Source organism: Anolis sagrei, chromosome 1 (assembly GCF_037176765.1).
Source record: "Anolis sagrei isolate rAnoSag1 chromosome 1, rAnoSag1.mat, whole genome shotgun sequence".
Lineage (NCBI taxonomy): Eukaryota > Metazoa > Chordata > Lepidosauria > Squamata > Dactyloidae > Anolis > Anolis sagrei.
In genome coordinates this window covers 206086850-206199501 of record NC_090021.1, presented here as the reverse complement: position 1 = coordinate 206199501, position 112652 = coordinate 206086850, and the positions used below count along the sequence as shown (strand labels likewise).

At 39.7% G+C, this 112652-nt stretch overlaps 1 protein-coding gene across 1 annotated transcript; it reads left to right on the top strand.

Annotated features, from left to right (window-relative positions):
• Positions 1–6840: 6840 nt before the first annotated feature.
• Positions 6841–108160, top strand: KIF5C (kinesin family member 5C). The gene is made up of 26 exons (XM_060776445.2): positions 6841–7783; positions 32101–32191; positions 40172–40245; positions 48677–48781; positions 56077–56125; positions 57673–57728; positions 60930–61017; positions 63131–63255; positions 65169–65273; positions 66710–66858; positions 69747–69895; positions 72691–72866; positions 74591–74659; positions 80982–81188; positions 84550–84696; positions 87027–87215; positions 87346–87463; positions 88995–89071; positions 90749–90858; positions 91768–91869; positions 94219–94279; positions 96873–96944; positions 98068–98172; positions 99761–99977; positions 100541–100639; positions 102450–108160. Exons 1-25 carry the CDS (start codon positions 7658–7660, stop codon positions 100630–100632), a joined length of 2859 nt encoding a protein of 952 aa, XP_060632428.1. The 5' UTR covers positions 6841–7657; the 3' UTR covers positions 100633–100639; positions 102450–108160.
• The last annotated feature ends 4492 nt before the right edge of the window (positions 108161–112652 follow it).

The window sequence follows — 112652 nt, the reverse complement described above, 5'->3', positions numbered from 1 at the left end:
TTTTGAAGTGAAACTGTACATACTGTAAAATAGCAAATAACATCTGGATTTTGTTTCTTTACATTCAAACTTAATTTTTTATGTTGTACTTCCTTTTTCAAAAGGTATAAATCGTGTGTGTATACCATGTCATTGATATACTTCCCTCAGACCTATAAAGAATCTTTACTTCTTCTAAAGTAAAACGCATCGAGCCTCTTTGCTTCTTGGCTGTCAGCATTTCCCGAAGATTTAAGAAGTAATAGAAACAGTGAACATTCTCCCTCATGGGAATACATTATGGTTTTGTTTTTGTTTTTTTACATTCGGGAGGGTTTACAATTTCAGAAAATCAAAGAATTAAAATTATTTCATCTGGCAACAATTTTCAGTTACTTCCATTGACTTCCTCATGCTTTACATATAAATTAGTTTAAGACAGTAGCCGCTGGAACATCTGATTTCTCTTGAGAATCTTCCATGAGAAGATTTGTATATAAAGTACAACATGTGAAAGTGGCTAAGGCCTATAGAAGGGAATTTGTATGTAGTATTATGCAGTTGTTTTAACTGGGAAACCAGAAAATAATGGTTGCATATTGTTGTGTTGTAAGCAGACGACCTTAGGGAGGTGGTTCATAACATTTGGGTCCCCAGATGTTTTGGCCTTCAACTCTCAGAAATCCTAACAGCCGGTAAACTGGCTGGGATTACTGGAAGATGTAGGCAAAAACACCTGGGGACTCACAGGTTGAGAACCACTGCTTTAGGGTGAGCCTACCATCTTATTCCTCAGATATTTCCATTTTGTGAGTAATAAAATAGCCAGTCATACCCCCCCCCCCAACATCAATTTTATAGTTGCATGAGAACCAACTTCATGGAGTGGTTGGAGTGGTGGACTATAACTTTGGTTGGTCATGAACACCCACTTGATGATCTTGAGCACTTTCTCCTCAGAGGGAGGCAAAGTCAGACTCCTCTCTGAACAAATCTTGCCAAGAAAACCCTTTGATAGTGCCACCTTAGGATCGCCCGTAAGTTAAACAATTTGAAGGCACACAACAGCAAGCCAGAATACATGTGGAGCCTACAAGGTCCTTGTCCTAAGTCTAATCAATGCAGCAGGAGAGGACTAAATGTAATTACTAATCTCAGTTTGAGCACAGCCACCAGTTGGGGGGTTTAGAAAGCCTGCATTTATATAGATTTCACTAATTTTGTGAGTTTACTCCAGTTGGGCCTTTCTGAATCAAACCATAGTACACTTGGGTCCCACTCCCAAGGTACAGTGGGAAGGAACATGGATGTATTTCCTTATGACAGACAACCTTGGTCCAGGTGAGTTTAATATGTGTGTTCTCTGTAGTTCTTAGCAGGCTTCTTCAGCCTGTGGCTTTTCGTGTGTTTTGGACTTCAGCTCCCATAATTCCTGGCCATTGAACAAGCTGGCTAGGGCTTCTGGTAGTTGGAGGTCCAAACATCTGAAGAGCGGCAGGTGTTTGGCCATGTGGGGAAATGATTAGGAGTGTCAAGTAGGGTTCATTTCTGTTTTTCTCAAAGCTAACCTCCAAAGTGAATACTGGGTCCTTTTTAAGCAATGAAAAGTGACCTTGGTATTATTTTATCCACCTCTTACTGAGAAAGACTGTGAGGAAAGGGCTTTTAACTAAGAAGTATCTGGACATTTAAGCTAGTTTCTGTTTTGGACATTGGAAAAATATTCTAAATCAGTGGTTCCCAACTTTTTTTTGTCAGGGAACATTTGAGCAGGGACCACTTTCCAACATTAGTACCAAAATGGTTACGAATCAGTTTTTGGTCATCTTTAGATTCAGTTTGGTAATTTGAGGTGCTGAGTCAGAAAATTGCGTTGGAAAGACTACATCAGCTCTTGTTTCTGATATAGAACATATGCCATCCAGTAGTTGCCATCTGCTTGCCCACAGGAAACCATATTTAATAAGCCTTGACTTTATAAGAGGGTTTTGCAAGACCAGTTGCTCTCGATGTAATAGTGAGACCACAGACCATATTTTGGTTCTTGTGGACCACTGGTGGTCCACGGACTACAGGTTGGGAACCACTGTTCTAAATGAATAACATTTGAGTCCAGCTGGAAAATTATTGTAACAATCCAAATGTGTAACACAGGTTTTGTATTTGATACTTGTAGCTTAGCCACAAATATACCTTGGCAGGACCATTGCTCAGTGATGGAACTCCATCGTTCATAATGTACATCTTGACATGACATGGGGAAAAACTCTGGCTCGAAACACCGGAGAACTACTGTTAGGCAGTATGGAAAATATTGGGCTAGATATGCTAATGCACTCAGCCTAAAGCAGCTATCTAGGTTCACTCAGAGCCAACAAAGGGTTTCTGGGGTTAAGAGAAGAAACAATATGATCTGAGTATGGTCAAGATTCATAGGGTAGAGTCCATCAGAGATGCTATCAAATATTCTGTGAATTAGCAGATGGACAATGAAGCCTATAGGAACCAGTTCTAGGATCTCATAATTGAATTTAATGAGAAATTAATTAAAAGGAATTCTGCCCAATCAGTGTCTTCAGTGGCTAGTAAATCTTCAATGGTTAGAATTTTTTAAAGGAAAGCGCACCCAGAGCAAAATGTTGTTTGCCCCATATGCTGTCTTGCTTGCCTAAATCAATTAGATTAATGTGCATACATCGTGGACCCTTGGTATCTGCTGGGGTTTGGTTCCAAAGCTCTCCATGGAAACCAAAATCAATCGATGCTCAAATCCAATGGTATAGTAAAATGGTGCTCCTTAAATACAATGGCAAAGTTAATGTTTGCTATTATACACATGCATACACACGCACATAGGTGTGTGTTTGTATATTAATTCAAGACCTAGGTACTGGGACTGTGGCGCAGCTGGCTGGGAGTCAGCTGCATTAAGATCACTACTGACCAAAAGGTCATGAGTTCAAAGCCAGCCGGGGTTGGAGTGAGCTTCCGAACATTGTGAAGCTTGTTGTCAACCTTTGCAGCCCGAAAGACAGTTCCATCTGTCAAGTAGGAAATTTATGGTTATGTGGGCAGGCTAATTTAACTAATTTACAACGCCATAAAAATCTCCAGCAACCATGCAAAAAGAATGAGGAAGTACTCCCATCATTGTCACTAATGGACGATGAAGCGAAAGATCCCCTGGTGGCCAGAATATCCTCAAGAAAGCTGGAATGTTAAATAGCCTCTGTGTGTCTGTCTATATATGTTGTGTGTCTATGGCATTGAATGTTTGCCATATATATGTACACCCTGAGTCCCCTGCAGGGTGAGAAGGGCAGAATATAAATACTGTAAAATAAATAAAAATAGGTACTTGGATCCTTGGATGTAGAATCCATGGATACTCAGGACTGCTTCCTAGCTATGTATTAACAATATTTATGTTCTATATTATTGAGACAAGGTTTTTGGACAAAAATGTATTTTGGACTAATAGCATTAAGATTTGTAAAATAAGACCACTTGACAGGTAACAAATTGCCTACCTGGAAGGCTTTTTGTGTAAGACTATATCATGTTTGCTTTACTGCGCCATATGATGTCTTTGTATATAGCAGAAATGAGGGGCATATGGATGTTTGTTTGGCTGGTTGCATACTGCAAGTCACTTCTGATGTCAACTGTCTACGGAGACATTGCCCAGGAGACAACTGGATGTGTTACAATCCTGCAGGGAGGCTTCTCTCATGTCCTCCATACGGACATATGGATGTTGATGCTGATCTGCAATATTAACCTCACACCATTGTCAGAATGGGCGTTATAGACCACCACCATCTGGAAGGCTACAGATTTTGCAGGCCTATCTATAAAGTACTTAAGTTCTAAGAAATCACTAACTCATTCTCAGTGATTTTGCACCATCATCTATCTATTCTTGACTTCTATGATGCTTGCATATTAGAAGGTTAATAATATGTACACAGCTACTTCATTCTTGGGAGCGATATCCTTTAGTTGAACCAGATCTGAACTGAAGGACCTTTCCCCAAATGTTCATGTTCATGGAGAGCTTGATGTAAAGAATGCATATTACTCTCCAGTTTAATTTTTCCATACATATGAATAATAAATACTTTAGGACAAGACTATGAATATGCCTTCCTCATTCTGGAAGCAATGAAAGGCATCTGAAAATGTAATAGATTTTAGGTAATCTTCGTGATTAATTTGCTGGCAGAGAGCATTCTTATAGCATTGCCGGATTCCCCCTCCTGCTCTTCTGCTTGGGTGAAGCACAGAATGCCTTTCTTCCAACAATAGAGTAGCAAGCCTCCTCACCTGGAATTTACTGGCACAGCTTTATCTCAAGGGGCATCCTGTACAAAGTATGCAGTTGTCCACATTTGTGGTTTTAAGGCATTGGCATACTGGCTGATACCCAAACAAGGGATGGGCTGGAGATGTCTCTGCCTTGATCCTTTCATTATTGGCTGCTACTTCCCGGAGGATGTCAGGTGGTGCAATACTGGCCAAAGGCTTAAATCAAGAAATAGTTTTCTAAGAGCTACAGAGATACTTGCAGGAACACCTCAGCAAGTGAGAGTCCAAAAGTGGCAGGCTAAAACCCGGAACCTCAATCCATGGCTGATACCAAATGGGAGACTCCCTCCTGGATACACAGAAGACGGAGTGACTTGGAAGGTGCTGAACAGACTGCGCTCAGGAGCCACGAGGTGCAGAGCCAATCTTAAGACATGGGGCCTCAAAGTGGAGTCCACGGCATGCGAGTGTGGAGAGGAGCAGATCACAGAACACCTGTTGCATGACAGTGGCAACTCCAGGTGGTCAGCTACTGGTCAAGGGACTTTTGATATGGTGCCAAGCTTTATTAAACTCTGTTTTTTAAATGCATGGCGGCTGTGCCCTTGGTTCGCTCCTGCTACGATAAATAAATTTGTGGTTTTGACCTTTGAAGATTTGATTATTCACACATTTAAAATGTTCTCTTGAGGAATGGAAACTGTCAAAGCATATGCTAGCTCATGGATATGAGGCAAAGGACAATGAGTACAAAAGAGATGGACTTACAATATAAAACCCAGAACTATCTCAGAAATGTTACAGGCTTTGGCTACAGCAGGTGACACTGCAATGGCAGGCTGAAAGATCATCATGGTCAGTATTTCCCTGGAAATATTTTCCATGAACTTTTTACAAGCAACATTGGATGTTGATCTCTTTTGCACTGGATAATTATATCACTTTGACGCCAGTTTTAATTGCCCATGATTCCACTGACTTTTAGTTTTGTGATGCATGAAGAATTCTCAAATATGAAGCTGTAGTGTCTTCCCAAACTGTAAATCCCGATATTCCATGGGATGGAGCAATGGCAGTTAAAGTGGTGCCCAAGTATTATAATTAGCCAAAATTGAAAGAGACCATAGATGTTACAGAACATCGGAACAAAGAGTAGGGATTCAAATGTGTTTTTAAAAATATTTTCCATTATATATTATCAGGTGATTCTTATGAGTAATAGACTTTGCTTTCCATTTTAGCAACCTGAATGTGTAGCATACAGCTGGAGCCAAAGCATTATTGATTACACTAGGCATGTTTTGAGTAGTCCCTAATGTCTTATTACCACCAAAGTGGGAATCGGGATATGTTCCAGATGTTATTACACTGCAACTCAGAGCAGGCCTAGCTAGCAAAGCAAACTGGGCATATTGGGAGTTAGAGGAGCCCAACAAAATTTGGAGGATGCAAGGCATCTTATGGTAATCTAAAGGTGTGTCTACATTTTAAAATTAATGAAGTTGGACACTACTTTAACTCAATGCTATGAGATCTTGGAAACTGTAGTTTGGCAAGGGCTTTAGTTTTCTCTGATGGTGTCTCACTAAACTCAAACTCCTATGATTCCATAGCATTGAGGGATGGCAATTAAAGTGGTGTCAAGCTTAAATTAATTCTGTAGTGTAGAAGGAGCCATAGGCCCCATCTATACTGATGATAAAATCCAGTTTCTGAATGCAGATTATTTGCTTTAAACTCGATTATGAATCTACACTGCCATTTAATCCAGTTTAAAGCAGATATTGTGCATTCAGAACATAGATTATATGGCAGTGTAGATGGGGTCAGAGGCCCCTTCCACACAGCTGAATAATATCCCACATTTTCTGCTTTCAACTGGAATATATGGCAGTGTGGACTGTTTGGCAGGAACCAGTGATCTTTGCCTCCAAAGCAGAAATCCCATGGATGTTAGTCATTGTGACAGACAGTAAAACCAAATGAAACACAATTTTCGTATCTTTGTGACACCATTGTAACGGTTTGGCAGGAATTTCCAAACAGTGCTCTTTGCCTCCAAAGTGTAAATCCCACGGCTGTTAGGAATTGTGGAAGTTGCAGCCCAAAACACCTGGAGGGCCAAAGTTTGCCCATGTCTATTCTACCCTCCTGCTGCAAGATATCATAGTATCAATTGTATCCCCTGTGTATTAAATGATCAAGCAGTGGAGAGCTAAGACCATTTGATCCCACTGCTCTGGCTCTATGCTGGGAGCTGTGGTTTTACAAGGTCTCTAGCTTCCTCTGCCAAAGAGGATTGGGTCTTCACCACAATCGAGGAGTCAAAAGAAGTGCCAAAGTGCACCAGGTCCCCAGAGTTGTTGCCCTCCTTGGCCAGGAATGGCAGACCCGCACTGAGCTTCTCCGCTGCTCTCTATCCCCCCCTGCTGGTGGCGGGCAGAAGCACAACTCTCAGGGATGAGCCCGCTTTGTAGGGAGGAGGAGGAGGAGGGTTGATGTAATGCGGTGAAGTCACAAAGCCCTGGATGGAGGCGGAGCGGGAGAAAGAGAGGCTGGGAGGCTGAGGGAGAGAGAGAGAGAGAGAGAGAGAGAGAGAGTGAGGAGGTGCTCCGCCGGCGGGGAGGCAGGATGGTGGCCGAGGCAGGAGAACCTGCCAAGGGCTGAGGAAGAGGAGGAGAAGGAAGAAGGAAAGGAGAAAAGCAAGGAAGAGGGGCAGGGACCTTCGGACGCCCCAAAGAAGAGCGGGCTGGGCACCGCAGCCTCAAAGGGGAGGGAAGCCAGGGGGAACATCCTCCTCCTCTTCCTCCACCCCCTAGTCTTCCTCCTCCTTCCCCTCTTCCTCCTTCCCTTTCTCCTCCACTCCCTAGTCTTCCTCCTCCTTCCTTTTCCTTCTTCCCCTTCTTCTCCTCCTTTCCTCCCCCTTTTCCCTTCTTCTTCTTCCCCTCCTCCTCTTCCTCCTTCCCTTTCTCCTCCACCCCCTAGTCTCCTTTCCTCTTCCTTCTCCTCTCTCCTTCTCCTCTCTTTCCCTTCCTCCTCCTTTCCTCCTCTTCTTTCCCCCCTTTCCTCCTTCTCTTCCTCGTCCTTCTTCTCTTTCACCTCCAGCCCATTCTTCCTCCTCTTTCTTCTCCTTCTCTTCCTCGTCCTTCTCTTTCACCTCCACCCCCATTCTTCCTCCTCCTTTCCTCCTCTTTCTTCCTCCTCATCCTTACCTCCTCCCATCCTCCTTCCCCTCTCTTCCTTCTTCTCTTTCTCCTTCTCCTCTTCCTCTCCTTCCCTTCCTCCTCCCCCTTACCCCCTCCCTCTCTTCCCCCTTCCTTCTCTCTCTCTCTTCCTTCCTCCTCCTCTTCTTCCTCCTGCTTCTGCTGCCATGGCGGACCCGGCCGAGTGCAGCATCAAAGTCATGTGCCGGTTCCGTCCCCTCAACGAGGCCGAGATCCTCCGCGGGGACAAATTCGTCTCCAAATTCAAAGGCGAGGACACCGTCGTGGTCGGGGTAAGACCCTCCCCCCCCCCCGGATCCCCCCTCTCCCTCTCCCTCTCCTTTGCTTCCTTCACCAGCATCTCTCTCCTTTTTCTTTTTGGGTGTCCCTTTGGGCGGCTCTGCATTGTGCGCCTTTCCTTCTTCCCTCCCTCCCTCTCTCCCTCCGCCCATTGTTCCCATCCCTGGCCTTCCTTGGAAGGGAATTGGGGAGCGGGGAGGCTGAGTAAGTGGGTGGGTGGGTCGCCTTTTGGGGGAGCCTTTCACCTCCAAGCCCAGGAGGAAGGCATCGGAAGGGCCCTCCATGGAGATGTGCGGCCAAAGTCGGCATCCTGTTTTCCTCTGACATTTCGGATTTGGAATCTTAACATGATGTTGTTTTCTAGTCTGGGATATTTTGATCATAGGTATCAATCTTTTCAGGATGCTGTGAATGTTTCCAGGCTGTCTGGCCATGTTCCAGAAGCATTCTCTCCTGACGTTTCGCCCACATCTATGGCAGGCATCCTCTGAGGTTGAGGAGTCTGTTGGCAAAATGTCAGGAGAGAATGCTTCTGGAATATGGACATACAGCCCAGAAGACTCACCGCAACCCATTGATTCTGGTCTTCGACAACACATCAATCTCTTCACTTGGTGTTATATTGGGTGTTTTTAAATATATATATTCAATGTTTCCACTTTATCAGGTTGGTTTGTTAGGCAGTGGCGTTGCACAGGCTTGCCTTCCCTCTGTAGATGCAAATATTGGAGAGGGGAATGGGTATGTCCTTGGCAGCAGTAGGAACCTGCCAGATGAAGGGGTGGTGTCTTGGAGAGCCTTGGAGAAACCTATATCCAAAGGAAATCTCTTGCTACATTGCTACATTATTGGCTGGACCACTCTCACAACCACCATGTCAGGCTACACAGAGAAGCCATTGAAATCCACAAGCATGTGGACAATTTCAGCAGAAAGGAGGAAACCATGAAAAGGAACAAAATCTGGCTACCAGTATTTTTAAAAAAACACTCTAAAATTAGGACAGTAAAGAAAGAACAACACTCTGAACATGGGAGAATTCCAGACAGGAATTTTCCCAACAACTCCCAACAAAGGATTCCCCCAGGCAGGAAGCAGCCAGGCTTTGAAACTACAAAGCTATTCGATGCTAATCAAGGTGGCCAATTGAAACATTCACACCTGCCTCCAACAAACGAGTTCTTTCTCCCACCCTGGACCTTTCACAGATATATAAACTTCCCTTGTCTAGTTTCCAACAGACCTCACGACCTCTGAGGATGCCTGCCATAGATGTGGGTGAAATGTCAGAAGAGAATGCTTCTGGAACATGGCCATACAGCCTGGAAAACTCACAGAAACCCAGTAATTCTGGCCATGAAAGCCTTTGTCAACACATTATTGGCTTAGTTTGATCATGGTAATGACATTCAATGGGACTCTCCCCCAAGTAAATAGGTGTAGGGATGAGGCCCATGGTTTTGGTTCTGTAAAACATCAGCCACACTGGATGGTGCTATATAAATAAAGATCAGCATCATCTCTTACCCCTGGTATGGAAAAACAAAGGTTGTAGGTGTTCTTTATTACTCCCCCCCCCCCCCCCCGCCTTCCTTAGCACTCAAAGTTGGGGTTAAGACTTCATACTGTGATGTGATATGATGCTGTTGGTGGGAATAAGATGACAAAGGTGGAAAGAAGAGTTGTGGCATTATTGGGTGTGGGGAATATGAATGTGAGCTTACACAATTACAGTGATGATGCTGTAATTGTCCAATTGCTACTGGAGCATGGCCATACAGCCCAAAAAACTCACAGCAGCCCTGTGATTCCAGTCATGAAAGCCTTCAACAAAACATTGATGATCATTGAGCCCCCGGTGGCGCACTGGGTTAAAACCCTTGTGCCGGCAGGACGGTTAACTGAAAGGTTGGCAGTTCGAATCTGGGGAGCTGGGTGAGCTCCTGTCTGTCAGCTCCAGCTTCTTATGTGGGGACATGAGAGAAGCCTCCCACAGGATGGTAAAACTTCCGGGCGTCCCCTGGGCAACATCCTTGCAGACAGCCAATTCTCTCACACCAGAAGCGACTTGCAGTTTCTCAAGTCATTCCTGACATGAAAGAAAAGTTGTTAATGATAACAACAACAATATATTTATTTGTTATCCACCTCTCCTCACGGCTTGAGGCAGTTTACAACACTGTTACATCACATAAAATACACACCATAACATTCATATGCCTATAAAACATATAAAATACATATATTAAAATACATAGCATTTGCGTGAAAAGTAGTTTTTCAGTGGAGGTGTGGGCCTAGGTTGGACATACAAATACAATAAAGTGTCAGGTGGTTCATTTTCAAGACAAACATTCACCGTGGGATAAGTATTTGGGATGGGAGGGGGACGTAATGCATGCCAAGAGATAACTGGAGTCTTATCCTTAAGGGTAAATATACAATGGGTAAATTCTGGAGTTAAGAAGGCAAGAATTTCTAAATAAATCCTAAGAATGTAAACATGAGTGGGGCTTGTAAACTGGGACCCGGAGGGCCACCAAATGCAGGGATTTGTCATACTTTTATGAGACAAAAGAGTTTCTGACATTCATTTTGTTGAAAAGCTGGGTCCTCAGGAATGTCATTTTATCGGCCTTCAGTCCTATGGGTGAATTGCTACAGTGCTTTATTATGCACTTTACCTGGGAGGAAATCCCATTGGATGCACAATAAGCCCCTGTGCCTATACGGTTGCAGAGTGGGCATCACACAGTGATCTTCGCCCTCCATTGGAGAACTCCTGCAGCGAGAGAAGCCTGTCCTCTCAGATTCCCCTTGGCCAGGTGCCTGTTCTCCTCACCGCAACAGAGAAAGGCAGTGGTGGGGAACTGAATGGAGTCAACCCCAATTGACTCTTCCAGCTGCCTGCCCTGATTCCTGCTGCAGCAGCCTTCCAATCCCCAGCATTGATCAAGCTGATGTCATCTGGATCACTGGGCATGCTCACTTGCGCCTTCCCTGCCTCCCTCCATCCACCCTGGTGCATTGCTTTGATTGACAAGGATTTGCGGAGGGAATATCAGAGGTGGAGGAATTCCCACCTCCATCTCCCCTCCCCCTCCCCGACCCAGCTGGGCTTTGCAGTTCCTGCATTTTTTGCAGCACTGACTGAGTTCAAAGCCTGCCAAGCTGCAGTCTCTGCAGCAGATGGAAGCAACGTTTATGTATTCTGTCCAGAAATGCTCTTTAGTTGGCTGCTGCCTACCTTTCCTTTTCCTTTTTCTGCTGCAGTACCTTGTCGTAAACAAGCATCCTCTCCTTGTCCACTCTCCAGTTTGTTATCAAAGGAACAAATGTTTCCTTTGTCTGAGATGTGCTAGGTAGAATACGGGAGTTTCATTAATTCTTTCTCCTTATATAGTCTCAGCGTTAGAGGCATCTAGCTTTATGGGAATCCGTGGTTACTTTGCCCTTGCTTTGTCAATGACCCATTGCTGTGCTCACGAATAAAGCAGTCATCACCTACCACTCTCCGTTTGTCTAACTGGATTTCCAGGAATTGACATTTTAATTAGAAGATTGTTAATGGTAGATCAGTGTTCTGGAAAGTGTTGTCGAAGGCTTTCATAGCCAGAATCACTGGGTTGTTGTAGGTTTTTTGGGCTGTATGGCCATGTTCCAGAAGCATTATCTCCTGACATTTCACCCACATCTATGGCAGGCATCCTCAGAGGTTGTGAGGTCTACAAAGTCTTTCTGCTTACTATTGAAACTGCTGGTGATGCACACATTTAGGCTGTGTGTATGGGATGGTGGAGGTCATGCTTTGTTAGTGTGGGCCGTTGGACCCTAGTGAATTAGGATGTAGCAGAGATCCTCATGGATATTTAGGATCCTCAGTGGACAAGCCCAGGGGGAAGAACAGTCTCTGGATACCACTGTACTAAATCAAGGATCAGCCCTCTTGTTTCTTCAGCAACCATTGGTCCTTTTGATTTTAAATCTCCATCCTCATTTTGGGAGCTCACAGCAGTCCTTTAGCTTCACTGTAACTTTTTGGGATAGGGGTGTCTTGAGAGGCACTGAAACAACAACACTTTCAAGACAAATGATTTTGTCAGGAGCGACTTAAAAAACTGCAAGTTGCTTCTCGTGTGAGATAATTGGCTGTCTGCAAGGACATTGTCCAGGGGACACCTGGATGTTTTGATGTTTTACCATCCTTGTGGGAAGCTTCTCTCATGTCCTCACATGTGGAGCCAGAGTTGACAGGGGGAGCTCATTCATTCTCGACATGTCGATCTTCAGTCCTGCCGGCATTGAACCCATTGCACCACCAGGGGCTCCTAAGACAAATGATGACCACAAGGCATAAAAAGAACTTGAGTTCAGAAACTGCTAAATGATACATGTCAGGTTTGTGAATTTCCCTGTGCCAATGGCCAAGTCTTTGTTAGGGAGACATTGCTGAGCTAATGGAAATATATTGATTCAGAAACTTAGACTGTGTTTTCCTGTGCACTCTTGCTGAAGGTAAATCATTGGTTTGACCTAGCATGATGATTCTTGTTCTTTAGAGGAGCCTTCCTCCACCTAGTGCAGTCTAAGTACGGTATACACTTATGTATACAGCTTGACATTTCAATCAAAAATTGGCTCTGAATATCTGGGTTGACTTGTTCACAAGTCAATGTAAGTACTGTATCTTAATTCTCACCAAAAAAGAGAAACATGCCCCTTCTCTCAGTAAAGTGGTGAAAGGCAAGAGTTTAATCCATCTCTGGAAAAACTTTAAAAAAGCACTGACCACATCTACTTTCTCTGCTATGGCACCACTTTTGTCCTTTTTGAATGTGTGGATGGGGAAATGGCAGTGGTAGAAGCCAGGGATGGCTGCACCCCTTCCCCCTAACAAAGGCAGCATTGATGTTTTCCTTATCCACAGCTCATATCAAAATCCATAATTTTGCCCTCGATTTATACATGAGATAAACTTTTATACAAGTATATGCAGTATGTGTTTAGGTATTCATTTCTAGGAATGTCATTCCATAACCTGAGCGACACCATTAAGAAAGTCCCTGTTGTAGTTCACCCCATGGTTATGGCTGATATCGATGTAAATAGGGAAGTGAATCATGGGAACTCTGGGCCTGCGAGTCAACATGAGATTTTAAGTCTTGAAAATTTTCTGTCTGTGTCTCCAGCAGTTAGTGAAGGTCACACTTCAGACAAGTGCTGAGATGGTGCCGAAGAGTTGTTCTCTAGGGAAACGAGTTTAGGAACTGAAATCTCAGATAGAGAGAATAATGAGTTGCAAGATAATGAGCTGGTTGATAGGAGACTCAGTATTCGTAAACTTTGTGCTGCTCAACATAATCTCTGAAGGTCGTAGTGCTTGTTAGAGAAGAGACCCGTATCAGGAAGTCATGGGAGAAGGCATGATGTCATGTGTATATTGGAGAGGTCAGGGGGATTTTCCAGCCAGCCTGGTCAACATTGGTAATTGAGGCAACAGTTCTTTCCAAGTCCTAGTCACATTTTCTGAGGGAATTCTAGTTCCATGTCTTTGCTCCTGTTTCATGCTTCCAAGTTTGAACGGTTGTTTCTGGATTTCTGTATTGGATTCTGTGTTGCCTTGTAATTTCTGGTTTTCTTGTATTCCTGTGCTAGGTGTCCTGTTGGTTTGGGGTTTTGGATTACTCTTGTACCTTGAACCTTGTAGACGATTATATATATATATAGACTTTGAAATTTTTACTATCTTTGCTACAGTACTTTTTATATAAACTCTAATAAACTGCTTTGCTGATTTGACTTGGATTGGAGCGTGGTAGTTAAGTTCAGAGGTGTTTCCTGGCCTGGAGCGCAACAGTCCCACTTCTTCTCCCCTACTTTGCTGCAGCTAGGGTAATCCAGCTATCCAGGTTGTACTTCTACTGCCAGATATTTATCAGCTTCCAATCAAGGTTTAATACCTATGCTCAGAATACAAGTGTATTCCTTTTTGAACAACGTCCTGTGATGGAAAACCTACAAAATTTCTATTCTTCTTTTGCTTCTAAATCAGGAAAGCCCTCTGCTATACTTTTGTGTTTTAAAACAGCTTGAGGGGAATTTTCTCAGACAGTTTAAGGGGGGGGGGGGTTGTATTTTGCTCTTCCTTGTCCACCTTCATCTCTATTTGGCCCAGTTAAGATTCTTGGGAAATGCTAAAATTGCAACATTGATCCTCTGTCCAGGAAAGCCTGTCCAGTCAAATCTTTGGAGGACCTGAAAGAGCTCTATTTGCCCACAGTTTTTCACTCCATGTTTGCCAAGTCTTGGCTAAGCAACCCTGGTAATCAGGCTCCTTATCTGCTATATTTTCTTGTAGATGAGAAATTAGTTTCCTTCTCTGCTTGAACTAGTAATATCTGAACTTAAACCCATCCCTTTTGCATTTTGATTTCCTTAAGTTTCTAAAGAAGTGTGGTGGTTATACTACATCTGACAATGTATCATTTATACTGAGGCCTCTTCTGAGCCATCCAGCATTTTTAGAGCATTAGAGTTCTCCAATATGCATTTACTATTAGAGATTTAGCTGTATATTATTTGTGCATACCACTTGTGTGAGTAGTTTATTTTGTAATAAACCAGAACCTGTCTTTATTATACAACCTATGTGTTGGCTATTCATTCCCAACACACTTTGGAGGTATCCCAGTTATTGCTACAGTTCATCATGGTTTTGGCAACCCTTGACATTTATTTATTTGCTCTATTTATACCCTTCCTTTCTCTACCCCAAAGGGACTCAAGGAAGCTTACACAGAGGCAATTATTCAATGCCTTAAAACATATACAATTCCAAAAAAAGGCATTAAATTAGATTAAAATTAAAACATACTAAACATTTAAAAACATTCCATTCCATATTATAATCATGCCATCAATTATAGTAGTCCAAGCCATTCCATAGTCATTCCATATATTCCAAATCAGTTAATTGCACTGCACTATTCTCCAAAGGTCTGATCCCACAGCCAAGTTTTTACCTTTCTTCTGAAGGTGAGGAGGGAGGGTGCTGATCTAATGTCACTGAGGAGGAAGTTCCATAGCCAAGGGGCCACCACTGAGAAGGTCCCGTCTCTTGTCCCCACCAGTCGCACCTGTGAAGGAGGCGGGACTGAGAGCAGAGCCTCCTCAGATGATTTTAATCTCTGAGATGGTTCATAGGGGGCAGGCATGTAGCCGGGGGGGGGGGGGGGGAGCTTGAGGGGCTTCAGCCTCCCCCCCCCCCGAAATTCTCATGGTGGTCCATAAGAAGGCCTTACTGGTACATTATTTAAACTGTTATGTTTATTCATATCATGATCTGATCACCATGCTCAATATATCCCATATGTATGGGGGTATTGGGGTAACGATACAAAAGGTTTGCTAGGGTAGACCCTCTTTCACGCAGACTCAGCCCCCCCGAACCAAGCTCAGCCCCCCCCCCCAAAACAAAATCCTGGCTACGGGCCTGATAGGGGGAGAAACGTTTGGACTGCTATTAGATATGTATGTGTGGTCAAAACATATCTAGTCAAGAACATGTAAAGGTATGCATATATGAATATATTTGCCTCTTTTGCTGATGGTTACATGATTCTTGGGCTTTTAACCAATTCAGATAGGATTACTGCTGTAGATCATTTAAAATGTCTGTTATTTGTAAAAAAAAAAAAGTGATTCATTGCTGTTGTGGTTAGTTCTGAGTGCAAAACCCGTATTGTAAATTCCATTTGATTTTGCCCTTAGGTATTTTAGGAACCATCACTAACTCATTTCAGAATGACAAATATGAGATTTTTGAAATATGAATGCTCCTGTAGCCAGATGGTTTTCAATATCAGTAGGTGATTGGTGAGATCTATTGCAGCAGTTCTGCTTTCATTTTAAACCTTTGATGGGGAACCTTAGTTTAGTATATTTGACATATGTATTCACATTTCTCTTTTTTTTATTAGAAGGAAAACTCACTAAAATATTGTTTTGGAAGCTGCCTATTATGGCATTATGCAAATATTCTGAGTGTAATCCACTAAAACCTTTACCTCTCCAAAAGCTTTTGGAGAAACAGTTTTAATTTGCTTCAATGGCGCTTGTACATGAAAAAATATCTCAAAAATATCTTGATCATTATATCCAGTAAATGCAATCTTAATCATAATGCGATCTTAATGTTTTATGTACATTACCTTGAGACCAATATAATGAGTAATTGTTATGTAGCCATCTTCAGGTAGTTTCTGTCTCACAGTGACCCTATGTCAACCATATCACAGGGTCTTCTTTTCAGAATTTGTATAGAAACGGTTTGCCCTGGTCTTTTTCTGAGGCTAAAAGAATATGGCTTGCCCAAGGTCACCCAATGGGTTTCCATGCCCAAATGGGTATTTGAAACCTGGTCTCCCAGTACCATAGTCCAGTTCCAAAACCATTATATCAAACTGACTTTCATAATACCATTTAGAAATAGGTATTATTTTTCTTTGACATTTGGCTGTTTTCTGGCAAGTTAAGCATTGTCTTTTGCAAAATTAACTAGAAACATTTTTATGCTTCACGCCAAAGCTATAATGTTCATCCAACTTGCTACTATACCATTATTGCATTTTAGCTGCCATCATCTCCAGTCAACATGGTTAATACCAGGAATTATAGGAATTGCACTCTGAATCATTTGGAAGACACAAGGCCCGTGAAAGCTGCTGTTGAAGTCAACATAAATGTTCTGCTTTCTGCTTGGTTGAGTTAAATAAAAATTCTTTTGTTGGCAAGGGATCCTATAAAGTGGCTGCTGCTGAAAGCATGCTTTTTCCTAGCACGATGGACTACTGGACTGAATCAGTGCTCTGACACCAACTTTCTCTGTGTTTATTTAGTGCTCCTTTAAATTGCCTAGTAACCAGAGTTTTCTAGGCAATATACACTACATTGATGTATTTAATGTAGTGTTTCCTAAACAATTTGATTTCCTCAGAGACTGCTATCTTCCTTGTTGACCTGTTCAGTCTTTCAGAACATCTGGAGAAGTCTACTTGGTAGTGTGAGATGCTCCTGGTTTTTGATTAGCAGTTTGTAGAGCAGAACATTAAATTTGGTGGCAGCTACTAGATTAAGTGCCTTTGCTTTGAAATGTGATGTGCTCCTACTATAGTTATGGTGCTCTACATTAAATCCCAATCTAACAACTCCAGTTCCTAGTTACCGGGATGTAGCTGCTACATTCCCCGGGGGCATGTTCACCTATTACTTGGAAGCAGTTGACTCCCTTTTAGGCCCCTTCCCATGAGGAAACTCTGGTGTAACAGGCAGAAGCAGGGCCTCATTGCCATTGCCTCTTATTTTGGAGATTACCCATGTGATGGGGAGGAACATTCTCAGTCAGCAGCCTCTTGATTAACAGAGGAAAAGAGCCCTGTAGATCACAGCAGCTGCTTCCTGGTAAGTGAAGATAAGGAGACGTTCATGGTCCTTACATAGTGTGTAGGAATCATGAACAAAACAGTCACAAGCTCATTATTCTAGCTTTTGCATTCACAACTGCTGTAGAGGATTCTGGCCATAGTTATTTCTGCACGCCTTCTTTGTTTATCTCTGTTTCTTGGGCCATATAAAGAGTGTATGTTAATTTATCTACTATGTATTCATGAACATGTTTTATTGATGTGCCTTTCATATATATATTTGGATCCAAGCAGTATATAAATATTTGTAAACAAATCAAACACAGTCATAAAATATTAACTAAAGGCAGTACCATATTCAGCCAAGATAAAGCCAGCAGGAAGAGAAAAGTGAAAAGATGAAAGATCACTTGAATTATTTTTAGGAGTAAAGCAGACGTCGCTCTGCTTCTGCATATGTCCTTCAAAACAGAAAACGAAGAGAAACATTTGGACAATGGGATTTTAAAAAGATATTTGTGCCACTGCAGTCCTGGCCGTGTCCTTGGACAACAGTGTAGCACTAATCTGTTTGATGGCTCCTTTTGACAGGCTATGAAGTACGCATTCCTCTGTTCAGCCTCAGAGCTGCTGGCTTTTGCACTGTGTTGATAAAAAGGAATGTGCTGCAGGGATTTTGCATTGCTATGACAGGCTTTCTGTTTGCATGAGCACATGAGGGAATGATCCAGCCAAGGTAAATTGTCTTCCTGTTTTGCTGATCACAATGAGAGAGATTTGAGAAGTAGATGAAATTTGAAAGTTTTAGGCTTTGGCTGTCTCGTACCTTAAATCTGGTGTTATAGAATAAGAGTGAGCCAGTCATGCTTTTCCAGAGGGATTGCTGCTCATCCCTTTTCACTGTTGACTATGTTGGTTGGGACTGAAGGGAACCGCAGTGCAAAACATCTGAAGGGTAACAAGCTGCTCATCAAGTAACAAACCAGTCTGTTTAAGGCAGTGGTTCTCATCCTGTGGGTCCTCAGCTAGGAAACTGGTTGGGATTTCTGGGAGTTGTAGGCCAAAACACGTGGGGACCCACAGGCTGAGAAACCCTGGTTCAAGGCATGTTTCTTTAAAATCAAGAATTTGGCTTTCCAATCACAAAGGTTCATTTCATTTCATTGTCAGATAGCCATTGTAAGCTTCCTGGAGCAAGAAAGTGTAACATCAAAACAAAACAAAACAAAAAAGCTGACACATATTTTGACATTGGGATGTGATTTCTTTTTCGTGATAAGAAGCAAAGTTTTTATAATTTTGCAACTTTTCACGTTAACGATTACACTAAATAAATGAAAAACAAGGTTTAACGTTAAAGTTATTTTGCTCATTAACAAAACACTATCTTTTGCATTTCCTTCCAATGATTTCCATACAAATATCCTGAAGTGCTGGTCAACATAGCTTTCTTATTTGAGGGTGCTTGAGTGAGTAAGCATATCCTGTTTCTATTATTATTATTATTATTATTCCTTGCTTTATACCCAAAGAGATTCAAACCAGGTAACAATGAACAGAAAACATAAAACCGTAATACATAGGAAAGAAAGTGGAGAAAACAATTTTATTAATGGGTGGATTTGGCTAAATAGCAAGCATGTATTATTTATTATTATTTACAAAATTTATATTCTGCTCTTCTTACCCCAAAGGGGAGTCGGGGCTGATCCCAGAACACATACACAGCAAACATTCAATGCTGTTAAACAGATAGGACAGACAACAGATAGAGGTGCATGTCGGCATTTTCCCCAACCTCGGCGTCCTGGAGGTTGTGCTCGATTCTGGCCACAGGGGGGTGCTGTCACTCCATCCACAATGACGAAGAGCCCTTGATCACAGACTTCCTCCTTCCTTTCATCACCAGCATTTTTTCTGGTATTTCCTTTTTCCGCTCAAGCGGTGCCTAATTTCTGTACTCACAGCAAACAGCTGTTTTTGAAATGCTTAGGTGGACAGTGAGCTGGGCTGAAGGCTGGGTGCTCACCCTCACATGGACTTCGAACTGCCAACCTTTTGATTGGTGCAATCTATTGCTGCTGGTGATTAACCAGCTGTGCTAAAGCTTGGTTCTACTTACTATTCTTATGATTTTACTTATTCTTACTATTTTTCTTAATCCACCAATTAATACCATCCTAGTCTTTTAAAGGATGTCAAGACTTGGGAAAATCCACACTGGAAAAGAAAGGATAGAGCATATCTTAGTTACTGTCAAACTTTGCCATTCCTAGATCCAATAGGAACCCCTAAGAAATGTAATTTATGTCTTATGGTGTCACTGTATAGAAGAGCAGAATTTATCTAAATCATTCTGACAGCTCAGCAGTAATAAAGGACACGTGAATTCATGTGAGTTCTTTACTGGTGTCTCAGTTTCAAACAAATGTATACTATTCTATTGAAACATGTTTGGAAAGGGCTTAGGAAGGATTGGTGTTTTCTATTTAAAGTTGATAGCATGGTCAATGCTGAAAAAATATTCAAGAGTTGATCTGTGTAGCTTTCATGCTGTGAATTGTCATTAGTAAGTCACCCAGTGCATTAATTTTTCAGATTATGGCCTTGGTAATGGATGGATTTTAGAATTAACCCTTGGGGGTGATATGCTTATTCCTTTTGTTGTTGATTTCTGAGATGTGAAGACTTGGAATATACTTCCTTGTTTCATGCTCTTTGCTAGAAACTATTTTTTTTCCAGACAACTCTAATCAAAGTGCCAGATTTAGCAACTGTAGACATATGGAACACTGAGTGCTTAGTCTTAATTTAGCTCACTGTTAAGTGATGTCACAGTTGGAAAAACAGGCAAAAGAAAGTGTTGGATTTGAATGGTTCTATCAAATAATTATCCATATTTTTTTTTACCATTGCAGTTGGCAGTAGTTTGACATTTTTTAGCTGATAGTCTTTCTGAAACCTTGAAATACCAACAAATTTTGCTATATATATTTTTTTCATAGTGAAGAAAGTTAGTTTTCTTTATATAAAACATTATTGCTTTTGTTTTATTGATTCTTGGTCCAGCTTTGCAAAGATTTAGGCTACGTTATATTGTGGCAGATGCAGGTGCTGCTTGATTTTTGTAGGTCCTCATTTAAGAATTTACTAATTTGCCCAAGGTTTATTGAAAGTTTTTCATCCCTTCTCCTTTCTTTGATAGACTTCATCCTGTTGGAAAAACCCAAAAGTCACATCCAGAATGGCTTTGGGTCAAGATTCTTTATAAAGTTACTCATGCACAGTATTTATCAAATCCAGAAAACAAAACAAAAACACCCAACCCCCAAACTGTTTTACTGTTCTAAAATAATGATGCTAAACTGTTGTACTTGAGGCATACATTTAGATTACTGTAGTACGTTGAAATTGAAAATAAAAGTACATTCATATTACATGATATTTTTTCAAGTGAACAAGTTAAAATTTGTATTTTAAAATTTTAAGAAGTGTACCTTATTTATTCCTGTTTACAACATAGTGCAATGATCAGTCAATCTGTAGCTAGCAAAATTTAACAGAAATCATAATATGTTAGAGTCTCGCTTGTCCAATCTTCGCTCATCCAACGTTTTGTATTATCCAATGCAGTCTGCCTCCCATCTAGATCCACAGCTGTTTCAATACATTGCAAAATTTTGGTGCTCAATTCGTAAATATAGTAATTACTACATAACTTTACCGTGTATGGAACTGCTTTTTCTGTTGATTTGTTGGGTTTTTTTGTCATGTCAGGAGTGACTTGAGAAACTGCAAGTCGCTTCTGATGTGAGAGAATTGGCTGTCTGCAAGGACGTTGCCCAGGGGACGCCCGGATGATTTGATGTTTTTATCATCCTTGTGGGAGGCTTCTCTCATGTCCCAGCATGAGGAGCTGGAGTTGATAGAGGGAGCTCATCCACCTCTCCCCAGATTCGAACCTGCGACCTGTCAGTCTTCAGTCCTGCCGGCACAGGGGTTTAACCCACTGCGCCACCGGGCCCCCCGATTTGTTGTAAAACATGATGTTTTGGTGCTTAATTTGTAAAATCATAATGTAATTTGACGTAAAATAGGTGTTTCTTTAATCCCTCCTTATTATCCAATATTTTCACTTATCCAACGTTCTGCCAGCCCATTTATGTTGGATAAGCAAGACTCTACTGTATATTATTCCACAGCTTTAAAGGAGATGGTGGTGGGTCTTATGTAGAAAGGAGAGTTGTAGTATAGTTGATCAGTGGGACTAGCTTTCCATAAAAGTATCCTTTGTTATTTCCTCTCTGTTCTGCCAAGCATGTGACATCAATTTTTCTGCTAATTTCTAGATCCTTTGTTGAAATTCATGCCCTCGATACCTGGAGCAGCACCTAGCATTATAGGAATGTGTATGTGGTAAATTGACTGTGTATGTGGTAAATCTGTGTAGCCTGTATCGGAGATCGATGGAATGTATTTCAAAATAGTATATCTTGTCTTATCATTTGACTAATGTGGGAAAGGATCTACTTTCAAAACTGGAAAACCTTAGACCAGGGGTCCTCAAACTTTTTAAACAGAGGGCCAGGTCACAGTCCTTCAAACTGTTGGAGGGCCGGATAACAATTTGAAAAAAATACAAATAAATTCCTATGCACACTGCACGTATCTCATTTGTAGTGCAAAAAACACTTAAAAACAATGCAATAATTAAAATGAAGAACAATTTTAACAAATATAAACTTATCAGTAATTCAATGGGAAGTGTGGGCCTGATTTGGCTGATGAGATAGGATTGTTCTTGTGTGCTTTCAAATTGTTTCAGACTTAGGTTGACTCTGAGCGAGGGTCGGGTAAATGACCTTGGAGGGCCGTATCCGGCCCCCAGGCCTTAATTTGAGGACCCCTGCCTTAGACCATGTTTTAGATAAAGTGAATAGGGTATAATGAGCTGGCAGTGCTCTTCTATAGAACTATAGAAGTCATTTTAAAAATCTAGGTAATTACTAATAATTGTGATGTGGGGGGAACACTTTCCTAGAGGACTTACTTTGCTATATGCAAGTAAGTTCTGCGGGTACAAGGTTGTATTGTAATAGCTGGAAGGTCTCTTCCAATAATTATCTACTTGTAATAGAAGTTCCACAATATCTATGGCAAAGGGACTGTGTATGAGTAATGCCCCCCCCCCATCCCCAAAAAAGTGTTAATAACCTGGTTTTTATGTTGTTCTCTTGGGGTCTAATGGGCCCACACAATGATCATCATAATGCAGCTTCTTCTGCGGTAATATGTAGGAATGTGATTTTGAGTGCTTTCTTAGGCACTTTCAAAGCTACAGTGTTATCATCCTTCTCACTTGCTTTTAGTGTGTAAAATATTCTGCTCTTCATGGTGCACTCAAGCAGCTGTGGCACATTGCTTTTCTTAGTACTAAGCAACAGCCTCATCCTAGCATCTTCATCTCATGCATGTTGACAAGGAAGGAATAATTCGTGTTCGTCTTGTGAGAATAGCCAGGGCTGAGGCTGAAAACCATGGGGAGTGTTATTGTTGAGAGGGGCCAAGATGGAAGTCCCTCTGCACCTAGACAGGTCTACCTTGTCTATTGTAGTGTTAGACAAAGCTCTTTAGAGACACCATTGTAGGGTAACTATATGGAAAGAGATCTTGTAGTACTCTTAACAAAAAACTGAGAGAAAACAGTTGTAGCATAAGCTTTCATAGACTTTGTCTACTTCTTTAGATGTATAAAGTGACCAAGTTCCTAGGATACACTTTCATGAGCAGACTGTATGATTCGCCATAGAAATGCAAAACATGTGATGTGATCATAAAGTGACAAGTTCAGTTTTAATTATGATCATTGTGGGACAAACACGGGGGGAAAGATGTTGCCTAAACCTGGGTGGGCGGACAACCATATAAATGATGCAAAGAGTTATTGGAATGTAGTGTGGTGCTGATAGAGAACCAGAAAGGAGATGTGATAAAGTGACCAAAAGTGTCCTCATGAAGCAGGGGCACTAGTGTTATTATATGTGTAGTTTATTAGAGTACATAATGGTCAGCAGGTAAGTGATGGGGGCAAGTTCTTTACTTATACAATACTGGCCAACACACATTTTGTTGCCTCAAATGTTAGAGCTGTTTCTGGGTCCAGCCTATTTTCATGACTGCATCCCTCTGTTATGAACCTGTGTGGGCTCGAAGATCTGCCGGGGAGGCCCTCTTCTCGGTCCCACCTCCATCTCAAGCACGGTTGGTAGGGACGAGGGAAAGGGTTAGGGTACTTCTCAGTGGTGACTCCCTGGCTTTGGAATGTTCTCCCTAGGAAAATTAGGCAAGCCCCCACACTTCATTCAATATTTTCGGCGGGAGTTGAAAACATGGCTTTTCAAACAGGCCTTTGACAATGGCTAATGACACCAGCTAAACTAGATGACCAAACAAATTTATATTGATTCTAGCACTTTAACATTACTTTTAACTTGTTATGCGGCTGGGATGTTCAACATGGTTGCACTGCCCATCTTAATTAGTAGCTATTGGTGTGTTTTTATTTTATTTTTATTTTATTGAGTTAGGGCTTTTCATATTTCTTGTAGATGTTATGTTAATTGATACTGTTACTGTTACAAATGTTAATGTATTTTATGTGTTTTTATGGCACCATTATGTGTTGTTCTGTAAGCCATCCTGAGTCCCTTTTGGGATATAAATAAGGATTATTATTATTATTGACCTGCTGATTCAAAAAATGGCACCATCAGCTCTAGTTTTCAAGGTACAGAACAGACTCCATATACGGGTTCCCGATTGGTTGCCCATAGAAAACCATGATAACCATACCTAGAATTGATGCAATCTATCGAATGCAATTTTCTGAATCAGTGCCCCAAATAGCTACAGGAACAGACATAAACACTAAGACATGTAGACTTGTTTTTTTGTTGGGCTGTGTAAGCAATGTCTAGTGGTAGAGCATCATTTAGCTTCACTCTGCTGTAGCAAATCTTGGTCCTTATTGAAGGGGAGGGGTCTTAGCAACCCTCTAAAAGCCCTCATTGCTACAAATTCTACACATATTTCCTGTAATGCACCTCCTCTTCAAAGAGGCAATATATTATTCAGAGCAGGGACTCCTCCATTGGGGAATACATGATCTTTATTCTCCCTGAGGTAGCGCTAAGCTTAAAAGAGGGTCTTTAGACTTGAAAGCACTGCAGCTTTTATGACTAATCCTAGAAGTAATAAAAAAAAGTTCATTGGGCTGATTACTAATAGCAGAAATAGTTTTGTTATCTTTCATACCTACAAAACAAATTTAATTTCATTTTTAGCCATAGAAGTGGTTGCAAGCATCTTGTTCATTGCATCTGAATTGGAAATTAAAGAGAGTGGGACAAATTCCCCAAATGTATGTGTACTGTTTGTCTGTGAGTGAGCATACACATACCATTACAGATGTCCAAGGTAGTGCATGTTGATGTTGTTGTGTGCCTTCAAGTGATTTCTGACCTGCAGTGACCTACGGTGACCCTTTTCACTGGGTTGATGCTGACTGATTATTGGAGAGCAGCTGTAATGTCGGAATCCAATTAATTGCTAGTCTTTGGGCGACCGCCAAGAAGAGGTGCTAGAAGATGTCCTGTGGGAGATGGGTGAGAAAGGAGATGATTTTCAGCCCTTTCCAATGCCATAGTGTTAGCCTTGGGGGAAAAGACACTGTTTTCATTAAGAATTCTGGTTTGCTTAAGAAGAATATTCGGTAGGATACAAAATAGAACAAATCTTTCAGCTGTGCAAAACATGTGTATTCCAGGGAGCTGTGGAAAATCATTAGCTATGATCTCATAAATAGAATTGCATAGATTTCCTCCTCCTTTTCCTTTTAGAAGCAGGTATCCTGCTGACTAGTATTCTTCTGGGTTACAATTCGAGCCACCAGTGACCTGGCTCAGTTATTTAGCTATTGCTGACGATGCTTTGTGCTGCTCAGCTGGATTGCTACCGCTTTCCCTGATTTAGAATATTGATTTTTTTCCCTTCCATAAATGAGGGAACCGGCCATGGACTGAAAATGACATGGCAGGAGGGAAGACTGAAACGCAGTGGGTGAGATTAGAACAAAATGGGAAGCAGCGACAAAAGAAATCAATGAGAGGTTGTTGAAACGATAATTGATTTGGGGGTCTTGAAAAAGAAACATGATGTCCAACAGCATGTGAAGCACAATAGTGGGGAGGCAGATGAGAAGTAATCTTTTCAGCAGAAGATACCGCGCATTTCTTTTTAAAAAATAGTTGACAATAGTCCATTCCTGATAAAGGATAAAAGTGATCACATTTGTGAAACCATCAAAAGAAATCCACTTACGCTGTAACAGTTTTGAGCTTACTCATAGTTTGTTCTGTGGCTTCGACATAAAGGAGATATAGGGCAGCATATCGGTCAATGCTGCAAATCCTGTGTCTCAGCAGTGCCTCTTTGCTGCTGCTGTCTGAACTGTGGAAGACCTTTCATGTTGTAGTTCTGTTACTTTAACTCGGTCATATTAGTTCAGTGCCAGCACACAAGCAGAAGATGGAACTAGAAAGGGAATCTGGGTCCAAGAAATGCCAGGTCAATACACCCGTGAGAACTATCAGCTTCAGTTTCTTGAATTAAGGTACCTCATGGCTTGGGACAGTCCTCTTTTCTAACACAAGAAGGTCTAAAATAACTCCTTCAGAATAGAACAACAATAATAAAAAAATCAATTATTTGGTGATATCCACCAAGCCACCCTGAATACACCTGATCTTGGTCTGGGCAGAGCAATGGTTAGATTACTTCAACATGTTCTACGTGGGGTTGCCTTTGAAGACTATTTGGAAGCTACAAATGGGCCAACAGGCGGCAACCAGATTGCTCACTGAAGTGGTGTACAGGAAGCCCCGCCCCATTACATCAGCCCCATTGGCTGCCAGTCTGCTACCAAGCACAATTCAAAGTGCTGGCTTTAGCCTATAAAGCCCTAAATAGTTCCGGCTCAGCTTACCTGTCCAAACATATCTCTCCTTGTGAACCATCTTAGAGATTAAGATCATCTGGGGAGGCCTTGCTCTCGGTCCTGCCTCTTTCACAGGTGCAACTGGTGGGAACAAGGGACAGGATCTTCTCAGTGGTGGCCCCTCGGCTATGGAACTCCCTCCCCGGGGACATTAGGTCAGCCCCCTCCCTTCTGGCCTTCAGAAGAAAGGTAAAAACTTGGCTGTGGGATCAGGCCTTCAGAGAATAGTGCAATTAACTGATTTGGAATATATGGAATGACTATGGAACGGCTTGGACTACGACTATGGATGGCTTGATTTTAATATGGAATGGAATGTCTTTAAATGCTTAATATGTTTTAATGTAAATTTAATTTAATTTCAATTTTTTGGAATTGTATGTGTTTTAAGACAGTGAATAATTGCCTCTATGTAAGCCGCCTTGAGTCCCCTTCGGGGTAGAGAAAGTTGGGGTATAAATAGAGTAAATAAATAAATAGTCTCTTCTTATTTTTCTATTTTCAACTTGGAATGTACAAGAAAAACTTCACAAAGATTGTCTCTTGTAGTCCTCAGTGTTAAATCACACACACACACACACACACACACACCAATGTTGTGTGGTATGAGCAGAAGTATACAAGCAGTTCTGCTTTCTACAGTGTAAGCAAGCTTTTCCTTGAGCCTTTTGCATGAAATATAAGAAAGGGGTGTCTTTTCTTATTTTAATTGAATGAAAAACAGTAAGAGATGTTTGGCAGAAGGGGAAAAAGAGCAGAAAAACACTTGTTGGAACCTATGCAGGGAGTCCCTGCTAAAAGTGGCTCTGTTTAGCATTTCAAAAATGCCACTTTTCAAAACCAGACATAAACTTCTGTCACTTTCAGGTTGCTTTGTGTTGCTTTGTAATATGTTTTTGATGGTTTTTGAGACTCCTGGAAGATCCTCTGAGGGAGAAAATTCTCCCCAGACTCTCCGCAATTGCCCACCCTGCTGTAGTTATTGTTTACTGTAGCAGATAAAATCTAACAAATGCTCTTGGCTGGATTCTGTTGAAAACTTGCTTCTTTGCCAGCATGCAGTTTTGCACAGTAGAAATGATTAATAGTAAAAGGTCACCGGAAAATCTCTGAATGTGATGTGGTTTTTAGTTAATGCATTTTGTTTTTGTCTTTTATCAAGGCCTCGAGGCCAAGGATTGCTGGTAGTGGATAGCATTTTATGTAATGAGTTGCATTTGCAAAGTGGAATATGCACATTCGGTAAATGAATTCTTGCAGTTCATCGCAGCCTCCAGGTAGGGAGCTGTGTCTACGAGATGACACAGTTTTAATGGAAAGCTAATGTGCGAACAGCCTGAAGGAAATGTTGGCCATAGCTTAATGATGGTTGTTGCTGTTACCTTGGTGTAGTAGCTTGAGGATTTGTGCTCCATTTTATCTTTCCAGCATAAATCACCTTGATTTAGAAGATTAAAATGCAGTATTTTTCCATAGCTAGTGCTCTATGTGAGTCACAGAGATTTTTTTTAACCAGAGCTTATATATCTATATCAATAAAAATGTATATGTCTGTTTGTGACAGACATATCTCCAAAACTACTTCATGGATTGCTACAAAATTTTGACATAAGGCAGCATACGAACTGGTGAGAGTTTTAAGCTATTCATATGCCTACTACTACACTGAGAACACACTTGAGACAGGTAACTTTGCTAAGTACTTGCCTCTACCTCTGTGGGGATGCCTCCACAGAAGCCATGCCCGCACGAGAGAGGGAAGGAAAAAGGAAAGCCGGTGGGTTTTTCTCCTCGCAACCCTATCTCTCGCCATGCCCCTCCACCAGGGAACATAGTCCCTCTCCAATCAGGCCTCACCACATTTCAAAAGGCCATGCCCACTGCTTGCAATTTTCCCCTTTCGAAAAAAGGAATAAGAGGAGGAAGGAGAAGAAAGGCAGGTGTAGGTGGCAAGGACTGAGGTAAAACCCAACAGGTCCTGTGGCCCCGCTCTGCTACTGTGAGTGGCAATCTTCCCAAGGCAACGGCTGAGGCAGAACATGCCTGCAGGGAGACCTGAGGGTAAATGACTGAGAGGAAAGGGAAGAGAGGCATTTAGGAAGCACCTACATGTGCTTAGAGAGGGGGGACATCTTTGGAGCCCCACCCAGAGAAAGAGATCTATATCCATTGATTCGTCAACATATCTATATTTACATTCAGGGACAGTAGGTAGAACACTGCGGTATACATTTAGATATGGATTGCTTCACACATGGACAATAATATGTTGTGTCTTCTAGAGTCGGCACACCACACAATCTCTATATCAGAACAACCAAAAGTATTGAATACTCACAAACATTGTGAAATCACATATATAAGAAAAAAAGATTTCATACCCACAGGGACTATAAAATTACATGTATTAGAACCCAGCTCTTTCTCTTTTCTTTCATATCCATTTAACCACACAGGGCCACAGCAACGCATGGCTGGATACAGCTTGTGTGTGTGTGTATGTAGAAAATAAAATTATATGCAAAGGAGAGGAGCAGATAGCAAAATAAAATATAGGCTAATTGCAATAAATGTAAGGATGAAAAGTGATTGAAAGGACCATGCAGTCTTCACAATTCAATATTCCAAACACACATAGTCACCAATGAGAGCACATGTAAATGAGGGAAAACATAATAAATCTGAAAATTAAAGTGAAGGGTAAAGACAAAGCTATTAAGTGAGCTATGTATAGAATGCATAAACCTGAAAGGCCAAAAGAAGGAGAAGGAGAAGAAGAGATTGAATCTGGAAGTGATTAAAGTAGCCAGTGAACTGAAAGAAACAAAACATGATCAGACTTACAGGCCAGTGTGAAAAAAGAGAGGAGAAGAGTGAAAAACAGAAGTGGCAGTCCTAAGATAATATGAATGTTAATTAACAATGATTGGAAATGTAAAAACGAATAATGATCGAAAGAGTGGTGTCAGGGGAAAGAGAGAAGCTTGCAATTTTCGATCCACATATGTGTAGAAAACCTTTGTATTTCCCCAGGACTGCAGTGTAGAAATAATATAATGATTCTTCTTCTATAAACTTTCAAAAATGAATGAGCTGGTCTTTTGTTTTGAAAGAACTGACATTTTCTCGGTTCTTTTTTAAGCTGCTTGACTCATAGGCATTTTCAGTTCAATATAAAAATCCATACTTTCAGCTACAGAATTGAGACTACAGTTATGATAGATTGCTTGCATCAATTTTAAAGGGCTCTTTTCATTGTTATTTAGGACGCTGGAGTAGTGTGACTATATACCAAAGGATATAAAGAAAGACCAGACAAAATACACTCTCCCCTGTTTGGGCAGCATAGAGTAACCTTGGTCTTACATGATATATGATAGTTCACATTTCATATATATTCATTCAGCTTTAAACTATCTGCTTAAGCTTGTCAAAGGAAGTAAATGTCAAGATCTCAGTGGACTAAACATTTAGTGGTTACTGAACTGAATATTTGTTTGAAGGCAACATGTGATATGAACTAATACAAGGTTAGGTTATGGACGTTTTTATATTAAGTTAAAAAGTTATATTTGTAGTCAACAGACCTTGATAATACTGCAAATAAGGCTTTTTCTGTAAATGTTATTTCTTTCTGTGTCAGGAGCGATTTGAGACACTGCAAGCCACTTCTTGTGTGAGAGAATTGGCCATATGTAAGTATGTTGCACAGGAGATGCCCGGGTGTTTTACCATCCTGTGGGAGGCTTTTCTCATGTCCCCACATGGGGAGCTGGAGCTGGAGCTGACAGACAGGAGCGCACCCCATTCCCCAGATTCGAAACGCTGACCTTTTGGTCAGCTGTCCTGCCGGCATAAAGGTTTAACCCATTGAGCCACCGGGGGTTCCTTGTAAATGTTATGGATCAAATATTTGAGGTTGAAATTGGTTTTGCACTTTTTTTGTGAGCAATTTTCTGTACTTTGAAATGTGATTATAATCTTCTTTAAGGAAAAATAAGTATGAAGGAGATTATGGAACATGTCTCAGATCACTTGCAAACAGCAGATATAGATCAAAGAATTTGCTTACTTGGCCATTAGCTTTGTTGGTTTTGATAAGTTCAATAATAATAAATATGTCTCTGTGCCTGTGATAGCTCCAAGACCATGAAATGTACACAATGTTTGTTAAAGGGGATCTTTAGGCTGTGATGCCATAGGTCTAAACATGAAATAATTTTGATTAGTTGAAAACTTTAGCATGCATTAACACACTTGAGTGGGAGACATTAAGCTCCTCATAAGTAAGATTCCTTCTTAAGACGCGTGATCGTCTGAAATGTAGGAGGCCTTCAGATTTTAGTCCAGATTCTTGGAGCATGTTTAGGTGGGTCTAGAAAACTTGTCTTTATGTTTCTGATTTCTCCATAGCTGTAGCAAATTTTGAGTGTGAAACAGTTTATATATATGCTGGCTAGTTTCCTGACTGACCTTCTAATTTGTATAATGAGCAAATAGTTTTTGAGGATATAGAAATATATCTGCCAGAGAAAGAGAGAGAAAAACGACAGATTGTCTCTCTCTCTCTTCTTGTTTCTCGCAAGGGGAAGACTTAGAAGAGTTGGGAAGACTGAAAAGTATCCAATATAACAGGAGAGAAAGACAAGCAAGAAAGAAAAAGAGTGGAGAAAAAGAATTTGAGAGGGGAAGACAAAAGGGTTTCTGCTGTAGACAGACTTTGTAAAGGCTAGACGGGTATTATTCTTAACTGGCTTCAAGTCAACTCTGACTGGATGGATTGGAGGCAATATGGGTTTTAAAGGCCATTTTAGTGTATTTACTATATTTTAATTCTGTTTACCATACTGTTACTTTTTTTAAAAAAAAATTGTATTGCACTTTTTAAACTTGTCTAGTATGGAGTGTTAGCCACCTTCAGTTTCCACGGGGAGAAAGGTGGGGTCTAAATAAAGTTGTTGTTGCTATTATTATCTCACCACATTAAAACAGTGTATGTGGCTCATAAGGAGACATGCTGCATTATCACCGAATGTCATTCTACACCCAACACTGGATAAATTATACTGTTTAGTCAGTATTGTACACCTGACAACCACTGGGAAGTAGCAGCCTGTAATGAAAGGACCAAGGCATTGACATCTCTGGCCCATCCTCTGTTTGGATATTGGCTAGGAAACCAATGCCTTAAATCAAGAAACAGCTTCCTAAGATCTACAGAGATACTCACAGGAACATCTCAGCAAGCAAAAGTCTAAAAGTGGCAGGTTAAAACCCAGAACCTCAATCAGTGGCTGATACCAAATAAGAACATCAAATGCATAAATAGAACATAGAATAGAGGTATGAAATAAAAAGGGTAGAGAATGGGAGGGAGAAGGAGGGGAGGAGGGGTAGGAGAAAGAAACAAGAGAGAGAGAGAGTGTATGGAAAAAGATGTGAAATAGTGAGGAAAAAGTGGCTTGGCCTACTAACTCTTTTAGTGCTTGATTCACACTTTTGTAATAAAAAATACCCAGTTAATTTTTAATATTTCTGACAGTCAAGTACTTTAGGGTTTTTTTCTTTAGTGGGCTGTATTTTGATACTAAGCTAGGGATAGCTGTGGGGACAGCAGTGTTGGCTTTGTCTTTATGTGCTATAAGAAAATCTTGTTTGAATCAGAGTTGGGAGGGAATCAAGGACTCCCTTGACTTTATTTCATGACCAGAGATTATGGTACTTATACCGTAGTTGTTGTGAGCATTCACTGGAGCGAAGTTTGGTTGAACATAAATATTCAGATCTGATCTTGGCTAATAACTTATATTTCTTTTTTCTTTTTTAATTTCAGCAAGGAAAACCCTATGTCTTCGATAGAGTGTTACCACCCAATACATCCCAGGAACAGGTCTACAATACTTGTGCCAAGCAGATTGTTAAAGGTAAACAATGTTTAATGAATCTATTACATGTTGTGGAACAGAAATAGAAATTGGGTAGAAAACCTAGTCTGACTAATAGGAAAGGAAATGTTTAATAAGTCAAAAATTACTATGTTGATAAGGATATAATGAAGTTCAATCTCAAAAGTAAATTTTGGGATTAAGCTTTCTCTATATTTGTGACAAGTAACAGTTTCTAGCATTTTTCAGAGGCATTTGTTCTACTTTTATGTTTAAGGTGTATTTTTATATTTCCCCCCCATTGTTGTTGATACTTAAGTACTGAACTTGCAATTATCACGTTACCACTTCATCACACTACATAAAAAATCCACTTAAAATCTGCTTTCTACCTCCTGCAGAATTCTGGGGTTTGTAGTTTAGTGAGGCTGTTAAATGCTCCTCCCTAAACTACAAACCTCAGAATTCTGCAGGAGGGAGAAATTAGATTTTAAGTGGATTTTTCTCTAGTGTCATATGTGAAATATGGAAGCTGTTGAGATATTTTTGAGAACGGAGCAGGGATTTGTTTTTGTTTTGTTTTATTTCTGTCTTAGAGTGAAAGTGGAGGAAGAAATAGTGCATATTGCTTGCAATTTGTCCTGTCTTTGACTTCCAAAATGATAGCTCAGCACTGCAGTACAGTACTTTTGCACGCAGAAAGGCTTAGGTTTCAGATATTTCTGATATTGCCACATGAAAGGATCAAATAGCATTCCCACAGAATTGTAACAGACTCGTGTCATATGCCATAGAGGAAATGAACGATGTGCTGGACACTTAATCTTTTTGCTTCTGCGTTGTCCCTTTACAAACAATTACAGGCAGTCCCCAAGTTACAGATAAGATAAAGTCTGTAGGTTTGATCTCAAATTGAATTTGTTTGCAAGTCGGAACGGTCCAGCAAAAAGTGCCCTCTCTGAAATTTGACTAAAAAGGGTGCACATTATTAATCCACAAGCATGTGGACTATTCCAACAGAAAGGAAGAGACCATGAAAATGAACAAAATCTGGCTTTCAGTATTTTAAAAAATGCTAAAATCATAGCAGATAATAAAGAACAACACTAAAAAATAGGAGTTCCAGATAAGAAACATTAAGGGACAGCTAATCACCTCCTAAGAAAGGATTCTCCTAGACAGTAAGAAGCCAACCTTGAATCTGTCAGGCTATTAAATGCTAATCAAGGTGGCCAATTGAAACATTCACATCTACCTCAAACAGACAAGAGTTTTTTCTCTCACCCTGGTCATTCCACAGATATAGAAACCCCATTTTCCTAGTTTCCAACAGACTTCTTAACCTCTGAGGATGCCTGCCATAGATGCAGGTGAAACATCAGGAGAGAATGCTTCTGGAACATGGCCATACAGCCTGGAAAATTCACAACAATCCAGTAATTTCAGCCATGAAAACCTTCGACAATACAGTGTACATTATCATTCCTGTGTGATTAGAATCCCTTTTTAAAAAGCACCAAAGCTTCCAAGCAGGGGCAGCTCAACCCATTACGCAAAATAAGCATTTGCAGTATAGTTGATTTTGCCCAGGGGTGCTCTTGAGGTGCTCTTGGGGGAAAATAGACCTTGACATATGCGAGTTGTAGTTACTGGGATGTATAGTTCACCTACAATCAAAGAGCATTCTGAACTCCACCAATGATGGAATTGAACCAAATATGGCACACAGAACTCCCAAGACAAACAGAAAATATATATCAGTGATTGGTTGGGGGGGGGGGGGGGGGGAAATACTGTTTGCTTACCATTGAAAATTACCTACGGCCGCCTCTGCTTCCAAGCAATGGAAAGGAAAACCACAGAAATAGATAGCCCTTCCCTCCAGGAGTCTGTCCTGTTTATTCTGCCTCAGCTTCCTTGGGGTGTACTTATGCTGTGAATTGAATGCAGTTCCACACTACTTTAACTACTCTGGTTCGTTGCTATGAGATCCCATAAGCTGTAGTTTTACAAGGTATTTAGCCTTCTTTGTCAAAGAATGCTGCTGCCTCACCACATTACAAATCCCAGCATTGCATAGCATTGAGCCAGGGAAATTAAATATGGCATCAGACATGAAGGAAAGGAGAGGTGGAGATATACAGGGAGAATGAAAGAGATATTGGACCTCATTGACCTAGAGCAGTCATGGGCAAACTTTGGTCCTCCAGGTGTTTTGGACTTCAACTCCCACAATTCCTAACAGCCGGTGAGCTGTCTGGGATTTCTGGGAGCTGAAGTTGAAAAACACCTGGAGGGACAAAGATTGCCCATGTCTGCTCTAAAGTGTGTAAATGTAATGGGCAAAGATTTTTTGAAATAAACACTAAGTATTCACAACATTTCTTGGAAATTGCCTTTAGTCTATACAGGTGGCCCTCTGCATTTGGGATTCAACCATCCCCAGCTTGAAAATATTTTTGAAAATCCAAAAAGAAAACCTTGATTTTGCCATTTTTGTATAAGGGACACTTTTTTACTATGTCGTTATACATAACGAGATTTGCGCATCCCATGGAGTTTAGTATCCGTGGGAGGTCCTGAGACCAAACACAACAGAGATCAAGGGTCTACTGTCTACTATTTCTAGAAGAATCCTTTTGTATAATAGAGTTAAAAAGCAGTAGAATTTTTTTTCTATTAACGCCAAGAAGTTAATGAGAGGACACTTAAAATGGAGTGAGGAAAGAGTGAATTGCAGGCTCTGAGGCCTTTACTTTTTAATCTGTTCAGATTTGTAAGCTTCCCACAACCTTGACCATAGTCTGGCTCAAGTGTAGCTATTGCTTTGGTTATATTTTTCTATCTAGAGTTTACTTGTTCAACCACTATTTTCTTATGATAGCTATTAACTTTATTAGAATAACCAATAATTCTGTGGTTATTTTGTTAAAATAATATTTTTAATAATTTTATCCCTTTATATGTTTACACTGGCAACTTAGTTTTGGTGTTTATTGTGCAACTGTAAGTTAGAATTACAAACATAGTTTTCGAAACCTGCTTATTGTGGAGGCCATTGTTCCTGTTCAGTAATTTATTTCTCCATTAATTTGGATCCTGATAGCATTACTACATTGACCTTTTCCCTTGAACTTGGGAATTCATATCAGAAAAGCACAGGGATGAGCAATATGTGCTCCCTTCCCCATCTTCCTAAATATTGCATAACATATATTTTATTTCTTTATTCAATTACCCAAGGAGTTACAGATGAATTTTGTAGGAGGCAAGCAGTGGAGGCCTTGGTAAGGGAACATAGCAGCTCCTCCTTTGGAATATTTTAATATTATTTTTTTCAGCTTCAATAGCCGTCTCCTATAAATTAGTTCCCCTGCTTTTCTCTTTTTTTCTTGCACTGGTTGATTGTGGTTAGGAGAATAAAAGACTCTAGTCCATTTGCTGTGTAGGGAAATGGCTGTTGTATCAGCTGAATCTTGCTGACCGAATGGAATTAAGCACCATGGTTACTAGATGGTGTTGCTGGAGTGCATGGAAATGAGAAACGGATAATATAGGCAGCCGGATGAACATTTTTCTTTTTTACTGTAGCTGTTTACAAGGGACATCTGGAACCTTAGATAAAGGCAAAATGATATTTTAATGATTTCATTGGAATAAATAGCTACCGGGCGAACCTCAATCCACATAGAATAAACTATTGACTGCCACGTTTAGTTTATTTATGCTTGGCACTATTGCAGATTGTTACAGTAGAATATATGGATGGGGGAAGGATGTCTGAGGCTAAGCTTTGAAAATGTCTATGTGTGTCTTCCTAATATTTTTATTCAGACAAAACTGTCCTATACTTAGGACAGTTAGGACGAGTTTTCATTGTGTGTGATGATAACTATGTATGAAATATTTTATGAATTATGTGAGAAAGAAGAGGTGATTCTTGCTCGAAGGAAGCTTGCAGTCTGTCGCAGTCTGCTCACATATTTCATCAATGAAAAATAGAACATTTTGCCACATTTCAAATTCTGAAAGGGAGAAAACAGGCATGTCCCCTTTTTCTAATCCTATTTGTATTGGTAATAGAACTATTTGCCAGCGAGCTCAGATTAAACCCCTCTTCTCATCTTCATGGAATACGCACACAGGGTTAAAAAGTCTCTTAAATCTATTCACTAGTGACCTTGCTGTAGCATGCAGGGATTCAATAATGGGTTTTCAATGTATATTGAAAAGTATTATGGAACAAGGACAGTCTTTATGAACGAATAAAGGCAAGTCAAAGTAATGTATTGTAACTTTGCCTTAGTATGGGAGAGAAAAATTCAAATACTTGTTAGAAAAATAGAGTTGGAAGAGACCCAAGGATCATCCAGTCCTCTTGGAATGTGCAATCAAAGCACTTCTAACAGATGGACATCCAGCCTCTTTTTAAAAACCTCAATCGAAGGATACTCCATCACATTCCAAGGCAGCATATTCCACTGATGAATAGTTCTATGCATTTCAAGATCCCATGCGGATACCTGAAACCACTGATATTAGCAAAGTGAATACTTAGCCCATCCTTGGGTTTGAAGCATACCATAGAATTACGATGGAGGACCTATAGAGGTCCACACACATTTCCGGAGGAAATGTTTTTTGGGAGCATGAGTGAATGGAAACTGGGGATATTGAGTCCATGGAAATTTGATTGTACTGTATTATTAATCATAACACAGAATTTAAATACGATACAATGGAATAGATTGGCAATTTTTTTATCTGCATCTTTACTATTCAGCTAGTCAGGTGAGGTAAATTATTCAATTAATGGACAAAGAGTCTGTGAAAACTTGGCTACTTTTAGAATTTAACAATATAAGGCTCTATAGCCTAATGAGGTTAGTATTTTTCCCAGTTTCTTAAAAAAAAAAAACCCTTCTCCCCTGATGGAAAAAAAAAATTTTTTATTGGAAATGGGAAGAAATGTCAGTAGTAATTAATTTCAGTGTCATCTCCTTTTAGTCTGCTTTGAATCATTCCCTGTTTTTTGAGGAAGATGAGTGAGCTTATTATGAAGATTGGAAAGAATTTGGTCTATATAAACTTTGAGATTTATATTCTGATTATTTTTCAAAACATTGATTGGATGAAGGCTCGAACAATGTGAATAGATCAAGTCAATAGCTGTAGGCATTTCCAACTGCCCACTTCTTTGAACATTCACATGTGTTATACTGCCTTCAAGACACTGACCTCTTTGGAATTTGTGATTGCGAACTTACTGGGTCAAGATCAAGTTATCAGTTTCCAAGTTATATGATATTATGGCTGTGGTTTAGTTTACAGCTTCAAGGGGGTTTATGATAGCATGGTTAAAGATATTCAATGGAATTGGCTATACGTTAAGGGGCTGTGAATCTTCCCACTTCTGCTAATGGGACAATAGGTCAAATGTATTAGGTTATTTGTAGTCAATAGGCCAGGGTGTATACAAGCAAAAAGAAAAAAAAGCAGTAGCAGAAACACACACACAATATATACCAAGCAGAGGAATGCTGAGGACCTCCTTTAATTCAGGCAAGATCCTGGTGTCTAAGGCAAAACCCTGCCAGCAAGACCACTTCAGGATTGCTTATAAAGTCCCTTCCACTAGTTCCTTCACTTTCTTTTCCCATTGTAAGTCTTCACAAATGAATAGAGGAAATGTGAGTCCAGCCTCGCCCAAGCAAACAACAGCAAATGTGAAGAAATGGGAGTCACCAAAACTTCTGCTGGCCTTTCCCTCCAGCTTTATCAAGGTCCTTGCCTTTACCCTCCCCTTTCATGTCCTGTCCATGGCTTCTGTGGCCTTTCCTTCTCCATTCTTTCCCATTTAGACTTTTCATTTCCTCAGTACTCCCACCTACGCAACCACCTAGTCCCTTCACCTTCACCTTCTCCACTCCTTATAATCTCTCCTGTTCTCCATACTCTTCCTCATCTTGTCCCCACTCTCTTGTCCTCACTGTATTCAGGTCTGTCTTCTCCATCTCAGGGTTTTCCAGCCCTCATCATCTTTGCTGAATAAAATTTGAAAGTTTGGGGGGAGTGTAGCAATGGGAAATATTTTAGGAGGGTGCCTGCTTTAACGTGTTCCTTGTCTGCTAAAATGGGGAACAAAAACATAATTGAGAAATGTCATAAAAATGTTGAAGGAAATACCTTATTTTGAAGAAAGGAGTGTGTATTTGGGTGTGTTTCCCTAATTCTTTATATTTGGGGGACACAATCTCATTGGTTGTGAGAACATTTTAACTTCAGGGAGAGTCAAGACCTCTTGGGCAAACCAGTGAGTCAGAGGAGAAAAGTGAATGGGACAACAGGTCTAATTGATGAAAACCAAGTAAAAAACCCAGTTGAAGAACTGTTGAATGCAATGACAGGATATAGTTCAAGTTCAATTTATTATGGTTAATGACCAGTTCAAGAAAAGAGGGATCAGGATGAAAGTTTCTGTCCAGTACCAGGAATGTCCACGCTGACATGTTGTGCAGATCATTTTAATTTAAACCCATGTGCGATTATAATACTGAGTTAACCTTGTGACGGGAGCCACATTGTTACTATTCTTGTCAATGTAACAATGCATAAATGTGGAAGAAACAGGAACAAACTTTTCAGGTTGCTCTTTCTGGGTTTTTTTTTGGAGACTGCACTGGATATTGTACTACTCTATGAGTTTTCGCTTTCCCTATTTTTGTGAAAGTGGCATTAAATGATAAGAGGAACAACCATATTCTTCTCTAGTATAAGCATCTCACTTTATTTCTGTGTATTGATCTATGCTGGCTTCAGTGGAAGCAACCAAAATTTCATGTTCATGAAAGCCCACAGTCGTTTTTTTAAGACACTCCAGTCAGCACTATTCCTCTGGACAGCTCCATAGATGCAGGCGAATTCCCCTTTAAGCCATCTGAACTAGAGTGGTTAGCACTTGGACAGGTTTTCTGTTTTTCCGGCTTTGTGAAGTACATCTAGCTGTCAGCTTTGTTCAAGACTTGGAACAATGAACATCTTTTGTTTTAGAGATGGAAAATAACAATTATGGTTAAGTGCATTAGCAAAACCATGCATTTAAAATGTATAGGGCAACTTTGTGTTGTTACATTTCTGTTTGTGAATTCCTTTAGGTTATATAATGTGTGTGCCAGCCAAAGTCACTGAAGTTAAATTAAAATGGACTTCTCAGATGTTAAAATCTTTAGTAGTATTACGTTCTCAAATTTCTTTGAATGTTTGCAACTTGTGAATGTTTGCAACTTCTTGACTGTTTTGGTTACATGGAAATAGTAATGCTCAAAGATATCACAAACTTATAATTCAGTAAGACGTGTTACCATAACGTGTTGAGACAACAACAAATTTTGCAATCTTGTTTGACAACTGCTTGTGTGAAGGACTTTCCAGATATTGTTATATGATATCTTTCCAAATGTCATGAGCATATATGTTAATGTTTTTTGAAAAGACTGTGCCAAGAGGAGATCTTACAGTCTAAAATAATAAGTAGCCTGCATCCAACCTTTTTTAAATAATACAACCCTGCAATTCCCAATTAAACAAGGAGACAAAGGCAAAGAACACAATGTCAACTCGAGAAAAAGTAGTAGATAAATATCAGATAAATATCATATCATGTGCCCATTCATTTCCTTTGAAAATGAGGCAGTCCAAAGTGCACATAATTTTCTCCTTTCCTTAACCTTTCAAACTGACTACTCTGAATAAACCCATATCCATGTATTCAGAAAAGTAATAGGAAGGAATAAATGATGTTATTATCTAAATTAGATCTGGCTTTCTGGAAATCCTGTCTCTTTATGTTATCCTAGCAACATGACAATCTGCACATTTTCTACCAAAGTTGCATTTCATTTCCCATTGTCTCCCTTTCTCTGTCTCTTCTTCCTGACTAGAAGATACACATTGTATTGTTTTCCTTAGCTTCATTTTTAATATTCCCAAGATAATCTATTTCATTTCTCTGCCTCTTAGATGTCCTCGAGGGCTACAATGGCACAATTTTTGCTTATGGTCAAACATCTTCAGGAAAAACACATACCATGGAGGTAAGAATGATTTTTAAAATATAAATATAGTGACAGCAATGACACTGGATTCAGATCACTGAATTAAGTGCTGTTACTAAAACAGCAAACAAGATGAAATGAAAATAGTTTCATTAATAAAATGCAGTGTTTTGTGTTTTGAATTTTAGAGCAGATGCATGTACAGGCAGTACCCAAGTTATGAAGAAGATAGGTTCAGTAGTTGAATCTGTATGTAAGTTGGAACAGGTATATATTTTAATTGTAACTCCAGCCATAAGATCTGCTGGGGAGGCTCTCCTCTCAATCCCACTAGGGATTGCTGGCATGACAATTGGGTATGCCTATGCTTGTACATTTATTGGAATTTTCCTAACTCACAGATTTTATTCTGAATAAAGATATTTAGGTCCCTATGCTGTATATACTCTGGAATAAGTCTACAAAATGTAGAGCTGGGCTACTTATCTACAATTCTGTCTTTATTCATATACAAAAGGAACCACTGAGCATTTCTCCTTTCTACAGAATAATCATAATCATAAATTTTGTTTGTTCCCAGCCTTTCCTCACAACTTAAGACAGGGCAGTAAAAACATAAAGAAAAAACACAATACAACACACACACACATATGAGAAAATACAGAGCACAAATATAATAATAAATACTGATAAAATGTAAAGTTAAAATTCATGGCTTTAAATTGACTGGGTAGGCCTGCCAGAAGAAATGGATCTTTAATTGTGTTTTAAGTTTTGACAACTCATTAAGCTGTTGAATCTCTTCCAGCAGGTCCAAGGTTCAACCTATCCATGGGTCTTATCAAAATCCATAATTGTCACTCCCAAACTCTACCCTTGACTAACACACAAGTTTGACTTATACACGAATAAATATAGTACATGTTCATTTTTGGGTACTGTGTTGGATTTCCCACTGTTAATCATCCAGTGGAAGGCAGAGATATAGGTGAAAATTCTTACTTTTTTTTTTGAAGAGTGGTTTATACATCTTCAGCGAGATATAAAAGATCTTGTGAAATGGCATCCACCAGAATAGATTCAGCTGCAAAACCCAAAGTTGACTCTGAATGGCTGAAGTCACACTAGATACTATTCTGTAGGTCAAGAGCATCTTATACTGAATAAAGGAAGTGCATCCTCCCAGTGAGGTCCTTTTAGGTTATCATTTTAATCACTTTGTTTTTTAATCCCATGTGGTTTGGATAACACTAAATTGCGGTGTCTACTTGCTCATATGGTTACAATCTTAAGAGTATATGAGCTAGAATTCAGTGTCACAAGGACACTTCACAAGGTTGCTGTGTCGGAAGGTAATTTTACTCTTTCCCCCCTGAGTCAATGGTTGATTCCTCACAGTGTAAATCCAGGGGTTTCCATACTGTTTTCCACAACTTATCAGGGTTTTCCCAGGGAGAAAATTGATAAATGATTGTGTGTCTACCACTTCATTTGTGTATTGTTCTCTGTGTTGTTTGAAAGCAAAAAGATCTCTGGGCACTTCAGAAAATAGAGCTTGCTTGCTATCTGCTCCAGGGAGGAAAATTGCATCCTTTCTATGCTTGGTGCTGAAGTCCTGTTGGAGAAAATTGTGTGCTTATTTATTTATGGCGACCCTATTCTTCCAACCTATGCCATTTCTGAAATGCAGCATCACATGGAGTCGTCTGGTGCCATTCTTCTTGTGTCTCCGGTTTGCTAATGATTTATATAAATTTGTTTCCCCTCAGTTTGATTTCCCTCCTGCTTATTGTCAGAATATCTTTTCTGGTCACTGCAGGAGACTGTATTTGTAGACATTTGGCAGTGACAGATAAGCTTCTTTCAAAGGCTCCTCGCTTCTTATTTTGATAAATAAAAATGCAACTCAAGCTGAAATTAAGTAACACAACATGCTGTTGTTAATGTCATAGGGGCAGGAAGCAATACAGTCTTAATATTTTAATAATGCACAGATCTCTGCTCTCAACATGTATTAAGTGTGCTTTGTTTAATACATTTTAATGTACTCAGACTGGTGTTTGCCTTTTCTTGGCTGCTTGCTGTAGGCCTATGTCACACAGTTGCTTGTTTTCCTTCCAAAGGGACATCTGTCACAATAACTGACTTCCTATTGTGCTGATTTTACTAGGGACTTACGGCTGTAAAGTCCTACAGAAAGCTCTTAGCCGCTGCTCTTAATTCTTGTCAACAAGGCAGATAATAGAAGCTGGCTATTCATTTATTCAGGAAAACATTGTGGTTTCATGTTTTTGCCAAATTATTTCTGATTAGTTTTCATAATGTCATGCCAAGATCTCATTATGATTGAGTATGCCCTCTTATTATGATTAGTGATAAATAACATTTTAGAAACCATTACAGCAAAAGTAGTAACATTAAAAAATATATGGTGAACAGTAAAGGGCAGATAAATTCTAGTTTCTTGATTTAAATTCTCATTTCTGTAATTAACTTTAGGAAATATAAAATACTATTCCTAAAAATGAATGTTGCCTAGAAGGCAACCACTAAGATGAATTTGTGCAGAGGTTGACATTCAAGATAGTAGAATGTTGTACTTCGAATTAATTCACTTTGTTCCATTTGCATTTTGTGAATTGGGAACATTTAATATACAGTATATCCAACCTTGGCAAAATTGTTTACAAGTATGTGTTTGTGTATGCAAGCAATTGGAGCAGTAAATAAGTGCAGAGGCTTTTCTAATGCGCTTAAGGAATAGTGTTGTCTTTTATAACCTTTCCCAATTCTATGTAATAATTGGAATTGTGAAGTCATTGTTCTTTGATAGCCGACATTAGGATAGAAGTCATACGCTGTAAAGATGCAGTTTAAGGATTGCTCGGTACATTATTTGGAACAACAATTTATTTTGAAAAAGATTGACACACCAGAGGGAATCGTGATCAAATACTTCTTTCTTGTCCAATGACCTTTCAGGCTAGCATTGATATCTTCCAAAATCTATAACTATCATCCTTACAGGTTGTAGCTTGCACACTAGACTTGGGCCCAAATCACTGTTAAAGAAAATATTTGTAATTTGCGTAGGGCCATTTTCGTTTAATTTCCGAAAACAGAAAGGGGAAAAGAGAGACAGAAAGACAAGATAAACAGATTCAGAGAGATGATATTTTCAGAAAGAGTTAAGTCTACAAAATATCTGAGGCAGGTGGATCTGCGGCATCTTTTTCTCTCCCCGGCAGAAGAATCCTCCTCCATTTTTGTCTCGGAAAGTTATCTCCTCCTCCAGAGAGGGCCCTGGGAACTTACTTTCCTAGTGGCACTAGCATAGGGTGGCCAAGTTCCTCTCCGTTTTTCTCTCTATGTGTCTCTCAGCCAATAAAAGGCCTGGTGGTGTCCATTCTCTGATTGGTTAAAAATGGACACAACCAGTGACTATAATTCCCAAATGTGATGGTTAAAACTTAAAGTAATTCTAAAAAATCAGTAGATTGGTGAATTGTTTTGAAACTTGGCAGGCCTGCAGTTGTGAATGGGGTCTAAAACTGAGATAGGTTTCATGCAGATAGGCATTAAAATGGCTGATGATTGAGCCTTTAAAGTGTCCCATTGTAGCCAATGGGCCGAATCTCTGCTGAATGAAACTGAAAACACCCCTCCCCTTTTGAATAACTTTCTGGTAAAGAAAATGAGAGATCAGACAAAAATGGACATTTGTTTAATGTGTGCTTGTCTTAAAATTACCCATAAGGATATCTGATTTATCAAGTTAAAAATCCAAATATTTTAAAGCATATGCATACAGGTATCGCATTTTGCGATCCATAGTTTCTTGCTTCTCCCCATTCTGTTTTCTCTAATGTGCAACTACCCAAACTTTCAATTCAAATGAAATAACAGTTTTAAAGAGAAAGCAAAACTCCTGGTTTTAGATGGATATGCTGTTTATGCACTCAGCTCCATATGATACGAAAGTGTGATTGATGGAAGGGTTCCAGGGCTGCTCTCCGAGGACACAGAATGTCTGGACAGCGCTGCCGTTGTCTGTGCTTTGATTTTTAACATGGATTTTGTTTCATAGACTCATAGAGTTGGGAGAGAACAAAAGTTTGCTTTTGTTCAAACATGTTTGTATTTTAAAAGTTTTTATTTTAAAAAATCCACAGGAATTATAAGCCTTTATTTTTCCATAAGGAAAGAGACAAAAAGCAGCCTTTTGTTTATTGTACTGATATCATATGATTGCTCTCAGTAGCTTTTCCACTCCCACTCTTTAACATAAAGACAGAATAAATGCCATTTCTTCTTTAGCTCAGTATTTCCTACCTTTTTTAGAGAATACGATTGGAGGTGGATCAGGCAAGTGCGATCACCCGCTTCTTCTTTGCAGATGGGGGGATGGCACAATAATCCTCCAGCTCAAAATGTAATTAAATCAAAATGTCTGTGGTGCTTGAGTTGGTGGAGGGAAAATCTCTTGAAAAGCCAATTTAGATTCAGAATTATGGGGCTGGATTATTGTAGGAAAAGAGGGGAGTGTTCGCTGCCTCTTGTTATATGATTCGTCTTCTTACGAGGCTTTAAACACAGCACCCAGCCTACATTAGATCTTTATTAATCCTCCTTTTAATTCTAGACTTTTCTTGTAATACTATTAAACATAGCTTTTGGAGGGTGGGTGGGAAGAGGGATGGGAAGAGATGTCACAAATTCCTTAAAATAAAGTCCTTTTTAGTTGAGGATTTCACTAGAGCTTCCAACATGGAAAAGCTTCTAAATATTCAAGGTCAGATCCTCTATAGCAGAGGCAAGCTGCATTTGCAGAGTTACAGTAACCCCTATATATCTATGGATTCTGCAGATTCAACTTTCTACACCTGAAAATATATTTGAACATATTCAAAAAAACTAACATTTTCCCATTTTATATAAGGGATGCAGTTTTAGTACATAATGTGACTTGAGCACCCATGGATTTTGATATTCACGGGAGTGGAAGGACTGGAACCAAACCCCAACAGATATCAAGGGTCCACTGTAACCTAAGCCAAATATGGCCGACTTAATCTAGGCAGCATGAAAATTTAACTGCAGGTCAAATAAAATCAAATGAGACCAAATTAACCTGATAATCAATAAGCTCTCCCTCACAAACCTTTGCCTTCTATACATTCAATACAGAGCAGGCAAAAAAAAATCTACCAGAATATGGAGAAAAGTCAAAAATCTCTACTTGGTACTGTAGTGGTCAGCACAGTTTTATAGTATCATTGAAAACTGAACAGTAAAATATGTATATTATTATGTTGCCTTGTTGTGTCAGTTAAAGGCTTTGTCCAAAGAAGACAGCCTGATCAATTTAGAGCAAGAAGCTATTAACAAAAACTAAAAACATTCTTAACATATTGTTAAAGGAGATTTAGCATTAATTACGAAGATTAATTACGAAGATAAATTCTTCATCAGTGGGAAGAATTTAAGAGTAAACTCAGTCCAGTTTTTTTTACCTATACAGCAGTAGAATACAGCAAAGAAAGGGAGGATTGAAGAAACAGCAGAGGATTCTTGAGTCAGGCAGCTCTGCACAGTCTCTTGGTTTTGACGTTTAATTTCCCTAATTTCTCTCTGACTGGCACCTCCCCTCTAGTTCTGTTGTATTTTTGGTGTCGTGTTGGAAGAGAACTGTGACTGAAAATCATAATGAAAACTGACTGATCTGGTGTCTCCCTTGTTTGTGAAAGAAACAGAGAACTAATATATTTACTCGTGGTTCCTCATCACAGATTTATTGCAAAATACTTTAACAACCAAATAATGTAGATATGTAGCAGCTGACCCTTCTAGAAGTATTATTGAGCGACCACAGGGGAAGATGTGGGTGTTGTCTGAGCCCTTTCCCATTTTTTAAACTCCACCCCACCTGCATTTTCGCCCTCACCAAATACTGTATGCACTCATGTATACATCTGGAAATTTTTAGACAAAATTGATCTGAAAATCCTCTTTTGATTTATCCCTGGATCAATGTGGATATTGTATTTTAGCTCTTATTGAAACTGCAAGTTGCTTCTGGTGTGAGAGAATTGGCCATCTTCAAGCATGTTGCCCAGGGGACACCCGGATGTTTTACCATCCTGTAGGAGGCTTCTCTCATGTCCCTGCATGGGAGTTGGAACTAATAGATGGGAGCTCACCCCACTTCCTGGATTCTAACCGCTGACCTTTTGGTCAGCAGTCCTGCCGGCACAAGGGTTTAACCCATTGTGCCACGGGGGTTCTACAGTACAGTGGTGAAACATGAGAGCTTAGTCCATCCAGGGAGAACCTAAAAGAAGTACCAGTCCCTCAACTTTCTCTGTCCAGGCTCCAGTTCTGAATACCTGGGAGCGAAAATGGAGGTTGTGGCTAGAATACTGAGGTGGTGCTGGTGCTTTCCCCTCTTTGTGAAATGACCCTCAATTTATGTCACATCAGTATACATACTTTTGACTACAAAACCTTCCCTTGGTTTATACCTGAAGTAAACTTATACATGAGTACATACGATAGTCAGAAAATAGAAATTAGGATTATAAATTCTAGAGAGCCAAGTCTGCTTTTTATTTCAACCAAAATCCCTCAGCATTTCTCAGACACTCTCCTATATATTTTTTATATTTTCTCTGGGAGAAAAATCTTTAAAATGGAAAAAGAACAATTTCCCTCAATTGCCTCCCTCCCTTGCCTTCACACCTCTACTCCAGGGCTGTGGGATTGAACTTTGTCAAGGCAGTAGGGGATTGAAAACAAGGCATTGGAACATTTTTAGACATAGGTGGTATGAGAGGGCCTTGAGGACTATGAAACATCCTTGAAAGGATGGACCACAGTTTCCCCAACCTGTGATTCAGAGATGTCTTCTGTTCCCCTTTTCATGTTGTTTCTCTTATGTTTTTCACGTTAAGCATGTTTTTGTAATATATATTGGGTAGATTTTTCCTGGTGTGTGTGTGTGTGTATATATAAGAGAGAAAGAAATGAAAGACAGAAAGAGTATGAGTGTTTATGATTTGTCTTGCAGTAATGACTTCAGTTCATGTACTGAGAAATGTCCTAATGTGAATCCTATTAAAATTGGCCATGACAACACTTTTCTTTTTAGTTTCTTGACTTCAAAGGTATAAAGCCTTTTGTTGTTCTTCAGAGTGTTTCCCCAGCTTTCAGGTAATACTGTCAGATCCAGATCTTTATATTTTAGCCAGGACAATGGCAATGCTGTCTCTCTAACCATATCTTAGTCAGAAAGGTAACTGGAACATTTCCATTCTGGTTTTTTGCAGACATACTGCAGATATGTGTTCATTATGTTTTGGCTACAAAAGCAAAGAAGGGGGTACTGTTTCATTCCCGTTATTCTGACTCATTTTGTTTCCAAAGGGAAAGTGGGGGGGGGGGGGGGAATGACATATAACTAGGAAAAATGTTCTGGTCTTTCATCTTCAAATGCCTTGAATAAAGCAAAAGGAAGCTGACTATGCATGCTACCGGTAGGGCTGGCCATGCAGCATTTGCTGGCTCTATGCCCAGATAAAAGAACAACCTGCAGATTTATTACAGTTCCATTTTCCATTAATTTCCATCTACACTGGAGTCCAGTCTTTATAATATATCACAGAAACTTCATTTGCTTTTGAACTGTAAAAAAGTATACAGCAAAGGCCTTATTTATTTATTTATTTATTTATTTATTTACTTCGCTTGTATACTGCTTTTCCCACCACAGCAGGGGACTCAAAGTGGTTCTCAACACAATTAAATCATAAAACATGACATCATTTAACATTAAAACTTGGAATTAAAAACATTTAAATATAAATGGTTAAAATCACACAATCCAACAATTGTGGTCCAGGCTGTTCTAAATATATCTATTGCACATTCCTTGTACTGCTCACTGCCCAAAGGCTTGGCCTCACAGCCAAGTCTTTCCTCTTTTTCTGAAGGCCAGGAGGGAGGGTGCCAATCTAATTTTGTTGGGGAAGGAGTTCCAGAGCTGAGGAGCCACCACTGAGAAGGCCCTGTCTCTCGTCCCCACCAACTCCACTTGCAAAGGAGGTGGGACCAAGAATGGGACCTCCCCAGATGATCTTAATCTCTGAGATTGTTCATAGAGGGAGATATGTTCAGACAGGTAAACTGGGCCAGAATCAAATGAAGAGACTGACTCTTCATTCTCTTGGATGAGTTTGTATTTCTTTGCCTTTGAAAATATACCAGTAGGTTAGAGAGGTCAGTATTCTAATTCTGAGGTTCTCTACCCAGGAAATGGTGAATGTGATGTTAGATCTGAATTGTGAATGGGTGAAATAAGCATAAATTAATAAACATTGTTTGCCATGAACCAAATGTGCAGATCCTTGTTCTCACAAGACTGTTGCAGTAACAGAATATACTTAACTCACTCTTTTAACCTTTGTATCTTTAGGGGAAGTTGCACGACCCACAGCTAATGGGGATAATTCCAAGAATTGCACATGACATCTTTGATCACATCTATTCCATGGATGAAAACCTAGAATTTCACATAAAGGTAAATGCAAAATGACATGTTATATAACAGTCAAGTTAAAAAAAAGCTGAGTCTGGTGTCAAGTCGCTATGATTTTCTAGAAGTTCTCACTTCTTCCTAGCTGAGTGCTGAGTTTTTTGTTTTTTTTTTTTAAAAAAACACATTTGGATCCACCATGTTTCAGATCGAAAAAGAACTATCCTGCCAATATTTCAGCAATTTTGAATAACATTCTGCCCCTCTGCAAAGAGTTCTTTGATAGAGGATGAAAATTAGTTTTATAAACATTGGCTTTTTATAATTGAAAATATGTTTGTATATGTTGAAGGAAGTTATTGTTGCCAAAAGATAACGTACAAATATGTCACTCAAGCAGTAGTATCAAAAATGTACATGTATTTGAAAATGGTAGCAATCCAATTTGTAAAAGTCTCCTAGACAGTCTTTCTTTTAATGATTCAAAACAATCCAGTTCAGAACTGGTTCACTCTGCATTTTGCTGTGAAAAGAAAGTTGTTACATGTCAGTCATAATGATATGATCAAGACTTAAGAGCTTAGTACATCTTAACACCGGCTGTATTTAAAAGCTTTAAGAGGCTGTCAGATAATCCTGGAGTGAGCTATTGAGCCAAATATGGCTCTTATGTCAGGATTATCTTTGTACCAGGCCCATAGCGTTTTCTTCAATTGGCATAGCATTGAGGTAATTAGATGTTGCACCAATGCATATTTAAAACATTAATAACAAAAACAAAAATTGTGTTTTGATGGATTAAGGATGCTGCTTATCCACTAATTTTTTGTGAAATAGATTCCATGATTTTTACTGCTTTGCTTGGTGAGTTAGACATGTCATAACTCACCAAAGCTGGTGTGAAATAGTGACTTCTGTATATTTTCACTTGTGAGAAACACTACTTGAACCCAATGAAAAGCAAGGTGCCAGCATCAGCTTAACTGGTGAAGGCTAAATGTGTATGTTGTGTGTGGATGTATACAAGATACAGCAAAACAAAAAGTAATGAGATTGCCAACGCTGTGCCCAATGCAACAATGCTGCTACCTCTACCTTCACATAGCAATTAGGGTAACCCCTGCTGTAAACTCAGTACAAATTTGAATTTGCAACACAATTGTTGAGAGCATTGGATATGAAGTTGTGTTTGTCAGTTGCATTACAAAATTGACAGCAGAAAAGACATAATTCCAAAAATCTTTACAACTAAGCAGAAGGGCAATTAGAGGGACCTGTGTATTGATCTTCTGAACCATCTTGAGAGGGAGCCAGAATTCTTCAGTCACATGATTACAGGTGATGAATCATGGATTTTCAAGTGCAACCCAGAGACAAAATGCCAAACTTGGGAGTGGCACGCTGGAAACTCTCCCCGTCCCAAGAAAGTGGGAATAAGCAAATCAAAAATCAAATCGATGCTCATTTGTTTTTTGGCAGTCAGCCCACAAGGAATTTGTGCCTCCAAGACAAAGTGTCAATCAAACTTTTTATCAGGAAGGCATTGAATGGTTCAGGAAGAAGGTGGCACGTGTGCAACCAGACGTTGCATGCTCTTGGATGGTGCACCTCAAACATTGTGACAACCCCATGTCACACAGCAGTCTCTATCAATGAATGTTTTGGCAGAAAAAGCATTCCTTTGGTTACCCAGCCAATTTTCCAGATTTGTTTTCCAGATCTCAATCCCCAACTCAAAAACCACCTGAAAGGACACCGTTTTGATATTTTGGATAATATGCAGAGGAAAGTAACTAATGAGCTGAAACACATTCCAGGAGAAGCCTGCTATGAACAATGGAAACAACAGCTCCATTGCTGTGTGGCTGCCCAAAGGAACGGCTTTGAAGGGGATAGCCTTGATTTGAACACAGAATAAAACTCATGATTAAAAAAAACCCCCAGTCTCATCACTTTTTTAGGCCATATCTCGTAAGTGGGTAGGATAGACACATTATTTTAACAACTTTTATAATTCAAGTATGTGTCTACCAAACAGCTGCAAAGACTTTCAGAAGGCTTGGTGGACACATCTGAGATATCATTTGAAGCAATGTATCCAGGCAGTTCATGTATATATGCCACACCCCCTAGGTGTAAAACTGACATTGTCAACCTTCTGTTAGGTTAGAGTTGGGAGTGTGCCATTTCTTTGTGGGTTCCCTTCACTTTTGCATGGCATCATGGTAAGCATTCTGCTTACTAGGATGAACAATGCCAACCACAATTAGCATGTAATCTCAAGTTTTAAATGGGGATGAGAGGATATTTTACACCTGGAAAATGGTATATGTGTTTAACATGTTACTTAATTTAAGGATTAGCTGCAAGCTACAGATTCCAGTATAAGCAGCTGTCGCAAGGCCATTGTAGTTTGCAAAAGTTTCATACAACTGCCATACAAGTTATTTGATGTAAACACCCAGGTGTTACATAAGGGATGACTGTTTGTTTTAAACACACCATCACATTGAACCTACTGGCAGATATTCTCCAGTTACAGTCAACACTCCACATTTGCTGGGGTTAGAGGTGTAGGACCCCCACAAAAGTGGGAAAATCACACACACACACATATTTCAGTCAACATTTCTCAAGGAATCTTTTTTTTTTTGGTAAATATTCTAAAGAACCTTACAGTACTCATTCTATCCCATCTGAGTACAATAATAAAATAACACTTTAAAAGAGAAAGAGAACTGTTTGTTACTAGTCTATTCAGTTCTTTCAGTCCCCCCCCCCCCCATGTGATGCAGTGATAACAATTGACTTTGCTTCATACTGTTGTGACAGCAAATGCACTTGAATGGTACTGAATTATTGTTCAAGTTGATTACACAAGAGAGTTGCCATCTGAAAGCATGGGCATTCTGGCTGTGATGTGGGAAATTCCACCAAATAGCCACATGATGCCTGGATAAAATATTGTCACAGTTGAAGCTTGTTCAACCATGAAATGCAGTTTTAAAATGTGGAATAAAAGATAGTTTTTATGCCAGATCTGAAAAATTTGGAGGCAGCTTAGATGTGTTACAAATACAGTTGCACAGTCCTACCCTCCAAAAGGAAGTAAATGTCCATATTTAGAATACTGGGGTTTATCATATACTTTGAGCTTAGTAGTGATTTCTTTGTTTGACTCTTATTTTTCTAGATCCCAGACACAACACATTGCAATGTAACACTATCTGTAATGTAACACTAGCTGCATTTTCCTGAAAATAGTTAGCATTCCTATGAGTGTAATTATACTTGAGAAGAAACTGCACATGACTGTCAAATGTAAAAAGTTGTAATTTTGTGGAAGGCAATTGAAGCCACCAGTGGGCTTTTGGGAAGATCCTTGGAGAGAAAAGGTGTGGAGGTAATGACAATATAGGTGTAAAAATAGTAGAGTAACACTCACTAGACTGTTAAAATCTTGGGAATAGGAATGCGCTGCTCAGCCGGTGAAGAATGTTCTCCATTCAGTAAAGTTCCAAGCTCTGATTTTGTTTTGGAAGAATGTTTCATCTCTGCTCTCCCAAACTATGCCTTTCCTATTTTATCAGTATGTAAAGGGATCTTATATTAATTGAAAGACTGAGAGAAAAAAGTTGGTACGATAAGCTTCGATAGCTGAATGGTGCATCTAAACCAGGCATGGGCAAACGTTGGTCCTCCTGGCTGTTAGGACTTGTGGGAGTTGAAATCTAAAACACCTGGAGGCCTCAAGTTTGCCCATGTCTGATCTACACTGTGGAATTAATGCAGCTTGACACCATTTTAACTACCATGGCTTGGAGCTATGGAATCATAAGAGATGTAGCTTTATGAGGTCTTTAGCCTTAAATAAATAAATAAACTTTATTTATAAACCACTCAATCTCCCCGAGGGGGACTCAGGTAACATCACCAAAACATACAGAGTAAACAGCATGACATAAAATTAACAAAACATAAGCATAAAATTATCACAATAACACATATATATTAAAAATAATCCTGCCAGTTCAGAACAATTAAAAGGCTGGGCCGAGGCTTGTGCAAACTCAAAAATATGAAGGGACCGGGAATTAAGTACAGTGCTATAACAGGCTAACAACAATAGCAGGTACGGGTCTGTGGCTGCTCAATTCCAGGGCCTACTAGAGGGATGACCGGGATAATAGGTAGGAAGTATAAGGCCATATTCAACAATGTTTGGGGCTGAGCTAGAACTGGTCATTCTCAAAGGGTCATTCTTCTCTGCCAAAGCATCTGTTTCCTCACAAAACTTCAACTCCTGAGGGAATTCTACAGTGTAGATGGACCCTAGGTCTTGATGCTGACAAAGCCTGGATCTACACCAGATGAAAAACTACACCAGTTTTCCCAGCTATACTATGGGGAATCCACATGGACTGGTGTGGAAGTGCCTTGAAGCATTTTTGCAGTTCATACAACCAGTCAGTTGTCCTTCTGGGAGTATCAGCCTGTCCTCTTTGCCGCTACTTCTGAGGCAGCTGTTTCACTGGCCAAAACACAGTTCCCCAACAGAGACTTCCTAGTGATATCACTTCTGGTGAAGTTACAACAGAGCACTCAGCCACATGATCACCAGAAATGATATTGACAGCAATACTCTGTTGGGCAGCTTCTTTTGGCTGGTGAAACCACAGTGGACAGTGTCTCACCTTGGATTTATCCCAACCTAGCTCTCCACACATCCAAAACACTTCCTGGTTAAAAGGTTGGAAGAAGCAGTTTTGCTACAGACCTGGCTGTCCATTGTCTGGATTGCTTGTGGCAGGTTCGAGGTATGTTTTATTTGCATATGTAGACACAAGGTTAGTCTGTGAAAGCTTGTGCTACCTAGTTCTTTCTCTTAGTATCTAAGGTGCTAGAAGATCCCTCAGCACACAAATCAAAATACTTATTTCGGTCATTGACCAGCACAGGAAATAGTGTCACATTTCCAGACAAACCTGGCATGTTTGGTACATTAAAAATATAAATATAACTACTAAAAACACAATATGGGTGAGGGAGCAGAAGGGGGAACAGGGTAAAAACATACAATGCCCAGATCCATCACCAAATTGTAGATCCAGGGAAGAAGATTACTGGACACACAGTTGACTGTTGGAACTAGTCATTCCCTGGCGGATTTTGTATGCTGATGCACAGAACTTTGCGACATTGTATGTTGTAGCTGAATTAGTATCTGCCAGTAGCAGGGAGGTATAAAATTGTCCTGAATGGCCTGGGTGCTTGTCTATCAGAGGTAAGATAAGCCTGGCACAGATATCCCTGTAGAACGGGCACTGAAGGAGCACATGTTCTATTGTTTCTACATGATCCGAGTCACAGGGGCAGAGCCTCTCTGGGAAAGGGATCTTCCGGTAGCGGCCTTCGAGTACAGCTGATGGGAGAGCGTGGCATCGGGCCAGGGTGAAAGCCCTTCGATGAATAGGAACCTCTAAGTATGTTAAATATGCCATAGGGGAGGCAAGGTATCTGCTGTCTTCACTGATAAGGAAGCTTGGAGCCGAGGCCAGATCTAGTTGGCGCTCTGTGTCTGTGATACGTTGTTTAATAAGTGCTTTGGCTTGATTGTAATCCATAGCTAATAGTAGACCTGGAGAAAATCCCAATGAGGAGATTTTGGATGCTACCGCCTGCTTCCATGTGGATTGGAAGTCATCCTCCATGGTTAGTGGGGCAAGGCCAAGGGGTGCACGGGACAGTCTGAGCCAGAGGTTGAGTATGGCAAGCCACACCCTGGCCTCCACTCTCATAAAACACGTCTCTAGTCGCAGGGTGGCATTAGAAACGCATTTAGGGACCTGCAAGGCCGATCTCAGAAACTTGGACTGAACCAGCTCTAATGGGGCAAAACTGGGGAAGGGGCCCAGCTGAGCCCCATACAAGAGTTGGGCTAATGACTTGGCTTCAAACAGCTTGAGCGCTGCCGGTGTGAAGTGGCCCCCTCTTGTCCTAAGATATTTAAGAATGGCAATTGAGCTCCCCTGCGCGGTGTTGGATACTTGATCCCCATGAGCTCTTCTGCTACCATTAGATTGGAAAACTACACCTAGATATTTGAAGGATGTAACTTGTTCAATGACCATCTATGCTCCAAGAGTAAGTCCTGGGCCTATTAGCGAAAGCCATGATTTTAGTTTTATTGTAATTGAGTTGGAGCTGATCTGAGTTGCAATGTTGTATTAATGCTCTCAAAGCTCTTTTGAGCCCAATGGGTGTTCTAGAGAGTACAGCAGCATCATCTGCATAAAGCAGGATGGAGATGTGTCTTCCCGCCAGCTTTGGGGGGTGGAAGTCCATGTTTTGAAGCTGGTCCACTATGGAGTTTCTATAGAAGTTGAACAGCAAAGGGGCCAGAATGCAGCCTTGCTTGACACCTTTGCATGTTTCAACAGCCTCGGTGAGGTGGCCCTGTGGGTTGCATCTTACTTTGAGTGTGGTCTTTTCATGAAGTTGGCATATTTGATATAGTAGACGGCGATCAATTGTGGAACTCTCCAGTTTTTCCCAAAGTTTAACTCGCGAGATGGAATCAAATGCTGCTTTAAAGTCAATAAAAGCAGCATACAGTGAGGTTATGTTTTGGGAGGAATATTTTTCCACAAGGTGTTGCAGCACTAGGCACTGATCTATGGTGGCCCTCAGCACACTGATACTCTAGCCCACTACTTCTCAAACTATTTATTTATTTCTACACCACTCTATCTCACCCTAGAGGGGACTCAGAGAGGCTCCGGAGGGGACGCTATGGATCCCGATCCAAATGGGCTTTTTAAAGCTCAAAGTTGGAATCATGAAAATATGGCAACAGTAACAGGTTTCTGAACATCACCCATTTACAATACCTTTTAGCAACAACGTGCCGTGTTTACAGTGGATTCTGCCGAAAGTGCTTCAGCTGTATTCAGCAAAAAGGAGAATCAGCCTGTTTAGCAAGCCATGCAAATGCTGACTTGATATCAGTAAATGTTTGCTTATTATACCTATTTTATATACCTGTATTCTTGGAGTAATGTAAAAATTACTTTGGCAGAAAGGGGTCACGGGTGGAAAAGGTTTAAGAAGTCCTGCCCTAAGTGAACATGGCTATGCTTTGAATTTCCTGGCTCACTAAAAAATACCAAACACCTCTTGTACTCTTAAAGGATTTGTAAACTTGTTTTTTTAAAAAAATATTTGATTGATAGCTATGGTATGAATGCAAAAATGCTTTCTTAAATTGTAGTATATACTTGTTAGTGTTCCAGCCTCTTCCAAACTGCTATGTTAATAACAATGTGTTTTCATTTGTTTAGGTGTCCTATTTTGAGATTTACTTGGACAAAATAAGGGACTTGCTGGATGGTAAGGAGGATTTCTTATCTTAAGAAAAACCCTACAGCTAAGCTCTAATAACTACAGTGAGTTTATTTTACAAGATTAATTAAAAATTGAATAAGCCTTTGCAACAGAAAGAATAGTTCTGAAATATTTGAATGTGAATATCTGCCTGGAATAATATCCCTGTGCAGCATATAATTACTTGCAGTGAGTGACTTTGGTAACCAGTTACATTTTGTATCAAGGAACTGTTTTACTTACTGGACTGTAGAAACAGGAGCTGTAATCGATCACTTTTCAGTTTAACATAAGAAGGTTTTTGCCTTGTTACTGGGTTTGTTCAGAGTCAGACTGTAGAAGAGAAAGGGTCAAATGGGGTGTCTCCTTATAAGGGTGTGATATAATCGGAACAGAATCAGCAACAGGAGGAACAGGAAACACACTGAAACATGAACTATCCTAGTGACTAATTAAAGTACATTTAAAAAAAACCAAAAACCATAGCCTGCCCTTTCTGCATTCCCCTGTCCTGCAGCCCCTGTCCTGCAGATTTTGAAATCAGCTAAATATTGTACCAAGAATAGAGAGTTTGATCTAATCAATGCCATTCAATCGACCTTGAGAAAAAGTGTTCTTACCATACTGACCGCCTAAGAAAGCTGATGAAGAAACATAACTTACAAACTATCTAATACCCACTAAGAAAATCCAACAAATGCTATGTCAGCAAAGGACAAGAGGCATCCTCTCACCTCTGCAGGAGTCTACCGTATATCGTGCAGCTATAGACAAGTCTACACAGGGACCACCAAATGCAGCATTGTCCAAACACGAATCAAGGAACATGAAAGGCACTGCAGATTAATTCAAACAGAGAAGTCAGCCATAGCAGAGCACTTGATGAACCAACCTGGACACAGCATATTATTTGAGAACACAGAAACGTTGGACCACTCTCACAACTACCATGTCAGGCTACACAGTGAAGCCACTGAAATCCACAAGCATGTGGACAATTTCAACAGAAAGGAGGAAACAATGAAAATGAACAAAATCTGGCTACCATTATTTAAAAATCTCTAAAATCAGAACAGTAAATAAAGAACAACACTCAAAAACAGGGAAATTCAAGACAGAATCAACCAGGGCCAGCTAATACAACAAAGGATCCCCCAAGGCAGGAATCAGCCAGGCTTTGAAGCTGCAAGTACATTCAATGCTAATCAAGGTGGCCAATTGCAACAGCCACACTTACCTCAAGCAAACGTCTCACCGTAGACACTCCACAGATATATAAACTTCATTTGCCTAGTTTCCAACAAACCTCACAACCTCTGAGGATGCCTCCAATAGATGTGGGCAAAATGTCAGGAGAGAATGCTTCTGGAACATGGCCATACAGCCCGGAAAACTCATAGCAACACAATCATGATACTTTTGGTACCATATTTGAGTAAGGTTTGTGGAAATTAAACCACTGATTTCTTCTATAGGAGGATCTGTTTGAATTATTGTGTATTTAGATTAGTCTTGCTGCTCATCAGATTCACATACTATCTTTATGTTTTTAGTTTCAAAGACAAACCTTGCAGTTCACGAAGACAAGAACAGAGTCCCATATGTCAAGGTAAAAGCAATTTTTCATGTACAGTTTGTTTAAATACTTTCATGCTAATTACAATCAAAATTAAGTTGTATTGCTTCTATTTCCTTTTAAAAATATGCATGCCAGCTTTTTAACTGACAGTTTAACATAACCAAGCAGAAAGTCACAGATGACACCAATACATTTTAAAATATCAAATCTATATACATAATAAAAGTGAAAATATGTATGTGTATGTGTGTGTGACTAGGGTGCCCACTTACACAGACAGGCTCCCACTTTCACAAACAGCTATAACTTCCACCACTCAGGAGACACCAATTGCACTCCCTCCAATGACATTGCAGGTTATAGCAAGTGCCATGAACATGTATAAGAGGCCTGCCAATGTCCTCCACAAACACAATACTGCCCATCACCAAATGAATGTTTTCATTTGGGAACAATTTCCTCCTAGATTTTCTGTTTTTCTTCCACCACAGACAGCTCAGTATTTCGATTGGCGTGGAATTTGCATGATCCCGCCCACTGCCTCTACCATAAACCCTTTCTACTCTTATCTATGGCACAAAGTAAACAGAGATATTGATCAACAACTGAACATACTGGAGGGGTTTGGGGGACTGACTCAACATGATGGAAGTTGTAGTTCATCCTGCACAGGCAATGGATCTTGACATTTGGCACACAGAACCCCCGTGACCAACCAAAAATACTAAAGAGGCTTGGAGGGGTGAGTTGACTTTGATGTATAGGAGTTGTAGGTACTGGGATTTATAGTTCACCTGCAATCAGAGAGCACTCTGAACCCCATTAGTGATAGACATGAAACTAACTTGGCACACAGATCCCCCATGACCAACAAAAAATACTGAAGGTCTTTGGAGGGGGTATGTAGGAGTTGTACTTCACCTACATCCAGAGAGCACTGTGAACTGAATCTGGACCAAACTCGGCACACAGACCAACATAGCCAAGTTTTAATTTTTGAGAATTGCAGTTCACCCACATACTTATGCATTTTCTAATGGTAGCATTCATAAAAAACAAAAGCAAAGACTAATTTTGATTCTAATAAATAATGTTACAAATTATCAAATTCATATTACCAAACATCCAAAAACAAACAATGACTTTTTCAAGTAACCCCAGCATCATCGGGTACCCAAGCTAGTAAACTAATAAGAAGCACCAGACAATAACAGCAAATTTCCTAAGAAGGATTTGCAATGTTAAACCACCAGAATGCAAAACATAAAAATTGTATAAAAATAAAATAGTTGGATACATTTAAATTAGCCCATCCTCTCCAAGCAGACAATTTTCAGTTCATCACAGCATTTTCCCCAACACTCTCTCTTCTGAAAGAAAAAGTATTTGCTTATACCTTTGACATGCTTTCCTTATTAGATTCCATAACCATTCCCAAGCAGTTGTAAAAACATGCTACCTGTTTTGAATTATTTTTTATCATTATTAATTGTTTTCAACATGTTATTCATATTTCAATAGACATTCTGACTCTAGAGGATGAAATAGAATAATTTGCTACAATTAAGAATTCAAACCACAATTATCTTTATATTTCAGCATTGCCTTTCTGAAATATTCATGGAATTTAATAATTTTTGGCTCTTTCCTTCCCTTTAAAATTGTTTCATTTTAGATCACTCCAGTGAAATTTAGCAGTTCATTCATATTTAATGCATATAAAAGAAATCCTTCATTTTTAATATTCACTTGAATGAAGACTTAAAGAACATATTGGTGTTATTTCCAATTCTATTAGAATCTCTCTCACATACATATATAAATATATATACAAACACACATACATATATTAACTGGATATCTTGATCTACAACTCACCTGCAAGTAAATTATAATATATAATACATTAATAAAATTAAGAATACTTCTAGTGAATGGGCCTGATTGACCATTTTAATTCATTTTAGTTAAAGCCAGACTTTTTATTGGTGGTAGCATTTTATTTTTCTATTTTTTAAATGATTATCCAGTTTTGTAAAAACCTAAAAAGTCCCAGTCTTTATATTGCTGATTGACTTTCTTCAGAGGCTGCTCTAGAATAAGCACAAATAACAATAATACATTTCTAGTTGCATACTTATGAAATTCAAATTCCTTACATCAATTGTATTTAATACCACATTTGAAAACATATACCATTCAATTCAGTTCACCAACAGCAGAAATTTGAGGAGTTGCTAAAAACTCTCTCTTCATAGAATAGTCCAGTTCTTTCTAGTAGAGTTGTGTGCAGATCTGTTTTCCTTCATTGCATCTGTTCTTTCGTTACTTTTGTTACCTTTGGGAACATGTAATGGGAAGCCTCCTCCCGGTACAAAAATCAGCTTGACACAAAAGCAAGCGGGAGTCAATTGTGGCTCCTCGCTTGCTTTTCGTGAGCCGCCTCCTTGTCTTGGAAAGAGTACGTGTGTGGAGTGCAAGCCCAGAAAGCATGCGTGTCTGCCTGCAGCTTAGCGCCTCTCCTCTAGAGTAGAGAAACAGGTAAGAAGCCTCCTTAAAGCGAGCTCCTGTCTGCAGTTGAGCACCTCTCCTCTAGAGTAGAAACAGCTTAAATGCCTAAAATGATGGGAAGGGGAGCCCAGGAAGCCCCCCCCCCACACACACAATGGGCAGATCCAAAATCGATCTTTTAGCACCTCAGAGTAAAAACATATATGTCATTCTGATTTCGGGAAGCTCCCAAAAATTGATCGGGGCCCCTCACCAAAAGCCAGGACACAAAATGGGTCAAAATTGCACAAGCCTACTTTTGAAACATCTACATATCATCAATCTCTTGCTTCATTATATGGCAGAAAGAAAAAGGAATAATTAATGCAAAAGGTGGTTTGATTCAGCAGCAGTGCAGGTTTCATCTCATGCATCCTGGTGTTTTTGTTCTTTCCTAAGCCCATTACATAGATTTTGAAGAGTGAGCAATCATACCAATTTCACAGCAAATGTATCTGGCAAATGTTTTTGTTTTACATTCTTTTGAAACTATCCATTTAAATAAGGTTTTCAGTTCTCTGATATATGGTTCAATAGCTGCATCTATAGTTTTCAGCTTGAAAACAGAATTTTGGCTCTGATCTCTGAAGAAACTGTTGACTTCAGGTACAGCTATTGTGTTGGATTTGTTGTGTTGCTTCTTCCACAATGTCTGACATATAATATACCCTACATTTCTAGGGTTGTACAGAGAGATTTGTGTCTAGTCCTGAAGAAGTTATGGATGTCATTGATGAAGGGAAAACCAATCGCCATGTAGCTGTTACAAGTAAGCATTTCTGCACTTCTACTTAAAAAAACAAATACCATACTAAATGTATTGGTGTTACACAAACTGCTATGATACCAAAGTGATACAATTATCTTATTTACTTGATTACTTTTTTCAACTTAGCTTAGATTTCTTATGCTTCAAATCCCTGCTACATAGGGTAAAATAACTAGTTTTTGTGACTTGAAAGACATTTTCAAAATTATGATTAATAAACAAAAACGAGACTACATTTTTGTCTTTATATTTGAAACAAGTTGAATGAATTTCCATCTTGGTTGTGATCGGTCACAGGCTTCTACTTATATCTCTGGATGCATCTTCACTAATGCTTTGTCCCAAAAATGGGGTTGAGGGTGAACCATTTCCTTGGCGGCTACATGATGCATGGAGCTAATTCAGGTTAACATGGGCCAAGGCCAGTTAATGCTTTCCCTAGGCTCAGGCTCCCTGGGGCCGCAGGATGGCACCTATCTTGCCATGTCGTTTTAGGCCTTGAGGATATGAAAATTGCTCTGGTCACCGAGAAGGAGAAACGAGGGGTGAAAGGAGGAAACAATTCTTCCTTTCCTTTCTCTCCTCTCTTGCATCACTTGATTGCTTTGGGTATCATCACTACAGGTGCTGAATGGTAATCTTTACCATTTTCATACCTGGTGGGCACTGCAAAGCCCAGAACGATGGGGGCAAGATAAGTGGGGTGATCTAGCAGTGCCAAACCACTTTGGGTACTGCTTGGGCATGTGGCCACCATCCAGACACTGAGCTGACTTGGGGCATGCAGCGTGGATGACATCCAGCCCCTAAGCCATCTTGGCAGCTGACCATGCAGACCCAGCAATGCTGATCCGGAATATCTGGATGAGCATCACCATTTCGGAAAAGTGAAGTGGCACCTTTTGTGCCTTTTCTTGAAGCCACTTTACTTGGAACACTTGTCTTTAATTAAGCAACCTGGAACAATGCCCTTAATTAGTGTTAAATGCCGGCAACATCACATATTTAAAAGTAAGCGGTTCTGTGCATGTATGGCCAGAAAATTGAATAGAAGTGATAACAAAGAGCATAAAACATGTTGACTATAACACTCATAAATGTTGTTTGCACTGGGGATACATTAACTTCCAAGAAACATTCTTATTAGGAATCAAATCCTATTTTGTTGAACGCTTTCATGGCTGGAATCACTGGGTTGTTGTAGGTTTTTTTGGGCTATATGGCCATGTTCTAGAGGCATTCTCTCCTAGGTTTTTTCAGGCTATATGGCCATGTTCTAGAGGCATTCTCTCCATGTTCTAGAGGCATTTTCTCTGTGTTCTAGAGGCATTCTCTCCTCCATATTCTAGAGAATGCCTCTAGAACATGGCCATATAGCCCGAAAAAACCTACAACAACCCACAAATCCTATTTGTTATTATAAAGCTCATATATCTGGTACATCCCTGCATGCAAGCCATTTCCTATTCTACAGTGGCTTTCAGGTCAGTTAGTGATTGACTGCAGGGTATATGGGGATGATGACAGTCAAATTGACACATACTCACATACATACATATACATAATGTCTGGCTGCCTCCATTGTCTTCACAGAGATGCTGGACTTTACATTTTGACAGCTTAAAAAAATCTCAGCGAATATGTGCTTATGGCTATGGTTGATGGCTTCAGCAGTGGCTAGTCAGGAATGATTCTGGGCACAGACAACTAAACATTTATGATACATCATATATATCTACTATATATCTACTTAACGTTACTTTGTTACTCTTTGTGTGTGAGTCTTTCCATTAAGTTAGACTTCAAAAGCCCTCCTTCCTTGCATTTGCTTAATCTACATTCTATATTTAGAATCCATTTTGACCTCCTGTCTTCATTCGAGCCACATTTGTTGTTCTGCAGAAAAAAAGAGTGTAAAGAGTTGTAGTCCTGGTCAGCATTGTCTTCACCGTGGAGTAGCCCATGTTCAGTTCAAATTCTCTTTACAAATATTTTGGTTGTTTCATCAGCTTTGTTGAATGTTGAATGAATTCCAAAGTTAGTCATTAATAAGGCATTAATCTTTAGATATTTTTTTCAAGGCATTACTAATGTGCTGGATTTCTTTTCATAGACATGAATGAACACAGTTCTAGAAGTCATAGTATTTTCCTAATTAACATCAAGCAAGAGAATGTTGAAACTGAAAAAAAACTCAGTGGAAAGCTTTATCTGGTAGATTTGGCTGGGAGTGAAAAGGTAATGACTATGTTGCTGTTCTACTTAAAAGTATTGATTTTTCAGTGGTTTGTGATGGTAGTAATTTTTAGAATCCAATGGCATGCATATTTAACTTTTAACTGCTGTGTTTAAATGCTTACTCAGAGATTAAAAAGATTACCTAAGATACATTTTATGCCTTTTGTGAGGATGGCTTGTAGTGTTGATTGAGGTATTAAACAAATCACTCTGAATTACGCTAACTGCATATCCTATCTGCTCTGAGCTATTCTTCAGATCAGTCTGTGACTGCTAGAGCTATAAAGTGAAGTGGTGACAGAATCAAAAATTGAAAAACAATCTTGGTTTCATTCACAAGATCCAAACAAGCACTTAGGGCATTTTATTGTATGTACTCACCTCACGTATAAGCCGAGGGCAGATTTTGGGGCCAAAATTATGGATTTTTATATGATCTGTGGATAAGTCAAGGGAAGAAGCAATATCTTGAGCTTAGAAGAAAAATGGGATATAAATATTACAAAGCAATGAGTATATAATATTGTTGCAGTTGTCTCTCTTATATTACTTCTCTCAATTTCCCCTTGATAATGTAATGTTACTAAAATGGATGGAAGCTATATAACCTTGGCAGAGCTGAATCATTTTGCCTATTTTGCGGGAGGGGGGGAGGGGGGGTTAGATTTTAAAAAGTACTTTTGTGACTTTTGAAGAGAATAGAGGCATGAAAGGTAGTTATAATTAAATTCATTATTTTTAAATTCCCCAACAGAGTTTGATAAGTTAGTTTTATAAGGCATATTACAATATTCTGATATTTTAAATTTTCTATTTAAATTGAATTTTCTATTTTTGGTTTCCAAATAAAGTTTTTAAGTAATAATAGTTGCTTTAGATCATGCACCAAAAGACATATCTGGATGCAGCCATTCAAAATCTATATTGTCAGTGTGTCAGCCCCCTTTGCCACAAGATACCTATTTTTATATTGCTGGGGATAAGGAGTAGCAGGAAAAACACACATGCAGCTATTTCCATAGAATCATAGAATTGGAAGAGGCCACATGGGCCATCTAGTCCAACCCCTTGCCATTCAGGAAAAGCACAGTTAAAGTACCCCAATTGATGCGTTGTGGAAGCATCATGACAGGACAAGAGGTCCTTGGAAGGTCCCCGAAGATGACATTATTGCTGTGTATTCTTCTTTACTGTTCCCTCTATTGTTCACCAATGTAGAAATTGCCATCTTTTGGGGACTGCCACTTTGAAGAGAGGGGATTGGAGGAGATTTTGGAAGTTACATAATCAGTACAGAATTCAGACCTCCACAAAACCTCCCAAAATGGGTTACGATGACGTAAGCTGGACTTTGGCCACCATCATTAACAGCATGCCAGTCATTATTTGCCAGCACCTTCTACTTTCTGGCATTAAGGTCTGAGGCTTTGGTTCGCCTTGGTAGTTGTCAATTTTATTTACTTTGAGTACCACATGCCTGGATTAGCAGAGCATGTTTGTTTGTTTTCTTGTTTATTACACAGGCAGCAGCTTTATGCCATACTATCTAAGCAACTCACTTAAAAATATGTTCAATTCTTGACTTTTAATATGCTGGCTGGTTCTTCTGTATATAAAAAGAGCATTCGATGTATGAAGTATTACTTCAAAGTCCATGAAATTTTGTAATGCAGATCCAGGTTTGGAAGCCACCTGGATAGGATGCTTTCAGTGGAATCTCATGCTATCAATGAAATAAATTTATTACACACATATTGTATTCACTTAAAAAACAAAGAAAAGGTGTTATGGAAATCTTTTGCAGGCTGGTTGTTTTTCTGTGTCGGGTAAAATGAAGATAATGTATTTTAAGTGCTACTTTCCTCTTGTAACTATCTCCAAGGGTCCAACCAGTAACTATTCTTTTTGGACAGGTCAGCAAAACTGGGGCAGAGGGCTCTGTGCTTGACGAAGCTAAAAATATTAACAAGTCATTGTCTGCTTTGGGCAATGTGATCTCGGCATTGGCAGAAGGAACGGTAAGTAATCCCCATTTTCTTTTAAGAATGTTTGAAAGCATAATAATTTGGTGGATTGGATTCTTTTCTGAGTCTTCCAGCTATTATTGCATAGGCCTGCATTGTAAGCTGTATTTGGAAGGAAAAATCACACACACACACACACCCCTGGTGTCCTGAAGTCTGCATACCGCCTGAGGACATCAGGAAGTATTTGCATGTAATAAATAAATAAATAAATAAATAAATAATATTATCCTTTTAACGGTGGTAACATATTAAATTTCATTCAGCTGCATAGGTCAGCATGGAACATTGTGTTTGTGTGTGCCTTCATTGTAGCTGAAATAGCGAGACCTGCTAAGAGGAGCTGCTCCTAATGAGTTTTGGACATCTGGTGCTTTCCATGTCAGTGGACTCACAAATCTACTTTGCGCATTTTGATCCAAACTTTGGGATACGGTTCAGCACCTTGGACAGAAACTTCATATTAAACCTTTGGATGGATTAAGTGCCCCTTTGACATGGATGCCACCCTCTGCCTAGCATGATGAGACAGCATTGAATCATGTCAAATTCCTCCCTTTAGTGAAGACATATTTGTGTTACTGTAAATTAGCAACAAAAATGCTACATTGCAGAAAGAGTGGTCTCTTGCTGTGTCTCAAGTGTAATTAGGAGACATTCTGACAATTGTGAGAGAGAAGGATTAAATACGATCAACTAGTTATTTTAACTAGTAATTTCCAGTTTTTCAAAAGCAGAGTGTTACAAAATCCATGGCCCTTTCTACACTGTCATATAATGTAGTTTGAAACTGCATTATATGGTCAGTGTAGGCTCATATAAAATAGTTTAACTGCATTATATCAGTCCAAGGGCAATATGGATGGATGGTATCCTTGAAGTGACTGGCTTGATGTTGAAGGAGCTGTGGGTAGTGATGGCTGACAGGGAGCTCTGGTGCGGGCTTGTCCATGAGGTCACGAAGACTCGGAAGTACACTGAACGAATAAACAACAACAATTGGTCCACGTTGTCCATATAATGCAGTGTAGATGGAGCCCAAGTGTCCTGCTGGTTGCAATGCTTACATCATAAGGCTCTTAATTTTCTAAGCTTTCTTTTGGTTGTGTGTTGATGTAACTGAGATCTAATGTGTAAGACAAAATAATATCCCCTTTCTGTCCAGCAATGTGGATGACTATTCTGTTTTCATTTCTCCTGTTTGCCAAGTGATAAGAAAATATGCTTAGTGTTGACTGGATCCACTTTCACCTTCATGTCCATTCAGCTTTATAGCAATTGGCAGTACAAAGACTAAGAGCAGTGTATTTTATCTCAACGTTGCATACTCATCCTAGAAATTTGAAAATAGTCTTATGTATTTGAGATTAATTGAATTCTGAATTATATTTTGTGGTGTTTATAAAATGGGTCTCACATCTCTTAATCAGAAAACACACGTCCCATATCGAGACAGCAAGATGACCCGAATTCTTCAGGATTCTTTAGGTGGGAATTGTAGAACCACCATTGTCATCTGTTGTTCCCCATCCATTTTCAATGAAGCGGAAACCAAATCTACTCTAATGTTTGGACAAAGGTAAGCCAACATGTCGGTTTCTAAGGAGATTACACCTGTTATTTATTATGATTACTGCATTTTGACTCAACTGATTCAAAAAAAAATATTTAGATTTACATGCTGGCATGGCTTTCAATAAAAATGTCTTAATAAATGCTTCTTTTGATTTCTTAAAACTACATTGACTCAGCAATTGTTAATGTTTACCTTGTAGTTAGTCTCATCAAACTCAATGAGGCTTAATACGAAATAAATACACATACAGCGCTGCTATAAATTTTTTAAAGGATAATCTAAGCGAATTTCTAAGTGAATCAAGGCTTAGAAATTTTATTGCTGTGAGAATATATGCTCCATTCTCTCACTAGGAGTACTAGTGAGAAATACAAACTGGAAATAATTATAAGGAAATGATTGATATGAACTGAGAATGTCCTGGGAGGAAATAAAGTTAATAAATCGAATTTGGATAAGAAAAGATTGCTGGGGTTAGATCTGAAGCTGTCTGCCAGCAAACAACAGCGATATTGCAACAGTTCTGCTCAAAAGCACTCAAGAATAAAATTGCACATGCAGCAAAAGAACTTGCTTTGTGATTAATTTTATGCACCAGTGGTTTCCTGGCTTAGAGCCTAGTGTGGCTCTATTGATCTTCCAGGAACAATGTTGGTGTGAATAGCTGTCCTCATAATAAATGTGTGAATCAGATATACAAATATATCTAAACATACTTAGAACTTCCCAAGCTCAAAACCTTCTATTTTTGATTTTTGAGCCAGCATTAAAATCAAAAGTACTTTGTCAGGGCAGAAGATGAAGATCACTTTAAAGGTTTAACATGTGAGTCACTTTCTGATTAGGTAAGCAGAATACAGTTACATTATCATACCAATTTTCTTATTTGTTGACAGTGCCCTTCCTTTTTTGCATTCAGCATCAAAATATGAGATTTGCATTTGGTAGGCAGATCTATTTTGGACCAGACTAAATCAACACAGCCTTGGCTAAAATGGGCTGTGGTAGATGCAGCTGAAACAATGCATTCAAGGCCAAATGAATGTGTGATAGTGGGTGTATGTGTGTCTGTGTGCCCATTGTGTTCACAAGCCAACACTAAAAGCAACAGAGTACTAGATCTATTTGGAGGGAAGAGGACCTGCAATCCAGTTTCAAATTAACAGGGCACAGCTGATAATTCCACTTATTAAATATAGAAATGCCAGCTCCCACATTGATAGGAAAGAATTGAATTTCAATGATAAATCACCTAACTAGAAAAAAGCCTTGAGATGTATTATGTGGATAAATCAGAAAGAACTACAATGTTATTAATAGCCTTTTCTGAATGTAAAATTCTGTATTCATTGCTGTTACATTCTAATGCAGCTGTATTTAGAAGTATTTGCATTGAATCCAGAGAGATCTATTTTTTTAGTAGGGATAGGAGTGAAATATTTTTGGTTTGCATTTTGTAATAAAAGCATACCAAGTCCATGAACTAAGAAACAGGATAGCTTTTTTTGTTTGCCAAAAAAATTGCATTGAAATATGTATATATATTAAAGGAAAGTGCGCACAACATTTCTTTGTAGTAAAACCAGTATAGGGAAAGTCAAGAAAATTGCTTGTAAAACCACACCTGTTATGCAAATATTTGTGTATCAGAAGAAATGTACCTGCAAATGGGTGTACATTTTCCTGTAAAAGCCCTATATTTTTTTAAGAAAGTGAACAAAATCAAAAGGTGACTGAAAGATTGTCAGATTCATGCATACTTCTCCTAGGCATGGGCAAATTTGGGCTCTCCAGGTGTTTTGGACTTCAGCTCCCAGAATTTCTAACAGCCAGTTGGAGTCCAAAACATCTGGAGGACCCAAGTTTGCCCATGCCTGGTGTAGACTGTAACTTCAACATGGAAGAGGTAGCAGTAGGGTGAACATTAAACTGGTCTCAAAATCTGAGTAAGACATGTGAATATAACTACTACTAATATAACATTGAGATAAAAAAATCAATTTCTTTTGGGGAGGCCCTCCTCTTTCTTCTGCTACCATCACAAGCACGATTGGTGGGGACGAGGGAGAGGGCCTTCATGGTGGTGGCCCGACTTTGGAACTCTCTCCTGAAGGAGATTAGGCAAGCCCCCACACTGTCCTCCTTCTGTAGGGACCTGAAAACCTGGATGTTCCAGCAGGTTTTTGAGAATGATTATTCCCTAGGCCATCAGATAGTAATCTGGTTCTGCACTTTATCCACTGCCTCAACCCTATGATACACTGTTGCACTATTCCTTGCCCAGCCCTTTATAGTTGGCCACATCCATTTTGTAATCTGCTGGCCATTGGTATTTTGAACCCATCTGATGGAGTTATAATGAAAGCAGGTTTTTAATTTTGGGTGTGTATGTTTTAGTAGAATTTTATGTTTTATGATGTTTATTTTACTTTATCTGTATGGATTTCCTTTGGGGCAATTGAATGTTTTGCCTTATATGTTGGAAACTGCCCTGAGTCCCCTTGGGGAAATAAGGTTTAAATTTATCCTCTTCCTCTTCCTCTTCCTCTTCCTCCTCCTCCTCCTCCTCCTCCTCCTCCTCCTCCTCCTCCTCCTCCTCCTCCTCCTCCTCCTCCTCCTCCTCCTTCTCCTTCTCCTCCTCCTCTCCTTCTCCTTCTCCTTCTCCTTCTCCTTCTCCTTCTCCTTCTCCTTCTCCTTCTCCTTCTCCTTCTCCTTCTCCTCTGTTTTAAAGGAGGTTTTATTTCAACACTCCAAGTTTTGTATTTACTGTAATAAAGTTTACCTTGCGGGAATTACCGAAAACCAAGCTCAACTGTGGATGTAATATTAAACAATATTTATTGGCTAATGTTGTGGGCACCCAATTAGTGCTTTGGTTTTTCTTTGTATAGAGCCAAGACTATTAAGAACACTGTCTCAGTGAACCTTGAATTGACTGCTGAAGAATGGAAGAAAAAGTATGAGAAGGAGAAGGAAAAAAACAAGACACTAAAGAATGTTATCCAGCATCTGGAGATGGAGCTGAACAGGTGGAGAAATGGTAAGAAATCATGATCCACTGTTAATTACTAGGCAGCTGTTAGGCTCTGAAATTAAAAAGGAAGATTGCCAAATAATTGCAATACCACAGCAAATAAATTACAGTGAACTTTCCTGATTAGGCAAAGCATTATTACAGTGATGAATTACTTCATACCTAAGCCAGTTAACAAGGTTTAAATTGAAGCTTTTCATTTTGGGCATAATGGGAAATTCTGGTTTAAAACAAGATGAGATGTCTGTGCTAAAGCCATTAATAATATTCTTGGCATCATGAACTGTTGGTTTTGAAACTGTTGGCGTGGCATCCTACACTAAAACAGGAAACTCGGGTACAGATGATATGCTGAACTATGGATAAGGAAACTAAATTCTTTTTTGGCAAGGTGTCTGAACTGGCAAACTATTGTTTGCTGTCTTCCAACAAATTCAAATCAGAAAATATGGTTTGAAATTTGATTGCCATCCATGGTTCTGCAAATTGGCTTGTTTGTCTGAACAGAAAAACAAACTTTACAGCTTTTGCAATAATTCAGAAGCTGCTGCATTGCAAGTACACAAATGATCATTCCAGTAAAATACAGAACAAAAGTAAATAAACACATGAATGGAATTACATAGGATTTTCTTATTGTGTATATTTAGAAGTTCACACATAGTTACCATGCAAACAACTTTGAGTGATTATAAGTTATACCAAAGCTGCATTATAAACTAACAAATTAAAATTGATTTAGTTATGAACTGAGTTAATAATTTGTCAAAAAGGGGGAATAATTCATTTTTTAAAAAATTGTACATTTAAATTGGAATTTTGTAGAATTAAGTTATTTATAGAATTATGGAGCCCCTGATGGTGCAGCAAATTAAACTGTTGAACTGCTGAATTTGCTGATTGAAAGGCTGGCGATTCGAATCCGGAGAGTGGGATGAGCTCCTGCTGTTAGGCTCAGCTTCTGCCAACCTAGCAGTTTGAAAACATGCAAATACGAGTAGATCAATAGGTACCTCTTTTGCGGGAAGGTAATGGTGCTCCAAGAAGTCATGCCGGCCACATGTAGGCATCTGCGGACAACTCCGGCTCTTCGGCTTAGAAATGGAGATGAGCACCACCCCCCAGAGTCGGACATGATTAGACTTAATGTCAAGGGGAAACCATTACCTTTTTATAGAATCATAGATGCTTGGGCTTGGAAGGGGCCACAAGGGCATTCATTCCAACCCCCTGCCATATAGCAATATACAACATAAGCACACATGAACACTTTCATTTTGAACTTCTGTATAAGGGTTTGTGGAAAGGGGTGTTTTTTTTGGGGGGGGGGGAGAACTGTGAAAAAAATCATAGCAAATGCATTTCATCTATATAAATAAAAATGTAATGTTCATTTGTGGGATTAATATAACTCAAAAACCACTGGATGAATTGATACCAAATTTGGACACAATACACCTATCAGGCCAGCGAGTAACCATCACTCATAAAAACACTGAAAAACACAGCAGAAGAGACTTAAAAAGCCAAAAAACAAAAATTGCATTACAACGCATGCGCAAAACTACACACACACACACATATATATACATACAAACACACATATATGCAGACATACACAAATATATACACACACATGTTGTTGTTGTTGTTGTTCATTCGTTCAGTCGTCTCCGACTCTTCGTGACCCCATGGACCAGCCCACGCCAGAGCTCCCTGTCGGCTGTTACCACCCCCAGCTCCCTCAAGGTCAGTCCAGTCACTTCAAGGATGCCATCCATCCATCTTGCCCTTGGTCGGCCCCTCTTCCTTTTGCCTTCCACTTTCCCCAGCATAATTGTCTTCTCTAGGCTCTCCTGTCTCCTCATGATGTGGCCAAAGTACTTCAACTTTGTCTCTAGTATCTTTCCCTCCAGTGAGCAATCGGGCTTTATTTCCTGGAGGATGGACTGGTTGGATATGCACACACAAAACACATATACACAGACTGGGCCACAGCAATGTGTGGCAGGGGACGGCTAGCAGTAGATAATTGCAAGTCAGTTTAAAATTACTTTCTATTTTGTTGCTAAGTCTGGTAAGGGAGTTAGTGATCATAAAGATTAATGATGCTCATTATCAGAGCAAACATTAAATGATGAGTTGTTATAGTTATATTTTGTACATGTGATTAAGTATCAGAGTTCAAACATTAAGTTTTAGGAGACAAAGATATCCTCCTGTCAATTTAGTTTCCCTGGTAGTTATTATCACACATTACATTTTACTGATTGTCTTTGTTCTTTTATTTATTTTGAATAAATGTAAAATAAAATAAAGTAATCCATTCCTTTCTAATTACCGTCTTTTCATCCTTCCTGAATTGTGTGTAGCAATCAGCTTCTTTTAGCAAGTTCCTGCGCAATGTATTTTCCACTGTCACCTCTGGAGACTCAGGTCACAATGGTGCATGGGATCATTCTTTATTAGCACAATGACATTTCCCTGGTGGCAGCATATTTGATGAAAAATATTTGTATAGTGTCAGAATTTTACAATACAATAATCGTATGTGTTGTGAATTCATGGTTGATAAGGGACAATTTCCAAAACATCTTTTATGTCCCAACAGTAAATAATTCTGACAACTTAACTGCGATCCTTATGGTGAACTGAATTTACATCTGATTTCATGTCATTTTGAGATATGGTAACCTATAAAGATAATTCCTGTAGACTAAGCTCTCAAAATGTCTTTGGAAATTTGCTCAGTGAACTCCCAATTATAAGGCTGATTCTATTGAGATGTCATATATCTGCAGGAGAGGCTGTGCCTGAGGATGAGCAGATCAGTGCTAAGGACCAAAAGAACTTGGAGCCATGTGACAACACGCCCATCATCGATAACATTATGCCTGTTGTTGCCAGTATTTCAGTGGAGGAAAAGCGGAAATTTGAGGAAGAGATCACCAGTCTCTACAGACAATTGGATGATAAGGTATCTATAAACAATTTCCTTTGAATTATTCTTTGTCAGATATTGATGTCAGATATTGATGCAGTCTTGTGTACAAATAATATTGTCACAATCAGCAAAATCACCCCATTCCTCAAACAGTAGATGATTTGAAATCTGTATTTTAAAACCTGATGAGCTTTGGGTTTTTCTTTGTGGTCTCTGTGCCTGACACAAATGAGTCTTGCACCTGTGCAGATTCACACACAGAATGTTCCAGAGATTAGTAGCTTTTGGTGGGAACCTCACCCCATTCAGGTGCAAATATAATTACTATTTCCCATCGTGTTCCCTTTTGTCCATCTTTGTCTTTACATCTACAGAGCTTCTAGTATTGATTAGCTCCCACCCCCCCCATTAATTGTTATTCGCTTCATTGTTTCTCTTTGTACAAAAAAGGGGTACCTGTTAGCATTTCCCCCCTTACCAACCCCACGTTTTGTTTGATGGTCTTGTAGTTTTTTTAAAATATGTTTCCTGTGGCAGCAAGACTGCTGACTGATGTCCACTCCCAGGGTCACCCCCATTCTTAACTATGCGTTTTTTGTAAGTCGGTTGTTTGTAACTTGGGGACTGCTTGTACTGGGATTTGGTCTTAAATCTTTTTCCAGTGCAACAGTAGAGCTTAGGTTGATACATTCCTTGGAAGGCCAGTGCTGTCATTGGTCCTCAACTGATTTGCCTCCATGGTAGTCTACCTAATCATCCATTTGTGTGAGGCGTGGAGAACATGAAGAAGAAGAACAGATTGTCTATCTGTAACTGTGGTTCTCCGAGTGGTCATCAGTGCCCTCACACAACCCTCCCCCCCTCTCTTTCTGCAGGTCTGGCTTACTATCCACAGATAGCAGAACTGAGAGGGAACAGCTCTTGGTACTATTCATATTTGTGCCTGAAAGGGTCAGGGTTCCTGCCAAAAGCTGTTTACCTCTGGAACACGTGTGGGTCTGTACAGACGTGAGACCCATTTGTGTGAGGGCACAGATGACCACTCAGATAACCACAGTTACAGGCAAGTAACATGTTCTTCACTGCTGTTATATAATTGAATACTTTTCAGTACTGAACAAATAACAGGCACATGTACTTTAACGTAGTAAACAACCTCTTCTTTCAGGGACAAGAAGGGATTTAAGTAATATAAACACAGGCTTTCACTTGGCTTTCTTCTTTAAACAAAGTTTCTGCTTTGTTTTACATTAAAAATAGGGAAGATTATTCATGTTTTATGTTACCTAGACAGTAGTAGCTAGACAGTTTGCATAAGAAATACAGATTATGATGTTGATCTGGAGCTTAGTGCTCACTGTAGTTATAAAATAGTGTGTGGACTATCTACCATGCTATTCAGAGTGGTGGTCCCTCAAGCAGTGCTAGTCTGTGATCCATTGACTGTTACTCCCTGGCAAGCTTCCAGGAAATAAATAAATAGCTGTAGCCAATTGGCACAAATATAGTGCTGTTCCCTGGCACAAGGGGGAAAAAAACATTGCCCCCCCCACACACACACACACCAAATAGTTTGAGAAGCATTGGGCTATACGCCTGGAGACTGCAAGTTCATGTTCTCACAACTGAATTGTTCCTAGACATCTTCTTTGTGCAACAATTAAAATCAGCTAGAAAATATGTCACCTGTCATTTATATTTGTTTCAAGTGAAAATATAGCAGAAATATAAAGTGAAACTTCCTTTTTCTATTACAGGATGATGAAATCAATCAACAGAGTCAGTTGGCTGAGAAACTAAAGCAACAGATGTTGGATCAAGATGAGGTAAGTAGGAGTGCAAATAATGAAGACAATTGTAATGGCGTTCATTTTGGTGAATGGTCCTATTTGTAGTTGTACAGATGCATGGGTTGACCAATTTTCAGTGTGTTTCAGATTATTTTCCAGATTATTTCCAGATTATTTTTAGACAACAATGCTTTAATGTATCTTTTTGTTTACAAAAATATTTAAAATATGGAGATTGTATGCATTTGGATAGGTTGTTGTAGCTGAAAATGGAATTGCAAAAGTTGGATATGTCAATACAGAAATGGACCGTTTTGGCCTGGAATATGTAGATCAGGTTGGTTTACCTTGATATGTTGGCCAAACAAAATCAATCAGAATTTTAATAGTTATAGTGCTGCTACTACAGGGAGTAGCTACCCTGGCTTTGCTTTAAACGTAATGATATTGCTGGGTAATAGTTTAGTGAGTTGCTGTGAATTTTCTGGGCTATATAGATTATGGTTTACTTTGCAAAAAAGGAAGAGCATACTCCTGTTTCACTGCACTTACTGTGTCTAGTGACAAGCAGGTACAGAATGCCTTCTTACCACAAAATAACCTCTGGAACTTCTCCCTTGACTTTTAAAAAATGTTCATGCGAATACAATACTGCTTAGTTGAAAACAGTGCTTAGCAAGTAAATCCACATGGATAAGTCCAGCATCCTAAGAGAGACCAACTGCAGTACTTGAGTTGCCAGCCTAGGAAGAGAACAGGTGGACAGGAATTGGCATGTTGGCTAACAAAACTAGCCGGCCTCATAGTTCAGGAGGGGAGACGTTGATGCACACAGCTACTACTCTTCAATTCTTTCCTCAAAAAGACTTCTGGGATGATTGAAGATTATATTTCTAAATCCTTTGCAAGTGATGTTTAGAAGCAAACAGTGTGATTTGGAATTGAGTGCAATACACACACACACACCTTTTAGGCAGGCTTTCCCCCCTGTTTGTTGTCTTCCATGGCACTTTCTACACTTGTTTGTGTTCCACCTCAGATACAGTGTGCCTGCCTTAACTATGGTCTTTCTTAATTAGCCAGAACACTTATTCCTGGCTGATTAAGCCAGAAGAGATTTTGCTAACATAAGTGTTAAGAAAAGAAACAGGCTATTATAATAACTCTCAGGTTCATTTGCCATTAACTGCTTCTGTATCAATTCAATTCGATTCAGTTTTATTCAGTGCTTAGTAGACCATGGGACTTTCACATACAGAACAAACAAGTAAATGCAAGGAGCCCCTTGGTAGCACAATGAGTTAAACCTTTGTGCTGATAGGACTGAAGCAGAGGTCAGAGGTTTGAATCCAGGGAGCTCTGGCAGATCCAGCTCCCCATGTGGGGACATGGGAGAAACTTCTCACAAGGATAGTAAAACATCAGAAACATCCAGGCGTCCTGTGGGCAATATCCTTGCACATGGCCAATTCTCTCACACCAGAAGCGACTTGCAGTTTCTCAAGTCGCTCCTGACATGAAAAAAAAGTAAATTCATATAAACCCAATTATAAAATTATAAAATGCCAAGCAATGCAACATTAAAATACTACATAAACTAGCTCTTGCATAGTTAGAAACCAAGTAAAATTCAATGTTATTGTAGATTTAAAGAAGAAAGCTTTAAATATAAGCAGCCACACAATAGCATCCCCAGCAGTGTACTGCAATATCAGTAATTAATCTTGCCCGGATTTTCAGTATTGTCAGGGCAAAATAAAAGACACCTTTTAAGTAACCACAGACTTAGTGTCAACCATAAGGTACAAAACCTTTTCTGAAACAGCATTCAATTGTAGATGAGTCAAAATACACCCTAGAATTTTAGTTTTTGGCTGAGTATATAAAGAGCAGGTCCAAAGCACTTTTGAAATTATGACTGGTATTTTATTGCTATGTTTTTCCCAAATTCACACAGTATGTATGGTTAATGTATTATTGAATTCTTTCACGGCCGGAATCACTGGGTTATTGTAGGTTTTTCGGGCTCTATGGCAATGTTCGAGAAACATTCTCTCCTGATGTTTCGTCTGCATCTATGGCAGACCTCACAACCTCTGAGGATGCCTGCCATAGATGCAGGTGAAACATCAGGAGAGAATGCTTCTAGAACATGGCTATGCAGCCCAAAAACCTACAACAACCCTATGTATGGTTTGATATACACTTAGGGGATTATGTGCTAAGGTGAATTATTATAAACTCTTCTCTTATTATTTTAGACATGGGGAAGAAAATGCAAATTTAGCAGGAAAGGTTCATAATTCAGACCAAATGCTTTGAATGCAGAGTGAAGTGCTGAAAAATAGTTGCTGCTATTGTGTAAACCTGTTGCTAAACTAAATAGATTGAATTTGACTTGGTTTGCTGTAATGCTGATTAGAGTATATACATGCAATGTATATTTTCTCTTTCACTTGTTTGCATGTTTGTTGGGCTTTTTATTAAGAACTATGTTAGCATTCCTCTTCTAAGGCTTCAACTACAGTTTCTTGTAGGTTAGCCAATTATGTTTTCTTTTGTTAGATGCTGCAAAGAATCAGGTTTAGAAGACCTTTTATGAGGGGAAACTAATAGTCCTTTTTGTACTTCTTTCCCCTTTTACTACTTCACTGAAAATAACATCTATCCATGCTCCTCAAACCTATTTCAACATTGCTGTGCGAGTTAAGCATCCCTTATCTCTAATCTGAAATGCTCCAAAAGTGTCCACATAGATTGCTGAGATAGTGACACCTTTTTCTGATGTTTCATTGTACAAATACTTGTTTTCATGTTGTTGTTGTTCATTCGTTCAGTCGTCTCCGACTCTTCGTGACCTCATGGACCAGCCTACGCCAGAGCTCCCTGTCGGCCGTTACCACCCCCAGCTCCCTCAAGGTCAGTCCAGTCACTTCAAGGATGCCATCCATCCATCTTGCCCTTGGTCGGCCCCTCTTCCTTTTGCCTTCCACTTTCCCCAGCATAATTGTCTTCTCTAGGCTTTCCTGTCTCCTCATGATGTGGCCAAAGTACTTCAACTTTGTCTCTAGTATCTTTCCCTCCAGTGAGCAGTCGGGCTTTATTTCCTGGAGGATGGACTGGTTGGATCTTCTCGCAGTCCAAGGCACTCTCAGCACTTTCCTCCAACACCACAGCTCAAAAGCATCTATCTTCCTTCGCTCAGCCTTCCCTAAGGTCCAGCTTTCACATCCGTAGGTTACTACAGGGAATACCATGGCTTTGACTAGGCGGATCTTTGTTGCCAGTCTGATGTCTCTACTCTTCACTATTTTATCGAGACTGGACATTGCTCTCCTCCCAAGAAGTAAGCGTCTTCTGATTTCCTGGCTACAGTCTGCATCTGCAGTAATCTTTGCACCTAGAAATACAAAGTCTGTCACGGCCTCCACGGTTTCTCCCTCTATTTTCCAGTTGTCAATCATTCTTGTTGCCATAATCTTGGTTTTTTTGACGTTTAGCTGCAACCCGGCTTTTGCGCTTTCTTCTTTCACCTTGATTAGAAGGCTCCTCAGCTCCTCCTCGCTTTCGGCCATCAGAGTGGTGTCATCTGCATATCTGAGGTTGTTAATGTTTCTTCCAGCAATTTTCACCCCAGCTTTGCATTCATCCAGCCCCGCACATCGCATGATGTGTTCTGCATACAAGTTAAAAAGGTTGGGTGAGAGGATGCAGCCTTGCCGTACGCCTTTCCCAATCTTGAACCAGTCTGTTGTTCCGTGGTCAGTTCTGACTGTTGCGACTTGGTCCTTGTACAGATTCCTCAGGAGAGAGACAAGGTGGCTTGGGATGCCCATCCCACCAAGAACTTGCCACAATTTATTATGATCCACACAGTCAAAGGCTTTAGAATAGTCAATGAAACAGAAGTAGATGTTTTTCTGAAACTCCCTGCCTTTCTCCATTATCCAGCGGAATTTGGCAATCTGGTCTCTCGTTCCTCTGCCTTTTCTAAACCCAGCTTGAACATCTGGCAACTCTCTCTCCATGTATTGCTGGAGTCTTCCTTGCAGGATCTTGAGCATTACCTTACTGGCATGAGAAATAAGGGCCACTGTACGGAAGTTTGAGCAATCTTTCGCATTTCCCTTTTTTGGTATGGGGATATAAGTTGATTTTTTCCAGTCTGATGGCCATTCTTGTGTTTTCCATATTTGCTGGCAAATGGCATGCATCACCTTGACAGCATCATCTTTTAAGATTTTAAACAGTTCAGCTGGGATCCCATCATCTCCTGCTGCCTTGTTGTTAGCAATGCTTCTTAAGGCCCATTCAACCTCACTCCTCAGGATGTCTGGTTCTAATTCATTCACCACACCGTCAAAGCTATCCTCGATATTGTTATCCTTCCTATACAGATCTTCTGTATAGTCTCGCCACCTTCTCTTGATCTCTTCAGCTTCTGTTAGGTCCCTGCCATCTTTGTTTCTTATCATACCAATTTTTGCCTGAAATTTACCTCCAATGTTTCTAATTTTCTGGAAGAGGTCTCTTGTCCTTCCTATTCTGTTGTCTTCTTCCACTTCCATGCATTGCTTGTTTAAAAATAGTTCCTTCTCTCTTCTGGCTAACCTCTGGAATTGCGCATTTAACTGGGCATATCTCCCCTTATCCCTGTTTCCTTTTGCTTTCCTCCTTTCTTGGGCTACTTCCAGTGTCTCAGCAGACAACCATTTTGCCTTCTTGGTTTTCTTTTTCTTTGGGACGTACTTTGTTGCCACCTCCTGAACAATGTCGCGGACTTCTGTCCATAGTTCTTCTGGGACTCTGTTTACTAAATCTAGTCCTTCAAATCTGTTCTTCACTTCCACTGTATATTCGCTAGGAATGTTAGTGAGATCATATCTAACTGGTCTGTGTATTTTCCCTGATCTCTTTAGTTTTATTCTAAATTGGGCAATAAGAAGTTCGTGATCTGAGCTACAGTCAGCCCCAGGTCTTGTTTTCACCGACTGGATGGATGTCCGCCACCTTTGGCTGCAAAGGATGTAGTCAATCTGATTTCGGTGTTGACCATCTGGTGAGGTCCATGTATAAAGCCGTCTTTTAGGTTGTTGGAAGAGAGTATTCGTTATACACAGCGAGTTTTCCTGGCAGAATTCTATCAGCCTGCGTCCCGCTTCATTTTGTTCTCCCAGACCATGCTTGCCTGTGATCCCAGTTGTCATTTGACTTCCCACCTTGGCATTCCAGTCTCCTGTAATGAAAATAATGTCTCTTTTTGGTGTATTATCCAGTAGGTCCTGCAGATCCTCATAGAACTGATCTACTTCTGCTTCTTCAGCAGCTGTGGTTGGGGCGTATATTTGGATCACTGTGATGTTGAAAGGCTTTCCTTGCACTCGAATTGAGATCATTCTGTCATTTTTTGGGTTGTATCCAAGCACCGCTTTAGCGAATTTCTTATTAATTATGAAGGCTACTCCATTTCTTCGATGTTCCTCTTGTCCGCAGTAGTAGATCTGGTGGTCATCTGATGTGAAGTGGCCCATTCCAGTCCATTTCAGTTCGCTGACCCCCAGAATGTCTATCTTTAGTCTTGACATCTCACCAATAACAACATCCAATTTGCCCTGGCTCATAGATCTTACATTCCAGGTTCCTATGGTGTGTTGATCTTTAGAGCATCGGATTCGTCGTTCGCCTCCAGTACCGTCGGCCGCTAGCCTTCCTTTCGGCTTTGAGCTAGCTGCGTCATCACATCTGGGGCTAGTTGAACTTATCCTCTGCTCCTCCCCAGTAGCATTTTGGCCATCTTCCGACCTGGGAGTCCCATCTTCCAATGGCATACCGACATATCTCTGGTTGTACTGGTCCATTTAGTTTTCTTGGCAAGGATACTGGAGTGGTTTGCCATTGCCTTCCCCAGGGATCACGCTTGGTCTGACCTCTCTGCCACAACCGTCCCGTCTTGGGTGGCCCTTCACGGTTTCGCTCATGACATCATTGAGGTGCTCAAGCTCCAGCGCCCCGACAAGGCGGTGATCCTTTGCTGGAGTGTTTTCATGTACCAAAGTATTAAAAACACTGTATAAATTACCTTCATCCTATGTGTATAAAGTGTATATGAGACATAAATTATTTTCATGCTTAAATTTGACTCCATCTTATCATGTGCTTATATGCAAATACCAGTATTCAAAAATTTGAAAAAATAATCCAAAAACACTTCTGGTCAGAAGCATTCTGCATAAGGGATACTCAATCTGCATATCATTTGTCACCTGCTGGTGCCATTTTAAATACTTTTGGTTATTTCACCTCGGTTTGTCTACTAATCCAGGCATTATGGTACTGTCATGTGTCCTTCTCTTTGCAGCTCTTGGCCTCCACAAGAAGGGATTATGAGAAGATCCAAGAGGAACTCACCCGTCTTCAGATTGAGAATGAAGCTGCTAAAGAAGAAGTGAAAGAAGTCCTTCAGGCTCTGGAGGAATTGGCAGTTAATTATGACCAGAAGTCACAAGAAGTGGAGGACAAGTTGAGATCTAATGAACAGCTGGCAGAGGAACTTGCCCAGAAAACAGTAGGGACAATTTAATCATCTTGATCTCTCTTTTTGTCTCTCTCTCTCTCTCTCTCTCTCTCTCTCTCTCTCTTTCTAGTGTGAATATTTGTGTGTGTGAATGCATGCATGCATTGATATGCCTGCTTATCTCTGGGCTAATGGGTAAACACAGAACTAAATGGAAGGAGTCCTTTTTTACATTCAGAGCAATTGGGGTGATTGAAATGGATGTTTTAGCAAGCTGCTATGCGCTGGAGGTAAATCGCTACACTTTTTTGCAGCATTAGAATATGGAAGTTAGCATTTTGCTTTGGCCTTCCTGTCCTTGAATTGAATCTTGAAATTGTGCATCTCTTCCTATATCTTACATGTTTAAGTATGTTCTTCCAGATCTGATATGAGAAGGAAGTATTCTGTGTGTTCCACTGGGGAATAGGACTTGTTTTTGTGCCTATGGAGAGTGTATCACAGAGATAGAGGGAAACACAAGGGAAAAGAATAGGGAAGGATTTTTTTCTTTGCTAAAAAAATGGTTAACAAGAATTTAATTAAGCTTGACTTACAGTAACATTTAAGTAGTAGTTGATCCATGTATCTTCATGCTTGTTAGCAAATGCCCTTGCCATTGTGGTCTTTCTGGCACTTGGCGAAGACCTTTTTATTTTCCCTGACATTTTAGTTCAAGCATTTTTTTTTGTTCTTTGAACTATGGTTGTTTGTATTCTGGTTTCATACTGATATTCTATAAAAAGAACGGATGTATTTTTCTATTCTTATTCAGCGTAATTTCCCCCCTTTCTAATAAAGAATTGTTTAGAAATGTGGGAAATATGTAGAAAATGAATATAGTCTTCAATAGTTTCTTCTCCAGCAATTCTGCATTCCTGAACACACCACATCTAGCGCATCTCATAATAATATAAACTAAAAAGAAATGAAAATACCTGTTGTGAGGAAGCGTTAATGCCACCGCTTGTCTCCAATAAAAGTGAAGAAGTCTTTATCCCACCAAATGGGATTATCAAAAATATAAGGAAGTCCCTAGACTGCCATTAAATTAAACTGCCACCAATAAAATGTAAAGACGCTGGTCTTAAAGTCTCTATTTACTCCTATTTGCGTTGTGAGGTAACTTTGGTAGAGTGGAATGCACCGAACATAAAATCAATGGAGGAGGCAGGTTTAAAATAACAAAGAGAACAAGTTTATTATTAACAAAGCGTAATTGTTGCAATATTGAGATGTTGAACTTGGCACATGCTTGTTGGTTACAATATGGCTTGGCTGTGATACATTCAGGCTTTAGATGTTACAATTCTTATAAACTCCTTCTACAGTGAAGTGCTTTATTATTATTTCAGTGTTCCTTATTGTGAATATTCACACTGTTTGTCCTATACCGGATCAAACCACTGATCCCCAGTCTTCCACTTCTGGCGATCCTAAAACCCTCTCTGTTAGATTCTTTTTACTCAAGCAATCTAACGAGGTTTCCCTTCAGCTACCTTGCTGAAGAAATATTCACAAATGCTAAGAACTAACTGAATCTATAAAGCTTTCCACCACAGAGCCCTAACTGACTCTGCCCTCTTCTCAGGGTCTCTTCCTCCTGACTAAACTACTTTTCCCAGAGTCCTTTCCTGACTCTGCTATTTCCCCAGAGCCCTCAACTGGCTCTGCTCTTCTCCTCAGGGTCTCTTCCTCCTGACTGAAGCTTAACTGCCACTTTCAAACCTTTTTCTCCTTAAGCTCCGCCCACCTCCTCTTCGGCCTTGTCACCATGGCAACCTATCTCTCTCAGCTAGGCCCTGGCAACAAATGGAATACATAAATACAGTTTAAACACATTATAAATAACACTTTATAATAAACATATCTCTACACCTGTGTTCCAAGTTTAGTTGTTTATTTTAAAATACGTAAGCCAGATTTTCAGTATACATACAGATAAATCTGACAGTAGAATAAAAAAAGTATGACACTGAAACATCACAGCAATACAAAACTGAGAGGCAGAAAAACTGGTTCAGTCATCTAAAAGTAGCAATTGTTTTGGTTTTTATATGCTGTTATATGTATATTTGTTTTGTGGTAATTGATACTGTCATTGTTTTAGTATTTTACTGTATTCTGTCTATTCTGCTGCACTAGCACATGCTTTATAAGCCACCCCAAGTCTCTTTTGGGAGATGGTGATGGGATATAAATAAAACTATTATTATTATTATTTGAAATACAACAACATTAGTACACAGCAAACAAGATCACTATGCTGGCAATTGTATTGGATCACATGTTGTACACTTCCCAAATGTCTAGGACTGTGTGATGTATTGGCGAATAATACGTGCAGATCCGAATAGGGTGGCCTTTTGCAGCTGACAGATGGTCATTTTGTCAGCGCCGATTGTATTTAAATGCAGGCCAAGGTCTTTAGTCACTGCACTCAGTGTGCAATCACCATTCAACACTGGGACCATCTTTACTGGCTTGTTCCAGAGTCTTTGCAGTTTGATCTTTAAATCTTCTTCTTCTTCTTCTTCTTCTTATTATTATTATTATTATTATTATTATTGAAGAGTTTTCATTTTAGTAATAGTGCAAAAAAGCCATGAGGATAGTAACACCCAATGGAAGGGACATAGAAAAGAATCAATGTGTCAGAGTGTTAAAAAAATAGCTTTATTCTTAAAAATAGCCTAACACATTTCAGCCTAGAAATTCTTAATGGCCTTCTTCAGGGAAGTACAAATTTAAAATCGCCTGCAGGGATTCCAAAATAAGCACCTCCAAAGCTTGAGCCTGGCAACGGGAAAAACTGGGAATATTGGTGCTAGGAACAACTCCTACAGGAGGGCACTGAAAGTATAAAATCAGATGCCATATCTAATAAAATACAGACACAATGGGTATAGCTTTTATGCGCAGTCTATTTCCAGTCTGCAGAAGAGATGTGAGAAAGAGATCTGCACATTGAGAGGGACAAAAGGGAATGAATCTATTAGCGACAACTGCAACAAAACAAACAAAGAGCAAAATCACAACTTATCAGTATAAAGGTTCATATATGAATTATTGTATGTATTGAATGAAATGAACGAAATTTGGTGATAAACATGGGCTGCTTTATAGGATTGGTTGTGACTGTCCATACCCTTGAGGGTTCAGGCAGATGAACTTAACTTTTAATGTATGCTGGAATAACTGCTCTGAGTCCTTCCAGGGAGAGAGGGCAGTCTAGAAATAAAGTTTTATTATTATAATATTATTATTATGACTGAAAACCCTGCTGTTGTAAAAAAAGGTGAAAAATTTCCTGATTATTGTTTGACAAAGTTGGAGTTGGTGGTTAATGCAACCCATGCATTGTTTTTTGCAGTCTGCCCTGACCACGACGCAGAGAGAGCTGGGACAACTGCAGGAGCTCAGTAATCACCAGAAAAAGAGAGCTACTGAAATTTTGAATTTATTGCTTAAGGACCTGGGAGAGATTGGAGGAATTATTGGTACCAATGATGTTAAAACGGTGTGTTGGCTATTTTAAAATCTCTGTATATAAAAGTCAAAGCATGTCTATTTGTCTGTACTGCAAAGGGTATTGCCAGGTGAAGTGTCCCTCTGTGAGGTCACTGGGAAAGGTGACGTGTGTGAGGGGAAGGAAGGAAGGCGTCACATAAAGAGCCATGTTATCATGGAAGACATTGTGAGGTATGCCCTCTCAGAGCTGGAGAAAGGGAAGGGGAAGGGAGGAGGAAAAGAGAAAAAAAAGGGAAAGAAAGGGAAGGAGAAGGAAGGAAGGGGCGAATAAGGTAGGAGGGGAAGAAAAGGAAAAGCAGGTGAACAGCAGCCCCTTCAACATCTAGGCAACCTTCTGTATATACACTAGTGCAGTGTTTTTCAACCTGAGGGTTGGGACCCCTAGAGGGGGTCATGAGGGGGGTTTCAGAGGGGTCACCAAAAATCACCAGAAAACACATATTTCTGATGGTCTTAGGAACCCCTTTGGTAGAGAAGGCTGAAGATCTCTCCACCTGTCCTCTTTCTTTTTGGAAGCAGATGGCAAAATCTCCCACCAGAAACCCTCCTCCTGCTCTCTGGATTTAGATGAACTAACACCCCAAAGCTCAAGGTCAATGCCCACCAAACTCTTCCAGTATTTTCTGACCAACAGGTCATGGGAGTTCTGTGTGCCAAGATGGGTTCCATTCCATCGTTGGTGGAGTTCAGAATGCTCTTTGATTGTAGGTAAACTATTAATCCCAGCAACTACAACTCCCAAATGTCAAGGTCTATTTTCCCCAAACTCCACCAGTGTTCACATTCAGGTATATTGAGTATTTGTGCCAAGTTTGTTCCAGATCCATCACTGAGTTCACAGTGCTTTCTGGATGTAGGTGAACTACAACTCCAAAATTCAAGGTCAATGCTCACCAAACCCTTCCAGTATTTTCTGTTGCTCATGGGAGTTCTGTGTGCCAAGTTTGGTTTAAATCCATCATTGGTGGAGTTCAGAATGCTCTTTGATTATAGGTGAACTATAAATCCCAGCAACTACAACTCCCAAATGACAAAATCAATCCAGAAGGATGGCAGGTGGATTCTGAATGGTGTCTGCATCAGTATGAATTAAAATAATTGTGTGTGATTCATAGCTTGACCCTCTCAAAAGACTCTCAGCCAGGGTATTGTCTATCTATACATAGATGCTATATTAGTAATTAGAAGATTGAGATATACATTTATGCACAGTTCCTTCAATCGTAACAAAGATGTATTGGGCTGTAGCAGTTTAGCATAGATGGGTTTTGAGCCTTTTCCAGTCTTACCAGTGGTAGAACAAACCTTCTTACCTTCAGCACTGAAAATACAGTCATAATTTGATTAATGCAATATTTTCTTTGCATTTTCTTCAACGTCTGTGCTCCTGCTGTGATAAGCAGCTTAGAAGCGTAATGAACCCAAGACAGATTTACAGCATTGAAAGCTAGTTTATGCTTATTTCAAGCAGAGACCACTTTCAGATGAAAAATCCAGAGAGCATTGGAGTTTATGTGTCACACATTTTGCAATGGAAGAGGAAACGCCAAATGAAAACACTTGATGCATCTGAAGTGCTCTTTCAGCCCATGGGAACTAATACCACAATACATTTGTTTTGTCTTTGAACATCACAAAACTGAACAGGGCAATCCACTAGAATGTAATCTAGACTGTAATGAATGATTGATATATAATGCTCACAGTGAAGTACACAGTCAAGTAGCAATTTAGTTCCCATTTCTGGCAGTCCAGAAACTTGCAAAAACATTCAGAGCTTTTTAGAACCTTTACATGTCTGACAGAATAAAAATATCAAAATTTGGTATTTGATACTGAGCATGGAGTTGCCCAAGTTATGTCTCTCTTGGGAGGGAGATTCAGGGTTTTGGTATCAGGAACAAGGGAGGAACATTTCAAATCAAACTGATTTCTGTATCTAATGTAAACATGGAGACACATATATACTTCTAAATGATAATTTTGCAACTTGGAATTTAACTGATGGTCTATATGGTTGGATTCTTGATTATTACCAAGGTTGAAAAGATAAACTTTCATGATCCATTGTTCAGCTGTCAAAAGATCTTACTACTCTGGCTATGTAGGAACGTGTATTTTATTACCATTGGCTTCAAGAAAATAAATACCTCTCATGGTTAGTTTGTCTAACCCACAACCATATGTTGTTTCTTTTCCTTTTATCCTTTGATCTGCCCTATATTTTTATAAAGTCTAACAGAATTGTGATTCTCAATCCAAGTAATAAAGTGGAATCTATTGGTAAACATGCTGTACGATGCTTGCTCTCATATTCAGCTAGCGGATGTGAATGGAGTGATTGAAGAGGAGTTTACCATGGCACGGCTCTACATCAGTAAGATGAAGTCGGAGGTGAAATCTCTGGTGAACCGTAGCAAGCAACTGGAGAGTGCCCAGATAGACTGCAATAGGAAGATGAATGCCAGCGAGAGAGAGCTTGCTGGTTGCCAGCTTCTCATCTCACAGGTTATTGATTATCATCCTCTTTCTCTCACCCCCAGACCTTCCCACTGGTTAATTTTGTATTTGCTTCAATTTTTTTCATTAAACATATGCCCCTTTGCTTCCTTGTTTGTTTTCTTGCTCTCTTTCAAAGCATGAAGCCAAGATAAAGTCTCTCACAGATTACATGCAGAATATGGAGCAGAAGAGAAGGCAACTGGAGGAGTCACAGGACTCACTTAGTGAAGAGCTGGCCAAACTGCGTGCTCAAGGTACTAATGTTTTCAAGGTCTGGGAATATTTCATATGCAGTAGGCCCATGGCTTTTGTTGGGATTTCCTCTGCAAGACTCCTGGAAAAGTGACAAATATTACTTTTTTGTACCCGAGAGACCACATCTTTGTTCCCCAGCAGGATTCTATGGTCAGTTTCAGCCAAACATTGACCATATAATCATGCTGAAGGACCTACAATGCTTATAGAAGTATTCTCTCTAGAAATCTCCAGAGTCATGCTATAGGAAATAGTGATTCCTAGAAAGAACGTATTAATCAAATTCACAGATAATCAAATTCTAATAAGTTAAACCTGCATATGTGGGGAACCAACGATAGAATGTGTGGATTTCCTCTCCTCTTTCACAAGCAATGGATGCTGAACTTTGGTGAAGCTTTTCTCTTCCAATTTGAAGCTGCAGTCACTTTTCTTTTCCTAGAATAAGGATACTCTAAAAAAAAAAAATCAAATTAGTTAAATCTCAACCTTAATTCAGAGTCCAGTGCTGTTGGAGCCAGGCAAGATACGTTGGACATGCTAGTTCATTCCGAGTAAAATAAATACACTGTTTGAACATCTTCTGTCATTTGACTCAACTGTGTGTGAACTCTGTGGAAGCAGGTACAGTGAAGATAAAATTAAGAACTCAAACTGTTCCTGGCAGCTATGTTAAAATAGTTCATTCGCAATAATTGTACATTGTTTCATCACATAATCATTTGCTTGTTAGTTTATATATTTCCTTAGCTTTGTGTCCTACCTTTCAATGTTTATTGGCATTTACTTGTTCAAATTTCTAGGGATCCATGCCGGGGACTGCTTCTGATATTCTGAGTTGAGCTCAGAAATCAACTGTAATGTTTTCTACATTCTGAATTAGCAGCAGCTATTGGGTGCACTGTGGGAAAAGGATGACTTTATCACATACAGCAGTGGTTTCCAACCTTTCATCCTCCAGATGATTGGGATTTCAGTTTCAGTTTCAAAAGTCCAAAACACCTTGAGGACCAGGGGTTGGGAACCATAGACAGATTGTTATGTCCAGCATCTAACGGGGTACTTAAGCTAGGTCCGACTGCATCCACATGAATCAGCAATCCCCTTCTCCCTTTTAGTCCTCTGTGTACTGTGAAAACGTTTATAAAGATCTTGGCTCGTCTAGCAAGAATTACAGAAGGGAGAAAGGTCTCTAGTTCTGTCAATGGGCAGTGGGATCTAGTTTAAGTACATTATGGGTTCCTGCTCTATTTCTTTAAATAATATATATGGTAAGATGATTGGCACTGGAGAAGATATCCATGGCATCTGGAAGAGGGTAGGCTAGATGTGGCCAATATATACATTATTCCATCAAAAGAGCTGTCATTGTGGAAAGTTGATTCCCTTCTATTTTGCTGCCACTGGTAAAAAAAAAGGCCAAGAGAAATACACGTCCAGTCACAGAATCTTAACTGAATTTGGTGGTATATTGTTAAAATTGTATCATATTAAACAAAAGTTGCTTAGCTGTACTATTTATGTCAACAGAAAAAATGCACGAAGTCAGTGTCAAAGATAAAGAGAAGGAACACTTAACCTTGCTTCAGGATGCAGAGGAGATGAAGGTAACATATTCACCAAGGTTTCTTCTAGCTCTGTGTTTCTACAAGCCCTGCTATCATGAATAGTTCTCAAGAGTGATCTGTTGGGTAAAATTGTGTTTGGAGGTGTGCATATTATTCTGTCCTTTTAAACAATACATCAAGTGCATCTCTCCCTGTGCTAAGAAATTGCATTATGATCTGATAGCCCATAAATGTCATGGTCTGATTGTAAGGCGGTAGAGAGGTGACTGTGCTTCATGCAAATGCATTGTATCTCATGTCAACATGAAAAGGAGAGGCAGGTTTGCAGTAGAAGAGAGCAGTGGATAGTTGCAGTACATTTCACTTTGCTTTTATAATTGGACTCAGTGCTAGCAAGGGGCACACACACATGCGACACGTCCCTTCCCAATTCATGTTCTTGAAATTGTGATTACAAGGCTAAGTACTCAGGGGCTGAAATATGATATGATGGAATGTATTACAGAAATTTTTTTAATGACATATTTTTATGGAGTGCGTGGGATGTGAATATGTGAAGAGAAGCCCCATGGCAATTTGTACAGTGCAGTTCGACTGCTGGTGCAGTGTAAAAGAAAAATGGAACATGGTTTAAGACACTATAAACCAGATCTTAAACTGCACTCTAAAATCATGTGTGTTATGTACGCGAACTCTATAACCTGAGTGGTAGAGGAGGAATATGTTGCATTTACCCTTTCCCCTCCGATATGACTGCAGGCTACACTTTTTAAAAAATTCAGTGTGAAGAAATGAAGAGTCCACGGATCATACAAAAGGCCTTCTGCAACCTGCATGTGACCTGCAGGCCATACAGTTTCCACTGCTGCATTCAACAAATCAATATACATATCTAATACTGGGGCTGACTAGAGTTAGTCACTGTCTGCAAATCCAAAGAGGCTTTAAATCTATCAAAGCTTAATTAGTCTGTGACACTGCATGCTGGAATCTCCAGTCTGAAGAAAACAGACAAAAAAGCATGTACTCACAAAATAGCTTTAAAACAGTGGTTCATAACCTTTTTTTAAAACCAGGGACCACTTTGACCAGGGTCAACTCTCCAACATTAGTACCAAAAGGGTTATGAATCAGATTCAGTTTGATTATTTGGGGTGCTGATTCAGAAAATTGCATTGGATAGACCACATCAGCTCTAGTTTCTGATACAGAACATATGCCATCCAGTAGTCACTATCTACTCACCCACAGAAAACCAAATTTAATAATGTAGAGCTGATGTGATCTATCCAATGCAATTTTCTGAATCAGCACCCCAAATAACCCCAGGAACAGGCCTAAAAACGAAGATACCAAGGCGCCCCCACTTCCACATACCACATGGAACGGCTTCACTTGGGGGAGGGAGGAGGAGAAGTAGCAGTCAGGTGGCTTGTTTCGTGGCTGACTACTTTTCGTGAGTAGTCGCTCTTGTTGCAATGGTGTAGTACTGGTGAGGTCGTGGACTATATTTTAGTTCTTGGGGACCACTAGTGATCCACAAACCACAGGTTGGAAACCACTGCTTTAAAAGAGGGGGGGGGGCTTACCACTTCTTAACCAAGTTGACAGTATTTTGAATAAGAATACAAAATAAAACAATTTCAGTTATTATTATTTTTAAAAAGGAAGATAGGTTCATATTATTTATTCACTTATTCCCTCATCTCTGAACAGAAGACATTGGAACAGCAGATGGAGAGTCACAGGGAAGCTCACCAGAAGCAGCTGTCTCGGCTGAGAGATGAGATTGAGGAGAAGCAGAAAATGATTGATGAAATCAGAGAGTAAGTACACCCTTGTGCCTCCTGGTTGGCTTTCCACCCCCCCCTCCCAGGACATTCCATAATTTTCTTTAACGAGCCTCTGTGAATTTTAATATTTGAAATGGTTGAGATTAAAGGAATATTGGAATGCAGGAAGGAAATTATTTACGTACATCAATTAGATAAACAATGTTCAGATATGAAGTAGGAATTGCAGTATGTCATATCTGTAAAAATTTCTGAGTGTGCAGGACATCTATGGTATTACCTTTGTAACCAGTTCAAATGGCACTGGTAATAATATCAAAGGGAGCGACACCAGCATGGCCATCTGTGTTTCAGCAAAATGCATTTTTTTTACAAATATAATATTCCTGTAGTTAGATATAACCATAAAAACATTTGTGTAAGCCCAGCTTGCATGTGCTATATCATTATATATGAAAGGCCAAAACCCTATGTTTATTTACTTTTTGATCCTTTTAATATTCATGTCTTCTGGTCACAACTATCGTTATTACTCAATTATAATTATAATTTTAATCAAATGATTTCATCTAGATGTGCAACAAAGATAAACTGTTGTTTGTGTTGGAGTTTTTTTTCTTTTTTTACAAATAGTCACTGAGTTTGTTACATTTTCTGGTATTTTAGTTGCAGTATTGATAATGGTGTGGTATGTGAAGAGGTTCATAGGCGTAGTATCATTAGTAACAGCACAGGATGACGTCAACCCTATTAACACCATTGCAGTGAGTCATTTCTGTTAAAATGTAAATTAAAGGACAAAATATGTATGCTCTTATCTATGTAATTCCTCACCCAGTTATTATGGAGTCATTTTGATGCAACTGCTAGGCCCACTTGAAGGCAGGATTTTTTCTCTCTCGGTTTCCAATATCATTTTGATTCCGAGTCTTTTTTCCCCAGTATGAACCAGAAGCTGCAACTGGAACAAGAAAAACTGAGCTCTGACTATGAAAAATTAAAAGTTGAAGACCAAGAACGGGAGAAGAAGCTGGAAAAGCTGATGTAAATAAACTAAGATGTCTCTTCTACTATGACTGACAGCTCCCATCCCATCAGGGCAGCCATTCCCGGCGCCTAGGGCTAAGCCTGCCTCTTGTTTCCCTGGCTGACCTGTCCTGGGCAGAAATATAATGAAAATGGATGCATGCCCTGTTCTGTTTCTGCCAAACTCAGCCGAAGAACAAAACAAAAATATTGAGTGATCGGTGTCCAGAAAGTGCATGGAAAAAGCTATTGTATTTGTTTTTGAAACAGGGCATTTAAAAAGTGGAGATGGCATCTGGGACTGGCATCGATAGGTAGTCATTGAAGCTGCAGTGTTCATTATTCTCCTTTGCATCACGGCATCCATTGTTGATTGATATCTGTATCCCTTTATTTCCTGTATATCCCATTTAGCCTCATTGGGGCTCAGTATGGCTTGCTATACTCTCATCTTCCCTACAAAAGGCAGGACAGATTAAGAAGAGACATAGTGACTTGTCCAAGTCACCCAGTGAACTTTCTTTGGATTAGAACCCAAATCTCAGAAGTTCTAGGCCAGGCCACTAACCATTGCAACACACTGGCTCTTATCTCATCTCCATCTTTCTGGAAAGTCCTCTCAGTAACAGTAGCTCCATTTGTATAGAAGGAGAAGGCAGGTGATACTCTTTTCTTCACAGTGCCTTTTGCTTGCTTGTTTACTGCTGTTATTCAGCAAGCAACAGGCTTAGTAGAGGAGAGACTCCTAAAGGGGACCAGTGAAGACTGAGTAATCACAGAACAATCTATGGTGTGCATTTATGTACAACCAAGGAAGGACCAAGTAAAATGTAGAGAGGTTGAGTATCCCTTCTCTGAAATGCTTGGGACCTGAAGTGTTGGAGATTTCAGGGTTTTTAATTTTTTTTTAGAAAATCTGTATTTACATATACCGTATATACTCAAGTATAAGGCGACCTGAATATAAGGCAAGGCACCTAATTTTACAAAAAACAAAAACAAAAACAAAAAACCCTGGGAAAATATATTGACTTGAGTATAAGCTGAGAGTGGGAAATTCAGCAGCTACTGGTAAATTACATTAATTGAGGCACCAGTAGGTTAAATGTTTTTGAGTATTCACATAAAACTGTAATTTAAGATAAGACTCAAACTCTGATTAAACTATTATTCTAACCTTCTTCAATGTAAATGTGCTTAAGTATCCTTCCAATAGTAATAGAGTAAAATAATAAATGTAATAATAACAACAATAATAAATAAAATAAAAGAATAAATGTAATAATAATAAATAGAGAAAAATAATAAATAATAGAGTAAAAGAATAAATGTAATAATAATAGAGAAAAATAATAAATAATAGAGCAAAATAATACATGTAATAATAATAGAGTAAAATAATAAATGTAATAAAGAATAATAGAGTAAAATAATGTAAATGTAATAATAAATAAATAAAGTAAAATAATAAATATACTGGTAATAATAATAAATCATTTTGACTCGAGTATAAGCCAAGGAGGTCACGAAGAGTCGGAGACGACTGAACGAATGAACAACGACAAACATAAGCCAAGGAGGACTTTTTCAGCCTAAAACAAGGCTGAAAATTCAGTTTAAACTTGAGTATATATGGTACTTTCATAATGGAGGTGGGGAGTAATTCCAAGCACAAAATTAGTTTATGTGTCATATACACCTTAGAGACATAACCTGAAGACAATTTTATATAATACTTTTTATAGTTTTGTGCACATTGAATTATCTCAGCTACCCACATGGACAATATCACATGGACAAAAATTGGATTTCAGATAAGGAATGCTCAATCTGTATTTCATTTATTTATCTGAATGTATTGTGTTTAGCCATTAAAAAGAGAAATCACAGGCTGAGTTGATAGTACTATGCTTCTGCAAGATGTCACTGCTAGTTCAAATCCTAAACAGGGGTAATCCATGCTCTAGTGTCCTGCTCCTTGAGAGAAGGATTGAGTGTTGTTGTTTCTTTGTTTGTTTGAAAACTGGGAGAATGACTGCCCACCTCTTACATTTTCCAGGCCATCTGCTAATATAACTAGCTAGAGATCAGCCTGCCAGCTGGCTGAAGTTCCTAATGCAGGGATACACTGGAACAGTTTAGCTCTTCTCAGTCTTATGCTTTCCAAATTTGATTGTTGTAATAATAAGTAAAAAACATTGAAGGATCAGCCAAAGCACAGGTCCTCCACCCTAGTCGAGACTGTATTTGCAATGGGGCAGAAGTTCCAGATGCTAGAAGATGACTACCGAGTTTCGATAATATATAAACTAGTTTTTCTCTCTTGGGAGCCTTATTACAAATGCAGCTTATGTTTTCTTGGTCTAGATTGCTTAATGATAAAAGGGAACAAGCTAGAGAAGATCTGAAAGGACTGGAAGAAACAGTGGTATGTATTGAACCAAATCTACACTTAAAGAGTTTCAAGGAACCAACTTGGCAGTTTTGTGTATTTCCCATATTTTATTATGCCCATCCTGAAAGGCAGTGGTTAGAAGTGTTTTCTAAAACAGTTTTCTTTCAAGTAACGCTTTTAAAAAAAATAGTATACAGTTTTATTTGTGGAGCTTTGAACCTGGTGTCCTTAAGTGAAAAGTAGACGGCAATGGCCTGGTCAAGTTCTGTGGAACTTACCTTACATGGTGTGAGCTTCTCTACTGCCTTCTATAGGATGGGGATTGCAACTGATGGGCTCAACATGTAATATGAAGAACATTAGCTATGACATTCTGTATAATAAAAATGATACTCATTATATTGATGCTTTATATTGCTTAGTCACTTTCCCTTGAGAGTATTAATTTTCAGGAAACAATTGGATTTGAGTAATATTTATGAATCATAAATAAACAGATCATAGAATCATAGAGTTGGAAGAGACCTCATGGGCCATCCAGTCCAACCCCCTGTCAAGAAGCAGGAATATTGCATTCAAAGCACCCCTGACAGATGGCCATCCAGCCTTTATTTAAAAGCTTCCAAAGAAGGAGCCTCCACCACACTCCGAGGCAGAGAGTTCCACTGCTGAACGGCTCTCACAGTCAGGAAGTTCTTCCTAATGTTCAGATGGAATCTCCTTTCTTGTAGTTTGAAGCCATGGTTCTGCGTCCTAGTCTCCAGGGCAGCAGAAAGCAAGCTTGGTTCCTCCCCCCTATGACTTCCTCTCACATATGGCTATCATGTCTCCTCTCAGCCTTCTCTTTTTCAGGCTAAACATAGCCAGCTCTTTAAGCCACTCCTCATAGGGCTTGTTCTCCCTCCCTTGATCATTTTAGTCACCCTCCTCTGGACACTTTCCAGCTTGTCAATATCTCTCTTCAATTGTGGTGCCCAGAATTGGACACAATATTCCAGGTGTGGTCTAACCAAGGCAGAATAGAGCATGGGGAGCATGACTTCTCTAGATCTAGACACTAGATCCCTATTGATGCAGTACAAAATCCCATTGGCTTTTTTGCCACCACATCACATTGTTGGCTCATGTTTAACTTGTTGTCCACAAGGACCCCAAAATCTTTTTCACGTATACTGCTCTCGAGCCACGCATTCCCCATTCTGTATTTTTGTATTTCATTTTTTTCTGCTTAAGTGGAGTATCTTGCATTTGTCACTGTTGAATTTTATTTTGTTAGCTTTGGCCCATCTCTAATCTGTCAAGATAATTTTGAATTCTGCTCCTGTCCTCTGGAGTATTGGCTATCCCTCCCAGATTATGTATAGTAGGTGATATGTGTATAATGTATTGTCGAAGGCTTTCATGGATGGAATCATTGCATTGTTGTGTATTTTCTGGGCTGTATGGCCATTTCCCAGAAGCATTCTCTCCTGATGTTTTGCCTGCAGCTATGGCAGGCATCCGCAGAGGTTGTGAGACATCACAACCTCTGAGGCTGCTTGCCATAGATGCAGGTGAAAAGTCAGGAGAGAATGCTTCTGGGACATGGCCATACAGCCCGGAAAACACACAACAACCCAGGTATGTGTATAGTTTCCAGGTTCTGCCATCTTTAAACAAGACTATAATGACACACAGTTTGGACACAGTGCCAAGTCTATACCCAAGCATTGATGAGTATGTGCTGTGTATTTCTGATTACGCATAGAAAATGTGCATGGGGAAGTGAGCAGAGATAAGCATGATACTTATATTCCCTATATCTCCATGTTTATTACCCCCCCCCCCCCAGACCTCTGATTTACCCAGATAAATTCAGCATACAAAAGGCTCTGTGCAACCGACAGTCACCCTTTACACATGGAGGAACTGGCACACCCCCCACACCCCCACATCTTTGCTTCTCCGCATCCTGCCAAGAGGCCACACACCGTCTCATGCTTGAATAGAGTTTGTGTGTTCGAAGATTCTGGCCCTGTTCCATGGACAATGGCACAGGGAACCCATTAGAGAGATGATCAGAACAGAGAATATTATCCTTGCCTTTGCCCAGAGAGGACTAGCAAGGGAGGAAGAAAGAAAGAAATCCTTATTCACTTTGATCTGCTCTTCCAAATATGGTTAGCACAGTCAAGGCTGACCATGTTCATTAATTTATATAGGTGCCTCCTCTATCAGAGATCAGTTCTTGTAGATACAATCAGTGGTACTCCATACGCCACTCAGTATACTGTTTTGCTCTTGTCTTTCTATATGAGACCCAGTTTGAAGGCTAAGCAGGGACAGGTCTGGTTAATCCTTGAATGAGGAACAGTCAACAAATCCCAGGAATCATAAGCTATATTTCAGAGAGGAGAACTGGCAAAACCGCCTTTGAGTATTAATTGCCTGAGAATACCCTATAAAATTCATGGGATTGCCATAAATCAACAGGCAACTTGAAAACTCACATCACACACACTGTATTTAAAATATTGCCATTAAGAAGACTGCACATATAACAGTTTTATATTGCTTAGTTGAAATGGATCTCTTTAAGGTAATTTAAAAAATATATACATGTGTCTGTATATGTATGTATTTACAGGCTAGAGAACTCCAGACTCTCCATAATTTACGCAGACTCTTTGTTCAGGACCTCACCACCAGAGTAAAAAAAGTAAGTTGCAGTGCAAACATTGTATAATAGAATAGGAGACATGCTTTTTTATTTGTTTTCTCCAAAAAATTCTGTTATGCTATATAGAGTACCTATGTATTGCAGTAAAGTGTGAACATATCTTAGTTTTATACAAATAATCCAAGTGCTAAGAGTTAAGTCTCTTGAAAATGCAAAGAAGAAGAGGAGGTGAGGGGAAAAAAGTTGATCAGAAAGTAAGGGAATTAGGAAACAAAAAAGGAGAAAACTTTTGCATAACTTTTATTTTATTTTATCATTATTAGAAGAATACTAGTGTTCTATTTTTTTTTTTAAAAAAAATCAGGAGTTACTGGTGGCATTAAATCCTTGTTCTGGTAGGGCTGCTGACTGAAAGGTCGGCGGTTCGAATCTGTCAGCTCCAGCTTCTCATGTGGGGACATGAGAGAAGCCTCATACAGAATGGTAAAACATCGGGGTCCCCTGGGCAACGTCCTTGCAGACGGCCAATTCTCTTACACCAGAAGCGATTTGCAGTTTCTCAAGTTGCTCCTGACATGAAAAAAAATATTTACAATCTATTTTTATTATAATTTCATGAAATGGCTTCAGCTACACTATTTCTTAAAGGAAAATACAGTGAAATTCCATTGCTTTGGTTAATTGTATTGTAGCTTTAAAGCAGGAATCAAAACTTTCCATCATTCATAATAGTGAAGTTTCCATCTAGATGTGAGTCTCTCTAATTGTGAGTTCACATTCAACTTAGATATGTTTCTTCTCTTAGTTGTAGGTGTTTGAAGAAGCTCACAGTGAATCCTAATCCTGTAAAATAAAGATTCTCAAACTTTGGTCCTCCAGCTGTTTAGATCCCTGAATTAAAGTGCAAAACACTTGGAGGCACCACTGCTGTAAAATAACAACAAATAAATCACTTTCAGCATCAATGTGGTCATAAAACCTTTATTTGCTATAATGTAATTTGAAAAATCTCTTTTAAGAGTGATAATCAGGAAAATAGACAAAAATTTGTTAAAGAAAGTCAGAGAGATGGAAAATGAATTTTTGGTAGTTAATGTTCAAATACCATGTGTTTCTTTGTGTTTAGATGCTTGGATCTAACTCTTTTTCTTTTCCTGCACAGAGTGTGGAATTGGACAGTGATGATGGTGGTGGAAGTGCTGCTCAGAAGCAGAAAATCTCCTTTCTGGAAAACAATCTTGAACAACTTACAAAGGTTCACAAACAGGTGGGGTTCTTACTGCTGTTGCTTGTTAACCCACATTGGCAGACACTCTTGCATGATCAACATGGTATTGAAAGGCTTGGAGAAAGTGGACGGGGAATAAAAAGCCCCAGAGCAAATTTCAACAATGCAAGCTTCCCTTGCTATTAGCACACAGCTTTTCTTTCAAAGCAATTAGACATTTTCTAAGACATTAAAAGAGAAAAAAAACTATGTAGACAAAGAAGAAAATAGACAAAGTGCAAAGAAGAGGGGGAGGGACACCAAAACAGCATTCATGTCCAACTTACCTAATGATGGTTGTAGATCTTAACTTAGAATCATAGAGTTGGAAGAGACCTCGTGGGCCATCCAGTCCAACCCCCTGCCAAGAAGCAGAAAAAATGCATTCAAAGCACCCCTGACAGATGGCCATCCAGCTTCTGTTTAAAAGCCTCCAAAAAAAGAGCCTCCACCACACTTGGGGGCAGAGAGCTCCACTGCTGAACAGCCCTCACAGTTAGGAAGTTCTTAACATTCAGATGAAATTGCCTTTCCTGCAGTTTGAAGCCATTGTTCCATGTCCTAGTCTCCAGGGCAACAGAAAACAAGTGTGCCCCCTTCTCCCTATGACATTCCCTCACATATTTGTACATGGCCAACATGCCTCCTCTTGCCTTCTCTTCTGCAGGCTAAACGTACCCAGCTCTTTAAGCTGCTCCTCATAGGGCTTGTTCTCCAGACCCTTGATCATTTTAGTCGCCCTACTCTGGACACTTTCCAGCTTGTCAACATCTGTCTTCAATTTCAGTGTATAGTGTCTAGATCCCTGGATCTAGACACTATACTCCTATCTACGCAGGCCAAAATCCCATTGGCTTTTTAAGCTGCCGCATGATATTGTTGGCTTATGTTTAACTTGTCCATGAGGACTCTAAAATCTTTTTCACATGAGTTCTTCAATTTAAATACTATTCATAATCTTCATCCCCTTAACCAGAGATATAGATTATCAAAACCTACAATTAGCGTATTATTCTTTTTTATACAAAGGATAACAAAAGGAAAACTAATATAAAAGGAAGAAAAAGGTCTCAAATAATAAGATGTTGTCTTTATTTTATTTTTTAAATAAGTTTTCCATCTTTTCCCAAACAGATCACCTTACAAACACTGTTCCAGTTTAGACATCCACCAAATTTATATATGGAAAATAGAACACTTTAATATATTATGCTACATTTAATCTATCCCCCCTCTATTTGGCAGTGACTTCTTCTTCCCCTCCTCCTCTTCCTCTTCATCATCCTCTTCCTCCTCCTCCTCCCCCTCCTCCTCCTCCTCCCCCTCCTCCTCCTCCTCCTCCTCTTCTTCTCCTTTTCCTTCTCCTCCTCCTTCTCCTTCTCCTTCTTCTTCTTGCAATACTCTGTGTTGCAGTTTTAATATGGGTGAGAAACTGGAGAAGAGGGTGAAATACTGGAATTCATGAACCATACCATCAAGTTAAGAACTTTGATCAGCAGCATATTTTTTGTATTTTGGGATTCTTTCCCTTAAACCTGCCCCCTCTCTCCTTTGGCTAAGCATCACCCTTGTTTTTAATGTCTTAAAGCTGGTTCGTGATAATGCAGATCTTCGCTGTGAGCTTCCTAAGCTGGAGAAACGACTTCGGGCTACAGCAGAGAGAGTCAAAGCCTTGGAGAGTGCATTGAAGGAAGCCAAAGAAAATGCCATGCGGGACCGGAAGCGATACCAGCAGGAGGTAGATCGCATTAAAGAGGCAGTGAGAGCCAAGAACATGGCAAGGAGAGCACACTCTGCTCAGATCGGTAAGTCTTCTTGCATGAGAGAAGTGATTAGAAAAACATAGCACTACATTTATTGGAAAGCATAGCAGGGCGGTTCTTCACTGTGGTCTGCCAGTCACTGCGGCCTGCAATACCCTCAGAGGGAACCCACAAAGGCTTGAAGACTGTTCAGCCCAACTCCTCCCTGCACCAGAGGGGAGCCCAGGCAAAGGCTGGCTGGATGGGCCGGCACATTCCCTGTCACAGGGCTGCTCTGCTGAGGGGAGGAGGAAGGCTGAACAGCTGAGTGACAGCAGAGTCATCCAGCCTTTTCCTTTTAGTCTTCATCTACCTTCCCTCCTTTCCAACTGGGAGCAATTTCCAACTGGGAGCAATTCAGTGTTTCATCAGAAACACTTCAACCCCAGAGGAGGCAGGCTGAGCAACCAAGTAACAAAGGAGCCAGCCAGCTTTTGCACTTCTTCTACCTCCTGTTTACTCTTAGCTGTGGAGGTTTTTGCGGGAAGGCAAAATAGTAGATAAGCTTTGAAATAAAATGGAAAGTGAAATATCTCTTGTCTAAACAATTCTGATCATCTTTGCAGCCAAGCCAATACGCCCTGGACATTATCCAGCATCTTCTCCAACAGCCATTCATGCCATTCGAGGAGGAGGATATTATCACAACATGAAATAAATATAAGGTGAGCTTAGGGGTATCTTGGTGTTCTCAGTATGTGCTTCTAAGTTAGCAACTCATTGTGCCATCTTGCCTTGGAAAGAGAGAGAGTGTGTGGCAGGGTGTGCAGGCAGGCAGGCCCAGAGCTCAGCTGTAGCCATGCTCCGGGCCTGCCTGCATGGCTCACCACACACACACTCTCAGAGAGTGTGGTGAGGCATGTGTGGCAGGGTGTGCAGGCAGGCCTGGAGCGTGCCTGCAGCTGAGTGCCTCTTACTCTAGACTAAGAGGCACTTGACTGCAGGCACTGGCAGGCACACATGTTTTCCCAGTCTGCCTCCATGCCCTGCCACACATGCACTCTCTTTCCAAGGTGTATGGTGGGGCATGCCGGCAGGCTCGGAAAGTACACATGCCTGCCAGTGTCTACAGCTGAGCGCCTCTTACTCTACAGTAGAAATGGCAGGCACCAGGTAAGAAGAACACATGCTAGGATGGGGAGCCAGTGGGTTGGAAGCCTCCCTCCCAAATAATGGGGCCCCAAAACAAAAGAACCAAAACCAACCCTCCTAATTTTGGGAGGCTTACAAAAAATGGATCGGGGCCCCCAACAAAGGGACAAAGTTTACCCTGAATGCACATGTCTAGTAACAACATTAGATAAATGTTGCTCTCTTTTTGTATGCCATATGTGAATTCAGACTGTCTTGTGTCAAGAGATGACTTAATTAAATCTTCCCCGACTTTGGTAGTTGTGTTTTTTAAATATTGCTTTCTATATTGTGATCATAGTTTGCTGTATTTTTCATATGATTGTCTTGCAGCAATATTTCTTTTCTTCTTTTTCTGGTCTTGCCCATGAAATAACATGCACTTCACAAGAAACTGGAAAATGTATGATAGAATCTGTAACAAAAGCTCTGTAAACAGCCTCTATGCTAGTGCCACTTGAGGATCTTTCAGGCCAACATGAAAATGTGTTTACCTCTTTTGTGTGCCTTAAAACAGCAATCTGCATAAAAAGGATTGAGTCAACAGCATATCTGCAGAACAGGCGCAGAAACCCCAAGGCAGAGACTAATACAGTGCTAACCATTTTGAGTTAGCTAGGGTTGAAACGGCATAAAAGGAAGCAATTTGTTACCCAACAATAATAGAAAAAGACCCAAAATAAATGGAGTTGTAAACCTATCTGTGACAAGCTAAAATGAAAAAAGAAACACTTGAAGTAAAAGCCTTCTTTTTTGGTTTCTTTTTTAAACTAGTTTAACAAAAGTGTACCTCAGTGTACTTATATTCGGGTTGGCTTATACTGGAGTATATACAGTAAATGCTACATGAGTACAAAACAATTATCACCTAGAAATTATCAACCCATATAATATAATATAAAATAACACAATTTTAAAAACGCAGACCATCTGTAGATAAAACTAGCTGCCATCAATTCACAACTAACGCCCCAGAGTATACCACTCCTTATCTGCTCGCCCACAGAAAATAATGAGAACCATATTTAAGGAACTAGATGCAGCCCATCCAATGAAATTTTCTGATTTAGTGCCCCAAATTAACCCCAGGAACAAGCCTAAAAACCAAGACACTAAGAAATTTTTTTTGATTGGGCGGTGTTATCAAAACATACAAAAGAGAACTTGGTGCAGGTTGCTCCCCTTATAGAAGGTTGTTCTCATTGTTAATCCCATCAGCTACTCCTGCTGTGAAGTTAATTTGGATAGAACTTTCAATAGGTCAATTTATTTAAGAGTTACAGTATGTGTGTATTATTTTTTCAGAATGTGGAATTAACATATTTTGAACTTTTTCTTCCCCAGACAGGCCAGGCTCCATTTCGCATATGGAAACTCATAATCAGCTCACTAGATCTTTTCCTCCCTGGATTGGATCTGTACATCTGTTCATTGTATGCATCCTATAGCCATCTGCAGTGCACTCGTTTCAGAATTTTTCAGCTTTGTAGAATCTCCATGTGTACAGAAAGTGTGCCTCAAACGCAACTTTTCTTCTAAAATCCTGTACAGTGTATCTAACACATGCACCTCGGCTAACAGTAGGAGTCTGCTGCTCAATCTCTATCACTGACTGACCATGTTTGACTATATTGTGCCAGCTGGATTGGGGCATTGATCCTGGCACATTTGCTTCTTTGTTTTGTCATTCTTCCGAAGGACTCTGTTGCATCCACACAACACTGGCATCAGAGAATGAACCATTCAACAACCAAGTGCCACCAAAAGCAGTTGATTGTGTTCCGTCATGATTTTCTGGCTTCCTGTATAATATGCATATTATTTTATATTTGAGAGGATGTGTGCAGTTATATGGTTTGAAAAAAACCCCAATCCATCTAACATGCTTTCAAGAAATAAAAATCCCCGAAGATGTGTTTCTAATATCTTGATAAAATCTTTGGACTTGGTAGATATCAAACTCTAGGAAAGTAGAGGAATTTACTAGTATAGCTCTAGGTCAGGGATGGGGAAAGTGTGGCCTGCAGGCGGATTGCTGCCCCCCAATTCCCTCTTTTTGCTGCTTCTGTGCCCCCAAATTCCTTAAATATTTTGTAAAAAATACCTTTGGGAGAAGCGTTGCCCAGATCAGCCCAAATCACTACAGGAATCCACTAAATAAGCTGATTTAGCATTATCCATAACTTCATTTTTTAAGAAGGAGGACATGAAAACCAGAGGTGACTACCAAGACATTTTTTGCTAATTTTCAATGATGAGTAAAAACTGGCCACAGTTGTAGTTGTAGATCCTAAAGTTTAGCAACCCCATCGTAATCAAATCTCATAATGTAGAATTTGATCTGTAATCATGTTTCCTTTGGTCAGAAATTCCAATAACCCTATAGAAATGTGGCTCAAATTAAAATTAAAGACTAGTTTAAACTCTGTTTGGCCCTTCCCAACTCAATTTCTTTATAATTTCAAAAGAACCCATTATAAGCCAGAAAGCTGAGATAGCAATATATAGTAATGCAAAAATGTTCTTGAGGGTGATCAGCATTAACAAGTATACATGCGTAGTGTGTAGTGCAAACGGAGATAAAGATGGAAGGTGTCTTTTTGTTTGAAATTGAAATGTAAAACAATATATGCTGGAACTGATCAATATGCAAGTCTGCCCAGGGATAGAATACTTTTAGCTCACTCAACCAATAGGAAGATAAACAGACTTCTTTTAGGTTCTCTCTTCATGACAGATAGTGGGTTTTCTTTTCTTTTTATGGAAAGCAAACATAACCAGAGAAAATACAATATATTATGTAGGCAGGTTTTAAATCTGCCATTTAAATCTGCCTGTTGTGTTTCTGTCATGTTACACATATACATTTATTATGATGCACATTAAAATGTATGGACCTAAAGAAAAATGGGTTTTCAAAGGATAACATTGAAGTTGACATTCATTCAGTCCTGGTTGCTGCTGTGACTATATGTATATATAGATAGATATATTAGTCAATGGTACATTTGAGAGCTTCTAAACATATTTAGTGGATTAAGCTTTGACTTCAATCCAGCATGGTTTGGCATAGCATATACTTCCACGTGTGTAGCTACCACAAACTACTCTGAGCCATTGATCCCCACCATCATAGGACCTAATGCAGATGTATTGAAGGCACGCTGCATCGCCACCCATGCACAGTAGGGAATGGGGCTGTAAGAGGTGTTTCAGCAGCGACTGGCTATGCTGCTATAAAGAGAGTATCTCAGAGTTTCACTGGGATAGTCTAGATCTTGGAACAGCTAAGACACCATTTCTTTGCATCTTGCTTATGGGGCCCAGCTAATCTCTCTTTTCTGCCAGGTATAGATTGGGAGTTGCATCAGTGGAAGGAGTGAATGCCAGCCATTAAAAATATTAATCTGATCCAAAAACTTTGGAAAAACTGGGACCTGTTTCCAGACATTTTGTTCCAATGTTGCTTAGAAGCTCTCACTGTAGCAGAGATATTCAGGTTTTGTTTAATTTATTAAGGGTTGCACTATGTGTGGGGTTAGGGGTTGACGTTTTTGTTACATACGTATTTAATGAAAGATTGCTTCTCCTTGTTTAATTTATTCTGTTCAGTTTGGGGTTTTCTTTGTAAATCTTGTTTTTCTTCTTCATATACATGTATATGCACTGCCAGTAAACTGAAATGTGAATTTGTTCTATCCAAACCTGGAATTAATGTGGCCAGCCTCTTTGTTACACATGTAAGTGCCAGGAAGCCTCCTGTTAATCCCGATTCTACATCAGGGGGTCTTAATTGCCAGTTTCAATGCTGTAGTAGCTACAATAAGGCTGCCTGAAATGATTTCCGCTATTTGGGAATTGTTCCAAATAGCTGTCTTAACATCTACGTTGACACCGCAGTATGATTTTGTTGTTTATTTTTGGTTTGCATTCTGTGGAACAGCGTTTGAGAAACCGTATGCACTGGGAGCGTTCTACATAAGGAACTGTCTAAATATTGCATTTAAAACAGCATGTAACACCAGCCTTACAAAGAATGAATCAAACAGTCTGCATTATAACATACAAACTAGGGCGCCATCTACACTGCCATATAATGCAGTTTCAGAATGCAGTTTGACTTCATTGAATTGCACTGTGTGGCACTGTAGACTCATTTAATCCAGTTGAACTGCATTATGAAACTGCATCATGTGGCAGCATAGATGGGGTCTAGGTCTTAAGGGTGAATGCATACCATATTGTGTAGTGTTTTTTGTTGTAGCTTTTTGTCTGGCTGAGCAGCCATTGCCTATTTCTACACTGTTTGGTGTTTCATCAAAATAAAAATTCAGCAGAATAGATGCACTCCCCTGAGCATGTTATACATGGGACAGCCTTCACAGGAATGAATGGGAATTGGGTACAGTGACGGTATCCTGGTTTGTAAAGTTTGTGGTTTTGCATACGAGTCTCTGAAGCAGCGTGGGAAGGTTAGCTTTAATGCCTCTTTAAGGATAAATGCCCTGAACAGCTAGTTGCTGATCAGCCAGTCAGTTCACCTAGCTGGTGTTTGAAGCCTTGGAACTGAGTTTTCCATCCTGGTTCAGAGAAGACAAGTTTTTCTGTGAAATGCTCAAAAGGTGTGATGCATTACAGTCCACAAAGCTGTATTTTTAATATGTCCACACATTTTAGTCTTATTTTGCTGCTAAGAGTCACTTTTTTACATCTGAGTTACAAATCTGATTTCTCAGTTACAGTTTTAGCATACTTTCAGAGCACTATTTTTGCAGTATTTTTGTACACTAAAATAGAAATTTCATCTCTGCTATACAATTGACATTTTTGAGGGTTTTTTTCCTTGCATTTTTTTAAATGTTAAAAATTCCTTCTTTCATCTTGAAAGGAAAAGTTGCTTAAAACAAGACTTACACCTGTTTTCTGATGAGTGAAGATGCCACGCTAGTTAGGGAGAATTGCTGTGTGACATTCTTTGGTTTTTCAAATTGTCAGTTGTCCCTCCCCCCCTTACTTTCCAAAACAGTTATCTTCAGGTACACTTTATATTGAGTTTTATATTTTTTTTCCCATTAGGACAAATGGTAAGATCAAAACTATGTTTGCTAAGGATGTATTTTGCCAAGCAAATGTGAGAGAATGGACTGTCTTAAATCTGCTAAACTGGAATAATTTAAAATTTATTTGTTTATAAAAAAAACATCTGAATAGTCTTTATTTGCTGCATACATATCTCAGTGACTAGGGGGATGTCTACTTGAAAATGTAGGAAACTAGAAAATTTACTTGAGAATTAAAATCTAAATGATGATAAACATGGCTTTGTGGTTATGAAAATACAGTATGACCTCTGTTTCCATGGGGGAATTATTCCTGAACTTAGTGTGGAAACAGGAAACTATGGATAATGGTGACTCCTTTGAAATGATTGACTTAAAGTGGAAGTTATTATAGAGTAGCCCTAGAGCAAACTTTTTTGGTTATAGAACCCTTCAGAAGACATTTATTTTCTGTGGAACCCTGATTCTATCCCTAACTTGTTTAATAATTTTTGATCATTTTATACCAATACAAATAATCTTTCCAATTTCCTATAAAACAACTAGTTTTTGAGTAAATTTTACTCTAGATATTCTATGAATAATATCCCGATGTCCTAAATGTCATTCATTTCAACAGTTGTACCAGAAAGAAAGAAAAAATCCAAAAGAAATGTGGAATCAACATGAAAAATTGACTGTGTATGAATCACTCTTGTTCAGATGGCAAATAAAATGTTGACATGTGAAGCCAGTAACTACATATCTGTGTATTGTCAAAGGCTTTCATGGCTGGAATCACTGGGTTGTTGTAGGTTTTTCGGTCTGTATGGCCATGTTCTAGAAGCATTATCTCCTGACGTTTTGCCTGCATCTATGGCAGGCACCTTCAGAGGTTATGAGGTCCTCACAACGAGCAGCGATGCTTTCCCCCAAGTGACAGCGAAGGCGAAACTGCAGGCAATGCAGGTTGTGGGGTGACGGGTTCTTCCACTGCCCCACGGATTCCTGGTGAATCCCCCCATTGTCGCCTGTGTTAGGCAACTTATCCAGGATTTGTTAGGTCCTCTAGAGCAACTCTGTGATAACTTCCATTGGAAACATGCCATAAAATCACCTGGAAGATCTAGAAAATTCTTAGAGAAGGCCTATTTTGTCAGACGTAGATAGGTAAAACCTATATATCAGTCCTGTGGGTACTGAGGTCATACTGTACCACAAATCCCGAAGTAGCCTTTAAATTTCATATGGCCTCAAAGAAAAGAAACTGTCCCTATTTTAGAAAGTGCTGTGAGTGTGTGTTCCCCAAGCAAGCTACATTGAAGCAGAGGTTATGCAGATTGTAATGGACTGTGCCTTTTGCCTTCACACCTCTTTGGGGCAAGAGAATTCAAAAACACTTTCCAAGTATAAACTAGCCATTTACACCACAATTTTTAAAATTCTGCCTACAGGATGATGTTCTCTCCTGTGTGTTGAAAATTAGCTTGACTTAATGCCTTTATGGAGCTAAACACACACTGAACAACTCTCTGTCTTAAGCACCCTTACACCATATCACTCCCAAGTTTGTGTCTTATTCCTAAATACTTCTGTGTCTGCCATTTTTGAAACACTTTTAATAGTAGAAGAAAGAACAATAGGAATTCAGGCATTCTGTAGAAGTATACATGTCTAGTTTGTAAAGTGTGTAATGTGTACTCCAGAAGTGTACTCTCTGGGATCGACGTATCTGTACAGTAGCTTGTTTTAGGGGGATAAAAAATGAAACGTGGGTACTTTTCTGATGGTCACAACCTGGGGAGAAACTGCCACTGTTAGAAAAGATGTTGTAATAAATCAAACTATAACACCAAACCTGGAACTCCCTTCCTTTTCCCATAGATAAGTCTTTTGATCTTGGTTCTGAAATACTATCTATTAAAATGTATGGATACACTGGCAGACTGCATGATGTATCATCCAAGAACTGTTAAAGTGGAAATAAAATGGAAGTAAACTTTCCAGTGACTAGCATTTGTGTCCTGTTTGGAATCAGTGATCATCATTCATCTAACACAGTGTTTCTCAACCTGGGGGTTGGGACCCCTGGGGGTGTCAGAGGGGTTGCCAAAGACCATCAGGAAACACAGTATTTTCTGTTGGTTATGTGGGAAATTTGGCCCAATTCTATCATGGTGGGGTTCAGAATCCTCTTTGATTGTTGGTAAACTATAAATCCCAGCAACTACAACTCCCAAATGGCATGGTCTGTTTTCCCCAAACTCCACCCATTTGGGCATATTGTGTCAGGATGCGTCTGTCCAAGCTTAATCAATAAAAGCCGCTCATCCACTCCATGACACAGTATGGGAGTGAAATGCTGGAGTCTGATAAGGGCCATCTGGACTATGGGGGGGGGGGGGGATATGCTGCATCTTCTGTGGGAATTGAATGTAACCATTAGAAAAGATAAAGTAGGAGGTCATGGGGCGGATAGGTAAAATACAACCACTTGGCGGGAACAGAGTTAGAACTAGCTTTTACTTTGCTTTGGTAAGATCGAATTAAACGTGTATCCAAGGAATCTTCCTTGTGAGCTTGTTTTTGTTCTAAAATCTGCCAAGAGCTGACATATTGAGTATTCATGCCCAGTTTGGTCCAGATCCATCATTGTTTGAGTCCACAGTGCTCTCTGGATGTAGGTGAACTACAACTCCAAAACTCAAAGTCAGTGCCCACCAAACCCTTCCAGTATTTTTTGTTGGCCATGGGAGTTCTGTGTGCCAAGTTTGGCTCAATTCCATTGTTGGTGGAGTTCAGAATGCTCTTTGATTGTAGGCGAACTATAAATCCCAGCAACTACAACTCCCAAATGACAAAATCAACCCCCCCCCCTCCAACCCCACCAGTATTCAAATTTGGGCGTATTGGGTATTTGTGCCAAAATTTGGTCCAGTGAATGAAAATACATCCTGCATATTTACATTATAATTCATAGCGGTAGCAAAATTACAGTTGTGAAATAGCAACAAAAATAATTTTATGGCTGGGGGTCACCACAACATGAGAACTGTATTAAAGGGTAGCAGAATTGGAAGGTTGAGAATTACTGATCTAGCATATAGTTTTCCTTGCTTGTTTCTCTTTGACACAGTAGGAATCCCAAGACAAGCTCTATGTGACTGCGTTCTTCTGTGGGAATCTGCAAGTTGCACAAAGCTCAAGCTTACAAACATTTTGAATGGCAATCCTTGCTTAGCAACCATCACAACCTGATATAAGATGGCTATGAATTACAGCCTTCATATTTGGAAAAGCCAAACAAACTTGATGCCCCTGGATAATGTCTTCTGCTGAAAAGTGGCAGGATTAGATCTGTCTCCCCCAAGATTCAAGCAATACATTAGGAGTTTGCAGAGACTTTGAAAATCAATTTGATAATGTTACATTTTGGCAACTGGGAAATTAGTTTCTTATCACAAACACCAAGAACTGTGAAATCGTTTAATTAAATTAGTTTCAGTTACCTCAGCATTTGAGATGTTGGTTTTGGATCAGACTAATATGGCAGTTCTCTACTATTGACCCTTAAAGGAACATTTTGCTCCTCCAAGTACAATGTTAAGAGATTTAATCAAATACTAAGGTAACATGGGTGCAGCAAATAGTGGGTTTGCTATACCACAGATTCTTTTTTAATGTCAGGAGTGACTTGAGAAACTGCAAGTCGCTTCTGGTGTGAGAGAATTGGCTGCCTGCAGGGACGTTGCCAGGAAATTTTACCATCCAGTGGGAGGCTTCTCTCATATCTCTGCATGAGAAGCTGGAGCTGACAGATGGGAGCTCATCCCACTCCCTGTCCTGTCGGCACAAGGGTTTAACCCATTGCACCACTGGGGGCTCTTACCACAGATCTAATGAGCTCACTGTTCTCTTTTCCCGTGTTCCCTTAATACTTGCTTAAATCTCTTAACATTGTACTGGGAGACTAATGAGATAAAGCAGGGGTTTCACTCATTCATTTTGTTGCCTGTCTCTCTTTGATGGTAACACATATGAAATATTTGCTGTGAAGGTATAAAAAGGAATCTGCATATTCTAGGGAATTATGAATGCATAAGCATTAAACCAGCCCAGTATCTCCACCGACACCACAACTAAACCCTAAGCCCCCCCCCTTTCTCCCACATATATGTCATTTCAAGAGTCTTTGAGGACAGACTGATAGAAGTATTTGGTGAAGTTCTCCTGTGAACTGAAGCAGCTACTACACCAATTAAGAGATTACTTTTCAATATAGTTTATAGAGCGCTCCCTGGGTAAGGGAGTGAGAAGAAAGCTCATGAGACCCCCCAGTCCATATTGATCCCACATGTTAGACAGTTTTTTTTAAAAAAATCTACTTGTACTAACAAAAGCTTTCTTCTCTCGTTTTTAGTATCTCTATGTGGGATGGGGCTGGAGTTGACCCACAGAGGCCCACACTACCCATCAATGAGATAGCTTCACTTCCAGCAGGGCTTTGTGGGTCAACTGGGACAGCAGCGACATAGGACTCTGCACTGCAAACACATGGTGGCCATTGCTATTCCCAGATTGGTAGGGAAGGTAAAGGTGGTGATCCAACAGCACTGAACCATTACTGATTTACTGGGCTGTGCAGGCACCATCTAGACAGGACACCATCCAGCCATTAGGCTGACTTGAGGAGCATACAGTGTGGACAACCTCCAGCCCTTAGGTAACTCTGTGGCTGGCCATATCGACTCCAGATCACCATTTCTGGCACATTTACATGGCCTGACAGTTCTTGATCCTGATTTTTGTTGTCTATGGTATGATTTCTCATTCCTCACAAGACCAACACAGTTACAGTAGTTCTCTTTTAATTAACAGGGCAACTGCTTGGTTCTGTCCAGTTAATGAAGAGGTGAAAACTGTGCAGTTTACTCAGTTTGGAAAGGAATACTAAAAGAGAAGGGAGTTAATGATGATGGATGGGAGTTTCTTAAAAGTGAGATACTGAAGGCACCATTGAAAATAATGTATTGCCCAAGATTTTCATAGCCAGAATTACTCTGTTTGTTGTAGGTTTTTCGGGCTGTATGGCCATGTGCTAGAAGCATTCTCTCCGGACGTTTCGCTTGCATCTATGGCAGGCATCCTCAGAGGTGGTGAGATCTGTTGGAAACCAGGAAAATGGGTTTATAGATATATAAAGCCATTTTCCTAGTTTCCAACAGACCTCACAACCTCTGTCAGGGATACTTTGATTGTGCTTTTCTTGCATGGCAGGAGGTTGGACTAGATGGCCCATGCGGTCTCTTCCAACTATGATTTTGGGGGACTGCAACTCCCAGTACTCCTCACCCTTAACTATGCTGGCATGCATTACTGCAAATTGTAATCCAACAATTCCCAGGTCTGATTGAATAGTTTGCATAAAGACAGGTGAGTGGGTTATAAAACTACTTCTATATTTTCCAAAGCCTGCCTGATCTTGTTAAGCAGGATTGGCCCTGGTTAGTACTTCAGTGGGAGACCACCAGCAATTTCCAAATGCTACATGCTGTATTTTAGAGGATGGAAATTGTAAAACCACCTCTATGTATTTGTTGCCTTAGAAAACCCTATGAAATGCATGAAGTCACCATAAGTCGACTGGCGACTTGAAGGCAAACTCACAAACAGACATGTTTTGGACTTCAGCTCACAGAAATCCCAGCCAACATGATTAATGCTGGGAGTTGAAATCCCAAACTCTGAAGAATCAAGTTCTCAGAAACCCCCAATTAATGACTTGGACAGTATCAGAAACTGTGTTTGAAAGGGCATGGACATGCTCAGTTTGTCTATTATGACACTGCTTTATTGCTAATGAAAGGGACCATTGAAGAATTCAGCACAGTTCTAGTTTGAGTTGCCTTCACTTCTGAGCTTTTGAATGCAAAATTAAATAAGAGGCCTCCCCATAGATTTTCCTATGGTAATTTTCATATCTCATTGGAGAGTGGTCCCTACACCTGTTTTAACTTTTCATCCTTAGTCCTTTAATTCTACGCTATAGCACACAAATGCCACTAGGTGACAGTCTCGTCCCACCATCCTGTGCTCAAGCAAATTGCGTACAGAAAATTGGTCAAAGGACCTGTTGTTACAAACCAAATAACTCTGATGAGATCATGAGCTATAAATCAGTGTTATCACTGTCATATTAAAAAAGGGCTAACCTGAGTTTTCACAAAAAGAAGACAATACAAGCACAGTTTACAATAAATATATGTTCACTATCAATTAGCATGTAACATTTTTTAAAAACTTAATGCTAAATAAAAAGTAAAGCATAGTATAGAACAACACCCAGAAAACAGGCGAATTCCAGACAAGAAACATTCAGGGCCAGCTAACACTACCCGACAAAGGATTCCCCCAGGCAGGAAGTAGCCAGGCTTTGAAGCTGCAAGGCCATTAAATGCTAATCAAGGTGGCCAATTGCAACACTCACACTTGCCTCAAGCAGAAAAGA

Bases quoted from the DNA above. Each gene is read 5' to 3' on its own strand.
- KIF5C (XM_060776445.2), top strand. From the start codon at position 7,658: ATGGCGGACCCGGCCGAGTGCAGCATCAAAGTCATGTGCCGGTTCCGT. The intron at 69,896-72,690 runs GTAAGAAATCAT...ATATATCTGCAG, and splicing joins GCTGAACAGGTGGAGAAATG to GAGAGGCTGTGCCTGAGGAT. The intron at 84,697-87,026 runs GTGTGTTGGCTA...TCTCATATTCAG, and splicing joins GTACCAATGATGTTAAAACG to CTAGCGGATGTGAATGGAGT.